Consider the following 132,586-nt stretch of genomic DNA (forward strand, 5'->3'; position numbering starts at 1 on the left):
TACACACGAGGTAATTTTTTGACTGAATATATTAAAAAATTATAAATTTATTGCCATTAAATTGTCAGTAAATATGGAAACTATCAAGTTCTTATATGCGATATGCCGAGGGCGTGTTTAATGGAAAACAATGCAGAGTTTTCCTGACCCACAGATTCGCCCCAACATCCACCTGACGTTGTCTTTTCCTGCTGTTATGTTAAATACTGCAGTGTATTGTGTTGAGGACATTTGCTGTAATCATGTTTAACAATTGGGTGGAAGGAGCTACTTGTAGAAATTAGCAAAGGGGTTGTAGCCCTTTAGTGCTCTTAGTAAAGGATTCATCAAGAACTTGGTCTCATCTTATTTAAACATCTAGAACTTCCTAATTTGGCCTTCTGCTTAGTACCAAGTGCAATATTTCCTACTATGACGAAGCATTTTATTCTATTTTGTACAGTATGTTATTCTACTTTATCTTATCCTTTTCTATTGTGTTTTTCTTAATTTTACTGCTCTTAACTTGCACTTTCTGCCGTGACCAAAACAATTATGCCTAATAAAGGTTTATCTTATCTTATCTTATAGACCTGTTATTTATGTGGCAGCATGAAATTGACAGTATGACCAGAGGTAAATTTTAAAGAACGTCAACAATGCTTCTCAATATAATGCTTCTCTTCAGTATCAGTTGATCCAAAAATGTGTCAGTTTCTGTTGAGAGTCACTCAGTCTTAGTTAAATTTTCCTTTTTCAGTTCGGTTTTTACTTCAGACTTAATGCGTATTTAAAAACAAAAAGAAAAAGTACTGAATACCACCGCTGAATGCTGCACATCATGCACACTGGTGTTTGTTTTATTTTATCTTTCCTGCTATTTTTTTTCATCCAATTTTATTTCTAATTTGTGTACCTTTCCACATTTACCATACAATTAAGGAGAGCCATGGGAGCAATTGTGGTAAAAGTGATGTGGAATTTTCTATAAGGAGCCTTTCCAAGAAAAATACTCTAACCCTTGAAACAGCATATCTTCATTATTGCATTTACGACCAAATGCGATGCAGCCTGTCGCAAGAAATATTCCAAAACACATTAAAGTCAAGAAGGCTCTGATAAGTGACTAATTGTGGATATGCAGGCGAGGTAGGGCACGTGGTAAACAAAAGGAGGATCTTATTGATTTCTCAGTGGGTTTTATGAGGCACACACAGGCCTCACACACACTGGCACAGTGCGATAAAGAGAACATTATTTTCTCTATGATTAGCTAAAGAAGATAAATGGTGTATAATCAGCCAATCAAAGGCATCATTTAACTGGTTCCCTCAAGGAAGCCTGGCCTGGTGTTCATAGATGGAGTTCTCTGCTTTGGAAGAAATGCATCACATCTATCTATGGAAAAGCTTACTCAAGATTTCACACATGATAACTGCCCACTGATAGCTCACATGATGACTGGGAGTAGGTCTGAGCACAGCAGTTAAATGGAATCACTGGCGTGGTTGTGCAGTGAGGAAGCCCCTGTGAGAAGAATGGGAATGTGTTTGTGCTAACATGTGCTGGAATGGAAAATGTAGGTATGCATTTGATGTGCTGATGCACAGACAAGTTACGCAAGCATATTGTGCAAGTAAACATTCTTTCAGCTGCATGCTGACAGATTGATGCAGTCTGCTGCCCTCTGTTGTCCACCTACAGCTCACTACACAGTTTTCTAAGCTTCAGAGCGCTCCAAAATTCACATGAAAGAAAATATAAAGAAATGTCATTCTAACATTTTGGAGAGACCGTAACGGCACATCAAATTTGGTTAACAAAGTGAAATATAGGATTTATAGGTTACGAGGCAAACATAACCAAAAATAAATGTCACAAATGTACACATACAAAAATTAAAAACACTGTAGTTTAAACTAATAAATGGTCAGGACAAAAACAGACAGAGGAGGAAGCATTAGCAACGAGACAGCTTCAATCTGTGCTTTAATTAACATGTTAAGATGCACATTTTATTAAATAAAAATTACTATTAAACACTTATATAGATTATACACTCACTCGAAACACTGCATGGTCCGCAACAATATTCATATAGGTGGTATTAGTAAGTAAGTAAAGATCCTCCACACCACTGGAGCTCCACCTGGCTGAAGTGTTGGAGCCAGAGGTGTAGAGTGATGCTCTGCCACTTTTTGTTTGATTTATTTTTAAATAAATATTTTTTATATATTTATAGAAAATATAGAAGTTTATTTGCCTAATTTCAATAAAGAGGACTTTATATTGGAATATCAATGTTCACTTTTATTGAAACCACCTGTAGAGCAGCACATCACTAAAAGATGAAAAAAAGCACATCAGAGAGTGTTTCAGAAGTTGACCAGTGATAGGCCAGCTCACTGACTTTGATCTTTCATTGAGATGTAAAGAGGATGAAGCAGAGGAAGTGTGCTTTCTGGAAATACAGAAACCTCATCTTTTTATACAGTAATGTAACAGAATAATATTTAAAAGCTGCAGCCGAATGGAGAAGTCACAGAAAAGGCAGCAAACACATCTAAACATAAATCCAGTTGAATACTGAACAAACAGCCTTTTTTGCTGTGTTGTGGCTCACTTTGAAGAAATTTAGCTCCTAACCCTTTGACGAGATCAAAGCTGGGACCAAATAGCTGAGTTACCTCCGTTAAGGATCGGTGAGTACCTACTGGCTAGTGTTACAAACCATGACTGGAAATAAGTTTGATCTCCAGCTCACTTCCTCGATTTAATGGGAACCTCCGTTAAATAGAAACTGCTGCTAACAGCTTTGTGTCTGATCCCACTGGAAGGACCTGATGTTCCAGCATCGTAACCAGTCAGGCCCATATACCATCGCTGAAATGACCAAGCTGTTTTTGTGATGTCACAGCTCTGCAGCTCCTGGAAAAAGATAGCAAGTGGCCTCCAGAGATTTACCACAACCACAGGTCATAAAGGCTTTTTAATGCACAGTTAACACTGTGAAAGTCTGTTTTAATGGAAACTATAACGTTTATCTAATTGAAACCATAGTGCGATGAAAAACTACAATTACAAATGATATTTTCCTTTGGTTTCACACGTCACACAAACCACAGCCTCATGGGTGAAAGTACTTTGGTTGACTCATCCAGCACAAACGCAACTTCATGTGTGGAGATCTGGTTGTTCTCACGTTGCAGTAAGAAGGTGGGTCCTGGCCACATATTTTTAGCTGTCTTGATAACCCTTTGAAGTTGAGACAGATAATCAGAAGTCACACCCCCACATGTGTGGGACGACGCCTCAATAGCCGGATGTGTTCGGGCTTCAGCAGAGAGGAAAGAGGCCACCCATGGCACACCAGTATCACTGCTCTACTGGCTGAGCAGTTTCCTAAACAAGCTTTCTATCATCTAGTCGCACAAACCACAGGGATGCACTGATTCTTCACTGTGCTCGTAGGCCTATTAAAGGCTTTCATTTGGGAGGGTATATTCAGGGAGGTTTAATCTAAATTCTGCTTCTACATTATTTTTGTTTGTGTATTCATTTTGAAATTTGTAAAAGAATAACAGACAAGCAGGCATTAACCACAGAAACTTACAGCTGAGAGAGCACAGCAGAGGACGTGCTGACCAACAGAATAGCAGGAGTAGGAATACAGTTACCAATAAAATGCACTAAATGTGCTATAATATTGACGAGGCCGTAATATTTTATAAAGCTTTCAGCCTGTACTGTGTTGAGGCTACAGAGAAACGTCTGTGTGGGCTGCTGGGTGCTCCAGTCTTCATTACTGCAACAAAGACGGCATATGTCAAAGGAAGCAGGTAAGAAGAGTTGGTTTGTTGTGTATTGATATACACTATTCGAAGTGACTCTTTATTTCTGTGAATCTTTGCTATGAAACGTGTTAACTTGAGCTCAGAAACATAATAGACACATCGAGAGTATTTCAAGTATCAAGAAAATCTAAACGCTCCTTTTGTTGTTTTAGAGTAAGTCAGACTAAAAAGACCTCATAGAAAATAAAGTCACTTTCAGTTGGATTCAGAGGAAATGTTGGGCCTCTTCATTTTGTTTTCACAGCCTATGAATTCTTACTGCATAGTACCGACAAAATTCAACACAAGCAAACAAACACTCAGAGATCAGAGATCAGGTTTTTATGTTTGAGTAGAATTTGCAGTACCTTCTGCAAATACAACACATGTATATACTGTGTTTAGTTTTTATTTTTATTTATTGAATTATGTTAAAAAAAGATCGGCATCATCCTTTAGAATAATTTATTCTAGGATTCGGTAAAAAGCTCTTCTGACATTTTATGTTGGGTGATTTCACACCCAGTAACTGCAGTCTTAAAATATCAGTGTTATTATTCAGTAAAACCTCCTATCAGCCAAACTGTGGTGTTTGATTTTTACAGTGACCCCACCCTCTAGTTTCCAGTTGAACTGTCATCTATTGGAATGTATTAATAGGCTGGAGCGCACACTTTCCGGGTGGGAATACCACAGGGTGGAACACAGACGACGATGTTCCTTGTGGAGCAGCGGAAGAGGTGATAAAAACATTTCAGATAAGAAGTGCCTAATGTGTGCGGCACAGCTGTTTTTCTTCATAATATCTAAATTACTTTATAAGTGTATTAATAGTGGGACCTTCTGACACCAGTAGATGGGGATGTGGGTTCACTGTTGACTGAGGAACCAGCGGCCCAGCGTGTGACGGTGTTACTGACGTGGACAAACGCACTCTGACACTGTGACCTTTTATTGATCGTCAGTCAGTTTACAGATACAAACGTACATGCTGTGTGAGGCCAGCCTGCAGTTAACGCAGCAGGCTGAGTCAGTCCTGCACACCACACAGGAAATTGTCTAGTGTGTAAAAGAGAATGTGGCTTTTACCCTGAGATAATTACACAGTCAAATAAAAAAGATGCATCTGGTTACAAACTAAAGAGTATAACATGAAACAATAAAATGTAACCCCCCCTATAATAATACTGTCAGTGCTAGAATGACATCATCACTACTTTTTTGTGTGTTTTGAACTCATTTGATCAGATCACATATTCATAAATAATATACACCAAACGCTTGACCAAATCAAAAATTAGGTCCAAAACGGGCAAAATAATAATGAAAAAAAACAAAAAACCCTGATGACATTAATTTACGTAGTTTTGCTTTTAGTATATTTTATGAGATGGGAGAAAAACGTTCTTCTTTCTTTTTTTAATTGGAGAAACGCTCCATTTCCCCTTTGTGTTGCCCAGCTCTGTGGATATGTCACTAACATTTATCATTTACATGTGAAATATGCCAAATCACAAAAAATACCAAGTGAAATAAGCATACGATACCAAAATAAATATCCTTTATTTGATTTTTTTTTTTATCTAAAACTATTGAAAGATTATTTTTTAAACTACACAAATAAAGATTGAAATTGAACGATTTATACTGCTTCCTAGACTTCTGAGACCATTTGTTCTCATATATTCATTTTGTCAGTTTTGGACCTTATCTATGGAAAAGTGGCCGCTATGCATCGTGTGATGTCACCACAGCCACATCACCATCCTGGTGCTTGAGTGTGCCGTATTCTCCCGGATGACAGCTTTTCAGGCCGTTGTAGCATCTCCCTCTCTGTAATGTGAAAATCTCTCAGCTCCTGTGCTGACATATCAGTGAAGTGAGAGGAAAAAACAACACAATCTTACAGTTGTATCTTAAAGCCAGCCAAAGGTGCGAAACATCACCAAAAGGGTAATGAGGGAATAAACCAATAACCGAGACCAGCCAACGTCTATACACACAGTTGAACAGACACTAATAGTGCGAGTGTATAAAAGCTAAATTATGTTTGCTAGAGTGAAGCTGAAAAATACATACGTAGAAATACAAGGTTTTTCAGGAAACATTACTTTCAAGGAAACATAGCAGAGAGCCTGCCATGATAGGAATAATTCAATCTTTGGCAATATTCTACAAGATTCCTAGATCATGCTTTAACCTTTAGAGGCATTACAAAAATCTAAACGCCAAAAATGTTTAGCACCATATGAAATGTCTAGTCTCTGTCTGTCTCTTTGGTATTACATAGTGCTGGGTGTTATGAAGACGTGAATCTTGGCCAAGAATGAAGTGAACGTCCCTTGCCTCAGCAGCTTCATTTCCACGTCTATCAGGAAGTCTTTGGGCTCGCGGACCTTTCTCTGCAGGTAGACGGCACCTGTGAAACTGTTCAGCTTGCGTGTGCTGAAGTATCCCTCTTCATTCCCCTTTCTGATGCTAATGACAATATGATCTCCAGAGTAGGCTGGGTTAGGGCCAATTCGGAAGATCTGAGCTGGAATGATGATGTTGGTCTCATACGTGAGCTGGTAGTAAGTGATCCACAAGGGAGAGTTCTTACAGTCTAAGGAACTGGCGGGACAGTTGATCCGCTCACAGCGTCTGAAAATGAGCCAGGGAAGATGGTGAGAAGACGTAAGCAAAACATTGTTTGGACACTGTGCTGCTCACTGAACACTCAACACACAAAATGTCTTGACATTACGTTTGTGAACTGGCATCGAATAAATAGAAGTGATCCTATAGAACCAATTCTAGATAACGCATCATCTGTGCAAGGGTGGAAAAGGGATATAAGACGGGTAGGGAAGAGATGCCGTTTCTACTGATGGTTTCTTGTTAATCATCACAGACCATGTCAGTAAGCTACAGCAGCCTCTGGGCTTTCAAGACTGTGGGGGCCCATAGAGGTGAAAATCAATGTAAGAAATAACCAGCAAATATGAAAATACTATAAAAGCACATAAAACACAGCAAAATTTGAATAAAACAATGGAAGTAGAAAAAAAACAAATGTCACAGAAGACAACTGCCATGTTTTTGGGGACGTGACGGACCACCTGGGAAAGTGACACAAGCCATATGAGGGATCCCACTGTGCTTTAACTACATGATTCATATATTACTGTAGATATATGTTTGCTATGAGCTGTTTACTGTCAGCTTGCCACATCTGCAGCTGTTCCATCACCTCAAAAACACATCTGTTGTGTGGGGTGTTTTGTGAGAGCTTTTGCAGCACTTTCGTCTTCTTTCCTTGTCTATTTTTCAACATCCGTTGTGTTTATGCAGCATTTTTCTTCTTCTGCATTTGTTGCAGTGCCTTTCCCCTCTCTACACTCCCTGAACATTTTGAACCAAGCTGCGTGATGCAAAATCATTTGCTTCTTAAAGCACATGTGATTTTTCCATTGCTACTGGAGTGCTATTGAAAAGAGGTAGCATGTAGCAGCACTGCTCTTTCACATCACTGCCCCCTGCTGCAAGGATTCCATAATAACATAGATGAAGACTGTGGATGCCAGTGGAAATCAGAAGCCTTTGTGGGTCTTTCCCACAGTGCAATCTGAAGCTCCGTGACTGTTTATCCATCACACATCAGGATTTACAGCCTGGAGTTATCGTTGTAGTGCACCGTAATATTTGCACAACTCACATCAAGACAAGAGTGCCTAGGAACCTAATACGGGAAGACCAAGACACATTTTAATCTCAGCTGTCTGTCCGTGACTGCCAAGTCTGCTCATGAATGAAAGATGTCTCTCCATGGGGAGCCAAGAGATGTCACACTGAGGGTAATAAGGTGTCTCTAGGTAACACTGATAAGACGTCTCTTGTGGGCTGACAGGGGAGTGAGTGTGTGTGTGTGTGTGTGAGTGTGTGTGTGTGTGAGTGTGTGTGTGAGTGTGTGTGTGTGGTGTTGCTGTTCAGTGGAGCGTAGAGCAGGGAGAGCTGCAGAGACGGCTCTGGGAAGCACCGAGCTGATCAAAGCCATCTGACTTCTTCACACAGCGGATGTGAATCATGTTCAGTTAAACAAGCTCACAGCTAACAAGGCCCTTCTGTGCAGAACACTGCGCTGTACGCACATCGATGTATAATGTTTCACAGCCTGAGAGGATCTGGACAGAAACCGTATACACAGATATAGGCCAATGCAGCTGGAGACTGCAAAAACAAATTTTATTGGACCTGTTTACAAAGACAACTCAAATATGGAAACTTATAATACCCTGATGTTCTAATGAGCCTTAACCTCGGCATACTTTGATGTAGTAAAAACCTGACTCTGAGCCAAAAGCGTAAAACTTTAGCAGGGGAGAAAATATAAATCTGACTCACGTGTTTGACACTTTCTTGTAGTGTTGAGGGCAATCAAAGGAGAGACACCTGAAGCCTCCCTGAAGGTTGTAGCAGGTCTGCCCAGTGGAGCAGTTGTGGGTGCCAGTTGTGCACTCATCAATATCTGGAAAAAGAGCCAACAATAAATCTAATAAATATCATCATTTTGATATGATAGACTTTTGTGACCCAATCTGAATGATGCAACTGATGATCAACTCCAAGAATAGGAGACAGACACAGTCTAAATGCAACGTGTCTGGATACACTCATTATTCAGAATGACCTGCACTACTCTGAAACTGTGTGGGTGTCCTACTGGAACAGCCGCATGGCTGGGTGTTGGTACCAGTGCAGACTGGAGCACCGTCTCCAGTCCCATTACCACCAAAAATGATCACAGTTGCAAATCTGCATCAACAGCTCAACCTCAGTCGACTTCAGCCAGTTGCAGCATGGTGATGTTGAGCATACGGTGTTTAGACTACAATGACTAAAACCAATCATAGAATAGATTTGGTTGTTCTACACAATGAAAACAATGCAGTGAGAAATGCATCTGATCTAAGCAGAGACTAAACATGTTTATGACATAAAACATTGTTGTCATCTGTCATTGATGATGATTGGGATGCAAATACAGGGATGCCTGTATTTGCATCCTCTTGGCACTGTGTATGTAATCATAAAGTGGGAAAACTTTGAGTTAGGTTTGCTGTCAAAATTCCACAAGAGTAACAAAAAATCCATTAACTTGGCAAGAAAGGAAATTTCCATAAATCTCTAGCACCAAATTGAACCACTGTTACACTTGTCAAACAATATCAGTTAATAAGGGCTATACAATATGAGCAAAAGTTATACAGTAGTGCAGTTTGAATTTAAGGATTAATAAGTTAAGTGAAAATTGGGTAGAAAAGGGAGAAACTCATTAAACCCATAGGTATGCATAGGTAGAGCAGTAAATGTTCTCTCCCAGATTCAGATTTAGTGTGCTGCTGTTTGCGTAGGGCAGCACGGTGGCGCGGTGGTTAGCACTGAGAAGAGTTTGATTTCACCAACTAGCCGGGCTTTTCTGGAGCTTGCACGTTCTCCCCATGTTTGCGTGGGTTCTCTTCAGGTACTCCAGCTTCCTCCCACAGTCCAAAGACATGCAGTTAGTGGGGTTAGGTTGATTGGAAACTCATAGGTGTGAATGTGAGTGTGAATGGTTTGCAATTTCTATGTGTTAGCCCTGCGACAGACAGGTGACCTGCCCAGGGTGTACCCCGCCTCTCGCACTGTGGGTAAGTAGAAGAGAATGGATGGATGGATGCTGCAATTTGCTCAATCTATTCTTTAACAGCCTGTCACACTAAGTGTACCCACTGCATTTTTAACAAGATTTCTTTGACTTTTTTCTATATCTATTAATGTAGTTACTACATGCATATAACAGCACTGACAGAAAGGTTTTCAATGCTCCAGTCAAACAGTACAAAAATGTAACCTGCATCAGGTCCAAGAAGACGATTACTGTATATATCAGCCTCACCTTTGCAGGTGCGTCCGTTGGCAGCCATGACATATCCATGAGGTGGACAGGCACACTGATAGCTGCCTGCAGTGTTAACACACTGGAAGGCACAGAGGTTCCCGATGCTCTGGGAGCACTCGTCAATATCTGTGTAAAACACACACATGCACATCTCGTCACTGTGATTAAACTGTGAGGAAAGAAAGGTTCAAAAGCAGTCGGGCTTTTCAGCTTTATCTCGAGCATTGTGTGTATCTTATGTGGAACATCAACTACAACTTGGCATCAGGAGAAGTTCTCTGCAGCTGGAACATCAGCCCCTTTTATGGGAAATTTATACCAACACATTTACCTCTGTTTTATAGAAAACCGTTCCTGGGTAGGTTATTTTGGTATTGATTGTCCTGTCTGATTTCATACATCACTCATCCGATTTCTCTACTGTGAAACTAACAGCAAGAGAACGACAGTCTAATTTTAAAGGTGTTCTATGTATTCATCATTTGAAGCATGTTTTTCTGTTGTTGGCTTTCCTGATACAACCCCAAAAAGGACGTGTGTCTTCAGCAGGAGTTGAACCAGCAACTGTGTAAACCACTATAATGCAGCTATAGTGTATTATATATGTAAGTGCAGTCTGTGTATGGTTTTGGATAATAGAAACACTTCAGTAAATGCAGCTGAGGTTCACAACTCTCTGAGTAAATCACAAGTGTTTGTGGGCAACTATTTGTTAAATTTCACACATGTATCTAATTAGATGTGTTTAAATGTGTTGAGTGTAAATCACATAAACTGTAGGAATAGAGCAGTATGCTGGACTGAGGTCTCCATCGATCTCTCTGAAGTGTTTCTACCACACTGGCAACCTTGGAAGAAAATACCTTCACAGGTGTGCCCATCATCTTTCAGGTAGTAGCCTGGGCGACAATAGCATTGATATGAGCCATAGATGTTGGCACACTCCTGGCTACAAGGGTTTTGGTCACACTCATTTGTATCTGAGCACAGAAACAAAAAAATACAATCATAAAATTGGACATAAACGTGTAAATATTTATGCAAGCTGTATGTTAGGAGTTAGATAGAAAAAACAAATATTTGTATGTATATGTTGTAATGTTGCTGCCTCCCCAAACACCTTTGCTGCTCTAGTCATTTATCCAAGACACTTTGTTCAAGACAAGTAACTTGAAAAAAATCGATCTTAAAAGCGATAATCAAAACCCAATGATATCCTTCAGGCAAGCGTTTATCTATAAACCTCGATGAACGCTAAGCTTCACCTTCGGAACAGAAACATTTACATCTGGATTAAGTTCCTTCAGTCACGTCTGTGACAAGCTGGACATAACGTGAATCATGACCGGCTTTGCTCTCTGAAGCACAGTCACATCTCCAGCATGCTGACGACTGACAGCACCTGAACCAGGAAACTATTATTATTACTCTTATCCCAGAGATGGAGACTAAATTAAATGCCAATGGAAAATAGCCTTTATTGATAACAGTGACTTACAAAGGAGACATAAACAGTTTCTCATCAATATACTTAATCTCCAAAGTCTGTGCAAAGACTACTTTTGCCTTTTGATGCTGATGTTGTGCCCGGAGGCTCGCCTCTGTGATTTAAGTTCTTCATGAAAAATAAGACTGTCTGTCTAAACAAGGTGGCATTTAAATTTTCAATATGTCAGAGGAACAAACTGTCTAGCTTACCTTCGCAGTTCTTGCCGTCGAATGCGAGGGAGAAGCCAGCTGTGCACGAGCAGCGGTAGGAGCCTGGGGTGTTTTCACACTTCTGGGCGCAGAGCCTGCCAGAATAGCGCCAGCACTCATTTACGTCTGTCAGTACAAAAACAGGAGCTATTAGGCAGCAGATAGCCTTGAGGCCCACCAAGGACTCAACACACATACTCGATGAGCTTCCCTTGAAGGCCATCCCTCTTTTAAGCCAGCTTTCTTTTGATTGGCTGCTTCTCAGAAGCTTAAGGTTTGTCCAAACACCTATTGCGTGGGACCTTTGATGAATAGGAATACACACAATTGTAATACACGACAACAAAAACTAAAAAAATAACATATTAGGTCAACACTGAAGTAACTACAGCATACGCTCCAATTTCCTGAAAAATAGAACCCAGTTAAATATGACTTTCTTAAAATAAACACTCAATATTAAATATTATTGGCTAATTCTTCACAATTTGTTCAGTTAATTCAGATCAATTCAATTTCAGTTATGTAGTTCAAAATCCCGTTCATTTTACCGTGTCATTATTTATTTAACAAGAAATGGAGCAAAATGCAGAAACAGTGAGTAAAAAACGAAGTACATGCCGTGATTCAGTACCTTGTAGAACCATCTTTAACAACAATAACTTCAAGTAATCATTGTCTACATCACTTTATTAGTCTCTCATATTCTTTTTTATAACGTTGCTTCAGTTCATTGAGATTTGCTTACACACAGCTCTCGTAAAATTACAGTGTGTAAAATGTCAGCTGAGTTCTGCTTTCGTACTCTTTAGAACATTTAAGCCTGCTTGCTGACATCTGCCTGGAGACTGGACGGTTGCATGTCTAATCTGCTGACAATTAATAATTATGAGAATTATGAGAATATCAGGAATAAATATGCTTTATGTTTCGTCCAAGAATTGAAATCCACAAATAATAAGCATTTTTTACAAATGATAGGCTGAAAGTGTAGAAAGTGTTATCCAACCCAGTTTGGTCAAATCTGACATCATAACAGAAAAGCTCTGATTCAGTGAGCCGACGTTTGCACCCATAGCTTCTCTGGTTTCAAAAGTGCTCGATAAAGTGAACCTTCAGTCTGAACATCTTCACTTGCAGACGTCACACAGTGATACGTACCAGTGCAGACTTTGCGTAAGGCGTTATACTGGTAGCCTGTCTGGCAGTCGCAGCGGTAGCTGCCGGGGAGGTTGTGACAGATCTGGCCCACTCCACAGCGGTGCGTCCCCATCTGACACTCGTCAGTGTCTATGCAGGCAGAAAGAAAGATGAAGCACTTCAACAGTGACCCACTGAGCACCCGAGAGGGTATAACTTAAACACAGCTAAGGCTTGTTACAGTCCAAAAAGACCAGGCATCAATGTTCTCACTCTCTGGGTATTATTATTTTGTTATTTATGTTTTTAAAATGATTTTTATTTTTAAATTATTTTGGAAAATAATTGTTGGTGTGTATCAGAATAAATATTTTCTTGGGAGAACAATTTATTAAAAACAACAATTACAGACCACTTAGGGTTAGTTTAGGGAACCAGTGAGTATTTCAGACAATGGGCACAATAAAGCTTAATTAGTCAATTTCCTTATTTGTGTGTAATACTTTTAAAAATATGGGGGAGTGGTGTGAAGATAGAAAAATGAATGAGTAGGAAGCAAGATTTTAAATAGCAGGGACAACGGCAGGCCAGTGGGATGGGAGCTAAAACTGGATCTATCCAATACAGAATCACTACTATGGTAGAGTAAATGGCACATGTTTGCAGACAAGTCGGCGTCATCAACATACAGCACAGGCAACGACTGCAATCTGCTTGCGACCAAAGTAAAGTCACAAGGAGGTTTCTGATACAGCACTCCCTTTGTGACTCTTGGCGGCGACATTTCCTCTTGCTCATCGACATCTTGATCAAACAATCACTCAGTACTTGCATTGTCATTTATAAGAATACAATTAAATGAAGCATAATTTGACACCATTTAAGAACTGCATGTAAGCTGAACAAGATTTAGTTGTTCTCATTTTAAGTCTGTCTTTTTGAGCAGTTTTGAGTACCAAAGCAGCAACTGAGTGAGAGCATCGATGCATGGTCTTTTAGAAAAACTCTTGTGCCACAACTGTACCTTTAACTGAAAGAATAGAAGTGATTATAAATAATATTCACTCTTGCATTTTTCCTGGTTGTATCTAATCGATTGAACCTGTGTCTTGGTCAACAACAGGGCCATCAGTGCTTTCATTCACACCTTTCCACAACACCATCGTCCTGTGTGAGTGGTGCATGTTGTGCTAAACCTCACCAACACACTTGGCTCCATCAGGGCTGGCGTGGTAACCATGGCTACACATCACAATCTTCTTCTGGCACGTGTAGGAGCCAACGGTATTGATACAGTTAAAGCCTGAACTGCAGGGCTCAGTCAGGCTGCTGCACTCGTTTATATCTGCAGAGTCAAAAAGATCAAGAATGAAGCTGTGACTGCGCGGAGGCTCAATCCTGATAGGCTTAAGATTACTTCAATTCAATTTTATTTATACAGCATCAAATCACACCAACAGTCTTCTCAAGGTGCTTTGTATTGTAAGGTAGACCCTACAATAATACATACAGAGAAAATCCTCCCACCCTCAGACAGATCTGTGATGTATGTGCAGTCATCTGCAGGGAGACATTACCACTGATGATTACTTGCTCTGCTTTGGCTGTAGATCAGCCGAGGTACACGGGGCAGTTTTATGACATCAGGAGCACCCAGAGGTGAATATTATGTTTCGCTCATTTTGCAGTGATGCTGCCCTGCACGGTACTGAGAAAAGTGCAAGTAATCCAAAGAAAATTGGATTACATTCTGTTTAATCTGAATCTGAATCAGAATCAGAATCAGAATCAGAATGGGTTTATTGCCAGATGTTGAGGTTTACAACATTAGGAAATTGCTGCGGTGCTTCAGTGCAGACAATAAGAATTAAAGTGCTATGTAGAAAGAAAGATATGTGCATGAGATATACATGAGATATATACATGAGAATAAGAATTATGAGTGCTACGTAGAAAGATATATACATGAGTGCAGGTGGTGATCAGTGCCAAACATGAAATGATGCAGTGACACAGCGTAGGGTCATGTGTTAGTGGTGGGAACAGTCGTACGTTTATTGTTCATGTGTCCAACAGCAGAGGGGAAGAAACTGTTCTTATGGCGAGAGGTTCTGGTGCGAATGGACCGGAGCCTCCTGCCTGAGGGGAGCAGGTCAAACAGACTGTGTCCAGGGTGAGAAGGGTCAGCTGAGATCCGGGCTGCACGCCGCAGTGTCCTGGAGGTGTACAGGTCCTGCAGAGATGGGAGTCTGCAGCCAATCACCTTCTCAGCAGAGCGCACAACACGCTGCAGTCTCTGTTTGTCCCTGACAGTGGCTCCAGCGTACCACACGGTGATGGAGGAGGTGAGGATGGACTCGATGATTGCGGTGTAGAATTGCAGCATCGTCCGTGTTGGCAGGTTGAATTTCTTCAGCTGCCTCAGGAAGTACATCCTCTGCTGGGCTTTCTTGGTGACGGAGGTGATGGTGGGCTCCCACTTCAGGTCCTGGGTGATGGTGGTACCCAGGAAGCGGAATGAGTCCACAGAGGTGATGGGGGTGTCAGTCAGGATGATGGGGGGGGAGTGGGGCTGTGTGCTTCCTGAAGTCCACAATAATCTCCACTGTCTTCTGGGCATTCAGCACCAGGTTGTTGTGGCTGCACCAGGACACCAGACGTTCAACCTCCCTCCTGTAGGCAGACTCATCCCCGTCCGAGATGAGTCCAATAACGGTGGTGTCATCTGCAAACTTGATTAGCTTGACAGACTGGTGGGTGGAGGTGCAGCAGTTGGTGTACAGGGAGAAGAGCAGAGGAGAAAGAACACAGCCCTGAGGGGAGCCGGTGCTGATGGTCCGGGAGTCCGAGACATTCTTTCCCAGCCTCACGTGCTGCTTCCTGTCCGTCAGGAAGTCAGTGATCCACCGGCAGATGGGATCAGGCACATTCATCTGGGAAAGCTTGTCTCGGAGATGGTCTGGAAGGATGGTGTTGAAGGCAGAGCTGAAGTCCACAAACAGGATCCTGGCGTAGGTTCCTGGGGAGTCCAGATGCTGCAGGATGAAGTGTAGGGCCATGTTGATGGCGTCGTCTACAGACCTGTTGGCTCTATATGCAAACTGCAGGGGGTCCAGGAGGGGGGCCGTGAGGGTCTTGAGATGGGAGAGAACTAGGCGCTCAAATGACTTCATGACCACAGATGTCTTTGTGTTAGTACAGTGATTTGTGTTGAAGTGAGCTCAGGAACAAGAGAAAATCTGAAGTCTTGTCAAATACTTTTTCACAGGTACAGCGTGACATCTTGCTATGATAAAGAATCCTTTAAAAAAATTCCTGAATCCAGTGGTGAGCTCAGCTTAATGCTCTGAGGGCTAAGTCATCATCAGCGCTTTCACCAACCCTAATGCTAACTCCAGAATATGTCACTTCTGTTACATTACTCTCACAAGAATCAAGAATTAAGAAGTAAATGCAAATCCATAAGTTTTTGGGTAGCCTTCCTACCAAACAGATACAGAAGTGAGCTAATTGCATAAAGTGCTCGGCAGAGGTAAGAGCTTTTACCACTCATGGACCACTGTGTCTTATCATGTGTGTAAACTGTGTCAGAAAGATGACTTTACTATACATAGACTGATCAAACGTATTGTTGTGCATAATCACTGCCCCAAAAGACCCATGTTAGCAATCTCTTGATATCAGTCACCAGCAACGCCATCGGAGGTTAGGTGTATGTTCTTACTTTGGTTAACCTTTTAACCCCCCTTTCACCTATTTGGAACACTCAGAAAGCTTTACATAACACAATAACTGTAATGCAAAAATGAAGAAAAGACACTTGATTTAAAATCTTGTAGTTTGAAACTCTTGAGAAATATCAAGATAGTTAAAGCCTGGTTAAAAGACAGTTAAATATCAAGAGTCCGAGTAGTACTGCAGCATGGAAAAACACACAGACACAGGCACAATGCAGAGTAAGTTTGATGGATGGCTCTGCTAAAGAGGCTCATTTTGCTTAAGATTTGTCCTTACAAAGAATAGGACCAACTCTATCAGCTGTTTACTGGTCCTGAGTTAGGATGTAATGCTACCCAGCCTGGAGAGTATGGGCAGTCTCTTACCAATACAGTTGCCATGAGAGTCCTGTGTGAAGCCACTGATGCACTTCTGTTTGGGATTACACAGGAAAGAGCCCACTGTATTCTCACACACAAGGCCCATGCCACAGTTATGAGTTCTCATCGTGCACTCATCAATGTCTGTAAAGAAAGAATAGATTTGCATTAGTTTATCTGCACAAAGCAATCTCTCAATGCATTATTCTGTTACAAGAGGCTCTGTAAATTTAGCTCGAGCTCTCCGGCTGTTAGTAGTACAGCAGGGGGCACTGTGACTCAAGCACAGAACATTTACACACTTTGACTCTGTCAGTGTTTAACTGGAGGGAAGAATTCAATGAAAACATCGCTTGATTCGACTGTGCAATTAACAGAAGTTGAACAGAACTTAAATGACAGTTATTGAATCTCATGAGCAATATGAGAGTTTTTTCCTTTTTTTCATGCCGCAAGTAGTTCATTTTATCCTGGGTCCTCTGAGCAGGTCTTAATTTGACTTTTCTCTGTTGTTAATATCAGAGGGATACTCTTCCAACATTCTGTCACTGCTTTCATATAACTAATTACTTTTTTTGCCTGCTGGATGGTTGACTAGATACTACCTTCATGTTATGCTTGTACTGATTAGTCCTCTGTGATACGAGTCACATGAGCTTCAAAGTGCAGCACCACCAATCCTGCTCTTTGGTTGATTATCTTGTAACATATTGAACCTTGGTATCTGCTTAAACCCACACTTTACTGTTTGGGCCAAGGAAACATGAACTTCCTGTCTTTATGACGATTTGCTGAGTGAGCCTAAATTAGGTGACTTTGGGTAATTGTTTTTGTATTAAAAGTAGTCAAAGATGTTGTCATGTTGTTTGAACAAATCCTTGATATGAAATATTTACCTATTAACATACCAGAACAACCCTTTAAGTTGACACGTAGGTAAGGTCAAAAGTTTTAAAGGTATGCAAGCACTTGAGTCACAGAGGGGCAGTTCGGTTGGGATTAAATCCACCCAGGACTGTATTTATTCTGGCTTATGTTAGCGCTCGCTATTATGCTGACATAGACCATTTGCAAGACATGGATCATATGATACCCAAACAGTCTAATAAATAATCTGGCCATTTTCAAATTATTGCATTAGCTAATGAAATAACCATCACCAAAACCCCAGAGCATTGTTAATCTAGAGCTAGCAAGCTAACGCTATACGAGCTAATGAAGGACAATAAAAACAACAGCCAAATTAGGGGTTTGGTATTATTCGGTTTAGACAGGCTGTTGTCCAACATACACAACACAGAATACATAAAATACAACATAATGCTACCGTCAGTCTTGTGTATATCTTGTAATTATTTTGGTTGATGCAGGCTTGCACACTGTCTGTGAGTATATGCTGCATACCAATGTGACTAATACTCAGTGAATGTATTTAGTCTCCTTTAAGATGCAGTTTACAAAGTATGGCAGGAATGTTGCAGTGAAAATGATTTTTGCATATTTCTGCATCACTAGTGTTAATTTGATCTAAATAAGTGAGGAAACAAGGATCTAGGACAGTACAACAACAGCAGCACCTATTGCATTAATAATGATGCACTACGGTACACTGCAGTCTTGTATTCATGGATTTATGACCCCTAAAGGATTTCCAATAATATGTGTTTTCAGTAATGCCGCTAAAAAGATCAGTAGAGAGGAGGAGGTGACAAACAATAGGACCAGAATGACTTGTGTGTGAATCAATAATATGCTGCCTCAGTTTGAGCCAGCATGCTGGGCTTGCTTCTTGTTTCTGGACCCTCTTAAAATTTCTGAAAAAGTGGCAACAGTGAGTCCCACACTCCAACACAAACACGAACCCCAGCCAAAGGTAAGTGCCAAGATGTGGAATTACACCAGAGGAAATCTCACAATAAGAAGACAGCAGCTATACCTTGACACACATCAATATGTGTTTGATGAAATGTTTAAATGGAGTATCGTTAATATTCAAAATGTCAAAAGATTTTAAATTATTTTCTTCACATCTGTAATTAGATTCCTGTAACTTTCTCTTTGTCTAATTTTTATTTTTAGTGTCTCATAATTTAATGTTTAAATGAAGCTGACTCCCAGTTTTTGTCAGCCTCTGTACACAAGCCTTTATTAAATATATGACATTGATGCTGAAATTTCTACAGCTTCACAATAACTACATTAAACTATAAGAAATATGGCTCACCAATGCTAGTTTAAACAAAGTATTTTCTTTAGTAAAACTCCCTTGCTTTTTGTTGTTCGTGCTGTAAATGGCTACAGCACTTGCTGTATTCTTGATGTGTAGCTGCTAAGTGAAAAGAAATGAGAGATGCTGAGTGCATCAAGCCCTCAGCAGCCTGGGCCTATTGCAGCAGAACTAAGGGCTGGTTCCGGATCATCGGAGCCAGCTCTAATTGTAGACTTTATACCAAAGGAAAGTTTTACTGTAAACTTAATCTTGTCTGACTCCCAAATGCAAGCTAGGAACTAATTCTACAGAAGAGGGGTCCGAAAGCTGCAGGCCCTGCCCATTCTACTTTTAAAATACCCCAGGAACCACAAGTAAACCAGCATGCCTTCCAATAATACTGCCTAAGGGAAGCATGTATAATGTAAATATTGCTCTCAACATTGAACCCTGTGGAATTCCGTGATTAACCTTAGCGTGAGAGGAAGACTCCCCATTTACATGAACAAATTGGAGTCTATTAAACAGACTGCAGTGCCGTACCTTTAATACCTTTAATACAGAGAGGTCGTATCTCTGTAGTAAAATATAGTTATCACATACAAAGTGATCAGAGACCATAAGAAGAGCATTTGTAGCCTTCACTGGTGCTGTTTCTGCACTATGATGAATTCTGAACTGTGAAACTCTTCAAACAAACCAATTCCTCTGCAGATGATCTTGAATTACTCATTCATAAAAAGAAGATTGAGATTGGTCTATAATTAGTTAAGACAGCTGGGTCAGGTGATTTTGCTTTTATATCACTGTCCTTGCTTTTGTTTTTACAAAACCAAATCATCCTGAAAATAAAAAAAAATCCTGCATATTATATTGAAGAAGACATAATTTCCACCAGCTATTTCAGAGGCTCTGGAAATGACTGCTGGGTAAATTGGTTTAATGAAACACATCAGGATCAATGAACTCACCCTCGCAAAGACTGTTCCGCAGCTGGTAACCAGCAGGACAAGTGACCTGCAGCTCGCACACAAATGAACCCACTGTGTTCACACAGCGCTGGCTGGGCTTGCAACTGTGGGCACCAGTCACGCACTCATCCACATCTGCAGAAAAAGACAACGGTGACTGTGTGTGAGACAGAGGGAGGGAAGATAACAGGGGGTGCAAGAATATGATGTGGAGGTGAGCTTGCTGATGGACGGGTCCCGTGCATAATTTTGCCCCCGTGCTCAGGCTCTCCGAGCGTCACAGAAATCGAGCTCAGTGAGTTGGCAACAGATGGACAGCAGCAAAACTTCAAATGAAAAGTCTCTCTTATGCGTAAGAATTTGTGGCAGAACAGGAAATTACAAATTTTTGCTTTTGCTTACATGAAAACCATCTAGCTGGGAAGCCTCAGGCATGAAAGTCATTCAGTGCTCCAGCTAAAAACCAAGAGTTGCAGTGAAATGTACAGCTGAGCTCATTAATACTTCAAAAACAACAAACAGAGGCTCTTCTACCAGAATAATTGGAAGAGAAAAGTATGTAGACGGAGAGAAACAGGCCTTAGCTTGAAGAATACCACATCATCTGTCAAACATGGTGAAGGCAATGTTATGGCGTGGGTCTGGTGTTTCTTGATTATGATGATGATAGAAGTAGTAAGCTGAATTTTTCGGTGTACAGGTGTGCACTGTGCTCAGATTCAGCCAAATGTTGCTAAATTAATTGCAAATTCCTTCACAGTCCAAATGGATAATGGGCCAAAGCGTTCTGCAAAAGCAAGATTGTTTTCAGGGCAAATAATCTGGATATTAATCAGTGGCCAAGTCATTCATCTTTTCTCAACCCAACAGAGCATGCTTTTCAGGTACTTAAGAAAAAATTTAATGCAAAGAGACCCACAACCAAGCAGAAAATGAAGGCAGCTGCAGTAAACGCCTAGCTCAGCATCTCAGGGAAGGAAATGGAGCATTTGGTGATATCCATGTGTGCTAGGCAGACACTAACTGCAAAAAATAGCAATCTTTATAAACTTAAATGAACCAATAATCTATTAACTCAGCTGTATTCCTGCTGTTACTTTTGTAGGGAGGTGGCCATCACGGTGCAGTGTAGGTAGGTATGTCATAAATCTAACACATTATTATCCTATAATTTAATTTTATCCTCCCACCACCCCAGACAACCTCATTATACGAACTTTATTAATCTATCGGTCTCTTAACCCCCTAAATTCCCAGTTATCACTGGATGGCACTCATTCTAATGCTGTGCAATCTACATATGTAATGTTTCTTCTTTTTAAATTGTTCTCCCAAGTTTGGGCAAAAAACAAAGAAAATTGTTTGTGTAACTAACACGCAAGATGAAAATTTCAATTCCCCCCCCCAAAAAAGGCTGTTTGTCCTTTCTCCAGCCTTTAGGGCTACAGCTGAGGTTATCACCACTCATGACCTCACAGGGTTAACATCCACCAGCTCATCAGCTACCTTTAAAGGTTTAAGGTTAAGGTCAGGGTTCAGTTAACATCCACCTCTTTTTAGAGGTAATAATTTAAATGTCTTCAAACTGGAACACCTGGAATAAACAAGCTTTACGTGAAAGATAACCTTTAAAAATGTGTCTATCTACTGCAGCATGTGGCCAATAGATGACCAAGTTGAGTTTTGTTTGTTCCTTTGTAATATTTGACTTTGAAGAAGTCAAACTGAAAATAACAGGTCTGGGCAAAAGCTACATGATATTTTGCTTGTTAAGCGTGTTTGTGTGAAATGAAAAAACAGTTGAGAGCCTTTAAATCTTTATCAGTCAAACTGTGCAGCAGCCAGTAAACAGGCGCTGTTGATTTATGACAGCGGTGGCCTTGTGCTGAGACGGTGGATCGCCGCTCTGTCGTGGCTCGTCTTTATCAAACGGCTGCATTCCCTTATCACGCATCACATGCGAGGCCGATTAGTTGGATGCACTGATAGGGTAACGCTGGGATTATTGTGTGTGTGTATGTGTGTTTGTTTGTGTGTGGCAGCCATCCACATTTGAAGATCACCCCAAAATATGGTGCATTCCACAGGGAACCAGACAAAAAAGGTGTTGTACAAAATATGCTGGAGAAAACAAAAATCTGGAACAAGAGGGAACATATTCTCCTGTGCTCCCCGTGTGTGTGTTTGAGTGCCAGCAATCCCTTTTTGAAAAGTCTTTGTCGACTTTCAAAGTTTTTGCCGTGGGGAATTTGAATAAACTGTGTGCCTTACAACACCATCCCACAGGCAGGAGTAAAAACACAGATCTGAAGTTTTCAGCGTGTACCTGGCTTTGTCACATCCTGCAGCTTTTTTTCTGTTAACCTCATAAAACTGCACCTCATCACCTCTCACAGCTCAGAGCGTACTTTATGGTATTATATGAGCCCCCTGTGGAGCTGCAGCAAATGCATTTGTCTAAATAAAATTAACAGTTTTCCCTTCTTGAGCAGCGCAGTGGTGACAAATTCTTGTTTGCGAGCTATCTTTGCAAACGTCTCCATTTCTTCCTCAACTGAGAGACATCTGTTATGAACATTGTAGGGAGGGATATTTCCAGGGGCAAAATCCTCCTGAGCTCATAGACCACCCCTTCCTCTGGGCGCTGCTGGCCTTCAAGCACAGGGTTAGACAGGACTGTTTCCAAAGTTTGCGTATTGCCAGTGGTGCAGAAAGTCTCCTTCCACCACAGCGCTCTGGTGGCCAACGTTATTTCCAGTTTGTCATTCAAATCCGAAAAAGCAAAGGAAATCGGGCCTAATGCTTCAACACCTCTGCTGACTTGCCCCGTGGAGACAGCCTCATTACACAGTGAAGCGATCCAGTACAAGGTGGAAACAACTTATTTTTGAGAAATACAAATGCTTAGTTGAATGGACAAGGGAGACAGCAGTTTGAAAGGAATTCCATCAAGAGCGAGCACAGGGAGATGTCCGAAAGGCACCACAGATGAAAACACACACACAGTTTTTCCTACACACTTGACCCAGCAGACAATGAAGTATTTATTTATTTTTTATTTTTTTAAGGTCAAGCTGCAGTGAATGAAGTCAGCCTTGGCTTATTTGCCGAACTAGTTTTAAACGTGGAGGTTAAAGTTGCACGCCGCGAGCCTGATTCCACTGTCGGCTGTGACAGCGGATAAATGAAGGCAGCTAAACCACACAGAGTGGAACAGATGCATTCAGGTGTGTACCTGTTATTGGGGTATTTTTTTCAGGCTTTTACAATTTGCACAGATGCAACTTTAGTTTCCAGGTTTTTGTGTACAGACACTGAAAGTGATAAATTGATGAGCCAAAAGATCACTGACAGAAAATAAAGCCAATAATTTTGATTCAGTGTTGTCGATGTTAGTGGGTCAGAGCAGTGAAACTCGTCTTTACTGAAATATGTTAATATATGAAAAAGGACTGAAACAGTACGCCTCAGTTTTTCTAATGCTGCTCTAGTAAATGAAAGACATATGTCAGCAGGACTCTTGGGGCTCTGGTAGCTCATTGCTTAAATTGTTCTATAATTATAAAATAGAAAGTTTCACCTCGACCCATCCAGTCACCAGAGATTTCTTGCTGTTAAAAGGGAATTTTACCATCCCACTGTTTTCAAGTGCATTCTCATAGGGGGTCATCTGTTTGTTGAGGTATTGTATGGTCTTTACCTTTCAGTATAAAGCCCCTTCAGGTAACAGGGGTTGTAAACCAGTGCTATGTAAATAAAACTGAAGTAAATTTCATTTACATTCCTTTCCAGGCATAAACTGAATGACTTGATTGTCTGAGAAAAACACTAAAATATTGCCTAAACCTTGAGAAACACCAGGAACGTCTGTATGGGATGATGATATTAGAGTCAGATTAGAGATTACTTTAGCCTAGATTGGACTGTGATTCAGAAGACATCGTGGTCAATCAGTGTCATCTTCCACAAAGACAATCCTGACCATGTAAGTGTCCAGATTATGGCAGCAATGCAACCACAGAGATGATAACATGGTGGAGGATGTCATCCATAGTTATCATTCAAGTAATAACTCTGTAAGCTTTCGATCTCCACAAAACACTCGAAGGAATGCAAAACAAATCCAGTCCTGCCCGCAATGGTTTGTTTAGTCCCAGTTCAGAAAAGGGTGAAGGTGTCAGCCACATGCACTGGAGCCAACTGTGTGTGCATTTGGGTGTACGCCCCTGGGATGTTCATTTGTCTGAACCACATGTATCATTCAAGTTGTGCATAAAACCTTCTCTTAAAAACAGTCTTTTCTTAAAAAAAAACATCTCCATGGGAAGAACTGTGTGCTAAAATATTACCAGTTATTCACATTCATATGCAGCTGAAAGCGAGATCATGAAAAGCAGCTGTATTTACCCTGTAAACCTGCAAATTAAAATATAACAGTCTCAATAAGGGACGACTCGCAGGTTTTCTGATGGAAGTGCTTCCATTTGCTAAACAAATTACAGAAAAGTGCAAATGATCCCAGGTGTTAATACTTTCACAGTCTGATGCACCCTCATTTCAAAAACACTCAGGATCATGTGCAAATCATTTAAAGTCTATATTCCATTAAAATGATAGAGCATATGAAACCCTCTGTGTTGCATCACCTCTTCTTTAAAAACAGTGCTTTTGCTTCATAACAGATTTCAGCTGTTCCTCCTTTTTTAATGTCAGCAGTCTTCTAATAGTTGCAAACGGTGGTTTGACATTGTCTTGCACAAATAAGCAAGTCCTTTCCTATGGCCCTGAAAAAGATGGAGGCATATGTTGCTTCAAAACCTGAACACATTTATGCACTAAAGTTTCCTTCACAGATGTGCAACTAACTCATGACATGTGCACTAATGTGCAATCCCCGTACCATATGTATATTTGAACTGTGGGCTGAAACCAATCAGGTGGTCCCGCCAGTTTTAGCCCACAAAGCCTGGAGACCATAACCTCCAAAAATAAGTTCAGCCCCTTTATGAAATGTTTTGCTTGCATTAAATTCAAAACTAGCATATACTTTATTTTGCACTTCATTCCAGCACAATATATTTTTGTTCATTTTACACACCTACCCACCCACCAAGCATCAACAGCAAGTACTCCAGAGTTTACTTCACAGTCTACTTATATATCTTTCAAATCCTCAGCACCCCCTCGCAATCATGACCTGTCATGGTATTTGCTTTGTTTCATTCCACTCTGCACTAAATGTTGCCCACCCACAAGTCCACATGTGGGAGCACTTTAGGGAAAGAAAGTGCTCACTTTGCTCACTGAAGGAAATGATAGGAGGGAAAACACTTCCTTTAATGTAGTACTTGTTCATCTTGAGTGTTATCCTGTCTGGTAACAGACTCAGCACTTCCAGCACACACTTTGTTAATTTTAGTGATTTCGCACCTAAAGCCTCCTACCAGTGTCCCGAGCTACCACACAAACATGCTGAAAGAAAGGTACTGAGTACATACACAGATGCTGTGTGTAGTGTGTGATATTGCAACAACTGCTCCCACAGAGTAATTGGCTATGGTTGAATCATGCTTGAGGCGACAGTTTCCACCACCTAACATTGGGAGCCCAATCAGCTGATGCATTGTTTAGCATCACGAGACCTTCATGAGTGACTGAATCCAATTGAAAAGTGCCCCGACCTATGGACAGACACTTCATTTCACTGCAGCTCTGTCATCCGGCCTGCATGTATTTGTTCCTTTATGCATTCACTGGGTTTGTTGTTGCTGTTAGGTTGCTTGTTACCTTGTGGTAACCAGGCTTGAGGGAGACAGCTTAAGGGATACATATGAGCTTTGTGAACCACTCCAATTACTGCCAATGGTAATGTGACAAGAAAGCACGGCGGCCCTTACCTTCACACATCCATCCATCTGTCATCAGTGAGAACCCCGGGAAGCAGGAGCAGCGAGCCCGGCCTGCCACGGCCTTACACTGTTGACTGCAGCCACCGTTGTCTGCAAGAGACAAGCAGCATGATTACAGTCGTCTCTGCATTCCACACAGCTATACCTCCAGGGCAGTCATTTGCAGTCATGTTTCTCATCTTTGTACTGTTTCTCTTGCTCTCCCGAGGCTACCATGGACCCCACCTTCCCTCCCGCACACTGATCATTTGCTCCCTGCTGGAAGGAGCCTCTCATGAGCCATCGCAGTCACACACCAGAATCAATTCTCCCTATTTAACAGCTCAATAGCTCTGTCACAAAGAGGCATGGGCCAGGAACTGTTTCCCCACAATCTCTAACCAACACAATCCCCTCTAAAGCTCTGTAGCGGCGAAGGCCGCTCTATACATCGATCAGGATCTTCTTATAGCTAACAGAGACACTTTGAAGGAGTGGAGGCTTTCACTCGAAGTTGGACTTTTGAGCTTAAGGGTTTGCAGTGCTCATCTCCCACTGACATGATTAGGATTCTGCTAATAAAGCTGCTGAAAGCTTAGATTAACTAATACTAATCAGTTTATTAGTGAAAACATGTTGTGAGGCAGCTCTTCCTGTTTTGACCTGTCGTAACTCTGGAATGTTTTACCTGTGAGCAGTCAGGAGGCGCTCACACACATCGTGTTAGTAAGAGCAGAAATGTATGACTTCTATAGACAGAGTTAGAAAGTGAATGCAGTAGTGATGGCTTGTTCATTTCCCCACCATACATAAAGCCATAACTCATTCTCACCACATATTACACATGTTTGGACACATTTTGGCGAGGTCTCTCTTGGAAAATAAATTTTAAACTCAGTGAAAATTTTTACTTTTAAATAAAGGATATTAAAAAAAAGCTTTAACGTCTCAACATCCACCATGTCACTGGCTACCCGTTCAGAGCTAGTGTTGGATTTTGTTTTAAGCCTACAGGATGTGTTTTTGACATGTAAGAATTATATATACAGTGGCTCGCAAAAGTATTTGAACTTTCCCACATTTTGTCTCATTACAGCCACAAACATGAATCTATTTTATTGGAATTCCAACACAAAGTGGTGCACACGTGAGAAGTGGAACGAAAATCATACATGATTCCAAACATGTTTTACAAATAAATAACTGAAAAGTGGGGTGTGCATAATTATTCAGCCCCCTGAGTCGATACTTTGTAGAACCACCTTTTGCTGCAGGTCCAGCTGCCAGTCTTTTAGGGTCTGTCTCTACCAACTTTGCACATCTACAGACTGAAATCTTTGCCCATTCTTCTTTGCAAAACAGCTCCAGCTCAGTCAGATTAGATGGACAGCGTTTGTGAACAGCAGTTTTCAGATCTTGCCACAGATTCTGGATTGGATTTAGATCTGGACTTTGACTGGGCCATTCTAACACATGGATATGTTTTGTTTTAAACCACTCCATTGTTGCCCTGGCTTTATGTTCAGGGTCGTTGTCCTGCTGGAAGGTGAACCTCCGCCCCAGTCTCAAGTCTTTTGCAGACTCCAAGAGGTTTTCTTCCAAGATTGCCCTGTATTTGGCTCCATCCATCTTCCCATCAACTCTGACCAGCTTCCTGTCCGTGCTGAAGAGAAGCACCCTCAGAACATGATGCTGCCACCACCATATCTGACAGTGGGGATGGTGTGTTCAGAGTGATGTGCAGTGTTAGTTTTCCACCACACATAGCGTTTTGCATTTTGGCCAAAAAGTTCCATTTTGGTCTCATCTGACCAGAGCAGCTTCTTCCACATGTTTGCTGTGTCCCCCACATGGCTTGTGGCAAACTGCAAACGGGACTTCTTATGGTTTTCTGTTAACAATGGCTTTCTTCTTGCCACTCTTCCATAAAGGCCAACGTTGTGCAGTGCACGACTAATAGTTGTCCTGTGGACAGATTCCCCCACCTGAGCTGTAGATCTCTGCAGCTCGTCCAGAGTCACCATGGGCCTCTTGGCTGCATTTCTGATCAGCGCTCTCCTTGTTCGGCCTGTGAGTTTAGGTGGACGGCCTTGTCTTGGTAGGTTTGCAGTTGTGCCATACTCCTTCCATTTCTGAATGATTGCTTGAACAGTGCTCCATGGGATGTTCAAGGCTTGGGAAATCTTTTTGTAGCCTAAGCCTGCTTTAAATTTCTCAGTAACTTTATCCCTGACCTGTCTGGTGTGTTCTTTGGACTTCATGGTGTTGAAAAAAATATATATTCTGATTGCTTGGGTCATCATTTATGATGGCTTAGAGCACACAGCGTCCAAAGACTAACAGAAAATGTGAGCCAAGTAAGGGATCAGTGGAGAAGCATAGCAGAGCCAAAAATCATGTGTCATATTCTGACATTGGTGATATTGACATTGGTGATATTGAATCTATGAATAATATAAGAGACCAGCTGTGTTGACTGCAAATGTTCTCTCTTTGACTTTGGTATATTTATAACATTTATTGGTCCAATATATTATATTAGACTTCATTATTGCTTTATAGACCTACATCTCGAGTTGTTTGAGCTGTGTTTTTGAGCTCCTGTCATAAATTTTTTCCAGATATGGCAACATTTTAAGGGACAATTGCATTGCAACTTTTGCATTTGCCTTTAATATCTTTGCTGGCCTCCTTCATTATGTCTGGAGCAGTTTATCCAGTTAGCTGAATGATTAGGTACACCCAAAAAGGAGGTTACATTGTTTGGGGGTTTAATAAGAGCTTAATCTGACTGTGAAACACAAATAACACACAAAAAATGCCCACTAATAAAAAAATATGTTGTCTTACAACTGAAATTACCGTGACAGAAATAATGGAAGTCGTGTGTATGGATGCAATAAAAACAGCTTGCATTCATCTCTCCAGGTTACACAGGCGACAGATTACTAACCCAATAATTTTAATCTATCTTTACTGCTACACAGAATGCAGAAAATCTAATATTATACAAAATAACTTTTAACACAAGAAATCAAGAAAAGTTTGAAGCATCAGGAAAACATATGGACATCACCTACAAAAAAGTGTCCTTTCATCGTGCACAGTGTGAGGAGCCACACCGTATGCTCACCTACAACCACATTTCCACTCTTTATCCCTCGGCTGCAGAATTAGACGAAAAAAAGCTACTATGAAGCTTTTTTTATTAGCACATGACAGACGGGTGTGACCTGCCTGGACTACTGCCTTACTCAAGTTAATTATGCTACATGTGTGATAGCTGTCCTGTGGGTCTCAGTTAAGAATAAAGTAGAATTTCTGAAAAATATTTAGAGAAGTTAGACACAACTACAACAACTATAATGCAGTTTATGATATCTTAATGGAAATGTGGCAAAAAGGATCCAAATAGCAAAAAATATGACACACATTTAACCTTTAACCTGACTGATGAAGCTGATTCAGGGTCTACCTCATATGGGCTACAGTTCAGGTGACAGTTGCTCTAACCCTTGAACCAAACTCACAGCGAGTACGTTTGAGCCCAAGGGTTAGACTTCTCCTCAAAAGACTAATCAAAGACTGTTGCACGCCACAAAACTCCTGACAGCACTGTTACCAAGATGTATGTTCCAGATTATGGTCAATCGTGTCTGCTCTCTGGGGATCAGTTGATGTTTCTACCAATGGAGCGATTCTTATTTAGCACTTTTCTTCACCCAAGCACATTTTCTATGCAGTGCTTTTTATCTAACATTCACATACATTCAATACTGCAATGAATGCATCAGAGAGCAACTTGAAGTTAGTATCAGCAGCCCAGGATCGAACCACCAGCCTTCTGATTAGTAGATGACCTGCTCTACCACCTGACTTACAGCCACCTCACTGCACATCAGAGCTGCTTTCCGAGACAGGTTGTCCCAGTGATGTCATTTGCTTTGTGGTCCAGTGTTTAGATTACCTGCACATGGATTGAGGCTAAAGGAGCTGGTGGTGGTTGTAGTAGTTTTAGTAGTAGTGGTGGTGGGGGAAAAAGCTGGACCGTCAACTTCTCTGAGGCCATTGTCCTCCTTGAAGCTCACTGCAGAACAACAACAGCACAGACTGTGAGAAACATGTAGCGGTCCAGCTAACTGAGGCTACTGCGTTCCTACCATTTAATGTTTCTAATATATGCAGCAAATTTGAAAACGAGCAATATTCCAAGACATCATCTGACCCATGCTGAGTGTTTTTGTCATTATACTCTTTTATGGAGCAGAGAGAGTTCTATGAATAAATGAACATTTTTATTTGAGGTCGTAATGGGTGGATTTGTTATACTCCTCTTTAAATATCTTTTTCCCAAGGGCCATAAATATGATGGCGATCAAATCTGCTGCTGGTTTAACCACAGCACAACCATAGATTAGCTTACTGAGATTTCTGCATTTAAGCTTTTAGTGGAAGTAAAATACTTTTTTTTTATGCAGCTGCCTCATCTCGTGTCAGTGAATTCTGAACACGTGGAGTTTTTTTAAACCGAAGTAGCACAGGGTCAAACTAAATATGACAGGCACAGAATTTCAAATAATGTGACAAATGAAGTAATTAACACAACTCATTATGTCCAGTGCTTGGAACCTTGGTTCCTGACATGCATGTAAATGTTACTTTACATCTACCACCCACCTAAGCACTGTTGCAGTCCAAGAGCCCCACACCAGCTCATGGCTGTGCAATAATACTTGAACAGCTCAAAAAAACAGTGCTTATCCAGTTCTCAAACTCACGTGGTCCCAAACAGCCTAACCTGTCCTTGAAGAACCTCGGAGACACTGCGTCCATGTCCTGACAGGTCATGGACACAGTGGGCATGTGGTTTTTATGTCATGGCTGATTGTTATACACCACTCTCACGGTGTCATTTTTCTAAAATAAATACACAAAGCATTCATTTGTCTGTTTGTTAGCAGTGTAGCATCCAAAGTTTTCAAGATATCATTTTAAAATCTTGTGCGATGGTAGATGCCAATAATAGCTCGAGCTGATTTCATTTTGATGAAAATCGGGTCAAAGTCACACCAAATATGAAAATCAGTAAAAACTTTATATTACCCACAGCTTTTCATGAATATTCTTCAAAAACTTTGCAACAAAATACTTGATCTTGGGGGAAATAAGTACCTGTATTGACTAAGCATTTGACCATGACCTTCACTGTTAGTGCCCAAGGTCAAAATTAGCCTTGAAAAAATATTTAAAGAAACCATGACAAGAGAGAGCTGTACAATCATTTTTTTTTCAATATGATGACCTAAGATGTCATAATGACGCCATAACAGGCTGATGTCATTAACCACCCTCATAAAACATCAAAGTTTTAGTAGAGCCCTTGCCCTTCGAGAGGAGTTGCGCTCTCTGAGTGCTCCACTGAGCTCTCTCTCAGCTCATATTCAATCACCCTGCTAGCACCCCAACATAAAGCATATGCCTAGAGTAATGGGAGTAGTGAAACTCCTTTTGAAATAATCTTATGTCCATTTGTCACTTTCAGCTCTTCCTGAGATGTTTAAATGTACCTATACTACCAAACACATTGAAACCCTGTTCCTTTAGCCTCTATGCAATTAGTGCATGTCATGTTTTTGTGTATTGTGCATGACAGATATATATAACTACATATGACACATTGTTCAGCATTTCAAACACAGCACAACAATCTTGTCAAGCCTTGGATTTCTCCAAATATGAAATTAAAATTATGATTTTAAGGACGGGCTACTGTACCTGGTGCACACGAATGTCCATCCAGCTGCAGGATGTAGCCCTGGTGGCAGCTACAGCGATAGGAGCCCCAGATGTTGGTGCATGTGTGCTGGCACAGCTGGCCAGGGTAGAGCTCACACTCGTCAACATCCTCCTGCTCCTCCACAGTGTTGGCAGCTTCATCTGTGGAACTGATGGAGAAGGCTTCCTTGGGGAACTTATTGTCTGATACTGGGAGTCCGTGGAGAGGAGGGGGGGGGGGTGTGTAAGATTAGGAACCAGATTTTCTGTATTTATTCCAAACACTTATCTAATGAAACTGACTTGAAGACACAAAACAACATCTGCTCGTCCCCTACAATCAAATTCAAAGTGTGTATGTGTGTTTATACAGTGCAGTTATACATTTCCTGTTTTAGTTTTACATGAAAACAAATGTAAAAAGTCAACTGTGAAACCCTCATTGCATTTATAGAACGCTTAATGTTCTTTACTAAATGAGAGTAACGTATTCTGAATACTTTGGATTACTTAATAAATGATCATGCTCTTGACAACCAACACCAACTAGATTTTTAAATCTTAATATAAATGAGTAACAGTCGGTGGACATTAGGTAAGGCTGCACTTTTTGCAGCGATCTCGTATAGAAGACTATATAAAACAGGTCCACGGCTCCGAACCGTAGTAAAGGGACCTCTGGCTAATACGTCGGGTTTGTGTCGGGCTCGTAGCTAAAAACTAGCTTCACTTTGTTGTCTGGGTCAACTTTGCTAGCAGAGACAGAGAGAGGCGTTGAAAGGCTGCTCTAACGTAACGGGTATGGCAGTCCACGGACTACACTGCCCATAAGGCTACATTCTTTAGGGCTATGCCTGTAACACTCTGCCTATTGCCTTCATATTAAATCATTTTTTAAATAATAATTTTTAAAAATATTTCTCCACCTCGCCACCTCCGGGCCACAAGTGGTAGTGACGTGGTCCGTGAGACACAGACATTGTTTTGTTTGGGTTTCCACCTGCGTGGAATTACCAAATATAGAGAGGGGGCAGCCTAACATATGAAACAGGGAAGTACCGCCGTGTAATCCATTTACTTCAACAAAGTAACTGTATTCTGAATACCACCTTTTTAAACTGTAACTGTAACAGAATACAGTTACTCATATTTTGTATTTTCAATACATACTGCTGGTACATGTATTCCGTTACTCCCCAGCACTGACGACTAGAAAGCATTGATATTAGAGTTGAGAATTGAGTTCATTTAAAGACCCTACAATAATTCAGAGAAAACCCCAACAATCAGACAGCCCTGTTTGAGCAAGAACTGGGTGACAGTCACAAGCAAAAACTCAGGACAGCAGGAAAAAACCTCTCGCAGAACCTGCATCAGGAAAGGGTTGCGATCAACGAATCAACGATCACATGGAGCCTTTTTATCTGACCAACAAACATCAGCAGACACACAAACTGTTTGTGTGTCTGCTAACTAAAAGTTAGCAGTTCATCAACTTTTACACAGGTCTGTGTAGTTCTGTTTAACTAATGAATGTCTGTGCTTGTGACACCTCTGATTACTGAACTGTCTCTCTGAAAAGTGCGCTGTGCCTCGTACACTTAATAATGACCCAACTTGATTGAGATCACCTTGAAAACAAAGTGTTTTATCTCAAACAGTAGATATGCAGATGTGATAAATGTATATTGCTAAACTTGTATGCTGCATTATCCAACACTATCCATTATCCAATATTCAAGCAAGACTGCGTTCAATCTTGCTAAATCTTTATGGTCACATGACTTGGCAGGTGCATCCTCGATCAGATTTTAAGGCTTTAATACGGCTGCTGTACGTGCCGCTTTGGGCTAAATTTGTAAAGCAAAGTATTTTTGGACTAAATAAAGGCTGACTGGAAAAAAAATGTCCATAAATGTTGAGCTCGGGATTTAGGATATTACTGATGCATTTTCCCTTTGTAGAACAGAATAATAATAATAATGGGTTGGATTTATATAGCGCTTTTCAAGGCACCCAAAGCGCTTTACAATGCCACTATTCATTCACTCTCACATTCACACACTGGTGGAGGCAGCTACAGTTGTAGCCACAGCTGCCCTGGGGCAGACTGACAGAAGTGAGGCTGCCATATCACGCCATCGGCCCCTCTGGCCAACACCAGTAGGCAAGTAGGGTAAAGTGTCTTGCCCAGGGACACAACGACCAGGACAGAGAGCCCAGGGATTGAACCGGCGACCTTCCGGTTACAGATGCGATTCCCAACCCCCTGAGCCAGAAGACATGGAGAGATACATTGCAAAAATATAATTTATCAATAATATGTCCAGATGTGGGTTTTAAAAAATATCTCTCACAGTCATTACCTGGGGTTTAAATTCAGAGGATTAAATGTTTCCTGCTTTAATTAAAAGGCAGTGAGTCATAAGACTCAAAATATCCCCCCTGGAAATAATTACAGTTGCTTCTCATGCAATTTTTAAAATTCTAAATACACTCACACAGTAAAAGCATCTTTGCTGTGAGGGTGTTTGCGAGAATTATTAGATAGACTCAATGGACGTCACTAGTTTTTGCAACCTTAAAACCTTGCAAAGCTTTCAGCAGGTTAATTGATTCCCACTTCAGAATGACATCATTCAGACTTTTTTTGGAAGCTAAAGGAAATGAGCTGCAGTGGATTGTTCAAGCAGAGCCTATTAAAGGGCAGGATTATGTGGAATTCCTCTTATGTTGTGAATGAAATAACAGCCTAAAGCGTTGAGAAGACCAACCTTACCTCACCATCGTACTAAAAAACAACTATTCCCATTAAAGGACAACCATGAAAATAATGAACTGCATTTCCATGCCGTGTGTCTGTTCCCAATATATAAAACTAAGAAGCCGGAAAAGGGTCTTCCAAACCGCAAACTAATGATTATGGAATGATTCTTCTGCTTTTGTAAAAAGTTTTATGTCACCCATCACGAATCTGATGTCATTGATGAAAAACATGCAAATCCCTTCTAATAGCGCCTACAGCTGCAAACAAGGTATGTAGGTCATATTCAGTGAAATGTTAACAAGCAGTCATGTTTTTGCAGATGGAATGAAAAGCAAAGGTTTGCTGAAATGCTTGTGCATTAAACCTGAGCTTCTTGACAACCCGCTGGATCAAAGACAGAGGAAAACTTTGCTGGCCCAAGTAGAGAGACAACAGCCCGAGCTGCCATCTGTTCCTGATTCATCACAGCTCCCCATTACTCTGCACGGTAACGTGACTCCTGACCGATCAACCCTGAGCCTCTGACATAGGCCTGTATGAGAATAAAATACTGATGGCTCAGATCTGGACTGCTTGCTGTTGTAGTGCAGTTTTGCCAGTAGCCACAAATACGTGAGAAGTTGGTGAGGAGTGTGTATGTGTCATAAACTCAACGTGCTTAACATGAAAGATAAAAACACAGAAACCTAACCCATAACAAACATGCAAACAGACAAAAGCTATTAAATGTAAGCCTATGAGATTAAAAAGACTGTGAGTCTGTTTTTGAATGCACACATAGATGTGACTGATCTAAGGTCAGTGGGTAGCTTGAGCCAAAGAACAGGACCACAGTAATAAGAGCACCCTCAGCACACTTCGATCCAATTCTGGGAGCAGTTAAATTATTTGCACATGATGACCTGAAAGGTCCATTTGAGTTATAGACACTGAGCAAGTCAGCGATATACTGCCGGCGCACACCAGTGAATTTCCTTCAGCCATGCTTCATGGATAGTCCTGGTACACTGAGCTTTACAGTATTGTAACCTGTATGATCTGCCTGCATGAACAAATTTCTTCAAGTCACTTTGAGATGAGAGTTTTTTAAATTCTTGATTCTGGTAGAAAGCACTTCCAGCAATCTTATTAATGTGATGCCATATTAATAAGATCACCATAGATCTCATAGCATCATATCAAAGCTTTCAGCTCCCAGTTTGGATTCAGGAGAATCCAAGATTTCCCTTTTGATAAAGCATAAAGTCCTCTAACCCCCAACCAGTCATGGGGGATGGCTTCCCCTCCCTGAGTGTGGTTCTGCTGGAGGTTTCTTCCTGTTAAAAGTGTGTTTTCCGTCCCAATGTCACCAAATGTTGCCCAAAAGCAGGTTGTTTGATTGTTTTCTCTGTAATATTGTCAGGCGAATTGAACTTAGTTGAACTGAATGTCCGAACTGATGGCAACATTCCTGACTTGCTCACTGTGTTTCTGAGAAAAGGATGGCAAATATGAACCTTTTCTGTCTCTGGTTTCTTTGACCTGCAATGACTTGTCTCTGTTCAGTTCTAAAAAGTTCCTACACAGACAAAAAGTTTAAACAGACAGGAGCAATATGCGGGATGTAAAATATCTCCTGTTTGTGAATGTATTTGTTTATTTTTTCATACTTAAGTAACTTTAAATACTCTTAAAGAGTTTTACACTCAATCTCTGTTTCTTCGTATTTTGGATCACAGAACTGTGACTGGGAAACAAAGACATTCCCCAAATTTCTCTTTACTGACCATCCCAAAATAAAAGCAAACGTGAAGAGGAATAAAATGTAAAAAAAGATGAATTAGACTGATAGAATCTCCCCCGATTCATGTGGGAATAACAATGTGGCATGTTATTTCAAACCTAATTGTTGGACATACTGAAAAGACTGTCGGGTGTTTGCTTTCGCTGCTTCTTGCAGCCTATTTTATAAAAAAATGTGACATGCTGTGATAATTAACATAGCACCTGCTGAATTTAATGAGCATGTGGTAGGCCATGCACTGGAATGGATCAAAGGGCACATAGCTAACCTCACTAACCTCACTACATGAATATTTTTGTTGAGACAGGAAAGAACAGTTCACAAAGGTTCTGAAACTTTCAGTCATAATTACTACATTGTTTCACCTGCCACTTCCTTTGCTTGTTTTTTATTATACATAATATAAGTCCTAGCACGTGCAAAGTGCATAACATACGTGTTTTGCCAGGTGGAAATTGACTGTGCAGTGGTTTACAGATACCTTTCCTGGGAAGGGCAGTTGGTCTTGGCTTCTGCTTTCTCCTCAACAGGCTCAGAGCATCCCCTTCCTCGCAGCAAGTGAGGAAGATGTGGCCGCATGGATAGCCTAGGTGCTGGTGGCCATCACAACCTCGCCCTTCACTGCGAACACGTAAGCCAAGCACACAGCAGCTGCAGCACACCTGCCAGTCCGCACAACAATAGCATAGCCTGTTAGGAGAGTATCACCGGGGTGTCGTTCACATCTCTAATCATCACCTCACTTTATGGCCCTCTGCTTTTTGCTGGTTAGTAAACATCAGCATGAAAGAGAAACAGATGCGCAAGCTGCTTTATCGCACTGCAAAGGACTTCAGCTGCGTCATGTTTTGTAAAGAAAACCACACATTAACCTGGTTTTTGCAACCATCCTCTAAAACCCAGCAAGCAGAAGACCTGATACCGGAACATTTAACTCAGGTGGATTAGCCACAAGGTAAAACTCAACTACTTAGAAAGTAGAAAATGTTGCATTTCAAATTAAGACTTCGACATTAAAGATTTTAATTTAAAAGCTTTCGCAGCTGTTTTCTTCAAATAAGTCAAAATTCTAATGTGGTTTAAGTTCAGAATTCAACTGGCAAATGCAACTTTCACTATGTTATTGTGACAGAAAAAAAAAACAGAATTTTCTCCCCGTTTCTGTTAACAAAGCAAACCAAGAGTGAGCCTCTGGTCAGCAAAAGTGCTTGCTTCATGGAGAACTTGGTGGATCTGTTCACCATCTGTCATGACTCAACTGCCTTCCTCTTCCCTGTGAATCTTCTACTGTGTGTACCTGATAGGAGTCATCTAGACACGAGTCCCGCTCATCCACGTCACAGGTGTCTCCACCTCTGGCTGAGGTCACGCCTAGTTCACACTGTCTTTCCTTCACAGAGCTGAGACAGCACTGCTTCTGTGCAACACTGGAACACACACACACACACACAGCGAGTATTTTAGCACTTTCTTGTGCTTCATATTACTCCATACGTTAAAAGTAAATTCTTCGTTATGCATATTAATGTCAACTATATAAATAATGGAGACATAAACAAGTTAGTAAAAGTGTTTCTGAGGTCACAGGTGCTGTCCTCATAGACTTCTATACATCCAGATGGCTTTTTGTAAAAAAGGAGTTGCAAAAAGCAGCTTTACTTTTCAGACATCTTTTATGACCGTCTGATGTTACACAGAAGAAAAACAGTGTGCTCCATATAACCCAAGCAGCAACTCCTTATACGTTTTTATTTCTGTTCTTTGCTGTGAAAGAAACATCATCCACGATGAATTTAGTGATGGTCAATCCTGTGGCTCTGATGTTAACAGGTTAATCCTATCCCCAGCCCTTCCTGACAGTATAAGTGAAAGACGTAGCTTCCACGTATCTGTGGTTGTTTAATGGGAAACTCGTTCCTGACAAGTTAACGGGTTCACTCACTTTTTTGGGCTCAAGAAAGTCCATTTGATTGACAAATGAACGTGTGGTTTCATAGGTAGATATGTCTCTTTCTTGTCAGATGTGTTTATAGATAGAGAATGTGGAAAAGCTCATCTCAACACTTCAAACTGATGACAGCGGTCACAGTAGCTCACTATTTTTATCATTTCGTTATTTGTCTGTGATAAATCAGTTAAATCAGCTATGATGGTATTCTGATATAGTTTATATAAGACAGCGTGCAGTGGTTACAATGTTATCAACATTCAACTGCAGTATATTCAAAACGTCTAAATTATAAAGGTAATAAAGGTCATTTTTGCACTAAAATGTATTTTCTATGGGGCAGTGTAGGAAATGGCAGCAGTGAGAGTTCAATTATCCTGACTGTAACTCATACTTTGCATGATGTGCAGCACGATGAGTAAGTAGTTCATGTGTACAGTTAGTGTGCAGCAGCTACCACAAAGAACACTTGTATAACTAAAATTCATGCTCTCATGTTACTTACCTGCAAACAGAGACGTTGTCATTAGTGAGCAGAGGCATGTTCTTGCAGTGACCATTTTCAGAGGCCCATCTCTGGCCAGCAGTGCAGCAGGTCTGCAGCAGGTCTTCAGAGGACACACCTGGATCTGCAGACAGCAGACATGCAGGTATGCATATGTCAGCACACACATGACTGATGGAATAAAAACAGTTCAGCAGTGTTCAGCAGTACTCTACATGTGTGCACGCTGTATGGAGCAGACAGAAGCCCAAAGAGAACAGTGAAAACGTTAAGCTGTCTGACAGAAACATTTAGTAGACTGCAGCAGCCCTCGACGGTGCCTTAAAGATTTCTCCAGCTGACTAAAGAGGTACAAAACAGTAGTGCATTTTATTACTGGATTTTTTTCCCTTTTTGATCAGGTCTTGAATAACCTACTCAGCTATACGGCACAGTTTTTAAAAGCTGAATGAGAGTCCTTTGGTAGGGTTGTGAATATATACAGGACTCCGGGCAGTGTGCCAGAAGATGATGAGATTTTCTTTGCCAATAGTATATTTTTCCCTGACTGCTATTATAGTAAAAACTAACAAAAACACTATTTGAGAAGGTAGTACAAGAAAATCCATAAAGTATTTTAAGGAAAAGATTTGAAAGCAATTTCACTCTTTTGTGTCATTTTGATGCAAATATTTCCAAAAGGTTTCATCAGTCTGTGCCTTTCAGAAACAAACAGGTAAAAGGACTGACCACTGTGTGATAAACTGCATAGACACGTAGAGAAAGATGCTTTAAAATACATTTTTGGAACTTTTTTCAAAATACCATCAACGACAGACCTAGATTTGAAAGAAATCTCTGTACACGTGACACAAAACCATAGAGAAAATTAAACTTTGTAAACTGTGGATGTCTGGTTGATGCCTCTGATGTTTGTTGCAACACCTCGTCAGTGATCAGTGGATCTACACATGTTAAAACCTTTCCAAGATAAAAATATTTCTGAACCAAATCCAGAAAAACTCCCACCTTCTGTGAGCTCATTAAAGTGGCCTGAGGCATCTGGCTTTAGAAGCCAGCATCTGTGATGGTTTGGGGGTATTTAGAGGATATGCCATGGGTAACGTGCATATCTAAGAAGTCTCCATTAATACTAGCTAATATGTCCGAGTTTTTGAGCACCGCATGCTGTCATCCTACTTTCTCTGGGGAGGCTATGGTTGTTTTGGCAAGACAGAGTTAAACCAAGTTCTGAAGAATCGTCTTCTCTGCTTGGCTTCTCCCTCTTTTGGAGAGTCCATTTTTGGATTTGTGCCACATCTATGATTTGCCACTTTTAAACCAGAGGTTTTCTAATTAAAGTGCCTCTGACTGGAGTTAATAAAATCAAATAAACAGATAAAAGTGAGGGCCACGAGCTTGTAGTTCTCTGTGTTTGGGAGTGAGGATCAGAGATGTTCTCTCACGCAGAGCTGATTCCCATTGAGGATGGCATGATGGCTCTGTAAATTAAATCAGTTGCAATCCTTAACTGGCCATTTTAGTCATTCAGTGAGGGAATACCAAAATAAAATCCCAGTAATGGCTCCTCTTTAAAACCGTCTCAATTGCCATCCATTTAGTCAGAGGAAAAAAATGTCATAATTTTAATGCCATCAACTGAAGGAAACGAGCATAGAATGCATTTGAAACCAGGAACCAATTAAATCCCCACAACTGAATGAATGCATTTCATATTTCTAAACTTCACAGCAACAAATTACTATCGATGCTCAAAAGAGGGAGAAAAAAAAGCTCAATTTGTTGCTTCCATTCAGCTGATTGCAAGCAAAGATTGTCCACATCAAGAGGATCCCGATTTGGCAGCCACTGATCAATGGCCATCTCTGCCACACCGCAAGCTCCCAACAGAGACTTCAATGCCCCCCTCTACCACCACCTCCCTCCGGTGAGCATGTAACAGCAAGCCTGGCTGCTCTGTGCGAAGCTTAGTTGGGGGATGTACACACCATGAGACAAACTGCTGTTGCTGCCTGGCACTGTAGAGAGCCAAGAGCTCGTCAGCCTCACCATCGTCAGTCCCCAAAACCGTCTCACATTTACATTTACAAAAATCAGCAGTAAAAACAAAAGAATTTTAATAACGTTCATACTTTTCTATGCACAAAAGCATGTAGGCATTAAAAATGAGTGCGTCTCACACACACACACACACACACACACACACACACACACACACACACACACACACACACACACAGCTAATTACATTTCACTGTCTGGATTTGTGCTGAAACATGAAGCTTATTTCTCGTAATTAAAACCAGCTACATCAGAGAATTGGCTCCACAGAGTCAAATATAGCAGTTTGATAAGATTTAGCCATTTCCTGCATGCATGTAATATCCACCATATTCACCTCAAACCATAATTGGTCTGAAACTGTGCTAATCCCATTCTGCACGCTTGTACATTCGTATAGAAAAAAAAGAAAAGAAATAGTTCCCGAGAACACAGAAAAATAGTCGAGCTTCACTCTGAAATTCTATTTGAATTCACTCGCCTGCATTCAGCTTCATCCCAGTCCAACATCTTTTGATAAAGAACTTTTATAGCAAAAACTTACTGTGCATAATTTATAAGTATTGACATTAGAAAACAGCATTAACTTGTAGGATGCTTAAAAGTAAAAATGGCTTCTCATTTTTTCCCCAAAACATTGTCATTGTTAAATCTGTGAGATTTTACTGTCAAATGCACAGTTTTAGAAGACATTTGTCTTCTAAAATCTGTTAAATCTGTTTATTGTTTTGTTTGTTTGTTTTTTTCAAAAATCTCTGTCTTCATTGGGCACCTACTTAAACTGCTGTGTAGGCTACATGACAGTATTTCCATGGCCGTGCTCTTACTCTACTACTGACAAACAAAATAGTTGATTTACTGAAATAACTGAATAATTAATTCATGGCTTAAATAAGTTATGAAGCAGAAACAGTGGCTGCTAGCATAATAAATTACACATTCACTTTACAAGTGAACGATCCCATGTTTGATTCTAGGCGGAGACACAAAGAGAATGCTGTGTAAAAATCAGCCAATTAAAACATGTGGAACCACCAGCTGTTGCGATGCTTTGTAAATAAGGAAACAACAAAAAGAATCTTTTTTTTTTCATTAAGCGAAAATGTTACAAAAACATCAAAATAATGGTGCGATTTTCTTAAATGTGACATTTCTGTCAGTGTATTACAAGCCCTGTGGCTAGCCTGGCCCACATTTGCACCCACTGTATTTAAGCACATGTGGAAGGTATTCAAAGAAGGACATCAGTAACATCAACCTTTGATTAGTCAAGTCCTGTTGTGAAGTTTCAAGTTGAGCATTTTGGCTCTGACTGAGACACTCTGGGACACAAAATGCTCTTAGGCGTGTATCTTGCCAATAATTAATGAAAGAACACGCTGTTTATAGCTTTTAAGTCTGTAAATCATTGAAGTCCAAAGGTTATTTCCCCATAGATTTCCATACACTCACACTCTTACACTCAGCTTTCTTCACCACGATGGACCAGTACAGCATCTGAACCACTGCAGCCGTGGCCCCAATCCTGTCAGTGTCTCGCTCCCTTCTCCTCACTCATAAACAAGACCCCGAGACTCTTAAACTTCTTCTTCACTTCAGTTGGGTACTCCACCCTTTCCTGGCTGAGTATCATGGCCTCACATGTGGTGGTGATATTCTCATTCCAGCCACAATCGGCAGTGAACTGGTCCAGTGAGAGCTGGAGGCCACCAACTGAATTACATCAGCGGGCCTCGGACCGGTACCGGTCCGTGAGTCATTTGATACCGGGCCACGAGAGTTGAGGCTCAGGTGTGAAATGTATGGTTTTCAGGGTTTTTATCGGTTTTCAGTGTTATTTTGTTATCGTTTTTATCGTTAACTCGGTTTTCCTGGGTCTTTTCACGTGTGTTATGAATAAATCTTCTTTTTTTCGGTACCGGTACTAGTTTTATTTTGTTGTATTTATCCGCGACACCTTAAAGGCCGGTCCGTGGCGCAAAAAATGTTGGGGACCGCTGAATTACATCATCCGCAAAATGTAGAGATGAAATCCTGAGGCCACAAAGGTGGAGGCCTTCCCACTGCATGGCTATGCCTAGAAATTCTGTCCACACTGTTAAAAGGATTGGCGACAGTAATTCAGAACAACACTTCACAGCAGTTGTACAGGGACTAAAGGGCTCATAACAGTGGGCCAGATTATATCTTTCAGCAGGCCTGGGAATCTCTATGTGTTTCCTTGGATAAGCTGAAGGAGGTTGGATGTGAGGAAGAAGATGGATGATGGACTGATGGATAGATGTTCCCTGCCTCATTTAAGAATTTTAAGAATATTTTTTCATGTAATATTTCTGGATTATGTATGATATACAGCGTATAGACATGCAAAAAACATTATCCAAACCTGAGTTTGTATACAGACATTCATTGGGGCAAGTGGAAAGCAGCATAATGTCTCACTGTTATCAAAAATATGTTCCTGCCAAAAGCCAAATATGATTTTCAGATGCAGGGTCAGATGGAACTTAACAGTTAAGAGTAGCCTTCTAATTAGAAGGTAAGCACATATATTTATAGCTTGAAACCACACTTCTGTCAGTACCTTTTGTTGAAATAGTCAGAGCAGCTGCTGAGATGGCAGTGCTGCCTTGCCTATCAAACCAGCTGGTCATGTAGCAGATGGACTGAAAATAAGAGACATCCGTCCACCTAAGGAGATCCCATGGGGTTTGTCTGGACAGATTAGCCCAGGCTCACACAGCTCACCCATCATTACTTTGTCTGGCCAAACACAGACCTTACCACCCACCCACTGAGACACAAGTGAACCCATCTGCACCACCTGAAAACAAATGACAACAACCAGTGATCGCGTGATGTCATGAGTGTCTGCTGCTTATAATGTGTCAGGAGTTTGGATGGTCTAGGACAGGGGTCGGCAACCTGCGGGTGGTTTGGGAAAATAAATTGGAAGTATTTAGCTGAAGTGTATTTTATTTGTGTTTAGTTCTTTTTTTAACTTGTAGTTCTAAATTGGAAGATTATTGTGATATTGAAATATAAAACTAAGATTATATTTTATTATTTTTCATCGCTCAAAATAAGCGTCACACTCCCGGAAGCCGGTGTACCCGCCGAAACGCCGTGCATTTATCGAGACTTTCAACCCCAGGTAGGGCAGTTATGGATCTTCGGATCCACATTATGTCAGCAGCTCCACCGTGAATGATGTTAAAAACAAACACGCTCACGCCTCACAGACGACAGCTTACAGTCCTGCGTAAAGTCACTTTGTACAGCCCCGATTTGCAGACGCTGTGCGCAGAGGTTCAGGAGCAGAAGTCCCATTGTAAACATACCACGACAGACCCGACGATGTTTCCATGAACATGCTTTTGAACATCTCTTTATTGACCACTTTTCACACAGGGTTGCTGTACGCATACAGCCGGCTGTAGCTTTTCAGCTCACAGCCCGAGTCCGACACATATCAACACAACAGCAGAGACTTTAAGGCAGCGAGGCGTGATTGCCCGCTCAGGTGCGTCCGACTCCCCTGCAGCGGCACTGCAGACCACGTCCCGCCACACACATTAACCAGGTAAAATACATATTTAGGCAGAATTTTGCAAATATCTATTTTTTTTTTTTAGCAGCATAGTGCTTTTTTCCTGCAAGTGATGAGCCCAGAGCCTTGACACCAAACACTATTTGTATTTTGCCACTAAAAGAAATCACATCAACATAAGTAGTCTAACTTATTTTCAGTATATATTTTTTTAATTCTAAAAATATTGTACATACTGTAAGTGCATGCACTGGATATGGCTTAAAGGTGCATTAATTTATATTATGTGAAAGGGTAGTAGCAAACCAAATAACATTCAAATCAGCAGAACTCACTTTCTCATCGCGTCTTTAATCATTGTTGATTGTCGTAAAGAAGAACTTCACACAAATCCAGCTCAAATGCTCGGGTTTCTTAATAGTTGCAACTGAACGATTTAGAAAAAACTTGTTACCTGTACATAAAACATAAACATAACATCATCTTCTAAAAGTATCACTAGTTGAATTTAGGAATTTATGGCTGTGTTTCTGTCCAATTATAAGTCCTAATATTTACTCAGTTTGAAGCTCCACCAACCTCAGAGAACTATGTATGGTGTTTCAGCTGCTAAATGCTCCTGTTTGTTTATCAACCAAACACCACTGTTTGCACCCTTTGATACTCAGCAGCTGGTGTTGAATCAGGCTACTGAACATTTTTCAGCTACCTGTTTGATAAACTAAAATGGGAAAGTTGTGCGATTGTAAAACAAAAACAAAGTAGTGAAAGGTGCTAAATCCTGTCATTAAGTAAACTAGTTACTGGTTACTGGCGATCTTTGCCTTCATTTCAGAAAGAGGCAGATGAATCTATTGATGCCGTAACCCCGTTCCATGCACCGCCCGCTAACACTACGCTCTGCATAAAGGCAACATGCTAGTTGCTTTGATGAAACTCTAATATTTCACATAATATTACCACATATTGTGCATTTATACCAATATATGGAACCATTATGTTTATTATTGACAATCTTAGTTTTTCAAGGTTAAACATTGAAATTTCTCTCTTTTGTTACACTTGCACTTCTCTCCCGTAAGATCAGTCTACTTTCTTTCTGATGCGCAGATCTAGAGTCCAGAGTTAAAGGTGAATGTGGGGCAATATAAAGAATGTGAATAATAGAATAAATATTTAATAAAAGCTGCCATGCTTACCAAGTGCACAGTACATTTCTCTTAATAACGCTATAATAAATATTTGATTTACTGCCTAGAATGTTTAAGTAGCTTAAATGAACAGTGGCCTTCACTGACCAGGCACCACTGAAGTGCTTAATCCAATACAATATAGTGATTTCAGAATCACGTTAAGCCCTGAATGTTTAGCAAAGCCTAGAATCTTCTTAATTGTTCATCATGTATGACATTTATGTTTTCCACTAAAAGTACCTTTATAGCCAGAACATGCAAGAGGAAACTAGCCCCTGCCTGCAGACTTCTCTTAAGCCCTACCACAGACGATATTGGGAACATCAGCAGCGTTTTACTGGGAGTAGTTTGTCAAGTCTGGGCAACTTTTTAAATACATTTTTTATGGGAAAAGTTGGGCTATATTCTACTAAAACAACCCCCCTCTCATCCTAGTATGCCTATGCCAGACAGACGTTTAGTTCAGTAAGTCAGACTAGCATGCATTGATGGATAACTGATAATAACACCAGTTTTGGAACCAACTCTGTGATAAAATACTTCAGTAAAACCCGAGAAAAAGGAAAAAGCTCCACGTGTTCAAAAAATGTCAGCATTTCATTCTCTACATTTTAATTTTCAGCTTCCTGTGGGAGGAAGACACCGCAGCCAAAGATCACACCTGTCAACCATTTCAAACCATTTTTTTGGCAGACAAGCCACTTTTCAATTTCAGCTCAAGAAACAGGTGTGGATTTACATGACTCATTCCGTTTGTGCGTCTTGTGGAAATTGCCAGTAAAGTTGGCGCATTATAGATGAATTGCTGCATCTCTTCAAGGTTATGCGATCAAAGGCCATGACCAACAGTCTAAGACAACCTAAGACATTATTGTGGTCAATGTATGGGTTGTTGAATTTCCCAACAAACATCATGTGAGGTTTTAACATGACCACAGTGATACCAATATCATCCTCATTTCTTCTTGGCCTTTCTTCCCACTCAGCTTTACAGGGTCTCATCTGCAAAGCAGAAACTGCTGAGTTCAAAGGCCTATCCTTACACTGAGTCAGAGCTGCGGTTTGACAAAAATTGAAAACAAAAGCCCCATACAGTACTGTGCTGCTCTGCCTTCCTCGGAGGCAAAGCTAGAAATTCTCTGGGTTTATCCCCAGCTGCTTCATGAGAATTAACTTCTGCTGTTTTCCTCTGAGTATGAGACAGCAGGCATCTTTAAATCCAAATTCAATGTTCCAAATTTGACCTAAAAGTGTAATTCACTGCCATCTTTGCAGGTCTACATCAAACAGACACAGATGTAATAAACTGCTGCAATACAACACCAGTGTGGTGCATAAGCTCTAAAGCTATCCACAGCAAATGTCCGTAATGAGTAATTTCCTTTATAATCTGGTACATTCACATTCTGTCAGTGTGCATTATTCTCAATGGTGTTTGCATCACGAAGGCTCATTTTGTTGGGAATCCCACAGCAGCAACAGTCTGGATGAGCTATGGCCTTGAAAACAAGAGTTTGAGAGAGATGCACAGATTGGCCACAAAATGCAAACTTCTCTATCAGATTGTCTCTCACATCTGTCAGTCACAGCAATCCCAAAGTGGAAGGTTTTGATAGTGGCTGAAAATGTAAATATTAACATGGTATGTTAAGTTTGTTGTGTGAGATCATTCTCACTATGTGCTGCTTACCGGGCATTAAACTGTACAACCAGGTGGAAAACACAATGAAACATTTAGCAGCTAAAATTCGATTCAGTTCAGTTTTATTTATATAGCACCACTTCAGAAAATCAGTCACCTCAAGGTGTTTTACATGTAATGTCACCATATCAGTAACACTACTCCTATGAGCAAGCACTTGGCAAAAATGGGAAGGAAAAAGTCCATTTTAACAGGAAGAAAACTCCCTCGCGTAACTAAGGAAGGGTTCAGGGTCACCTGACCCAATCCCAATTATAAGCTTTGACAAAAGGGAATCTTAAAAGTAGAGATTAATTATGGCGTTCCACAGGGTTCTGTGCCTGAACCAATTCTACTTACATTATACATGTTTCCATTAGTCAGTATCATTTGAAGGCATGGTATACATTTTCATTGCTGTGCAGATGATATCCAGGTTAATTAAATGAAGCCAGATGAAACGGACCAATTTATTGTGTCATCTTGAAATCTTGAAGTCCCCCAGGCTTACTGCTCATTAAATCTGAAGATTTAACATTCAGCCTTTTATATTTAAAATGATACAGAGTGCTATAACAGAGTTTATCCATATGTGCTTATAGTAAATCATCTTTATTCTTAATCAAAGATATAAATCTAATTAATATGTTGAATAAGAAATGCAGTTTGAGTAATAAAAATTATTCTAATCTCTAGATTTTGTGTGTGTAGACATGATCCAGCTTCGACCTGGGCAGATTAGTGTCTGTGTGTAGCTGCAGGAATCTGTCACCAACCCAGAGAATCATGAGCGAGTCCCCATCGGCTCCGTCTAAGCACTGGGTAAAACTCATAGGAGTTGATTCAGACTTCCTGTATTAGGGTGCTGGTTTCACAGATCAATATTCTTAAAGACTTAAAAGCCTGAATGACCTCTAATTTCCTGCTTCTAAATTCAAATAAAACTGAAGTGATTGTATTCTGCCCTAATCTCAGAAACATGGGTTCCAATGAGACACTTACTCTGGATGGCCTTACCTTGGCCTCCAGTTCTGTGGAACCACAACACCCTCTCTACTTAAAACTCTCCTAAGAATCAGACTTAAAACTTTACATTTTGAAAAAATTCCTAATCAGGGATTTATCGCATGACCCTGAACCCTCAGTTATGCTGGAATAGACCTAGGCCAGGGGTGGGCAACTCCAGGCCTCGAGGGCCGGTGTCCCTGCAGGTTTTAGATGTGTCCTTAAGCCAACACAGCTGATTTAAATGACTAAATTAGCTCCTCAACATGTCCTGCAGTTCTCCAGAGGCCTGGTAACGAACTAATCATGTGATTCAGGTGTGTTGACCCAAGGTGAGATCTAAAACCTGCAGGACACCGGCCCTCGAGGCCTGGAATTGCCCACCCCTGACCTAGGCTGATGGGAACTTCTCATAATATTGTTCTTTCTTCATCCTCCATGTGTTTATACTCCACACCGAATTTAATCAGTTATTATTCATCTCTGGCTCCCTTCCACAGCGTATCTTTGTCCTGTCTCCCTTCCTTCAGCAGATGGCTGCCCCTCCCTGAGCCTGGTTCTGCTTAAAATCTCTTCATGTTAAAAGGGAGTTTTTCCTTACCAAAGTTGCCAAGGGCTTGTTCAGAGGGGGTTGTCTGATTGTCTGGGTTTTTGATGTATTATTGAAGGGTCTACAACTTACAATATAAAGCACCTTGAGGTGACTATTGTGGTGGTTTGGAGCTTGATAAATAAATTGAACTGAAATTACTTGCCACTTAAAAAATGCTTGTCCCCTTATGCTCGCTCCTCTTCTATAGCACTAGCTACAGTCCTGTAAAATTATCAAAGTATTGCAGTAGTCACTGGCAAATGCTAGAGATCCAGCCAGGCTCACAGCCTCCCCACATGAGCAAAGGAATCACAATGAACAAAAGAACAACAAGCAACATAATTAAAGCGCTCATAATGTATTTACAACAACAGTGGTCAATTTTTCCCCATAGTCAAATGCTCAGTCTTTATATCAGGATGTTTACAACAGTTCTCAGAGTAGAAGGAAGAAAAGTTAAATCTGGCCACTTTGTGGTCCTTGAATTTACTTGGGGGAGAACTCTCTTGCTAAGACAGGATATTGGATAACAAGTTTATGCCAGCACTCCGATGTCATACTCTTATTCCAAAACAGGCATAATGGATGCTCGAAGGCTGCCCAGGAGTTCATCATGGTGAGGGAAAGTCTTCAGAATGTAAGATATGAGCAAGCAAAAGCCTAACAAACTGTGGACTTCATACAAGCTCTCGAGGGCTGACTTGTAGCAACAGGCACTAAACAGACTGGTCACTTCCTGATGTGAGGTGCCTTGGTAAGACTGTGCTTTTTAAATAGTTTTTAATTGGTTAATTTGGAGGTGCTCACCTCGTGTGATGCAAGTGTGGTTTCCATTATGAAAAGGCAACCAGGACAGTATAATGTGCTACTTTTCATTCAGCTCGCTGTTTCATGTTTTCATTGTGAACCAATATTTGTGGCCTAGTTTGCTGCAAAAATAACAATCTTCTGTTTCCCCAATTACCCCTCCTCCTCATCAAGAGGTAGCAAAGATTTGAATGCACTCAACAGTAGATCCAAGCATTTGTTGACTCTGTCTCATGACAAAGTCCTAAAGCACAAACAAATGCAGTCTTCTGGATGATTAGCTGCTTGATGCCCCACTTTAGTTCTGGCAGGTCGCAAAGAAAGTGCACTGACTAGAGTGGTAACAAAAGCAAACTAAGCCATCTTTCTAAATTCAGATAAGAAGAAGGAAGCCACTTCTATATCATTATCTACTTTTTACTTAAAGGATTTACTTCCTGCCAATGAGGCTTCACAAGCAAAATTGCCCCAATATCCACTGAGAACAAAGCGAGCGAGAGCATGTTGAGAGACGGAAAGCTTTCACAGATCCACTCAAGATATGTAAAAGAAAGCCATCAAGCAGATATGCAAGAGGGTAACAAGAGATGTGAATCAATATCATCCACTATTTACAACATCTATGCCAGATGCTGAATGCAGACATCTTAAGAGGCATCTTCAGTTATTGGGAATAAGAAAAGATTAAAAGAAATCTGTCGCTGATATTTAGAGCTGAGCTTTGTTCCCCTCTGTGATGAAAAAACAACAGCAGAGCAAAAGGAAACGAATGAAATGCGCGTCCTTTTGCGTATCCTTACATTGTGCTCTGTTGCTATGCCATGATGTGGGCCACTATGTAAATATTGGAACAGCCATAACACCAGTATTCTACAAAGTAAAATATTTAGTGGACAGTATTCCCAGATAGTCATCTGTGCAGTCTGTGTTTAGCTGGAGAGAATGGAGTATTGTTTTGGTGATTGGGGTCATACAGTAGGTCGGGCAGCAGTGGTTAGGGAAGCGGACCTTCATAACAGCAGTATTACCCATGGACAGGGCTGTAGGGGTTTGTAGGGCTCTCTCATTAATGTCTTTGTCTCTATCTTTCGCTCGCTCTCTTTTCCTCCTCACACACACATGCACACAGGCAGATGGAGACAAGTTTCAAACGAAAAACAAAAACCTGGGGTACTTAAAGCTCTTATGTTATATCAGAGGCCTGGAGACAATGGGAAGATGCAGGGCACCCGAGGGTTGGAAAACACTTTGTAAATAATTGAGATTGTGTTCCTTTGTTTTGTTTGTCTTTAAATGACTGACTCTCTGTCTTGGTCAAGTCAATACTGCAGAATAGAATAGAATAGAATAGAATAGAATTCAACTTTATTGTCATTGCACATGCACAGGTACAGGGCAACGAAATGCAGTTTGCATCCATCCAGAAGTGCTTTAGTGATATAGATATATTACAATATATATTAGCAATAATATAGATATGTGAGTATATTACAGAAATGGGTCTATTATGGTATGTTATAATGTACACGGTATGAAGTATGTTGTGAATATTCTATAACTATAAGTATGTACAGGCTGTAGTGAGTACAAGCTATGAACAGGATATAAATATGAAAAACTATACAGAATATGAAATAAATAACTTTACAGAATCTGAGATATACAGTTATACAGAAATGGGAACTATGCAAGTTGTAAACAGTTGTAGGATTAAAAATTATCGAATGTACAGAATGATTATTTACACAGAGCTATACAGTAGTGCAGTTAAGATAAGTGAGGGTGTAGATAGTTTCTACAGAGGCTATATAAAGTGCTAGTGGTTGTGAGTGGTGGTTCAGTCCATGTTATTATTGTGTTTGAGGGTACAGTTGTCCATTGTGGGTGTGTGTATGTTCAGTCCATGAGTTTAACGTGGGTCAGATGTCAGGAGGCAGAGTTCAGGAGTCTGACAGCTGTGGGGAAGAAGCTGTTCCGGTACCTGGTGGTCTTAGTCTGGAGGCTCCTGTGGCGCCTCCCAGAGGGCAGGAGGGTGAAGAGTCCATGTGATGGGTGACTGGGGTCTTTGATGATTTTCCCAGCCCTTTTCAGACACCGCTTCCTGTAGATGTCTTTTATGGCAGGAAGTGGTGCTCCGGCGATGCGCTGGGCAGTTTTCACGACCCTCTGCAACGCCTTCCGGTCCGAGGCAGAGCAGTTCCCGTACCAGACTGTTATACAGTTGGTCAGGATGCTCTCGATGGTGCAGCGATAGAAGTTCACCAGGATGTCTGAGGACAGGTGGTTCTTCCTCAGAGTCCTCAAGAAGAAGAGGCGCTGGTGAGCCTTCTTGACCAGCTTGGAGCAGTTGGTCGTCCAGGTGAGATCCTCGGAGATGTGGACTCCCAGGAACTTGAAGCTGCTCACACGCTCCACAGCCGTCCCCTTAATGTGGATGGGTGGATGTGGGTCAGCATTCCTCCTGTAGTCCACGATGAGCTCCTTGGTCTTCTCGGTGTTAAGCAGCAGGTTGTTTCTGTCGCACCACTCAGCCAGACGATCCACCTCCTCCCTGTAGGCGGCCTCATCGTTGTCACTGATGAGGCCAATCACCGTGGTGTCATCTGCAAACTTAATGATGGTGTTGGAACCATCAGCAGGTCTGCAGTCGTGGGTGAAGAGGGAGTAGAGGAAAGGGCTCATCACACAGCCTTGTGGTACACCGGTGTTCATTGTGATGGTAGATGAGCAGCGGTTATCCAGCCGGACATGTTGGGGGCGGTTGGTCAGGAAGTCTAGTAACCATTTGCAGATGAGGGAACTGATACCCAGGTCTGTCAGTTTCCTGATGAGTTGTGAGGGGTGGATTGTATTGAATGCTGAACTGAAGTCTATAAACAGCATTCTGGCGTAGGTGTTGTTGTTGTCCAGGTGTGAGAGGACAGAGTGCATTGCGATGGAGACTGCATCCTCTGTGCTCCTGTTCCGGCGGTATGCGAATTGGTGGGGGTCCAGGGTGGGGGGGAGACAGGATTTGAAGTGTGCTAGGACCAGTCGCTCTAAGCACTTAGTGATGATGGGGGTGAGTGCTACTGGGCGGTAATCATTGAGGCAAGATGGGTTGGAGTTTTTGGGTATCGGGACGATGGAGGTGGATTTGAAGCAGGCCGGTACCACAGCGTGGGCCAAGGACAGATTGAATATGTCTGTGAGCACTTCTGCAAGCTCCCCAGAACACGCTCTGAGAACACGCCCGGGGATGCCATCAGGGCCTGCAGCCTTGTGGACATTGATCCTGCTCAGCACTGCTCCTACATCGGTGGGGGAGAGAGTCATAGGTTGGTGGTCTGGCGTCATGTCTGCTTTGGTTGTGGTTGTGGCAGCAGTATGAGAGAGCCAGATGATTTGTTGCTGCTGCAGAGCCTGGCATACTTCATTTGAAGGGTTTCCTTCTTACTTTGTGACTGCTTGATCTGGAAAGGGTCAGATGTCAACCTTCACGAGGTGACTCCAAGAAACTGGAGTTAATCCTGTGCTGTATTCATGCTGTTGTTATAGACTATTAAGGACATTTGCTCTGCCACCTTTCACCTTTCCCTGAATGAGCTAATATTAATTACTACTACTACAGTGTAACTATTAAAGTGGAAAGGACGTTATCAGACTTTTTTCCAAAACAGTTTTTCAAGAGATCAGAACATCTTAAAAATGGCTCAGAATAAACATCTGTAACTTCATATCTATGTTGACCAACAGGAAAGAGATACACACATAATTCTACATCTGAACGATCAGTCATCTAAAGCTACGTCTACGAAAAGCTAAAACCAGGAAAACTGTCCTGCCTGAGAGAGCAGAAAGTGTGGCTCAGACTGCAAACAGTGCAATGGAAATGCTCTGTTGAAATTATTTCAGATAATGAGACGTGATTACACAAGCATCTGGGACAAACTGCTGTGTGTTTGCCACAGTGTGTTTTGACTGTTTCTTTTCCAAGCCATTGCAGTCAATAGTTTCTAGAATTGGCTACCACAAAATACTGGTCAAACGTTTTGGCAGCGGCACCACTGCCAAATTTAAAAAAAAAATTTTTTGCCAATAAAGTTTTTGAAAATAATAAAATGCTTGAAATTGTTCTTTACTACAGAAACGTAAAAGCAATCTAAATAAAACCTAAAGTATAATTTAGAATTTATGCCACTGTCAAAAATTTTCCTCATGACCGTATGACTTTGCCATGCTTAAATTAATTAATCCTAGGGGTCCTAACTATGTTTTCCAGTTTCTGGGAAGATTTAAAGGTAGAAAAAGTGTTTACACTGCCATTAGATATCATGAACTTCTGTTTCAAGATAAATGAGCAACAGTGCTCACCTACAAAAACCTGCATCTACTACTGATATACCCTAAAACAGCATGAATATAACCCTTACATAATTCATTATCATTAACAAATTTTCACCACATTACAACCATTAAAAACTGATAAAGACAGAATCACCTTAAACCATAAAACTGTGGTTCATGGTACAGCATTTATTCAGTGCTAGCATATACAAACTTTCTCATTGGCCTGTTTAGCTAACAAAGCACTAACACCCTGCAGCCAAATGATATGCTGTTATGTCCAAGCACTATTCCAACGTGACAAGCAAGTCAAGCAGTGCTTGTATGGAAGTGAAATGTAAAAATATCATCAACAAAAATATATTAAAGTAAAAACATTTCTCTACTTTTATCTAAAAAGCATCCTGTCATAAAGATTCTCTAATACCTGTTTATATGCGCACTTTTGATTACTGCCATCTTGTGCTTGCAGTTGGCTATTGTCTTTGGAAGCAAAATTAATTGCACTTGATTGCAGAGAAGCTGAAGTCTGAATGGGGTAAGTGTTTTCAGAGGTGGTTCAGAGTCAGGCGAGCAGCTTTTTCTGGTTTGTTTGTGCATGTGCTTTGTGGATAAACCTCTGGTGTCTGATGGGAGGTGATCTAGGTAAGCTGCCATGGCTCTCTTTTTGCTGCTCTGAGATCATCATTAGGCTACCATCTGAAAAGTTAATTACTGGCCAAGATAATGCCATACAGAGTTAGTATCTGGCTTGTTACCATATTTCTAAGATTTTTAGTGCAGAGTACCTCAGATTTATCTGACTTTTCAAGCAGAAATCTGGAGGTTGTTCCTAGAGTATTTAAAAGTAGAATGGGAGGCAGAGCCTTCAGTTTTCAGGCCCCTCTTCTGTGGAACCAGCTTCCAGTTTGGATTCAGGAGACAGACACTATCTCTACTTCTTTTTGCTAAAGCATATAGTTAAGACTGGATCAGGTGACCCTGAATCCTCCGTTAGTTATGCTGCAATAGGCGCAGGCTGCTCACCCCAACTGGTGAGAGATGGCTGGGTCACATAGGGTCATATTATTGTTGGGTTTTTCTCTGTATGTATTATCGTAGGGTCTACCTTACAATATAAAGTGCCTGATAGGTTGCTGGTGATCTGGTGGATAGATAGAGGTAGATACTATAAGCTGCTGGATGCAAGCATTTTATATTTGCATGAAGCCAAGTACGACACTATATTGCCAAAAGGTCATGAACAGATAATTTAATTCAGGTGTTTCAATCACTTCCCTGGCCACAAGTGTATAAAATCATAGACATGCAGACTACTACAAACATTTGTGAAAACATGGGTTGCTATCAGGAGCTCAGTGAATTCCAGTGTGGCACTGTGATAGAATGCCACCAGTCCAGTTGTGAATTATCCTCACTGTTAAATATTCCACAGTCAACTGTTAGTGGTATTATAACAAAGTGGAGGTAGTTAGGAACAAAAGCAACTCAGCCATGAACTAGTAGACCATGTAAAATCAAAGAGAGACTTTGCTGCTCTCCTTGTGTTTGTGTATGTATGCATAGGTACACAATTCAGCAGCCAGCCAAACTTCATGCATAAGACTACATCCAAGCTCCAGGTGCTTTATTTTAAGCTACACCACCATATACCATTGAATCGGAGTGAAACTAAAACATATCAACAAAAGAATTAAATAGCAATGTGATTAATACAGTTATGAAAAAGAATGAGGATTGCAGCAGTTAATTTACTGAACCCTTCACCAAATGTGCACTTGCTTACCCCAACTAACATGGCAGACTTCCTGTTCTGGTTCAAGGTGCAGAGCCCAATAACAACAATTTACAAGGCACAGTGGGAGGCACCTAACACAAGGCAGAATAGAGACAATGATGAGCTAGTTTGTGGTGGAAGAACTTGACTGGCCTATGCAGAGTCCTGACCTTAACCTGACAGAATACCATTGGCACGAATAGAGCAACATCAGTGTCTGGATGTCACTCAAGTTTATTTGCATGTGCAGACAAACGAGAGGATACTTCGTTTGTCTGCACAAACGAAGCAATATAGTGTATGATACCTTCCTGTAGTGGGAACCTATTACAACAAAACCAAGAAACTGGTGCTTTGTTGTTTAGAAAAAAAAAGTCTTCAGCTCACTGAAGATACTTGAATAAACAAATTATTTATTTTTATCAGACTTTGTCACCCAATTTTCCAAAGACGGATTGTCTATAAAATCTTATCACCATCTGTGTACAAGAGTGCTTGTTTGGAACTAACAAGCAGCATTTGTTGAATCACAACTGTTTTATATGAACTAATGATGAGTAAATGAGTAAAATGGAGTGTCAGTTGTAGAAAGATGTTGCTGCTTTAATTGTATGTAAATGGAAGCCATTTAATATCCTGTGTTTCTCCTCCAAAACGATGGAATAAAAGAATGTCTCCCTCTCAGCCTCCAACACTAATTATTTTGCCGTTGCGTGGTAGTCATCATAAATAACCATAATTCAAATGGCCCCAATCAATAGTGCTTGAGGAGGCATTTGGACAATATAAACAGTGTTGGTTTAAATTGCAAGCAGCAGGGCCAAGGACAAACCGCAAATGGCATTAGCGTCTCTAACTTCTGTATATTTTTATTTCTGCAAGGAAAAAGAATAATTTGTGAGTATTTAAAAAATATATATCTATATATATATATAAATACATATTACTCCCATAGAGCCTTCTTTTCTAAATCTTCATCCTTCAAGCCCCTCTGTGGAATTGGAACACCCTCTTACGATTAGGCTTAAAACTTTTTGATAAAGCTTACAGTTAGGGCTGGATCAGGTGACCCTGAATCCTTAACATGATGCACTGTTTTTTATTCACTCACCTCTCTTCAATCTCTGTGTGTATAAACCACTTTGCATTTAATCATTAGTTATTATTGAACTCTGGCTCTCTTCCACATCATGTCTTTTTTCCTGTCTTCCACCCCTCAGCCATAACCTGGTTGCGGCAAATAGCCGCCCCTCCCTGAGCCTGGTTCTGCCAGAGGGTTCTTCCTATTAAAAGGGAGTTTTTCCTTCCCACTGTCACCAAGTGCTTGCTTGTAGGGGTTTGTCTGATTGTTGGTGTTCTCTTTAATATTGCGAGTCTTCACAATAAAAAGGGATTTGGGGCAACTGTTGTTGTCGTTTGGTTCTATGTAAATAAATAACATTGAACTGAATAGAAAGTGTATGTGATGCGATGTAATTTAACTGTTCACTCAATCAGTCTTTTTTTTTTTTTTTTTCACTTTTATTGTCACATCACATGTGCAGGTACATTGGTACAGCACATGCGAGTGAAATTCTTGTGTGCGAGCCCCACAAGCAACAGAGATGTGCAAACACAACAACACAAACGAGCAAAATACAAGAATGGCCAACCTGAAACTAATAAATATATGTACAATATATAATAGTGTATGCATTTCTGGATGTGTATACTAAATATTTTCCTACGTGTGTGTGTGTGTGTGTGTGTGTGTGTGTGTGTGTGTGTGTGTGTGTATACATTTTTACAAATTAAATAGTAAAAAAATAAAATAAAATAATAATAATAATAATAATAATAATAAAATATATAAAATATACAGAGTTGAATATGTGCAAAACAAGTGGCATTTATATACAGTGTGGAGTGCATAATGTTGAAGTTCCAGTAGTGAAGCTGAGGTGTCTATGACGTGTTCAGCAGTCTGATGGCCTGATGGAAGAAGCTGTCTCTCAGTCTGCTGGTACGGGACCGGATGCTGCAGAACCTCCTTCCTGATGGAAGCAGTCTGAACAGTTTATGGCTGGGGTGACTGGAGTCCTTGATGATCCTCCCCGCTTTCCTCAGGCAGCGCTTCCTGTAGATGTCTTGGAGGGAGGGAAGCTCACCTCCAATTATCCGTTCAGAGCACCGCACTACTCGCTGGAGAGCTTTGCAGTTGTAGGCGGTGCTGTTGCCATACCAGGTGGTGATGCATCCAGTGAGGATGCTCTCAATGGCACAGCGATAGAAGGTCCTGAGGATGCGGGGGCTCATGCCGAATCTTTTCAGTCTCCTGAGAAAGAAGAGGCGCTGCTGCGCCTTCTTCACTGTTTTGTTTGTGTGTACTGACCACGTCAGTCTCAGTCATTTCAGCCAAACTCACATGTGGTAAATCACCAAATCATCATGTGCTGTGCATAACTCATTTGGAACAGTTTTCATGGTAATTCCTTAAAGAGGTAAATCACTTCTACAAACCTGTATCTTCAAAGCTTTCTGTAAATACTTCACTGTTTGAATGCAGTCCAAAATTATGATCAAAGTCACTGTTTTTCCAAAAGAACCCTGGCTCAGTGTTTGCTATTGTGTATGGAAGACAAAGCCGGGTGATTAGTTGTGAACAGATGGAAATTTTGGTCTCGGATATTCTTAACATGTGCAGACTACCTCGATGCAGGACTGGCACAGTGTGCTAGATGAGCTCAGCACACAGAAGTGAAAGAAATTCTGTTAAACTGATGATACAAGTAAACGTGCTTTGGCTGGACAGCCATGAGCAGTCCAGATTGTGAGAAGCATATTCCATGACCATCCTATCTGTCAGTGCCTGGGAGTGTGACTGGCATTTTGATTGCAGTTTTTCTCTGGGGACTGTCTGAGGACCTTGAATCTGGATCTCAAAACTGTTCAGTGAGGACTCATGTTGGGCATCTTATTTTTAAAGGTGTAATAAAAAATTATTGTAATAAATAATGTCTACAACATAATACAACCCGATATATCTCGTTGATGATGAATAATAGCGACTCAACAATTACTTCACTCGGAGCAGAGATTTCAGGCTTGTGTGTTCCAGGCTGCACTGTGTATTGGAGCAAACAGTCCCCAGCTATTACAGTGTCAAGATGTTCTCAGCTACCAGTGTTTCTGAAAGCAAGGCTGAGAGTTTCCTTTCTTAAGCCAAACAAGCAACGGACAAGCCAGCGTTGTTTTTCCACTCTTCCACTAACATACTTAACTGCACGTTTCTGTGATTCTTTAGCCTAGTCACTGACTGGCTGCAAAATCTTTTGTAACCGTGAGCTAACACTTAAAACTTGGACTGACAATGTTTGCAAGGCGGTGTCTTTTTTTTCTTTCCAAATCTTTAAAACAACTTTAATACACAAAGGTAACGTGTTATATGTGTATGCTTTCTGCTTTTTTTCACCTTCAGTCTTTCCTCCTAGATAGAGTTACTTGATTCTCTTAAAATGAAAGTCAAGACAACATTCAGGTTAAGTAGATCTGACAGACTAGACACTGACTATGTCGAACTGTTTATCCATAACTCAAAATTTGCAATTTTGCACACCTATACACAACATAATACAACTGTAATTACCTCTAACCTGTAAATTTGCAGTTCTGTACATATCTCTACATATACACCTTAATATTGTATACTCTGCATATATATATACACACACACACACACACACACACACACATACACACACATAATTCACGGTTCGGTTCGGTTCGATACTTTGGTGTCACGGTTCGATATTTTTTCGATACAAAAAAAAATGTTCATGCCTTTTTAATTTGTCATTTATTAAAATTATAAATATATATTTTAACACAAAAGTACAGTTTTTAAATTTAACCCTAACCCTTGTGCGTGTTGTTTTTTAGCTCGTCATATTGCAGCCACAGAAATTCTTTTGTCCATGAAACCATAAAGCTGCACTTTCTTTTTGCCTTATAGTCTCATTTGTCATAACTTCTCCGTTTTGTGGTAAGCTTTTCTTTGGCTGTCACTTCTTCACCCTGACCTGTCTTATTTGGCTCAGCAGAACTAAAATATATATCTGTCTGTGAAGGTTCTCAGTCATCCAGGTCATCGTAGTGAAATATATATCCTGCCGCACTCAAATAAGCTCAGCGATTCTCTGCGCGATCAGCCTCTCACATGTTTAAGCTTGCTGCGGGAGATTTCACTTGTCATGTTTGCATAGTAAGCTAACAATTAATAAGACGATGTCAGAGGAATTGGTGCACAAATTATCATCACTCACAGATCAGTGCTGTCGCTCTCTATACACAGTTCGCGCGATTGCAAAGTGAAAGCAAAAAAACAAGCGCAAATTCAAACACGATTTCAATATGTCACATATTGACAGTGGCTCACCCAATGATATAATTACCCAGCTACATTTCTGAAAGAATGCAAAAGCATTGACATATATTTTTCCTTCCTACAATAGCCCGACAGGCAGGGCAGAGATAGCCCCGGGACGTCGGGCTAGCGATATTGCGAGCCCTGTATCTGATTGAGGAATCACTCATCTTTGGAAAAGAGAGTTTATTACAGAGAAATGTCTCTTTCCAAAATAAAAGCTATACTATCCGCTTCTTCTGGGCTATATTCTCAGCAGCATATTAAACATATCAGGTCTCCATAAGGAGAATCCTGTGCTAACAGCTGTCTAAATGACTCGGCTAAAGTTTGTAGCATGCATGCTTGTTGTTTTTGTCTTTGCACTAGGATGATGTCGGCGTAAATGTGCAGTCATATTCGTTGTGTTCCCACTAGTGCTTTCAGGTTAATCTCGTTGAAATAACCTTAACGCCACAACACGGCAAATCTCCGTTAACGAGCTACCCTATACAGAGGGGCTAGACGGCCAACACGTTAACGAGCTAACTGCGCTAACACACTAGCTCCCACCCATGTAATTGAGCATTGCATGGCACATCCAACATACTGTTTTACTTTAGTCCATGACTCGCTTACCTTCAGGGTCATACGTCACATGAAAACCAAAATAATTCCAAACGCCAGATCTGAATGAGGGTGGGGAGGTCCACTTCTGTCTCGCTAGCTTGCCCTGCGCTCTTCCTTCTGACCATGCTGTCTGTGTTGAGTGCTCAGTGAATCTGCGTTCGACTACTCCGCCTAGGCTGCACTCTCGAGCCTAGGCGGAGTAGTCAAATGCAGATTCACTGAGCGCTCAACACAGACAGCATCGTCAGAAGGAAAGTTGATAAAATAAATTACAAATTTTGTATTGTTCTTTTTTTTTTCTCCCCTTTGGTTTTCTTTCTTTCTCTCCCCCTCTTTCTTTCATTCTTTCCCCCTGTCCTATCCCACAGTCATGTCTGTCCCGTTTGCAACTGAAAATAAAATAAATTCATAATTATAATAAAGGTCAATCAAATGGACCAATATGATGATCCACTTAAAATAAATCCTCTTGGCATCTTTCTTGGCCTCAAGACAACAATTCTGATGGCTATAGATCCAAACGGGACACAAAAAAAAAAAAAAAAAAAAAAAAAAAAAAATTGAAAAAAATTGTATTGTTCGATACATATGCGTACCGAACCGAAAGCACTGTATCGAACGGTTCAATATCGATACGAATATCGTTGCACCCCTAATATATATATATATATATATATATATATATATAAAAAAACACCCAGCACGCCCCTGCGGGCGGTTTATCCTTCAAGCTCGGGTCCTCTACCAGAGGAGCTTGAGGGTCCTGCGCAGTATCTTAGCTGTTCCCAGGACTGCGCTCTTCTGGACAGAGATCTCCGATGTTGTTCCCGGGATCTGCTGGAGCCACTCGCCTAGCTTGGGAGTCACCGCACCTAGTGCTCCGATTACCACGGGGACCACCGTTACCTTCACCCTCCACATCCTCTCGAGCTCTTCTCTGAGCCCTTGGTATTTCTCCAGCTTCTCGTGTTCCTTCTTCCTGATATTGCTGTCATTCGGAACCGCTATATCGATCACTACGGCCGTCTTCTTCTGTTTGTCTACCACCACTATGTCTGGTTGGTTAGCCACCACCATTTTGTCCGTCTGTATCTGGAAGTCCCACAGGATCTTAACTCGGTCATTCTCCACCACCCTTGGGGGCATCTCCCATTTTGACCTCGGGACTTCCAGGTTATACTCGGCACAGATGTTCCTGTACACTATGCCGGCCACTTGGTTATGGCGTTCCATGTATGCCTTGCCTGCTAGCATCTTGCACCCTGCTGTTATGTGCTGGATTGTCTCTGGGGCATCTTTACACAGCCTGCACCTGGGGTCTTGCCTGGTGTGATAGACCCCAGCCTCTATGGATCTTGTGCTCAGAGCTTGTTCTTGTGCTGCCATGATTAGTGCCTCTGTGCTGTCTTTCAGTCCAGCTTTGTCCAGCCACTGGTAGGATTTCTGGATATCAGCCACCTCCTCTATCTGCCGGTGGTACATACCGTGCAGGGGCCTGTCCTTCCATGATGGTTCCTCGTCTCCCTCCTCTTTCTTGGGTTTCTGCTGCCTGAGGTATTCACTGAGCACTCGGTCAGTTGGGGCCATCTTCCCAATGTATTCTTGGATGTTCGTTGTCTCATCCTGGACTGTGGTGCTGACACTCATCAGTCCCCGGCCCCCTTCCTTCCGCTTAGCGTACAGCCTCAGGGTGCTGGACTTGGGGTGAAACCCTCCATGCATGGTAAGGAGCTTTCTTGTCTTTATGTCAGTGGCTTCTATCTCCTCCTTTGGCCAGCCTATTACCCCAGCAGGGTACCTGATCACGGGCAGGGCGTACGTGTTGATGGCCCGGATCTTGTTCTTACCATTCAGCTGACTCCTCAGGACTTGCCTGACCCTCTGCAGGTACTTGGTGGTTGCAGCTTTTCTAGCGGCCTCTTCATGGTTCCCATTCGCCTGCGGGATCCCCAAGTACTTGTAACTGTCCTCTATGTCTGCAATGTTGCCTTCTGGTAGTTCAATCCCCTCAGTTCTGACTACCTTCCCTCTCTTTGTTACCATTCGACTACACTTCTCCAGTCCGAACGACATTCCAATGTCATTGCTGTATAGCCTGGTAGTGTGGATCAGTGAATCGATGTCTCGTTCACTCTTGGCATACAGCTTGATGTCATCCATGTACAGGAGGTGGCTGACAACTGCTCCGTTCCGTAGTCGGTATCCGTAGCCAGTCTTGTTAATGATCTCACTGAGGGGGTTCAGGCCTATGCAGAACAGCAGTGGGGACAGAGCATCTCCTTGGTAGATCCCGCACTTGATGGTGACATGTGCTATGGGCTTGGAGTTGGCCTCTAGTGTTGTACGCCACATCCCCATTGAGTTCCTGATGAAGGCTCTTAGGGTCCCATTGATCTTGTACAATTCTAGGCATTCCAGTATCCAGCTGTGGGGCATTGAGTCATAGGCCTTCTTGTAATCAATCCAGGCAGTGCACAGGTTGGTCAGTCTGGTCTTGCAGTCTCGGCTGACTGTTCTGTCTACCAGTAGCTGGTGTTTTGCGCCTCTGGTATTCTTGCCAATTCCTTTCTGTGTCCCGCTCATGTATTGACCCATGTGCCTGTTCATCTTAGCCGATATGATGCCTGACAGGAGCTTCCATGTAGTACTGAGGCAGGTTATTGGTCGGTAGTTGGAGGGGACCGGTCCCTTCTTGGGGTCCTTGGGGATCAGGACCGTCCGGCCTTCAGTTAGCCATTCCGGGTGTCTCTCGTTAACTAGCAGCTGGTTCATTTGTGCTGCCAGACGCTCGTGGAGTGCAGTCAGCTTCTTCAGGCAGTAGGCGTGAACCATGTCGGGCCCTGGTGCTGTCCAACTCTTCATACTGGAGACCCTTTCTTGGATATCTGCCACTGTGATGGTTACTGGACCCTGTTCAGGGAGGTCGCTGTGGTCTGCCCTCAGATCCTCTAGCCACTGAGCATTGCCGTTATGGGTTGCGTCCTTCTCCCATATGCTCTTCCAGTATTGCTCCGTCTCCAGCCTTGGTGGTGCTGTTCTCTTATTGTTCCCTTGCCACTGAGAGTACACCTTTGCTGGTTCTGTGGAGAACAGCTGGTTTATTCTCCTGCCTTCTATCTCTCTGGTGTACCTCCTCAAGCGGCTGGCCAAGGCTGTGAGTCTTTGCTTGGCAGTTTCCAAGGCCTCAGGTATGGACAGCTTGCTGTATTTCTTAGGCACCTTATTTGTCGCACCTTTCTGCAACTCCGTTAGTTGGCTAACCTCCCTCCGTGCTACTTTGATCTTGCCCTCTAGCCTCCTTCTCCACGGAGGGTACTGCGGGTATATATATATATATATATATATATATATATATATATACACACACACACACACACACACACACACACACACACATATATATATATATATATGTGTGTGTGTGTGTGTGTGTGTGTGTGTGTGTGTGTGTGTGTGTATATATATATATATATATATATATATACACACACACACACACTAGGGATGGACCGATCCGATATTCAGTATCGGTATCGGTCCGATATTGACGTAAATTACTGGATCGGATATCGGAGAGAAATTTAAAATTTTTATCCGATCCAGTGAATATCACAAAAGCACCTCAAAAACTCGCTAACATGGTATAACCCAGGTCATGACCTTAGCACGTCAGAGCAGTATGCGTCACGTGATCGAGCGGTTATCGTGTGGGAGAGCTCAGAGCCATCATGTCAGCAGTGTGGACTTATTTCAAACTAAAAGACGAAAAAAGCAAGACTGCCGAATGCAACTTATGCGATGCAAGTGTTTCGCGAGGTGGTAGCAGTGTGGGGAATTTTAACACCACAAACATGATTAAACACTTACAGAAACACCACGCAAAGGAGTACGCGGAATTTAGCCTGGCCTCCAAAGCTAAGCAGAAAAGTGTACCATATCAACAAACGCTTTTGGAAAATATTCAGAGACGTGAGAAATTCCCTCCGGAAAGCAATAGAGCGAAGCTGATAACGGAGAAAATAGTTGAATTTGTTGTGCTTGATGACCAGCCCCTTTCCGTTGTGGAAAATGATGGATTTCGACGCTTAATTGAGCATTTAGAGCCTCGCTACATGCTGCCAAACCGGCATTTCATCTCGGAGGAAGCTATCCCAGGCAAGTACAAACAGGTGCGCAAGTTCATCTCCGAAAGTTTGGAAATAATTCCCACGTTAAGCATGACGACTGATATCTGGAGCTCGGACGTTTGTCCGTTGTCCCTGCTAAGCCTGACTGTACACTGGATAGACTCGAGTTTTACAATGCAAAAAGCAGTGTTGCAGGCCAAAGAGTTTCGTGGTTCACACACAGGAGAGTCCATCGCTGCAGCTATGGAGGAAATGTTAAATGCGTGGAAAATTCCGAAGAATAAAGTCCACGTTGTTTTGCGAGACAATGCCAGCAATATAAAAAAGGCAATGAGCCGGCTAGGTGTTGCAAGTTTGGGATGCTTCGCGCACACTTTGCAACTTGTGGTGAATGAGGGACTGCTTGCACAACGTGGTGTATGTGATGCTGTGACAGTGGGCAGAAAAATAGTGGGTCACTTCAAACACTCACCACAGGCATATTCGCGTTTGGAGGACATTCAAATGGAGCTGAACATGTCACCCAAACGTCTGATACAAGATGTGCGAACAAGATGGAATAGCACATATTATATGATCAAGACCCTCACAGAACAGAAGCGAGCCTTGTGTGCATATTCTGCAGAGTATGATCTGCCTGCCACACTTAGTGCACAGCAGTGGGGGTTACTGGAAAAGGTCCTGACAGCTCTAGCTCCCTTTGAGGAGTTAACAAAGGAGGTAAGCGCATCATCCTCATCTGCATCTGATGTCATCCCTATTGTCTGCGTCCTTAAGCGCGTGCTCTCCCGAGAAAATGAGGCCGACGATGGAATAAAGAAAATGAAAGGCACTCTTCTCGAAGCAGTTAACAGACGCTTCAGAGACGTGGAATCCGAGCCACTATACACAGTTGCAACACTGCTGGAGCCAAGATATAAAGACAGGTATGTAAGGCTTCACTCATGTTATTTTAACAGATCAACTTGTTGTGTGTGTGTGTGTGTGTGTGTGTGTGTGTGTGTGTGTGTGTGTGTGTGTGTGTAAGTGATAGTGCATTAGAGAGAGTGTGTCAGAAAATGGTGAGGACATTCTAGATTAGTTGTGATAGACTTGTCATTCAGTCAGGACACCACCATTGCGCATTATAACATGTATTGTCTGATTCAGAGTAGTACAGCAAAGTATGTTGAGGTCTTTATAATGGGCATGGAATAAATAGCAAGAATGAAGAATGATAGTTTAATCACACTGCTGAATGATACTAATGATAAATTTAATGATTGTTTAATATTCAAGTTTGGACTTTTTTCATTTCAGGTACTTCACGAGTGTAGAAAACTCAAAACAAGCTAAAGATGCTTTGATGGCAGAGGTGAGGAAGATGGAGTTTTTGAGAACTACATTAAACTCCTCAGAGCCAGCAGAGGGGACATCAGCAGTCTTGGAGCCAGCAAAGAAGACTCCACGGGTGGAATCTTCCAGCCAAAGCAGACTTGAAAGTGTTTTTGATGAAATCCTGAAGGAAAACGCTCAAGATCCTGTTCCTCAGTTAGCCACGACAAGTGCACGCGTTGAAGTGCAAACTTACCTTAGTGAGCCAACCATTCAACGCTCAGATAATCCACTGCTGTACTGGCAAGTCAACAAACTTAGATTTCCCACTCTGGTTTCTACAGCAGCTAAATTTCTCTGTGCACCTACCACAAGTATTGAGAGTGAGAGACTCTTCAGTACAGCCTCTATTATCATTGATGAAAGGAGAAGCAGGCTGACAGCTGAGAAGGTTGAAATGTTGATCTTTCTGAAGAAGAACCTACCTCTCATGTTAAAGTGAAAAAAAAAGTTACAACTGCATTATTACAAGAATGTTGTTTGCTCTGCTAAAATTGCACCTTTTTTCAGTACCAAAGGGGTTTTGAAATTTGCATAAAGTTGCACTTTTATTTACTTGAATTTTACTTTAAATACTTCAAGATTTAAAATTCTGCATAATGTTGCACTTTTATTTTGATGAATGTTACTTTAAATACTTTGAGATTTAAAGTTCTGCATAATGTTGCACTTTTATTTTGATGAATGTTACTTTAAATACTTTGAGATTTAAAGTTCTGCATAATGTTGCACTTTTATTTTGATGAATGTTACTTTAAATACTTCAAGATTTAAAATTCTGCATAATGTTGCACTTTTATTTTGATGAATGTTACTTTAAATACTTTGAGATTTAAAGTTCTGCATAATGTTGCACTTTTATTTTGATGAATGTTACTTTAAATACTTCAAGATTTAAAATTCTGCATAATGTTGCACTTTTATTTTGATGAATGTTACTTTAAATACTTCAAGATTTAAAATTCTGCATAATGTTGCACTTTTATTTTGATGAATGTTACTTTAAATACTTTGAGATTTAAAATTCTGCATAATGTTGCACTTTTATTTTGATGAATGTTACTTTAAATACTTCAAGATTTAAAATTCTGCATAATGTTGCACTTTTATTTTGACGAATGTTACTTTAAATACTTTGAGATTTAAAGTTCTGCATTATGTTGCGCACTTTCAGGATGGATATTTTGATAGTGGTGACAGCTAAACAGTGCTAAAGTTTAAATAAAGAGATATGCATTGTTGAACTGAGCAATATTTTGGGTGCAGTCTTTTTCTTGCATGCAAGTATAAGAGAATAGTTTTAGTGTTCTGTCTTTTTAAATTTGACTTTGAACTTATACAAAAACAGTTTAAAAAATAGATATATCGGATTTATATCGGTATCGGCAGATATCCAAATTTCTGATATCGGTATCGGTATCGGACATAAAAAAGTGGTATCGTGCCATCTCTAACACACACACACACACATATATATATATGTGTGTGTGTGTGTGTGTGTGTGTGTGTGTGTGTGTGTGTGTGTGTATTGGAGAGAGAGAGAGAGCTATTATCACTGTGACAGTGTTGCAACTACTTGCACCCACATGTAAACTACAAGATCTACACAGCACTGTTTTACTGTTTTACTTACTATTACTTCCTTTTAGTCGTGTGAGGGGAACCTGCAAAGTAAGAATTTCATTGCTCTGCGTAACCATTTGTGTTTTGCGGTGTAGATGATAACAAACTTCTTGAATCTTGAATCTAGCTTTTTGTTCAAGCTAATGCCAACTTATCCCTTTAAGTTTAAACCTGTCTGTCAATGCAAACGTTTACAGCTATATAAAAACCAAAAACTATGTGAATATAAAGATGATTTGGCTTTTCTGTCTAGTCCTCACTCTGCTCATCTGGATATTACTCCTGTCCATTATTATTATGTGTACAAATCTATAGCTAATGAGAAGCTGTCTGTATAAAGTTGTTTCTTGCTCACCCGTACACTGGCACTTTATACTGTGCAACTCTCTTCAAAACATATGAGATAAAAAAAATAAAGCAAAATGTCAAATGTGAGTATTTGGTGGCAAAAAAGTTTAAAAGTTAAACCCTTGTAACACTAAAAGTGTTACGGGGGGTTTGAAAGTTACCAAATCCAGAAAAAGCATCACTAAGTTGGCAAAAATGTATACCCCTGGGAGCCTTTAAGAGCAAAACAGTCTCTAAGTCCTGCTGCTATAACTGCATACTCCCAAGAGCAACTCTCCATAACTAAGAGAAGCCTGCAGAACACTAAAAGTATCACGACTACCACAGCTAACACAATGACATACGTGGTAGACACTGGATTTACATACCAGGTTAGTGAATAGTTGGCATCTACATATTTATTTATATGTGTTTATTATTCATTAAAATGAATAAAATACATTTTCCAACTTTTTCTGTGTTTATAATTTAAAAGACTTCATCCAAAAACAATATTTTTGTCAAGGTCTTTCTTTTGATCCTTTCTTATTATTGTAAGTCTCATTTTCAGCGGGTCCTGTGTGGATTGCCATTCTTTCCTGTTTTCTGTGGTTTTCTGTGTTTTTACTTCCCTCCTTTGTTCTCTTTAATGCATTCCCCTGCACTTTATTACTTGTCTGTCTGTGGTGAGTGTATTTAGTCTGTGTCCATTCTCTCAGTTTTTATCAGGTTGTTGTCTGTGCTTTTCCTCGTTCCTTGCAAAAAAATGACTTTTACAGCAGTGAGGGGAAACTTCACTTGAGTTTTCACTGGTAAAACAGCACTTCTGTACTTCCCTGTGCTGGATTAGCAAGTGTTCTTTCATTATGCCAGCTATAAAAGTTTAGTGTTTCTTGTCACATTTACATTACACAATGTCTCTTGGCTTTCTAAAATGAACTCCATTTCAAATCAGAATCTTTTACCTCGGGGGAATCCCAAATCCCATCTGGAAGTGGGGATGTAACAGATGGCGACTTGAGCCACATTACTGTACACAAAGACAGCTGTTGTCGTCATGCCTGATTTATCTTGACAGTAACCTTTAAAAAGCGACTTCAAGACTGACTCACCTGAGTCCAGAGACGGGGAGTGTGAAGCAGCTCGCTGACAGAATAAATCATCCTTTTTTGACTGATCAGCCACTCCGTCTCTCTGACAGACTGTTTAGGATATCTGAATAGCTGAGTGAAACTTTTACGACTCACTGCTTGCAGAGGACACTTGCTTCTTTAAAAAAATTTAAACTTTTGCGTATTTTACAGAAAACTGATGGTGGAGCTGCATAATGCAAAATTGCTTCTTTACCGTAATACTTAAACTCACGGACTGTTGCCACACTTAAATCCTGCAGATGCTACATTTTTATATGAAGTTTTAGTCAACAGAAATCGCTGCACCTAAGTAGCTGGTGCTTAACCAGCAAAAGACATTTGTAACATATTTGTATAATATGATTTTATGTCAATATTAACTGTGTTGAAGACAAACATCAAGTATGGTTAAACCAGCTAACCTTTATTTAACCAGACAAATATAGAACATATTCTTATTTACAGATGAATCCTGGGAAAGGGTAAAGCTTCTTAAGGATGTAGAGGTAAGTATAAAAAGAAATATCAAACTAGAGTTCCACTCATGTCTGCATACTGAAACTGACTTTCAGTTTCACTAGCTATTTATCTTTCTTTTCACTTCCTGTTTGATTAAGGTTTCCTAGGAAACTATGATCTTTTTTGGGCTGGAAGGTCGAGGAGTCCTGACTTATCTGTTATATGATCAGTTTTCTGAAAAGAGCAACAATAAAAATACAAGAATAACTAGTGTTACCATCTGTTTATCTCAGAAAACAAACATTTGTTTATGATTACTTTTTGGCCATATGACACAATCAGAGTAGCACACACTGCTCCAAAATAAAACACATCGTTTCTGCATGCTCTGAAATTTAACATTGATTCTATGCTGGTTGTTTGAATGGGTTTCAAAGTTAATGAAAGTGAGAGAAAAGGCACCAGACACATAGCAGAGGGGACGTTCATTCTCAAAATTTGATGGAAGTATGTTGCCAAATTTTAAAGTGCTTCAAAACGGAGCCTCTATGCTATTCCATTTTAAACAGGACAGCACTCGTGTGACTGTGGCATGGAAGATTGATATAATCATATGTAATATGTGACACCATCCAGAGTCTGTAAAAGCTTCTATTTGGCATGTCACTAAAGCATAACCCAAACCCTTAAATGAGTTGCTGGTGACCCGGTGGACAGTAAGGGACTAACAATTGCCTAATCAGGTATTAATTAAATTAAGAATTCTATCGTCCGATAACGATATAAATCACAAAAATGTAACATTTTCTGTAAATTCTGTGAATCTCGGGCAGCTCGACTTGCGGGAAGTGTTTCCAGCTGCGCGTCATGTAGCTGGAGTCGAGTGTTTTAACAGATGCATGAAACGATACATTTTTAGACATAAGTTGTAACGGCCACCGTTTTCTTTGTGAGTATTTATTACACGGCGTGCTGCGGGGAAAAGCCTGTTCTAACGTTTGAGTCTAAGGTTTATTTTTTAGCACCTGGTGGCTCTTTTTTACTTCTCATCTGTAAATAATCTGCTCTTTCACGTGATTCAGTTTATTTTGAAAAGTCTCAGGATCTTGAGCTTTATTGTGAAAGGTCTATGTGGAACAGAAACAAGCGGACACGTGATGGTTTTACCATCGTTGACAACGCATAAAAACAGGCGCTTGTCCGTCCGTAGTGTGGTTATATTAAATATAAGTGAAAGAGAGAAATTAATTTAGCCACTACAGTGACCATCAAAACCATGAAAAAATATTGCCGTAAACAGTTTATTTTGCGACACCACGAAACAAACGATAGTGTAAAATAAAACGATAGACGTTTTTATATCGTCATCCGATATATATCGTTATATCGAACAGCCCTACATGAGAGACATCTCCATTAGGAGGTAAGATAAAGATCGCTATTTTACATGTTTATAGTGAAATAAATGTATATAAAAAAATATACATTAATTGCCTCAAGGCAACACTGCGCAGTTAGCCCAGTTTTTTTCAGGCAATATAATTCATTAGCATATGTGTGTAGAGATGTGTTTGTGTGCATTTATATGATCATAGTCAATGTTTTTTACTTTACAATCTACTGATAATTACAGGACATAGACGTAAAAAGCTTTTATGAAAGGAAACCAAGGGAATGTGCACTTTCTGTCCTCAGAAAGTGAGGACAGTGAGCTTTCAGGGAGTGACAGTGAAGTAGAGGAGTGGATCCCTGAATCAGGTTTGAGGGACACTTAAGAGCTCAGGGGTCAGGGGGTAAAGTAATTGTGTGTGTGTGTGTGTGTGTGTGTGTGTGTGTGTGTGTGTGTGTGTGTGTGTGTGTGCGTGTGTGTGTGTGCGTGGGGTTATGGTCAAATGTTGGATGTATTTTGGTGTTTTATTGTTCTGTGAAATGTTTACATTGTTTATTTGTTGTTTATTTATTTGTTCATCCTTGTTGTACTAATAAAACTTATTATAGAATAACTTGGTGTTTGACTGCCCTAGTTGCACAGTGTTGCCTTGAAGCAACAAACCAATATCTGTTTGGGGGGGGGGGGGGGGCGCAGGGTGTCAAATTTTATGATTGATATATTATTAGGGACCCTAAAGCTCCCCCGAAATAGGGAGAAATGTTTTTTCCCCAGAAATTAAAAAGTCACCCTGCAATAATACAAAGATAACATAGAAAATCCCATCACTGAGACGAGCCCCCCGTGAGCACACGCTTTGGCAACAGTGGGAAGGGAAAACTCAATTTTAACAGGAAGAAACCTCCAGCAGAACCAGGCTCAGGGAGGGGCGACCAGCTGGGGGTGAAGGGAGGAAGACAGGACAAAGACACACTGGTCAAAGCATAGGTGTAACCTACTTGATAAGATATAAAAGTTAGCAAGAAAAGATGGGATGCAGGTTTATTATGACAAACTAATGATTTTCCTTCACTTCCAAAATAATTACTTTATTGTGATTAATATATGAGTATAGTAGCGAGCTCTAAGGGACAGCGAAATTCATTTAATTCAGGGTGACTCTGAGAAAGTCACAAAGCACAACAAATGCTTAAACATAAGCACATGATTTTGTAACACATAATGTGCAAGAAAAAACATTACCACAGTGCCAGTTTTTGAAAAAAGAAAAGAGAAAAAAAATCTTGAGCCAGATGTTAAAGAGTTGCAAAATCTTTCATGCCTTTCTTGTGCTACCCTGATATGATATGCCAGGCTGCTGATAAACTTCATTATCAGCAGCCTGTCGAGAAGCCCTGCGAGAATCTCCTTCTATCTTTGCTTTACGGTTTTCAGAAGCTACCTGTCTGTAGTCTGCAGTGTTTCTATCTGAAGATAGCATGTTATCTGGAATAAGGGCACTTTCACACCCCAACAGATAACTTCTCCTTAGTTTATCATCCTACAGTACATATGCTACAGAAGACATGGCAATGTCCTGCAGAAAAATCCTTCCCTATTATAATGAATTACTTTGCAAATGGCCTGAAAATAAATCAAATGTGGTGCACAGAAATTACCTAGTCACATTCTTTCATCACAATACTTATTAAAACCAGCCTCCTAACAAATGAACATTTTATCATCCACATGCTCAATAAAAATGAAATGTGCTGAATGCACACACACACTAACAGAGTAACCCTCTACAGTCCTGCATGCTAACATTCTTCATTCGTAAAAGGCCAAAAGTATTTAACACAGGGAGGAGTAACAGGAAATGAATGAAAAAGAAAATAATGTTGTCCTCTATGGATAGCTTCCAATCTCAGTAAGGAGTATGGCCACGTTGATTGGCAGGTGACACAGCCAGTGTTTGGTAGGCCTCATGCACTACTCTGAATAATTAAAACTGGACCTCTTTCCTGAGTGTGTGCGTGCTGTTGGTGCCTTTCGGAGCATTTTTAATGAATAACCCTGGCTATTATCATGGCTTCTAAGCCATAATATTATGCTTCCTGTGGGTGGCTGTAGCTCAGGGGGTAGAGCTGGTCACCTACTGACCAGAAGGCTGGTGGCTCAATCCTAGTCTGTTCCAGTCTGCAAGATACTAACCCAAGTTTCTCTTCGATGCATCCATCAGAGCATGAATGGGTGTGAATGGGTGAAAGCACAAGTTATGTGAAGTGCTCAAGATAGAGTAGAAAAGCATTATATAAGAACCAGTCCATTTACCATATTGTTGGGGTCTCTAAACCGTTCAAACAATAAAACTCAATTTCCTATGACATAACTAAATATAGCACATTCCAAAAGGTCAATTCTGTTCATCTGGACGCAGCGTTTTCAGTGGGAGAAACGTTTCATCACTCATCCAAGTGACTTCTTCAGTCTCAGCTGAGCACAAAAAGTAATGACTTTTGTGTTTAGTCGATTACTTGTCACTGTTTTTGAGGGTAAAACCCACATACTAAACTCTGCTACTCAACCCTACAAATGTGGCACCATTTAAGGGGACATAAGCAGACTTTCCAAACGTATAAGATTTAGATAAAGTAATAGCCAACCCCAACTCCACAACATGGGTTGGTTGCTAACATATTTTCAGAATAATTGACCCAAAGTTCCTATTATAAAACTGCTAATTTATGGAAAAAATGAAATTAAAGAATTTGGTCATTATGTTTAAACTGGTTGTGTGCACCCCCACCTCCCTTACTCGAATGTTCCCAGTCACAATGGACCAGTCAGTTTTAACAAGTCTTATATTAACATAACAAACATTTTTCACCACCAAATTCAGTTCAATGGGTAGTTCAGTGAGTCGTTCACTGAGTCATTCAGTGGGTCGTTCAGTTGGTTTCATTTATTTGGTCATTCACTGGGCCATTCAGGGGGTCAGAGGCCAAAGGGGGTGGGGGGTGGGTGGATTCCCATTCATTTCCTATAGTGGTCACTTTTGACTGGGAACACCACAAATGAAATAATGTTGATTAAATAGTTGATTTTAAATCAAATCCTTAGTCAGACTATACAATACATTATAAACACATATAATGTTAAATGATCCTGTCTTATACAGGATCATTTTATCGATTTACAGTGTTCAGGTCATGCTATTAATTGTCACAATGCTTGTATTTTTCAATCCGGTTGTTAAGTGATGACATGATGATGTTTATATTATGCTAACATAGCTGTGTCGCTAGCGGTCACGTAGCACATGCATATACCAGCTAGCCAAACTTCAGTAACCCTACAAACGTCACTGCTGTTTAGTTTTCTGTCTTCATTTATGTTGGAAGTGATAGCAGAGCTGTACGTTTTAATTTGTTTTCAAAACCCCGCAGTCAGGACATGCTATATTGTATTTAGATAGAAGCTAGCGAGCTAACTCCCTGCTAACTTCTAACTCCGTTAAATGTCATAAATTCCGTTTTCATGGATGCCTGGATGTTAAACTCAATTGTTACACCTGGTAGAGCAGAACGCTGATCATTTTATTAAAGATGAAAGACTTTAGACAGTTTTTCAACTCTCAGTAATGCCATAGTGATCGTTTGATATATGGACCTGCAGCGGAGTTTAGGCCCAGACACGGCTAGTGACGTCAGACTGAACAACCGGATAGTGTAGCCACTGCACATGTAACTCTGTATCTCTAAGCCCTTCAGGCCACCAGTGTCTGGTTCTGTTGCTGCCTCGTGCTACACACATCCTTAAAAAAAAAAAACAGCTCACGTGTACCAGCAATAGATTATTTATCTCTCAGTCCCATATGAAAGGCTTTGACCAGCTAAATATAACTGAGTCAGCGACGTTGCGGTCTACCATCTGTGTAACTACCACGTCCTGTCATTCAAACTACAGCCACATTTTTGTGTCTTTCTTTTTCAATGCTATAACTTTTTTCAATGTAAATAAATACCATAGAAATGTTATTTCTAAATCTTTGAAACAAAAACATTACCAACAAAGAAACATCTCAAATCAAAGCAGCTGACACAGGTGGCCAGAAAGAATTTATAAGGTCCTGCGAGGGAGCTGAGCGAGCTCAGGGTGAAGGATGGTGGTGATGGGTGGGAGACTGCTGTGAGCGGATGTTTGCCATGGGAGGAGTGTTTGACTCCTATTCCAGACACATCCTGGACTCACTAGTTCTGTGCCTGCTCTGACACCAAGGGACATGTGGCTGTTTTTTCCATACACATGTGACATGACTGGTATTTAGAATGGGACAGAGAAAGTGCAGGCAACTTTGTACAACTATACATCAGGAAGGCAGTCTTAAATGACTGTAATAAATGAATAGATGAATGTGGTATTTAAAATTATTTATGAGGTACTACGAATGTTAGTTCAAGCATATGCAATTTACATCAAAAACATCGTCAACATAATGTTTCTAGACTCTCAGGAATAAACGTCCAATACGTCCAATACAAGAAGATGCCAATGTGTCCGCAGACACTCGACAACACTCTTCAAAAGGTGCGACTTTTATTTCAAAGGCAAACTACTGTTACTTCTCCTGTTTCCAGTTTAGGACACACTTTCACAGTTTCACTACGACTTGGAGAGCAGTTGGTGAGTGTTTGCAGACATGTCAGTGTCATCCATTAAAACTACAGTGAATACAGTGTCAAAGGTTTTGACAACAGGTTGTATCACATCAATACAACTGGCAGAAACCTCAAACAAATATGTGCATGATGTCAAAGAAACCAGAACAGTTATGTTAGAAATAAAGTAGATATTTCTGCATTAATGTAACGCAAAGAATCTCTGTGAAGGATGTTTTCATGATGTTAGCATGTAGCAGGCATTCATAAATAGGTCGGCTTTTCCCATACATGTTGCAGGTAACATTTCCCAGATGATTCTGCATAAATCCAGTAAAACAGGCCCACTGGATTATTACTTCTAATGGATTTCAATAAAATACTTTGCTATTGGCTGTTTAGTAATACAGTGGAACCCCGACTCGTTCCAGAGGGTCTTTCGTAAGTCAAAATTTTCGAAGCACCTTTTTCCATCGCCTTTTGAGTGAGGCGATGCTGGCTGAAGACGAAGTTCTTGGTGGAGGCTGAAGAAAGCATACGTATGCATGCATACATACGTACGTGTACATGTACATAACATTATGGAATTTAATTCTAAACATACTAAAACTTACATTTATGTTAATTAATGTACGTATGTACACTGTGCAATGATATTTCATATTTATGCCTTATGCCGGCCCCATTATGAATGAACGATAGGCTAATTGCAAACGAAAAGCACACGAAATAGCGCACTGCAACAACAATACGTCTTTCACGTGGAACAGCAAAACACATTTCTGAAACGGATACACGGGCATTTTGCCGTACCACGGGCAGAAATATTGCCGTTAAGTGCCTTCGTAACTTGAATTTTTTATTAAATGGTGTCTTCGTAAGCCGGGGTTCCACTGTACCAGCATTGCTACACAGGAGTGAAACATATAGAATGTCAAAAGTGCCTTGAAAGATCAACATTGTCTTTGAATCATAAAGAGACAAAGTACTACTAATATAATTTACATGTTACGATATGCTAAGATATTTCAGGTTATTTATCTTTTATTTTTGGAAATTGATTGTTTATTAAATGTGAGTGCTGCATGGATGTCAAAGTACTTAATTACATTTAAAAAAGACAATTTTCAGTATAGTATATACAAGTATATCTTACCCATGAAATAAAATGGGTTTTAGAGCTGTGGTGTAAACCGACTAAAGTTATTAAAAAGGGGAAGTGATTAATCTTACATATCTCTACTGCCAAGGTCAATTTGCTACAATGTAATGGAAAATGTTAAGTTCAGAAAGATGACACCGACCCAGTAAGGAGCAAAGCAGTTATGAAAAATTCCTCCTCTTTAGGACAAGAAACAAAGTTGCTCAAAATGTTCCTACTGCTTCAGAAGTTTACTTTTACTATTTGATTCATGATAATAATGTTTTTTTTAAGTTACAAGGCTGTCATTAGAAACAGAATGAAACAGAACGTTTTTACACTTGGCTGAGGTAGACATGGTAAATGGTAAATGGCCTGCATTGGTATAGCGCTTTTCTAGTCTCTAAGGACCCCAAAGCGCTTCACACTACCAGAATCATCAGAATCAGAAACTTTATTGTCATTGTCATGAGAACAACGAAATTAAGAATGGTCCCCGATCATTCACACACTGGCGATGGCAAGCTACATTGTAGCCACAGCTGCCCTGGGGTGCACTGACAGAGGCGAGGCTGTGTGACATGAGACACATCTACATTTTTGCCAGGTCTAAAAATTATTTTGTACAAGCTTTTTGTTAGTTTAACCCCAATTTTAATCCAAGTTTCATATGGAAATTGTACTAAAAAATCCATGCTGCCGTTTATGTTTGTATGCTAAAAAAAAGCACAAATTAGGATCCAGAAGAAAACATGCATAGCAAGGCTTGTGTAATCTTTTTTTTTTTTTTACTCACCCTCCTCGGGTTTGATGGGTAAAACAGGGCGATCTTCCTCAATCTCTTTCACTCCTTCCTTTTCCTCCTGTCTTCCTTCACCATGACGGTTAATCACCATCTGATTTGGCTCTCCACCAGGCTGACTTTCTTCCAGTGTAACTCTCATTGGTGGCTGGGTGGTGGTGATAGACTGGAATACAGGTGTTGTCAGGGATTCAGGCCGCCTTTGGGAAGGAGTGACGGGCTCAGAAGTAGTCTTTTCATAAATGCTGGTTGGAAAGCTGCTCTCTGAGTCCTCCTCGCTTCTCTCTTGCACTGTGTCGATAGTGTAAGGCACATCCTTTCCTTCAGGCCCAGACACATTCTGAAAAGTTACTATTTCTTCCTGCTTCTCCCCCTGCATCTCTTCCTCATTCAACCTTTCCTTCTCATAAACTGTGAGTAGCTTCTGCGTTTCCTTTGGACCATTTGAATTTGCCTCAGGATGGATGGGAACCTCTGAGCTTTCCATGGTGTACAGTGGAAAATGTACTGTATCTGATCCTCTCTCTTGACTGGATTGGATCTCTGTACCCCTCTGTGGAAGACTCACATTGGTCTGACTGATAGAACCCCTCAGTGCCACGCTATCTGATGTATTTTTGTTATGTGCCTTAGTTTCAGTGCCTCTCTGAGGATAAATGGCACTTTCTGAACCCGCATGTGGATACTCAGTATGTTTTTCACTCTCTAATTCTCTGTGTAATGGAAATACGACACTACCCAAACTCTTGTGGCCATGCAATGAATCGTCTAAATCTGTCTGTGGACGTAAATTATTAAAAAGGACACCTTGCAAACTTGTTAGACCCTGCGAGAACTGCCAAGAAGATGTGGCACGCATATTTGACATGTCAGTAGTCTGCTCTAGTCTCAGGGGACTTTCTGTCACTTCTTCTCTGCCTGAAGGATGGTCACGAACTCCATATCGTTCTCTCAGCGCCTGCTTGCCTTGCCTGTCAAAGCTCTGAAGAGAAGAGATGCGGTCAGGTTTGACAGAGCCTTGGGACACAGATAGAACTTTTTTAAAGGAAGAGGAAGATGGGGTGGGAAACAGCAAAGACTGTGGGTAGGTCTCTGGAAAGTCTGTAGGACCATAATCATAGTCTTCTGGTTTCTCTTTATCAAGCGGTGACAATTTAAAGAGAGGAAGATTTCCATTAGGAAGGTGATAAGGAGTGGCAAATTGATCTGTGTGGCCTTGTTGATCAAACCTGTATGGGAAATTATCATGCCTGATGACTGTATTATCCTCTGTGGGTGCAGCTAACATGGGTTTATGAACTTGCTGCGGATCACAGTCTGGTACCGGGTAGCACATGAGCTTCCCCCCTTCATTAGGGCAGTGGCAAACACGGCAAGGGTCAATGTGGAAGGAGTATCCAGCCTCAAACTTTTGTCCAGCATGAACACATCCAACTCGTTCGCACTGCATGCAGCCATCTGCAGGCTCGGAAACCTCGATGCAGTTTGGTGGCATATCAGGACAGCTGATGAAGTGGCAGCTGATCCGGCCCCCTCCTACAGGACAGGAACACTCGGTGCTACCATAGTCAACAAAGTAGGAGTCTCCCTCGGGCACCTTGCCATTCTTGAACCCAGCACTGATGCAGTCGTAGTACTGGTATCCCTCGCACGCACATCCTTTTTGTAAGCACGAAGCACAACAGGCACCGCTCTCCAGGACTTCTTCGATACAGTTGTCCAGCAGGGGACAGTTTGTGCCAGTGCAATCAAGCTGGCACAAACAGACACTCGAGTAGAAAAAAAACAGCGCACACTGCAGTAGTACTACTTCAGCTTGAGCCATGGCACCTGGTATATGTTCAGTAATGATGAAGATCAAGTCTTTAGATTATCTTTAATGACTCATGCGAATCACCTCTGCTCTGCAAGAAACAGGGAAAAAAGACAGAAAGACAGGTTTATTTCTCAAAATGCAAGAAAATCAACCTCTGGCTTCCCAGTTTAGCGCATAAGAGTCCAATTTTTACAGCCTTGCCATCTTTTTAACATTAAGACTACATACTTGTCATTATCATCAGCTGGAGTGCACTGTTATGAATCATTATGCAGGCTGTGATGATGAAACCTGGAATCTGCCCAGCTTCTAAATTTCTAGTGCATCTGTGATTATCTCCATAAAAACATTCCTCTCATAATCTTGTGTTGCAATCAACCTCTAGCAGTCTAATAGCTGAACATACATGAGATGCCTCATAACAGTCTGGCTGCTGAGTTTGTTGGAAAGTCATTACACTTTAAGAAAAGCACATTCTCTAAGGTAATTAGCAGGGTAGGGACCAAAGTGCTTGGCCTCCTTTAAATAATGATTCTTGTTGGAAGTTTCAGACTCAAAGTGATTTTATTTACTTTATTATTTCACTTCATCAGGAAGGAAAAAATCTTTCACTTATTTTACCATACAGAATGTGCCAAAAACCCATGCTGCCTTACACTACATGTTCTAACTTTGAGAGCGTTCCAAGAACTACATATTATGCTTTTGTAAAAATGCTTTTGGACTGATCTAATTCATCATCAGCGATACTAGGTACATTTTTCCCTGACCTTTAGGTCATCTCTGCAAATAAATACACCCTCCCTTCTTGGACTGACATTACGTTTCTAAGCACTGAATTCCACAGAGAATTCCTATGAACATTGTTGTCAGGAAAAAAAGAAATTCTGCTCCAAACAAGGACCCGCATCGTCTGTTAATCCCACCTGAGTCATGAGTAATACATCTGATGAGCAAAACAGCTCATGGCCTAAACAGATTTGAACTGCTTAGCTCATTATATGTTTTAAATTAAAAACTAATTTCTTTAATTTGTTTTGTTGTTTATTTGTTTGTTTGTTTGTTTGTTTTACCTCATGCCATAAATTCTCAATATAAAACTTTATAAATAAAAACACAAATCAAAATGTTGGCATTAAAGCCAGTGTCAAGAAACTATCAGAAGCATTTATCACTATGATTTTTCAAAAAAGTTCCCGGAGGTTTGGAGGAAATTCCTGTCAGAGCCTGCCATAAAGTGAATCACAATTAGGTGGTTAAAATCTGACTCCATCATAATTATATGGGTCCAGAAAGTAGGGGAACTACACAAGATCGAAGCCAAATTTATATAAAGTAGAGACCTGTAATGAGCCAATTATTGCAACGCTGTTATTCACTCTGTGGCAACTGTGTATTACACTCTCTTAGAACCCTTTTCACCAACACAGTACTGGGGCCTAATCCAGAGCATATTTCCATTCGTTTTAGCTGCAAACATGAGTGGTGCTAGTGTCGAAAAGCAGGCAACAGCACAGGTCCTTGAAATTTCTGGTTTTAAACCACCAATGTGAACAAGTGTAGCTGGAGCTACCGCAAGAAACTTTCCCCCATTTGCTGGAAATTGTACCAACTTTTGAAATGTGATGCTAGCAACATTTGCCTCTGAAATGCAGGCAAGTTCTCAAAAGGCATCAAGGCTGAACTCTTTCCATCTCACAGCATCCTAATGGAAAAGAGGTGCACAATGCTAGCCCCTTTTAACTGCCCCTTTTCATACAGATGTATCCGATGTAATGCAATAGCAGCTTACTTCATGCTATTCTGGAGGCTTTCTGTTACCACACCTACAAGTTGGCTCATGACAGTGTGTCAGTGAAAGTGTCATGCACCTTTACTGCAGCAGACACAATAAAAGCTGGCAAGGAACGGCTGCAGAGGAATGGAAATACAGCAGCCTGGTGTTTCCCAGAGCTGTGAGGGAGGGGGGGGGGATTCCTTCATTTCTGCCTGCCAAAACACACACACACACCCACCTACACACACACACACATACACCTATACACACACAGCTGAAGTAAGTAATGCATCGCTCTGACAAGGCCTGACAAAATAGTGTTTACTTTAAAAAAAGTTTTCAGTACCAGTCTTCATCTGTGCAGTGCAAACTCGCTTTGGAGAGCAGGCAGAAATATTCATTTACAGCGTTAGACGTTAAGAAAAGTCCCCCTCAGTAAACTCGCGACCATATGGTGCAAACAAACTGTAAGCAACTCTACAATTTCGCCGCTGTTTTAATCTGTCTTCATCGCATCTGTAACTTTCTCTTGATAAATGAGTGCGGCTACAGCGGATTCAAACAGAAGGGTTTCGAAAGACTTTGCATCTTTTCGCACAAACAGCAGCAACCTGTCTTCACCTGATAACTGTGGGAAAAAAGTTGCTGCAACACCGCATTCAGACACGGAACAAACGTGAACACCGGAGAAAGTTTGGAAAAGCTCATCTGTGCTGAGCGACGCGTAAAAGTTCTCAGCGCAACATCCATGGAATTAAGCTCAGCCTGATTTTAACGACGGCGCACAGGCTGGCGACGAAAAGCTGCAAATACTGTTTAAGGAATAAAGCCGGGCAGAGACGCTGCTTTGTGTTACCTTGTAGAGAGCCGCCGGTCCTCTGTGCGCCTCCAAATGTGAACCTTTTGACCATCGACGTGCTGTTGGGACCAAGCAGGCAGGCTGAGGGGGAGGTACAAAAAGTTTCCCTGCTGGAGATCCCATCCTGATCCATAATGAAGAGCAGGCTCTGCGGGCATGGGCCCACACAATACAACTGCTAAAGATTTGATTTGGCAGGACAGGTGTTAAAAATAACGAGTTGTTATTACAGTAATTAAAGAGTGAATTAAAACCGTGCCTATAAAGCAGACACAGGGCTCTTTTCAGGAGGACAATGCCCCTGGACTTGTTTCCAGCCCCCTTTTTCATTTCTATATTGAGGAGACTGACAAAAGTCTCACATTGACAGGTGACAAAGTAAAGTAAAGTAAAAACCTAAACCACTGAGGCCTACAGTGAGGGCTGCTCTGGTTCTGGTTATGCTGCCATGGTTTGGATCCTTGTCCTCTTACAGGGAAGCAAACCAGTCAAAGGCAGTTCTGAATGATCGCTTTTATTCTTGTATGAAGCATCTGATTTCTCCGAGGATGACATGCATAGAGCACGTAGCATCACCGAATGTTTGACGAGACCTGAAAAAATGTCAGTGTACAGTTTTATATATCATAGAGATGTTATGTCTATAATGTCTTGCTTTTTTTTGCTTTGAGTGCTGACCAATCATATTTGATATTTGGTTATGTGCAGGTAAACAGTCAACATAAAGAGCAAAAACAGTTGACTGCATTGGCATAAATACAACCTGGAAGCCATCAGCGTTAGGAGAATGACACACAGGAAATGGTCCAGAGATGAATCAAACCCAGGCCCCTGCAGCATTTCATCAGGTGAGCTGAACCAACTGAGGTGCAGTGGCACCCGGGCAGAGGAAAGCACTGTTTTGGAAACAGGTTTGTGTCTGATTAAACCTAACAAAAGAGTGTTTTAACATTCAGACAGGCTATATGTACCCACACAGATTTGTTATGGGTCGTTCCAGAGGTTTAACTGATCAGATAAAGCTTCATAATCAAGACACTGAGAAAAAGATTGATGCGTTCACGTTGTTCGGTAAAGGGCTGTAAAGAGCCCAGCAGTAATTACAGTCCTGTCCACCTGTCTACCTGCCTGCATGGCATCTTTTAGGTCGTTCTCTTTAACAATTTATTTTCACACTTTTTCTTCTTCTAAGGCAAAAAAAGCACTCGAGTACATGTAGTAGATCACAGTTCACACATCACTGTTGCTGCAAACTGTCTTCAGGTCCGTTGTATGGTTGGTTTGCTGCAAATTCAAGCTGATATATGTTCAATTCACCAATAAACAGTCTGTAAGCGGCTCACAGTACAACATTAAACCATCTGGGTGGGTTTTAGGGTGTGGATTCTGTGGATAAAACTTGTTCCACACGACATTTCCTGGGAAAAAGTTGGATTAATGCCTTGGACTCTTTGGTGAGTTCCTCAAGATGTTCCTGAGCAGTGTTTGGGAATGCTGCTGCTGTCAGAGAGTGTCGTGGAGTGCATGTGTATTACAGGATAACATTGTCTCTAACGAGATGATCGTTTTTATTGATATTATATTCATATTCTTTTTATTCAAAAGCATCTCTCAGCAGTTTCTATCTTGTTTTGTGGTCTTCTAATGAGGACGCACCGCTGCTAAAAGCTACTGATGTGTTTAGTGACCAAAGATGATTTAGTATAGTCGGTTCGTGTTGAGAACTTGTTGTTACACATCTGTTTTCTGTTGTTTGTCAAGAAATATAGAGTGGTGGCTTGTAATTTCTGCTAATTGTAGTGTTTATGTTAACCTCTTGACATCTACCAGATCACTGGGATGGGGAGGGTTGGGTTGTTGTTTAACAACATGCTAAACAAATATAGTTTTAGAAACTTAAAGATCAAACTTGTTCAACTTCCTTACTCTGTGTTGTAATATTGCCTTCTGGTATACCAAATATGGGTGGAGTTTCCAGAAACCCATTGGAAATTTCTCAAAATGTCCCTTTTGTGGAGATCAAGAATTTTGGCAAATGTACAAAATGATTATTTCCTAATATTCCACATATACCAGAGTCATCATCTACTTTGACAGGAAGGTGCTGAACTGAATGCATTCTGCTATCTTTCTCCTCTCATAGCTTGCTTTGTGCAGTAAAATATTATATGAGCAGTGCAACTGTGTTTCTGGACTCCCTCATTTTTCCTTCAGAGCCATGTTGTTGGTCCCCAGAGTAAACTTAAGCCTCTGTCCACTGCTGCATCTTGAAGGGTCTCGCATGTACCTCTTAAATTGAAGGCTGTAACCTTGGTTAAACAAGAACCGTGTGCTCACTTCATAACTCATGATGCTGTCTGTCTCCTGCCAGTTGCACATCATTCATGACACAAGGCCATGAGCTATCTTGACTGCACACAATGGACCAATCTCCTTCAAACACAAGTCTGTTTTGGATTACCTGTCTGAGTACACGACTCCCTGGAGGCATAAATATACATGTAATCCATCTGAGCGTGTCTCTGCATTCACACATGTTAAAGAACTAACTTAGCTTTAGCCAATTTTCATATGTTCTCAGGGAGCATGACCCTTAAACAGCAACTGGGATAAAGCTAAGCAAGTTTACAGCTAGGCCTATCTTGTGTCTTTTATTTGAAGTATCCCTCTTGGGCGTCATTTTAAATTTATCATAAATTAGGAGTGTGGGTTCAAAGAGCACAGGGAGACCAAGTGTTTGGGTGGAAATGTGGCATGCATGACATTTGAATGGACTCACTCATCATGCTGCAGCAAAGTAACACAATCGTAAGTCTGGACGACACCCAGCAGCTCATATAAAAGTCCTAATGAGGAACTGTCAGGGCCTGAGGTGAAGTGGTGTGATAAACACATCGGCCCTGATCGCAGATAAGGCCGCTGCCAGGGGAGTGGGCCTGCTTTCAAGTGGAGATGAAAGATGAGGTAAAACAATAGATTCAGAGTGTTCAGAGCTGGGTCAGTGGAAGGACATGTCAAAACTTGCTAGTAGGTCTACTTTAAAAAAAATAAAATCTGCTGTACCCTGGCCCAGCTGTCTTGTTTTTCCACATATAAAAATAGATTTGTCTGTGCCACTCCTTTGAGTTAAATGCAGCTTTGTGTGATGTCGTACAGATGACACAGTGTACGATAACAAGATGAAAAACAGAGCTTGCCATGGTGTAGAGAACAAACTTGGGTTTTGCATGGACATAACAAGATCAGGCTAAGCCTGCTATAAAACACTGAGTGGGACTTCAAAACACATGAGTGAGATTTGTAGAAGCCCAGTGTGATAAAGGCAACGCAGCCAGACACAGATGAGCCTTTAGAAAGGCTGGAGCTGAGGCTCAGACAGACATACTTCACATGTGGGGTGACTCGTGAGCATCTGGCTCAGGGTTTGCTGGTGTCCTTGTTGTATGGTTTAGTGATCACATGGGGGCCAAACTGTTAGAACCAAAGGTTAAAATGACCCAGGATGATGTGGAATAGCAGGTTTAGTGCATAATTCCTGGTTGAATCCTTGCACTTCCCTGTATGATACTCACATAACTTTCAAAAGTAGATTTTTATTGATATTTCCGATAAAGTACAGAGACGTGATTGTACGTCACTTGTTTATTTCAATTATCAATAGCTTATTTTTCATATACTGCAGCCTGTCACTGCTTTTAGTTAATGGTGCTACTCCAGAAATACCCTTTTTTGTCTTTCTCCTCATAAAAAGTCAATAAAGTTGTGACGTTAATGCTGCTGTTAACGTGGGATCGCTTCACTCTCAGAGATCTAGAAAGACACGAGAAAAACAGGAGAGGAGAGGAAAATGAGAAACTGTCTTCAAAGAAGAAGAAACGTGACATTCATAGAAGAAGAAACGTGACATTCAAAGAATTCTCAAAATGAAATTAATGAAGAATTCTATCATTCTAAAAGTGGCAGCCTGTCACCAAAGAGCCAATAAACAGCTCAAACAGGAAACACATGAACTCTCTAGTGGGCTGACGTGGAATGTGTAGCAGCAGGCATATCTGCTACAACATGAATTTAGATTTGTTCCGCTGTCTGGTGGGAGACACCAAAGATGTTGCTCCTGTTAGTGTGTCTTTTGTCATGTCTCCCTCCCATCACCTCCAACTGGTTCCAACAGTTGGCTGCCCCTCCCTGAGCTTGGTTCTGCCAGAGGTTTCTTCCTGTTAAAAAGATGTTTTTCCTTCCCACTGTCACCAAGTTCTCGCTCAAAGGGGTGCGTCTGATTGTTGGGGTTTTCTTTGTATTATTGTCGAGTCTTTACTTGACAATATAAATCACCTAGAGGTGACTGTTGTTGTTATTCGGTGCTATATAAAAAACTGAATTGAATTAAATTTAGTGCCATTTTGTTCCTACACCCGCTAATTGTGTTGTTTAATCACCATGAAGCCACATTTAGTGAAAAGCAAACAAAGCATATCTGCACAAACACCTCATAACAACTATCATGCATGGTGGGTGGTGGAGGGATGATGATTGGGGCTTGTTTTGTTGTCACAGGACCTGCGTATCCTGTAAACACCTTTGTATACTAAATCTTTCTAGAGGCAAAGCTTGACTCAGCCAGACTCATGCAAGAGGACAATAATCTAACGCTCACCAGCAAATCTGCAAGTTATTGTTATTTCTTGTACAAGGTGTTGAAGCATGGGGCACATTTACACAGTTTCAGCATTTTGGCCTCATTTTTATTGAATAAATAATTAATTTCAGTTCAATTTAATCAAAGCGCTTAAGCACACCGCACACATATCAGCACACATATGTGTTGCTGAGGTTGTGAATAAATAATCATTTTAGAACCTGGTCAGGACCAGATGTTATGATGACGATGATGATGAGTAATAACAATAATAATAATATTATATTGTCTTTTAGTTTGCTTCTTTGGCTACACATGACTCCCTATTATTGCCTTTTCAAAAAGCTATCTCAGACCACACCAAAAGACAAGCTGGTTCACATTAGCCACCTAATCATGCAGTCCCCTCATTACACAGGGCACACGGTGCACCTCAAACACCAGCATCTGCTCAGGAGTTCACACATGGGTCACCAAAATGCTGCATGTGACGTGATCATCATGCAAATGATCTACACATCCTGTCTTTATCATGTGTTATTGCTTTCTTAATAGTTTATACGCATTTCTGTTGATGTCTCAACTGACTCTAGTTTGCCTGGAATGGCATTATTTAATTATGGGTGGAAATACAGTGAAACATAATGGAGATATTTAATTTTTGGAATGTTTTTGATTCAGTCCGTCTGCGTGTTTCTGGCTAAAAGATTAAATGCATTAAATTGCTTCCAGGCTAACTATGTTCAGAGTGTAATGTGTACTCAAAGTATAAATAAAATATTATGGGAACATTTTTTCCAAATCACTGATTGACGGGGAGACTAAAAGGTTTTGGGAATTTCTGCCAAAACCTTTTAGTCTGCAAATTCTTGTAGAACACGAAGGATTAGAACACGTATCCTCTGAAGTCAGTGACTGACAGCATCATGGCAGCACTATAGAAATATGTAGCCTGCGCACAAAGAGTCAGCACATAGGCTCAGAAGATGGAGATGACTGACCTTCACATGGGCCTCAGTCTGCAGGCTGATTTGCAGGACAAAGGTGAACTGTGAAGAGAGGAGGGAAGTGGGTGTTGTCATGCTCTGGAATCTCCTTTGGCCAGGCACTGTAGGGGACAAAGCAGCCCTGCCCCATATCTCTAACACTGGGTAAAGTAGCTAAAGGCCATTTATAAGTAAGTGCAAAGCATGCTGTCAGTGGACTGTTTCATAAGAATAATATGTGCTGAAATCTAGACTCTAATCCCTGCATAGAGTGGATCCATGCTGAGCTCCATCTGTGTTTGGATTTGCACATGAATGTACCGAGCACCCACAAGAGCTATGGCTCGAGCTAAATCAAAAACTGTCACCTGGGTGGAAGAAACAAAAGCCCACTGTCTGACCACCTTTCTACCCAAAAGGGTGCCGATTTGCACAAAACAGAATGAAGCTTTCCACTTATATTGTTAAAACAGTGTCACCAAACACAGTCAGTTTTGATGAATAAAACTGGAAAAATGAGCATCACAATGCCAGGTCTGTGTTTGTGTCAGCTTGTCTGTGTTAGTGGCTGACCTGCCTCGTTTGGCAGTGCAGCTTGTTTGTGTGTTTGGACGGAGCAGAGCAAGCAAAGAGGAAGCACTGACAGACATGTGCTCTGACTGCTGCCTGTGCCAGTCAACAGGATGTTACACTTTTCTCCTCTGTGCACTGATTGAGTTTAATAGCTTCATGTTGACTACTGAGGAACAAATAAGCAATCATTTAGGTCAAGACTAAAATTAGCAAATGTGGGCTGATGCATGTGTGTGTGAATATGGAAGTGAATGAAATAGTATTCAAAGAAATAAAGTAATTTTGATGCATTGTGAGTTGCATCTAGCCTATAAATTACTGACTTCTTGTGGTTGACAATCTATGAGTGCATATATAGATTCCCATGGAATAGAATCAACCTGACTTCCAACTTTCTCATTTTCAACAAATGCTAGAGCTAGACTTTGGTTGTTTGCATAGTGTGGAAAACTTGTGGTCCTTGATGGGAAACAGACAGAAGACAAATGTGTTTAATGTGTGTTGGAACAGAGGTAGAACTACGAGTTAATGAGCAAATTACTGTAAGATTCATCATCTCAGCAGATAAGTTTTCTCTTAATGAGGACCTTGGCGATGCAGAGGAAATACAGCGTATCTAATTTAACACATTAGAAATTAAGGCCTTCATAGAGAAACAGACATCAGCTACTACCATGTTGGTTGTGATAAATGCGGCTCTGTACCAGGCAGACATGTGACAGGTCATTAGCGTTCTTATGGACTTAATGTGACATTAAGTATAACCCAAAACTAGCAACTGAGCCTTTAAACTCATCAGACTTTTATCTAATTTCTTTTGTCAACTGCAAGGTCTGCTCCCTCGTGGGGCCATTCAGTAGAACGCAGGTTTAAGACACTCTTCAGAGCTGGAAGTTACATTCATCTGTTACCCTGCCTATAGAAAATAAGATAACAAAATACTGGGTACTTATGTGAAACTCAATTTGGGGATGAAATGTCTTGCTCACGTAGAACTGCTGCAGAGTCTAACAAGTAAACCAGAGAAGAAAAAAGTTTTCTTGAGAGTTAGCTAACTAAGATAATAAAGTAATGTGCTTAAAAGACAGCTAACCTCTGTTCTTATTAATCTCTTATTACACACAAAAAGTGGAATCAGTTACTTCATAGCTATCCAGTATTTTATTTTATTTTATAGCGAATTTAGTTGTACTTTCCTTTAGTTCCTGCCAGTTAATGAACTGTTTTTGTGCACTGCAATTATAAATTAAAATATATGCACAATGTTATAAAATGTCATGTCTTATCTAAAAGGTAATTTTGCCTATACTAAAATAAAAAGATCTTTATATTAAGTGATTATTTTGATGAATCTGACTATTTGCACCCATTCAGTTAATCAGCCTCTGATTTCATGAAATATGCATGGGCAAGTAGCAGGCACTCAGCGGGGAGCTTTGGATTCCAGGGGATGTTGCTCGATACGGAGGAGGCATCCAAATTATGCATTGCTCCAAATTGGCTCCCCATGTCTTCACACAGGAAGAAAAAAACGTGGCATTACAGCCCAAAAGTTTCAACTGTGTAATTCTGACATCACCAACTGCAAATTGCCTGAAATGTTCCTTCATCCTCTTAACCCGTACGGTTAGAAAGACCGGCTGCAGCAGAACTGATTCAATCCTGCACTGACAGAAAGATGTGTTTCTGTTCTGAGCTGATGAATGAGCCCTCAAGTAAAGCAAACATCCACAGCCTCAGCCTGTTATCGGCCTTTGTTGTGATGGAAGCTGGGAGTGAGCTAATGCTCTAAGCTTACCTTTAAACACAAAGCCACACCTGGAGGAGAGTCAGTGAAGCTGTGGCACTGAGAACTTCATCATGTCATAACACTCTGAACTTTGTCTTGAATGAACATCGCTTCTGTTAGACAAGGTTTATAAATATTACACATTGTCCTTGTTTACTCTGGAAAATCCCTGCCTGCAGATTTCTGGATCCTCATCCAGCTATTTTGGTCATGTTCATATCTTTATCAGGTCAGCAGTGCACTTTATGGTACATGTATTAAAAAAAACATACAAGCTGAGAAGCAGAAAGGCTAATTCTGTCGAATTACAAATGTTATGATTTATTAAGCATAGCTGATGCTTTCAACAAACAAGCAACAGCAGATTACTCAAACATTCTAGATGGCATTAAAAATGCAAGGTGCAAAACAGAAAATGAGAAAAACAAAGACAAATGAAAGATGAATAGCAAGAATGGATAAAAATGATAAACTGAAAAAGGATAGTGACAGTAAAAGACTAAGTCTTATTTCTTATTCTTGGGCTCCCCGGGAGTCAGCTGTGGAACCTTCACATTACCAGTTGTTAAAAATACTATGTCGACCTATTAGCATCCACCAGGTTACAGGCAACCCATTAATATAAGAACAAACATTTGTTTTAGCTACCTGCCAAATGGGTCATAAAGTTGCATACTTGGAAATAAAAGAATAAAAGTGCTCAGTGTGTTCTTTCTCCAATCAGTTTATTACAACAGCTACTCAAATGAGTATTATTATTAACCTTTATTTTACCAGGAAAAGTCCCATTGAGATTAAAAACCTCTTTTTCAAGGGAGTCCTGGCCAAGAGGCGACAACATGTTAAAATTACAAAGTTACATACATGTTATAAGTAACAATTACAGTAGCCCTTGAATTCTGCAAATGTCGCCCCAATCAACAGTCATGCTGAATGTCAACAGTACACCATTGTTTCATCCAGCCTTGAAAGAGCAGTGGTTTTGGAGAAACTACAAAAAAATGCTCCTACTCCATATGGACAGCAGATTTGGCTGAGTCGGGGGGGCTCAGGGATTGCCGGGACAAAATAATACAATGTCTTCTAAAGGTTGTTGAGAAATGTGACCGTCATGTTGCATCACCACATCAAGCCCCTGAAGAGGTATTCACCTAGCGTCTCTGTTTAGGAATGCACCAAGCACACTTTTTAGTCTCACAGTAAAACCCGACGGGCCAGATCAGTTGTACACCACTGGTCCCACAGGCCAAAACCTCCATTTGTGTTCTGCTTAGTGATGTGTGTGTGTTGCTTAGCTGCTCAAACAGACAAACTGACCAGAATAAAACATCTGTCAGGTGGTGCTAATCCCGTGACATTAAAAGAGTGTTAGGAGTAAATGTGAATTCTAAAGAGGTTGATGTGACACATTTGCTCCAGGACATTCCAACATGATGATTAAAAGGGCTTTCAGGTGACATAATCCACCCCTTGGGCCGGGGTGTTGGAAGTCTTAGGCTCTGTGGCAATAAAACACACAACATGTGCTCGAGTCTCTAAGTGAACATCTCCAATGTCTCAGCAGAAAAGCACATTTGTTTTGCTCTGGATTTTATATAACTAATACACATGCTTCTTCAAGCTCAATGCAAACTGGATTTATACATTTTTCTGTTTCCTACATACAGTGGGGCAAAAAAGTATTTAGTCAGCCACCGATTGTGCAAGTTCCCCCACTTAAAATGATGACAGAGGTCAGTAATTTGCACCAGAGGTACACTTCAACTGTGAGAGACAGAATGTGAAAAAAAAATCCATGAATTCACATGGTAGGATTTGTAAAAAATTTATTCATAAATCAGGGTGGAAAATAAGTATTTGGTCACCTCAAACAAGGAAAATCTCTGGCTCTCACAGACCTGTAACGTCTTCTGTAAGAAGCTTTTCTGTCCCCCACTCGTTACCTGTATGAATGGCACCTGTTTGAACTCATCATCTGTATAAAAGACACCTGTCCACAGCCTCAAACAGTCAGACTCCAAACTCCGCCATGGCCAAGACCAAAGAGCTTTCGAAGGACACCAGGAAAAGTATTGTAGACCTGCACCAGACTGGGAAGAGTGAATCTACAATAGGCAAGCAGCTTGGTGTGAAAAAATCAACTGTGGGAGCAATCATCAGAAAATGGAAGACATACAAGACCACTGATAATCTCCCTCGATCTGGGGCTCCACGCAAGATCTCATCCCGTGGGGTCAAAATGATCATGAGAACGGTGAGCAAAGATCCCAGAACCACACGGGGGGACCTGGTGAATGACCTGCAGAGAGCTGGGACCAAAGTAACAAAGGTCACCATCAGTAACACACTACAACGGCAGGGAATCAAATCCCGCAGTGCCAGACGTGTTCCGCTGCTGAAGCCAGTGCATGTCCAGGCCCGTCTGAAGTTTGCCAGAGAGCACATGGATGATACAGCAGAGGATTGGGAGAATGTCATGTGGTCAGATGAAACCAAAGTAGAACTTTTTGGTATAAACTCAACTCGTCGTGTTTGGAGGAAGAAGAATACTGAGTTGCATCCCAAGAACACCATACCTACTGTGAAGCATGGGGGTGGAAACATCATGCTATGGGGCTGTTTTTCTGCCAAGGGGACAGGACGACTGATCCGTGTTAAGGACAGAATGAATGGGGCCATGTATCGTGAGATTTTGAGCCAAAACCTCCTTCCATCAGTGAGAATTTTGAAGATGAAATGAGGCTGGGTCTTCCAACATGACAATGATCCAAAACACACCGCCCGGGCAACAAAGGAGTGGCTCCGTAAGAAGCATTTGAAAGTCCTGGAGTGGCCTAGCCAGTCTCCAGACCTCAACCCCATAGAAAATCTGTGGCGGGAGTTGAAAGTCCGTGTTGCTCGGCGACAGCCCCAAAACATCACTGCTCTCGAGAAGATCTGCATGGAGGAATGGGCCAAAATACCAGCTACTGTGTGTGCAAACCTGGTAAAGACCTATAGTAAACGTTTGACCTCTGTTATTGCCAACAAAGGTTATGTTACAAAGTATTGAGTTGTATTTGTGTTATTGACCAAATACTTATTTTCCACCCTGATTTACGAATAAATTCTTTACAAATCCTACCATGTGGATTCATGGATTTTTTTTTCCACATTCTGTCTCTCACAGTTGAAGTGTACCTCTGGTGCAAATTACTGACCTCTGTCATCATTTTAAGTGGGGGAACTTGCACAATCGGTGGCTGACTAAATACTTTTTTGCCCCACTGTATCTTGTCTCACTGTATTCATGTTGCCATGTTAAAAGATGTTTCACACATTGCTTGCCTCACCTGATGGCTGCAAGAAACTGTTGCAAAAAAATATGGGACATGGCTTTGGCTCTGCTCTCTGGTCTGGTTTAAAACAGAACACGGAAACACAAGGTGAGAAAATCTCTCGTTTGAAGTAACCAAAATGTTTTGAACAGCAGAAAAAGGTTTAATAGCCACATAATCACCATCACCATTATTGGCCACAAAAGGCTAACTGAGGTCCTCAGAGTCTATAACATATGACTTGAAACTGAAAACAGCTGTACAAAGAAAAACGTTCCAGATTTCATTTGGACTACTTTTTATTCAAATTTGCAAGTTAAAGCAATAAGATTATTAAGCAATAAGTCTAGACATCGGGGCTGCACCTAAATTGTTTCACCATCCCCAAAGGTGGAGGTAAGAGCCTTAGGCAAAGTGCCAGCCCAGTGTCACATTAGGAGGAGAGTTTTATGCATTAGTAATAATGGGTCATTCCACTCTGACAGTGCTAGCCCGTCCAAGGCAGAGTAAGTGAGACACTAATAACCTTACAGACTGGCTGTAAAACTTTACACATTTCAAATGTGTGTAAAGAGTGTCTTAATAAAATGTAAGAGTATCAAGGTGTGATTTTGTTGAAAGCAAAAATTCCGGAACACCAAACTAAAAGAACCAACGTCTACACTTTAATGTGCGTTTGGCCTCATGCCTTAATGAAACTGCTGGCTCTGCTGATGACAGCAATGGGGTAACCGTGGTTACTTAAGCAAGCAAGCCAAGCTTTGAGTGACATCATACATTTCTCTATTGGTCACGTAACCCTCACCACCTCCCACTCCCTCAAATATCACATCATTCACACCTTGAGAGGCAGGTGTGTCACCCACAGGCTGGTGGGCGGGGCTGCTGAAGTGGTGCACAGCTGTCCAGCAGTCAGGTTCTCAGGTCACATCTATATTTAGTCCACTTGTGTCATTAATGAGATAAAGATACATACACAGACACTCACACGATGTATGTATGTATATATATATATATGTAAAATATATTTGTCCTCTTCAAAGCCGACTCCTTGAGAGGGGCTGAGACTATTTCACATCTCCTGTTAATATTTCAGACTGACCATCTGTGATTTCACCGCTGACACCAGGAGGGACCGGCCATCTCTTGGATTTATGTAAGCATCTTGCGTGTAGTTAACACAATTGCCTCATGCTTTAAAGTTAAGTGTAACTATATAGTGTAGAAACGACATGATATACAGAGAGATTAATTTGTTCATATCATGTTCAAGTGAAGTAAGTCAATAATATAGCAATGTTAAATCTTGCGACACCCTCCCAGTCTGAAATTTCATGTTTTTATCTTGAACGTAATAAAATCATGTAGGATCTGTATGAAATTCAAGAACTTAATTTGTTCTTGTTTAGATGTCATGATACAATCTAGTGAGAGTGGTAAGTTGCTGGACTCATGAAATTCACAAGATCGCACGAGATCTCAAACTGCAGGGAAATCACCAGGGTAATAAGAGGCAGACAACTACACACACACACCACGTGTATGCTATCGCTATTTATTGTGGTTTAACCTGTCAAGGACAAAAATGTATAGAAAATTCAGCATCAAGCCTTGAAATCATAGCTTTCCTACTTTTGTTAAGCCTGGATTGGTGGCGTGGTGATTAGTGCTGTTACCTCACAGCAAGAGGGGCCTTGGTTCAAATCCACAATCTGGCTCGTTTGCAATGGTTTCTCTCTGGGTATTCAGTTAAAAGTCATGCAGTTATTAGATTTAGGTTAATTGGTGATTCTAAATTACCTGTGAATGTGACAAATGGTTGTTTGTTTCTATGTTATAGACTGGTGAGCTGTCCAGGGTGTACCCTGCCTCTTAACCTATCACTTCAGGGTTATGCCCCAGCCCCCCCCTGCAACCTGGATGAGGATAGTCATTGTAAATCCATGCAATTTTTAGGTTGAATGACCAGACTCTAGACTGTTGAACATTATGTAATATGAAGACAGCATGTAGTATTTAAGTGACCAAGTAGTACTGGGGTAAAAGTTATTGAATAGTGTTGAAATAAAATGACAAAATTGTGAAGCATTACAATATTCCTAGAGCTCAACTTACTGCATCTAAACATGTTTCAATTGCATTTTATCAACACAAAATGCACATGTTCATTGAGTATGAATAAGTTGTGTTGATTTAACTCAGTTGCTTAAGTTTCTGCCAAAGCAAAACAGTTGTGTGCAACCAATGTCCACTATTGAATTAAGTAAATCCAACATCTGATGCCCACACAGTGGGGTGGTGGTTAGCACGGTTGTTCCACACCAAGAAGGTCCTAGGTTCATCCCCACCATCTGTGCGGAGCTTGCGCGTTCTGTCGATGTCTACTTGGGTTCTCTCTGGGTACTCAATTATATTAAATTTTATTTGTGCCAAATCACAACAACAGTTGCCTCAAGGTGCTTACTTCAGCATCCTCCCACAGTCCAAAGACATGCAATATGCGGTATTAGGTTAACTGGTGATTCTAAATTCCCCAGAGATGCAGATGGTTGGCTAACACTCTGTGTTAGCACTGCAACAGACTGGCAGCCTGTCCGGGGTGTATCCTGCCTTTTGCCGTATTGGAGCTGGGATAGGTTTCAAATCCTGTTACCATGAATTGGATAAGTTGGAGAGGATGGATGGATACAAGACTTTATAGTTCAAATGAACTCTCGTACATTTTGGCATTACAGAAGAAGTGTAATGCCAAAATGCATAAGAGTAATCTGTCTTTGCATTTCCGTGTTGGTGGGTCAGGCTTGTTCTTTGGCTACACTAATACACATTTCAAATTAAATGTCTATTTGGCTCGCTGCAACTTTGCTTCCCAGAATAAAATTCCATTAAAAGGGCAATAGGCTTGACATAGTGGAAGAGATCCAGCACTGAAAATGCACCAGTACATCTCACTTTGGTTTTATTTTTCAGCCTTCTGGGCTGAAAACTCAGAAATGCCAAAAAACTGTTTTGTGTAATGACTACTTGACCACAGGTATTTTAAGACAGAGATGTAGCACTCTCAGACTCTGAATTTCAGTCTATGGGATAATTTGGTAGCAGCAAATATTAAGTTTAATTCATATTTCTACAGCGCCAAATCACATCAACAGTTGCCTCAAGGTGCTTTATATTGTAAGGTAGACTCTACAATATTACATACAGAGAAAACCCAACAATTATATGGCCCCCTATGAGCTAGCACTTTGGTGACAGTGGGAAGGAAAAGGAAAGAAAAACTCCCTATTAACAGGAAGAAACCTCTTCAGAACCAGGCTCAGGGAGGGGCGGTAAAATGTGGCGGTAAAAATATAACATCCTGGAGAAAAAAGGAAAAAAAAGCTTTTGAACCTTATTTTGATACAGAATCACCAAACTTTAAGTGCCCTGAGTCATTTCATCTGAGGATACAACAAAGGTTAACTTTAAGGACATGACTTCTTTGATTAGCATACACCCCAACAGAACCCGACACTGATGGTAGCGTTTTGCTATGCTTCAGCTCCTCTTAACTGTATCACTGAACTTGACCTCACTAGCATGTTTCTTCTGTTGGTGCCTTTTTGGAGCTGCAATTACGAGTCAAGTAGTATCACCTGCTGTATGGAACAAACCATCCAAGACCATGTGCTCTTGGATGGTTTGTTCCATACAGCAGGTGATACTACTTGACTCGTAATCCGGTCGTAAAGTCTGACGTCACTAGCCGTGTCTGGACCTAAACTCCGCTGCAGGTCCATATATCAAACGATCACTATGGCATTACTGAGAGTTGAAAAACTGTCTAAAGTCTTTCATCTTTAATAAAATGATCAGCGTTCTGCTCTACCAGGTGTAACAATTGAGTTTAACATCCAGGCATCCATGAAAATGGAATTTATGACATTTAACGGAGTTAGAAGTTAGCAGGAAGTTAGCTCGCTAGCTTCTATCTAAATACAATATAGCATGTCCTGACTGCAGGGTTTTGGAAACAAATTAAAACGTACAGCTCTGTTATCACTTCCAGCATAAATGAAGACAGAAAACTAAACAGCAGTGACGTTTGTAGGCTAGCTGGTATATAATGATGTGCTACGTGACCGCTAGCGACACAGCTATGTTAGCATAATATAAACAAGCTAACTTTTTTTCCACTCGATAAAAGTTGAACGTGAGTGTTCTCGGTGGTCAGGAACAAATGTAATCGCATGGCAGGATGCTGTAAAAGGACCAAACTTCAGCCAGGAGAACAACTGAGATAATCTATCCACAATACGAGGTTAGTCATTCATATACTGCTGCATGGGCTGGGCTGTAGTTACATCCTAAGGTTTTAAAAACTGAGCTTAAATAAATGATTAGCGGTAATAAAAGCCGAGGGAGGTCAACAGTGATCACTGACTGTTTTAGGAGCTTTTTGAGATTAAATAGAAGAAAATACATAACATTAAACATGTTAACAACACAAAAGCCATATTAAACACAGACTACTTTAGGCCCGGAAGTAGGATTCGTCACGTCATCACTTAATGACCGTATTGCAGCTCCAAAAAGGCACCAACAGAACAAACATGCTAGTGAGGTCCAGTTGAGTGATACAGTTAAACACAACTAAACATCATTAGCTGATAACTTGGCATCCCACACATATGGTCACTGGGTTTGCTGTAGCTCAGGAGGTAGAGCAGGAGGAAGGTTGGTGGTTTGACCCCTAGGTATTCCAGTCTGCATGCCAAATATCATTAAGCAAGATACGTAACCCCCAGATGGTCTCATCCACCAGAGTATGAAAGTGTGTGAATGTTCAGAGCGTTCTCACTCTCGAGGCGTAACATGTCGACGTTTTGTCACGTCCCGCGGCGTTCCTGAGGAACGCGAAAGGAGACCTTCGGCGTTCTTATGGTACGCGGCGGGTTATGGCTGGAATCCAGTGCAATGACACTCCCGCGGTAGTAGACGTTCCAGCCCTGTATTCCAGCCCTAAACCTAACCTTATCCCTAGCCCTGACCATAACCTTATTCCTGACCTTAACCAGGACTTTAATGATGTTAAATAGCGTGTTTCTAAGCGATTTGAAGAAAAAGAGCGAACATGTGTAGGTTCAGTCCAGACGGTTCTCATATTTCCTCTTTTTCCGAGGTCATCATTTAGGAACGTGGTGGGTAGCCGAAAACGTAATATGGTGACGATTTGTCACCTAGCGTAAAATGTTACGCTTTGGGAGTGAGAACGGGTTGGAATGTTAGATAGAAAGTAGTGCTTTTAATGAGGCATGTTGTATAAAGTATTTTGAGTGCTCTGGGTTATTAGAAAAGCAGTTTATAAGAATGGGAATTAATTCTGTGAGTCTGTCATTATTTTATTCGTATTACTTTCTTATCTTTTATTTTATTTTTATCTATCTGATTATTTTATTGTACAGTACTTTGGTCAACAGTTGTTGTTTTTAAAAGTGCTACATAAGTAAAATTGATTGATTGATTGAGTCCGATTACCATTTACCACTGCAGACTTAAAAACAAACAAACACAACACAGACAGAAGCAGCCAAAATACTACAGTTGAGCTTCTGGTACTGGGTATCTGTTATTTATACCTAGCACCAGATCATGAGCAAACGTGAGCACAGATTGGATTTTGTCTTGTCCTCAAAGTAAACCTCCAAATCCAATAACCATGGACACCACTTGTAAAGGTGTGCAAACAACAGACAGAAGGCATCAGTGAAGTTTCCCTGGGAATTTCCTTTTGTTATTCTTTAACATCTGCTGTATCTTTCTCTGTCTACATCGAACACAATGAAAACTTTTGCTCATTTATGCGCTTGATTATTGTTTGTCTCCGTGACTTCAAGCTTTCTAACTGTCCCGGCTGTACAGAAAGTGGACTTTCTAACTGTATGGTGCTCATTTGTTCGAATCATCCTGAACCCTTAAGGAATTATACAGTGCAACTTTTTTCTATTCATGAAGGGGAAGGATGGTTTTTAGGAAAAAGATTCTGTCATTTTTGGGGTGTGAGCAGGAGATTGATGCCACCTGGCCCTGGGACATTTCCTGATCAAAAATAGCTATTCCTGTACAGGGAGGAGTATTTGTTATTTCCAGAAAACATGGGTTATTTTTATGTGGATCAAAAATATGAAATAGAACTTCACAAGCAAGGAAGAAGAGATATTAAAGTAAATCTTGTGCTGGTGCTGGAAACCTGATTTTGGCTGCCAAAGTAAGGGAACTTCCCTGTGGCATGTTCTCAGGGTGCATCTTATGTGATCCAGAGCTCTGCTGAGGCCTGTGGGAACCGGGGCTGTGGGCAGTCTGCTGGATTTCACTGGAACACAGTTAACGCCATCTGTCTCAGCAGCTAATCAGTGTCTCACAACTTCCTGCACTCTCCTTTTCTGTCTGCAGCTAGTGGGAAGCAGAGACATGCAAGAAATCTGCAGAGGCTTTTCTCTCCTTTAGGTGCTTTGTTTCTACAGATAACATCTGTTTTAGCTTATAACATGACAATATACAGATCATCTGCAAGTCTTTATTGAACTAAAACTTTATAACTATTTATCCTCTCTGCTCTACCTTATGGGGGAAGATTGTGTTACAACTGGGGCGAACTGTGCCACAAAGAGAAATTCAGACAGCACAGAGGATGTGTTGCAGAATGACAAAAGCACTCAAAGCACTTGAAGGACTTGATTTTCAGAACAAAAGCGTATACTTTTCCATTTGATCTTCCCCTTAAAGTATTCAGGCCTCTGCACAGACTTAGATAACCCCTGTAGAAGTCCTCGACAGTCTCTTTGTCTCAGCCAATATAAAGGATTTTTGATGGTAGACACTGCAGGGTGCATGTGCTGCTTGAAAGGGCTTCGTGGCAGGGACAGTGTGGCTGCTGGGAAGGGAGCACACCAGTTTTATACCTCCATCACTGTCATTTAATGAAGATGCATGTGTATGCAAAACTACAACAGAGCCCATTTTTTAAATCATACAGAGGTTTACCTTTTGACATGACTGTGAAATAAGCAGGAGTCAGAAATTTCAATAAAACATACATTACAGTAAGCTCATTTTAAAGCAGCTCTTATTTTGGCATTTCGATCCCTTTTTACGTTGGGACAAGCATCTCTGTCTATCTCAACAACTGTTTATCTAATCTACTGGGGCAGGGATAGCTCAGTAGGTAAAGTGGTCGCCCCATGATCGGAAGGTCGGCGGTTCGAATCCACTTAACGGCTGCCCTGAGGTACCCCTGAGCAAGGTACCGTCCCTACACACTGCTCCCCGGGCGCCTGCTTAGTGGGCTGCCCACTGCTTCACTGAGTGAATGGGTCAAATGCAGAGAAAAAAAACAAGTAATTTCCCCATGGGGATCAATAAAGTATCCATTATTATTACTTCAAACTGATCAAGTGAACTGTTAGTGCAGCGACTGCTCACTCGTGATGTCTTTCAGCAACAGCTAAAAGCTCTCAGCTTGAGGCTTCACAACATCACCAACCAACAAAGAACATCTACATCCATCTTTATATACAGTCTGTGGCTGTGACCAAAACCAACACACACACACACACGTACATAACATAACAGTGGAGTGGACCCTAAGTGTAAGTTTGCTTATACTCTATGTATCACCCCAAGTAGAAATGTTTAAAATCAAATTTATTTAAATATATACATATACATATATGTATATATGCTTTTTGTGAATTTGGTCTCAGTAACAAAAATCATATTGCGAGCTGCCGTCTCTGTGACTTTGCCGACTCTCCGCTGCAGAGTTAGAGTCGTGGCCAGCCTGATCCATGTAAACCAATTTAACATGACCAATTTGATTGAGTTGGAATGCACGCCTGTTTTTGATTAAAACACTTCAAAATAATCCCTCTTTTAGTCAGAATGCATCGAGCGGTTCATGTTCAACTGAATTCAAATCCCAAGCCCTGCTTTGCCTCATTTATGAGGCCTGACATTATGTAGCTTTAAGTCTTCGCAGGCTTTTCTTTGCTCAGGTTTCTTCTTTTTTGTCCTGCCAAGAATTCCTGAGATGGAAGTCGTGAATCAGTTGCAGCAGGCAGAGTGTGGATGGGACTCCAGGCGACATGTGTTTTGCTCATTCCTTCATGTGCCATCAGTGAAATAATACTAACTGTAAGAATAACATCCCAAGGTTAAATTGGGATTTCGTGCCAATATGTGGATCAACTGAGATGGAAGTGTAAAGGCAGACTGACTTCATCTGAATGCAGATAAGTCAAGTCAAGTCAAGTCAAGTCAACTTTATTTGTCAATTCTGCCACATGTGCAGGACATACACAGAATAGAAATTGCGTTACTCTCAAACCCTAGTGATTAGAAAAATGCAAATAAAATAATTAAAAAGTAAAAATTTAAATAAATACAATACAATTTTACGTATAACAAAAAAAAGCTATGCAATATACAATATACAATATTCAAGTAAGAAGGCATAGTGGTGCAAAATAGGCAAATAGTGCAAATGGGGATTTAGTAGTGTACGGTAAGAGATAGTGTAACAACAAAGTCTTATGAGGTCCAATGCTTAAGCAGTCCAATGCTCCACAAAGTGACTGGAGCAGGCCAGTGAGTGCGTCAGAGAGTGAGTGTGTGTGTGTGTGTGACAGAGTTCAGTGAGACCGTGGTGGAGAAGAGGGGAGAGGGGGGCAGAATCGGGAGGGAGTTTAGCTTCCTGACAGCCTGATGGATGAAGCTGTCCTTCAGTCTGCTGGTCCTGGCCTGGAGACTCCGCAGTCTCCTCCCTGACGGCAGCAGCTTGAAGAAGCTTTGCATTGGGTGCGTGGGATCAGCCGCTATGCAAAGGGCTTTTTTAGTGAGACGGGTGCTGTAAATGTCCTGGAGGGAGGGGAGAGAGACACCAATGATCCTCTCTGCAGCTCTCACTATGCGTTGGAGGGTTCTATGGCAGGACGCATTGCAGGCTCCAAACCACACAGTGATGCAGCTTGACAGGATGCTCTCGATGGTGCCTCTGTAGAAAGTGTACATGATGGGGGCTGGAGCTCCTGCTCTTCTTAGTTTGCGGAGAAAGAAGAGACGCTGCTGTGATTTCTTGGCCAGTGCTGTGGTGTTGTACGTCCAGGAGAGATCCTCTGTGATGTGCACACCCAAGAACTTGGTGCTGCTCACTCTCTCCACAGACGCTCCGTCAATGGTCAGAGGAGCATGTTGGGTGTGCATTCTCCTGAAGTCCACAACAATCTCCTTCGTCTTCTCCACATTCAGAGAGAGATTGTTGTCAGCACACCACGTGGCCAGGCGTCTCACCTCACTTCTGTAGTCGGTCTCATCCCTGTTGCTAATGAGACCCACCACCGTTGTGTCGTCCGCAAACTTGATGAAGAGGTTGGAGCTGTATGATGGAGTGCAGTCATGGGTCAGCAGAGTGAAGAGGAGGGGGCTCAGCACACATCCCTGCGGGGCCCCCGTGTTTAAAATGATGGTGCTGGATGTATTACTGCCGACCCGTACTGCTTGAGGTCTTCCGGTGAGGAAATCCAACAGCCAGTTGCACAGTGAGGTGTTGAGCCCCAGCTGGACCAGTTTTTGAATGAGCTGTTGGGGGATTATAGTGTTGAATGCTGAACTGAAGTCTATGAACAGCATTCGAACATATGAATCTTTTTTGTCCAGGTGTGTGAGTGCTGAGTGGAGTGCAGTGGAGATGGCATCATCGGTTGAGCGATTGGGCCGATACGCAAACTGGAAGGGGTCCAGGGAGGGGGGCAGGACAGTCTTGATGTGCTGCATGACTAGTCGTTCGAAGCACTTCATCAGGATGGGAGTAAGTGCAACAGGACGGTAGTCATTAAAGCCGGAGGGAGATGACTTTTTTGGAACCGGAATGATTGTGGTGGCTTTAAAACATGTGGGGACGACAGCCTGGATGAGTGATATGTTGAAGATGTCTGTGAAGACATCAGTGAGTTCCACTGCACAGTCTCTCAGTGCACGACCAGGAATGTTGTCAGGACCCGGAGCTTTATGTGCATTGATCCTGCTGAGGGATCTCCTCACGCTGTCCGGGGACAGAGTCATCACCTGGTCACCAGGAGGGGGTGGGGTCTTCTGTGCAGTGGTGCTGTTTCGGACTTCAAAGCGAGCAAAGAAAGTGTTCAGCTCGTTCAGCAGGGGGATAGTACTGTCACAAGTCTGTGGTGGGGGCTTGTAATCTGTGATGGTCTGAATGCCCCGCCACAGGCTCCGTGAGTCTCTGCTGTCTTTGAAGTGATGGGATATTTTCCTGGAGTACTGTCTCCAAAGGTGAGGATAGGAGGACTACCTGCCTTAGAGAAGCTAAAGGAGTTATCACACTGGCCCAAATATAATATTTAATGGTAAATTACAATAAAATTCACTTTATAGACTTTATAGACTTTTCAGGCTATTCCACTGACTGAAAGTGGCTCCTTATATACTCCTGATGATGCAAACACATTTTTTAAAAAACAGAACTGCGGAGCTCTGCCATGTCAGCTACAATAGTTGTAAAAAAAATTTTAAAAAACTTTAATAGATGATCCCTTGTTATGAAAGACTTATTGTGTTCTGCGATCTTTGGTCCTGCAGTAATTGACTGTGGCAGCTTGGATGTGGATAGTGGTTTCTCCACTTGTTTGTGGTGGTTTGAGAGACTTCCTGTGAGACGGCTGAAATAAATGCCTGGCTTCCATCCGAGGCCCACCAGCAGGTCGATCAAATGAAGGCTAGAATATGATTTCTTCGCTGCCTGCACAGCAAGAGCAGCCGGTTTCCCAGAGGAACAGTTTTAATGGGTCAGATAATCAACCTCTGAGTCTCCAAACATCTTCCCCGGTGTGTCTCCTGAACTTGAACACCACTCTTCCATGCTTTCTTTCACCAAATGTTACCACTTTGTCTCAGATATTCAGATAAATACAGAAAATAAAAAATCACTACCTGTAGCATTCCACTAGAAAATATGTTTCTGACTTCCTTTGAGGATATTTTAAGACCGTCTTTTTAAAATAGTTTTCTACACTCTAAGAAACAGGGATACAGTAAGGGTCAGATTCTGCTCCTAAAGGTATAACAAGTGCAAATGTCCCCTGTAGGTACAAATGTCTATAAGGTGGTCACTAAGACTAGAAAGGTGTCATTAAAAGAGAATCTGTTTTGAGAAATAAATAAATAGAATTGGACGAATGTATTGATACCAAATCCTGCACCATTCAACACTACGTACAACAATAATACCTTAAGGTACCGCAACATTCACATTTTAACAGCTGATGCCTTTTGGTGTCACTCCTCCTGATAGTAAATTTTGAGTGCTTTTCCAACTATCTTGCCCACAGTCACTCTGATGGGGAAATTTAGGGTTCAGTATCCTGTCACCTTCCGGGCACTTCAGCCAGAGGAGCCTGGGATCAAACCACTGACCTTCTCATTTGGAAATGACCTGTTTTATCTCCTGAGAAGGGAAGGAAGGCATGACAGCATGCACGCAAGCAGTGGTAGCATATATTACTGTGGGGGTGCAGAAAATGTACGATTATACAGACGGAGATGCTGCAACAGCTTGAAAGGAGTAGGCTGCTTTAGACAACTTAAAAAAACTAAAAAAAACTAAAATCTTTTTCTATTTAAACTGTATTTTCTGAGTTATGACAACTGGTGTTCAGAAAAAGACCTCAGTGAGTTTCATGTGTTTTTTTCAGAGTTGTAGTGTTTTCTGGATTTTGAGACCTCGGTTCTTTATTATTGTGGTGATCTTTGTTTCGTAGTCTTGATTTGTGCTTCCCAGTTTAACTCTTTATATTTATAGTCCTTATTTACTTGGTCATGTAGTCTGTTCCCTTCCCTGTCCCTAGCCTGTTATGCCTCCCTCGCTCTCGGTCTCCTGTTTTATTTTGGTAGTCCTGTCTCATGTGTGTTGTGTTTAGTTTTGCTCCGCTCCCATCTCGTTATAGCTGATTTGTTCCTCCTGTATTCCTACCTGTTGCCCATCACCTGTATTTAAATCCTCTCCCTCTGCTTGTTGTTGTGTCATTCCTGCTTGCGGTGTGTTTTGGGACCCTTTGGTTATAGTTGTAAATTCATAGTTGCAAAATTCTTAGTTTCTAGTCTATCTTTTGTTTGTTTTTATCAGGGTTTTTTTTTTTTTGTATTTTCATTTTGAGCACATTGTTACAGTAAATAACGCCGCCTCCTTTAGTTCACTCAAAGCCAGTATAAGTGGTTCCAAGGTTGTGATGACATAGTCTGCACTAACAATGCAGTGACCAGAAAATTGGTAAGGTACTTCATCCTGTGAGAGTGTATGACTCAACTGAGGTTGTGCAAGTAGACAAAACATTTTACAAAGCTTGGTCATTAAACCTCAGTGGATGCTGGACTGACTATGGTGTCCTGGTCTTGTTTTTCTGTGATTTTATTGGCATAATTAAAAGAGCAGCTCTATATTTTCATTTATTTTATATATTTTCAGAATTTCAACTTATTACAAGCTGTACTTCCTATTAAACAACCTTTTTAAGCTTCTAAAGACATAAATAGAAACGCTTGTAGGAGAAAAACCGTAATGCCAAAATGCATATTAACTACATTTGAAATTTGAAAAATCTTCTCTTTTCTGTGGATAACAAAAACTAACCACAACTGCACCAATCAATCTAGAAAGCCTGAACTAGTGGATGTTAAAGGTTAAGTAGCTGCTATCTTTAGCTAGCTCCAGTTTTTTGCAGTCGACTTTAGCGGGACAAAATTTAAAGGTGGCGCTTACAGTTGTTTGTTTTAACTTTGGAGCAGAGAGTGAGTTAACAGGCCAACTGATTCAAGGATCTTTCACATTTAATCCCGAGGCATGGCTTCGATGTGGAACTTCCCTTCTATTTCTCTGTTAGACAGAATGTCAACAAATTTCCACAAACTATTTCCTGAACAGCAGTTAAGGCTCAGGCCAAAGAAAGCTGTACTCAGCATCGCCTCTTTGTGGCTTTTCAGGCTTTGGTATAAAATCATCACTTTCACATTACATGATTTCTGGGTATTGAACACCTCACAGACCTGAATCATAAACTCTAATGAAAAAAAGAATGTAAGAGATGATTTAAGCAAAATACCATCTAAATCTCTCCAGAGCAGAACAACAACACACCGCAGACACCAGTGTTAAAGAGACGCAGACACAAACTCATCACTTACTCCCGTCACTGGAAGTCTGCAGTGATTCTTGGTGCAATACGTCAACAGCTTGATTGATTATTGTTCGGTTTGTGTCCAGGCAGAGGGCCATGTCTCTGCGGCTGTTAGTGGACTGAAGGAGGAAAGCTCAGTCTGGAGCCCTGTGTGGTCCAGCGGCTCCAGAGGTCTCTGGTTTGGCAGGATTTTCCTGCCTTGAACACACCTACAGACATCTTATGAGATAATAGGAAGGGGAATACATAGTTTTATGAGTAGGAACTGGACAAAAAGCAAAATTTGGGGGAATGTGTTGAATTACTGACAGCTGAGAAATCTTTTCAGGGTACATTGTCTGCTGTGATTTGTAGCCTTGGAAAGCAGGAGACTCACCATGCCAACAATCACAGCAAGGGCTCAAGGAATGTTGGATGTAACTCCTGATCCTTACAGCGTGATCATACGAAAACTTAACCGCACCGTGAACTAGACTCTTATTTCAGACACTACTTATCTTATTGCCATTTTATACATACTGCCATTTTTCTATAATTTAGCAAAATTTTAAAATAAAAAGCTTCAATTAGAAATATATGGTCATTTAAATGAAAATCTGAGAATATGACAGTCACAGCAGACTGTGGATTTCTTAAGTATGCTGTTTTCTTAAGAGACTGTTCACCTAATGACCCAGAAGGCCATCTAGTGGCTGTGTTTAAAAGTGCATGTAAAATGTGTGCTAGTCGAGATGCAACATCCGGAACTGAAAAATGAAGACGTGTCGGTGGTAGCTCCTTTCATATTTCCAGGGAAAAACTTGGCAGATAATTAGTTAGGGCACTGCTATGGCTTAAAGTTCGGGGTCTGGCTGCTTTGACAGATTTGTCAGTGCTGCTGACCTCACTTCAGAACAAAACGTTGACACGATCACTTAGATCAAGGACTAAGGGGCCTTTGTTATCATCTGATAAACTAATGTTTGATTTAAACTCATGACTGGACAAAACAAGACTTTGAAAGCTTGGGTTGTGGGACATTTGGGCTATTTCTGGTAGACAAAACAAGTGAGTGAATCCAACAGACAGACTCACCGATGATAAATCCTCGTTGTTTAAATGTTGTGGTTGTTTCTTGCTGACAGTTGCTGGGTGCTCTTAGAAATTCAGTCTGCAACTTGATGTAATTTTACTGCGATTTTATACCCCTCTCCTGCACAAACCTCTTAATGTTTCCTCTGTTTAAAGCCAATTTCAATTCAACACCACCTTCCCCAAACACCACCAATGTCCAATCATATGTCACATTCATCTCCAAGAAGACCCGTTCGGGACAAGCTGAGCGCTTTGTGCTGCTGTGCATGTTTGTGTTGTTCAGTCCAGGCTTACATTCTCATGGCAGACATAATGAGCTCTTTTTCAGAGAAAATCTGTCTAATGATCACTGTGAACAAATGGAGGTCTACGGTTAACAGAAGCGAGGATCCTTGATTGCTGTGTAGTGTTTGCATTTTGGGAGTGTAATCCATTATTCATACTTCCTGCCCGTGTTATTGTTGGTTTCTGTTGCCCAGAACACTCACACAAACTAAAAGTTAAAAAGTCTCATTGTTTAAGTGAGAAAACATGTTCCAACCCCAAAGAGTGCAACATTATAGCCAGCAAACTGCCTTCTCTCATCACGGGGCCGCCTGTTGGTTAGGGGCTAGAATTACAAGTTCAGCTTTTGAATAATTCATGGCCATTTGTAAGGGTGCAGGAACTTCAGAGCAAGCCAAACAGCGAGGCAGCCTGACTCATACCGTTCAAGATATCAACAAATCACACACAGCTGCCAGCTTCGCTCTTTTGGCTCAACATCACATATCACAATACAGACTAGCAACAACTGTTTGAACGACAGTCTTCGCCACAGGAGGCATATGCACTAAGTGAGATATGATAAAAGAAGGCGCCGGGTGAATTGCCCTGAGGGGAGATGTAAAATGTTCCACGCTTCTGTGATGAGTTGTGTTGTTTTTGACTTCAGTGCGAAATACAAAGTTGGGAAAGGTGTAGTGTTTACTATTGAACACTTGGGTAGTGGGACATATTTTAGACTGAGATCATTAGCTTAAATCCCTGAGCACCTCTGCAAGCACAGATGAAGATTTTTGACATTTTTACAGTGTAGACTGAATTTTAATTGAATTTCCAAAAATGCATAATGAAAAAGATAAACGTGTCTATAAAACCAAAAGGCAAACATTTATTTTTTCAGACGTATGTAGAATTTTAATTCAGCACTTTGCAGTAAAACCCCTTTGGCAGCAATTACAGCTTTGAGTCTCCTGGGGTGAGGCTGGATTTGAGCAGTTTATTCACTTCTTCCTGGCTGATCCTGTCAAGCTCTGACAAACTGGCTGGAGATGTCTGTGAACTGCCATCACGAGGTTTCTCCACAGACAGTCTGCAGGATTGAAGGTTTAGCTTTGGGTGGGCAACTCAAGGACGGTCAGAGATTGTCCTTTGCTCATCTTGGCCGTTTGATTAAGATTGCTGATTACCCCAGCGACAGATCTCTGTACCTTAGACCAAGTTTCCTTTACCAGGCCTCTTTCAATAGAGGGCTACTTAGGCTAATTAACCTAGCTTCAAGCTTCAAAGTGATGTCCAGTGAGTGAATCACTCCTGTCTCTGCAGCTTAAATCTGTTGCGGGCAATTTAATGTATATAATTATAAATTTCACTTAAACACATAACCACTGCATTCAAAGTGGCCTTTTAATTATTTTATTTAGAACCTAACAAACTGCTCTGTAACAGTCTTGGTCTCTTTCAGCAGCACTCAACTTTATTTTAACATATCAGAAATCTGGCCAGGCATGCCAACATCAAGATTTAATAAATAATCTCAAAATGCAACACACATGCTGTTAATCAAATACATGAATAAACAGGAAGCAAAACTGTGCCAAGGCAGCTCACTCTCTCAGCAGTAATTACTTTTAAGGCAATAACATTCTGTTTTATTTATTTTTTTAAACATACTTTAAGAAGTTTGTAGTGCAGTAAAAATCAGACAAGGGTAGCATGACAGGTATTTACTTTGATTACACAAGCATAATGTAGGAGTAGGTCATCGACGATGGGTGTTGATTTGTAAATAACTGGACACATATGAGCATCCTAGAGAATCAATAATATGTAATTATTATACTACAGTATTTTTTTAGACACCTCATTCTCTTTCTCTTGACAATGCTTTCTTTAAAGACAGAACGCAACCTGTGGCCAACTTGAAAGGAAAGCAGATGTGAAATGTAAAAGTGAGGTCAGAGGTCAAATGAGACATGATATTTGGATGAAAACTAAAAATTGATTCCCCATATCCCAGTATCATTCCCTAAATGCTGCCAAACAAACAAAGGGAGCAGAAAATTGAAGCACGGTTTAAAGATAAAAGACATACATCTAAAAAAGATAAATGTTTGAGCCTGAAAAAAGTAAGAAAGTGAAGCCGTGGAGTTGTTATTAGTTTGTTGTTTTCCAGAGTGCGTTCCTCCCCTGACCCCTCCATGTGGTTTAGCCTTGTCTTGCTGAAATTTGCAGGCCCTTTCCCGAAAAAAAGACGTTGTCTGGATGGGAACATGTGCTGCTCTAAAGCTCGTCTATACCTTTCTGCGATGATGGTACCACATGTACAGGCTGCCGGTTCCATAGGCACTAATGCACCTCCACACAATCAGATGATCGTATGGAACTGAGTGCTGTAACAAACTAGATGGTCCTCCTCCTCTTTAGTCCAAAGGCCGCATTATTCATGTTTAAAAAAAAGAATCTCGAGAATTGATTGGTGTGACCACAAAGCAGTTTTCCACTTTGCCTCAGTCCATTTTAAACGAGCCTTGGCCCAAAGAAGACAGCTTTCTGGATTACATTCGCATACAGCTTCTTCTTTGCGTGATAGAGCTGCTGATTTTTGGTGTTTTTGTGATATTTTGTACTTTAGCGGGTGAGATACTGAAAGTCTTCATGGTGAGAAACATTATTCTGAAATTCAAACATTCGTAGAGGTTTTTTTTTTTTGCAGATTGGTGAACCTCTGACCATCTTTACGTCTCTCTAAGACTACACCAGCCGTGTCACTGACCTGTTGTCAGTTGGAAAACGTTTCTCTTTGTAACATTTAGTTTTCCACCTTTTTGTCCTCCCATCACAAGTTTTTTGACTCATGTTGCTACTGCCAAACGCAAAGTGATAATAGTTTTCTTAAAATATAAAAATCAAGTAAACATATCAATTATTTTGAACATTTAATGTTTTCTGTGTTCTATTGTGAACAAAATTGGGTTTATGAGATGTGCAAATCATTGTGTTCTGTTTTTATTTACACAGCTTCCCAACTGTTGTGGAGGTGGATCATAAAAATAACACCAGGTAAATGGAAAATGCCTTCAGTGAAAATAATAAAAGAAAACAGAGTGTCAAGCAAATACAATAATATCACCTCATAAGGCTGTGTACTCACAGTCCTTGTCTTTCACTGTAAGTGAACAAAGGCTTTCATGCACAGCAACTCTACCCGTTTCATTAAATGTTATACAGCAGCCCAGTGGGTGTTACCCTTTTGTTAGCGTTCAAAGAAAAACGTGTACAGGGATCGCCTACATTTAATTAACAAATCAAAAAACGGCACCGTGGAATTTGTTGCTGAATAAAACCAGCATCCAAATAAAAGGACGAGCTGTGTAATTAGAGTGACATAATGGCTGCTGTGTTTATTGAACTGGCACGCTGGAAATGTTCCTTTATTGTTATTATTATCTGGGTTAAAGTGATCTTTGGCTGGTGGGGTAACACTATGATCGGTATAGCAGCGCTAAGAAACACTGGCCTGACTTATAATGTGAGCTTTCTTCATTGAGGACAGGCTGTGATCAGCTGACCTGTGCTGCTGCTCTCAGCTTTACTGCTCTTCGTGCATTTACACACTTGCAATGATTGTGTAACCTTTTAACAACATTTAATTGTTATTATCAAAACCTCCCTCAGTTATGCAGGCCTAGACTTCCCATGATGCACTGAGTGCTTCTTCTTCACTCACCTTTTGTCACTCACTGTGTTTATACACCATTCTGCATTTAATCATTAGTAACTTTTAGACTCTGGCTCTCTTCCACAGTGTTTCTTTGTCTCAGTCCCCTCACTCTGAATCAATCGCGAGGGTCATTGCATCTCCCTGAGCCTGGTTCTGTCTGAGGTTCCTGTTTCCCACTGTTGCCACATGCTTCCTCACTGGGAGTTGTTCAGTTGTTGCAGTATTCCCTGTATTATCTTCACCTTACAATCCAAAGTCCCATGCTGTGAATGCGGTTGAGATTTGCAGCTATAAACAACATTGAATTGAAATAACCAGATAACTTTTGCAGCACATTGTGTAGAGGTCCACTGCACATGAACACGACTGAGCAGTCCTTAAATGTCAGAATAATATAATAATATTTCCTCATCTTTCTCTGCTTTTCTTTTTTTGTGTCTTTCTGCATCTCTAACAGTCAAGTTTGTTCTTGGAAAAAACAGCAACTGCACTTTTAGCTGGCAGACACAATATGATCCAAACTGCATAAAAACACCAGTTTGGTTGTATTTGATAAATGGTTGGTTCCTATTCTAATATATATGTGAAACACATTTGCAGTTTTCTAAGGGTCACATTTAACCCTGACTGATGAAGCTGATTCAGAGTTAGCCATGTAGGCACTAATGCCTATGTGGCACTAAGGTTAGGCCTAAAATTCAGGTGACATTTGGGTCATGTTTGGCCCTCACAACACTTGCTCTAGCCCAAGGGTTAGACTTCTCTTCAATCTAAGACTGTTGCAAGCCACAGAACACCTGACAGTACTGTTACCAAGGTGAATGTTCCTGTCTCTGGGGATCAGATCCTGTTTCTATCAAATGGTAAATGGACTGATTCTTATATAGTGCTTTTTCTCTCCCGGAGCACTCAAAGCACTTTATGCAACACGCCTCATTCACACTATGCTATGCCTAAGTCCTTTCTATCTAACATTCACCTATGGATGCACTGGAGAGCAGCTTGGGGTTAGTATCTTCCTCAAGGATTTTTGCATGCAGACCGGGGATCAAACCACCAACCTTCTGATTAGTAGTTGACCTTCCCTGATAAACCCCAACCCCCATTTGTGGAGCTGTTTGTAACACTGCATTTGAAATTAATTGCCACTTCAAAATAAGCTTGTAATTATTCCTCCTCCGTGGCTAAAAGGATGGGTGAAGAGTGTGCAGGGTGAACCACGGGGTGAGACATTATTTTGTCTTTATAGATTTGTTTAGAAGCATTCAACAAAACTGAGTAGCATCAGCAGGAAGCGACCCGAGTTTGCAGCGCATAGTGAATGAACTGATACTGACATCACTATGTTTAAAACTTCGTGTTAAATGCATTGCTTATCAGCCCAAGGTGCCATGTTGTTTTGTTCTGGCACATTCTAACATTATTAGGTTGTCCTGCCATGTTCTTACTTAAATTCTGGCTGTTTACATTGATCGTGTTACCTGGAGTGCATTTATACAGCTCCATTAAATGTACTCAGATCTACCTGTTTATAGCTGAAAATGATGGATCGCTGCTTCTGGACAGGTGCTGTAGAACTCTTCTGATGTTTGGCTCTGAAAAAATCAGACAGTCTAACCCAGTTACTGCAGCCTTGAAGTCAGTGTGATGTGGGAGGACCAGCCTCGCTGCTTGTGCACAACAAATCTGTTCTTAAACTGCCGACTCATGGACTGCCTGCATTCTAATACAAAGAAAATATCCATTTAATGTCTTTGAAGATGGCTGCTAAGTCCTTGTGATTACATTCGAACCACTGGGAGTTTAAAAAACAGATAATACTCACCAGTGTGTGGGAAGTCTTCTTACAACACAAATCTGACAAGGAAGAGTGCAACAACTTAATATTCCCGCTGCATTGCAGGAGAAGAATTGCGTAATTTGTTACCCATTAGGTTGTAAATAAGTTCCATTGTGAAGCATTCAGTGAACTGGTGGGAAACTATGACAAAAAGTCTGTCTGCCACAAATATCTCACTGACTCTGAGCTCACAGGTGACTGAATCACTGAACACTAATCCAGAGGAAGGGAGGAGGGTAACGGAAAACAAGATTTGTTGAGATTTCTGTGGGTTTTGTTGTCAGACATGTTACCTAAGCTGTGACAACATAACTAGTCTGTCACAGCTGCACCTCACAGTTGTGTCACACTGGGATCAGAAGCTGTTAACTCAGAACCCAATTCTCCCCATTCAGGGTCTCAGTTAGGCTTGCATTCAGTGACATATTTCCCAGGAGAAACTTGGTGCCACTGAGTAATTGCAACACCGTTTCTGGATGTTGCTGTTTCTACCTTTTAATGACACTGGCTGATGCTTTGACCGATTAGAAATGAACTCAGAAACCTTTTTTAAAATTTGGCAAAAACCAAACTACTTGAGGAGAAATCTTACAAAAGGCATAAAAGACGGATGTTTCTATCCAACCATGAAGTGACATCCAAGTGAAACGGTGAATGTCTTCACACATAATGAGGAAGAGTTGGATTAGACCAAGATCATGGGGCAAAGGCATACATGTTGAGATCTGATCGTAGTTCTAGGTTAGAAGTATTACTTTTTATTTAGTTTCCTTGTTCTTAAATGTGTTCATTCATAGGACTTGACAGGTAAACAAATAAAAGAACTATAATGTGCGTTTTAGTAGCTTTCGCCTCATTGTCTGTTTTTCCTGCTTTGGTTCAGTCTCAGTGCTCTCGTCAAATACATTTTCAGGTTAAACAGGCAGAATTTTTTCATTTAAAAAATGGATAATTCACTTGTTTTCTTCATACCACACCCAGGGCAAAATGTCAGGAAGAAATAATAAAAGGTTAACTGATGATTGGATTGAACAGCAAGACTGATTTCTGACTCTAGGAGCTGCTCAACGCAAACTTCAATTCTGATTTATTTTTTAATAACCATAATTAAGTTTACATTTATTAACACGACTTGAAAGCAGCATATGCAACAATCACCACTGAAAGATCTCGAGCCGTTTTTGAACCAAATATCACCAAACGTCCTGCTTTGTCAGATGTTTTGGATGTTGAGCTCTGGAAGCTAGCGCTAAGTGAGCCATAAATAATTATATCAATAAATAATAATTTTGAAGTAGTGTGCCCAAACTTAAATGCTGCTTTTTAATACAGGACAGCACATGTTAAGGGTCATTAGTTCACCAGGTTAAAATAAACTGTAATTATCCTTCAAACCTGTGTCTGGTTAAAATAATAGTATATAATAATATATAAAAGATGGCTACAGCTACTGTGACAACACCCACAGGTTTTTCTACAACACGTGTTTTGGCCACCAACAAGCACTAATTAGCAGATATGTGTTTAATAGTGTGGAGTAAAACACTAATAAAATAACTGACATTTTCACACTGAAGTGCAGACTTCTGTTTTATACAGTAAGCCATATTATTTATGAGATAATTGTGTTGCACAAACAGCACATATATGGTGAATCACTGCAGCTCAGTGAATAAATTGGCAGAGATGATACCTAGCAGACAGCTGATGACTGCAGGTTTTGTATTGGCACACCTGTCAGGGTAGCCATGTCTCTAACTTTAAACCTTAACAGTGGTATGCACCTGTACTCGCTGTGGCTCAGGATGTAGAGCAGGTCATCTACTAACTGGAAGGTTGGTGGTTCAGTCTCCTGGCTGCTCCAGTGTGCAGGCCAGATATGCAAGATGGGCAAAATATTTAACTTTGAGTTGCTCCTGATATGAATGTTCAATATAAAGCACTTAGGTGTAGACAATGAGTGAAAGAGACGTATTGTGTGGAATGCTTGAGTAGAAAAGTGCTACACATTTAAATGAAATTCTTCCAAACACTGATGAAAAGGGTCAATTATCTACCATCAACAACTTTTAATGTACCAGGTTGTAAACATGCTCACAGTCTATGGAGACCGACTCAACCTTCACAGCCAACTTCACATTAGCTTTTCTAACTAGTTTCCTGAACTTTATATAGGGATGCAAATCAAGCTTCATCCACCTTGGCAAAACTGTCAAACAGAAAAATTGAAACTGACATTAGTCAGTCCTTCTGGAAGGCCGCCATGTAGCAAGTGGTTAGTTTAATGCATACTTTAAGTGACTGATGAAGCCAGAGTCAGTTTGAATCTTCTCCAACGTCCCTCTCATACGTTCAGCTTGACCAGAGACCAATGGGCCAAAGGTCTACCAACATTTACTCAATGTTTGGCCAATAACCCAGAAAATGAGGCACTTTCATGCAAAATTTGCTCTCAGCTATTTTATGGCCATGCCAGAAACTCACTTTGATCTGCAGTTATAAACAGTCATTAGGAGTACTTAGTGAAACTCTCTTTGCAGAAGGCTTTGTTGTAAGATGGCCGAGGCACCAAGTCTGTGTTCTTTAAAAGATCGCGTTTCTCTGTGAGGGCTGACCATGTTTTTGCAAATTTCTCAATGACAGATAGGCACAAGAAATACAGCTTTGAACCTGTTTGCCAGTGAATGCGTTTTCAGCAGACTTTGATCGGACGCAACGGCAGACCTGACATTATGCAAAACACGCCAGTAATTGATGACTTAGTGTAAACACCTGAGAAAACCCCAATACAACTGCATGATCAAATTTCCATTCCTGTAAGATCTCCTTCCCGTTTTGCTGGCTTGGCCCATTTATTCTGACAGCACAGCCAGTGAACCTTGATGTTTCTTAATCGTGGTCTTTTTTAATAATTTTGCTTTGATGGGCATGTAGGGAGATGTCATATTTACCACTATAAACCATAACCGGAGGGGAGGTGAACTTTTATTTCGGGACAAATAAAACCATTTAAAATCTGTGAAGCAGGTACTGGACCACTGAATACAGTTATTTGCTCAAAGAATGAAATGGATCTCCAGACAGCACTGCATGGGTATCTGAAAACAGCAAGAATGTCAAATGTAATACACAAAACATTACTCTATTCGATTTAGGATTCAGCTTCCAAAATTATGGACTCAAAGGTTAAAATCAATCTAATAATACTGCTGCACTAATATTCATTAGCTTAGCATCGTTGTGGATCAGCTGCCCTCCAGCAGATTTTGATACAGATGAACAATGCGTGTCACAGTGTCGTTATTATAGAACAAAAAACAAGTGCAATCCAGGATTCAGTAGTTTGTAGGACCAATTTTAGCACTTTTAACTTTGTTTATGCACAGCTCTCTTAAGGTCCCACCACAGCATCTCAGTCAGGTTGTGATCTAGATGTCAACTCCAACTACTCAGTTTTATGCAAATCTTTAGCCTTAAACAAAACAAATAAAATAATAAAATAAAATGAAAATGGCTAAACACACACGTGTTTACCACACTATGCGATACACAGTGTGTTACCAGCTTAAAACAACATCACCCACCTTTACTTGTGATGTATGACAGACCTAGTTCAACAAATGAGCTCGTTAGTGATGCAAAGTAGGAAAGCTATTGCAGTAATGGGTGCACCATTAAGTGTTATTATACTTGCTGAAGGAAACTCTGAAATACAGTCATGCAGAGTCTGTGGTGTGATGTGGCTATCTGGTATTGTTATGGTAACATATGTCTGCTCACAGGCAGATAGACATCATTTCCTGGAGACCATGTGCTGGTGCGCTAGGACAAAGAAACCTTGCAGGAAACATCATTAAACCGGATTCCCTGGCTGTGTGCCTGGCCCCTGGACTGCGTCTTACCTCAGATGAACCGCTTCAGGAGTTCATCAGGACATGCGCCGAGACAGCTGAGCAGTCCTCGTCGGTGCTGCTTTCACCTCTCCACATGATCCAACCCAAGTGAGGCATGAACAGCGCCCAATCAGCTGCCCCGAATTAGGCTAGACTAAAAACAACATCACAACAAGAACACTCTGCTCAGTGTGTATCTCAGCTTGAAAAGGAGCAATTTAAACATGAATTTTGTCACGTGTGCTTAAATTTTGTACATTTTATTTATTTATTTTTTTCCGTGAGCCTTTCGAGCAGCATGACTGTGGGATGGAAAAGTTGGGCTGTCAGTTGATTCATCACAACTGTTAGACGGATTGGGGCAGAAATGATGAGTAATAAGTAACAGCACAAGCTATTTTAGTCATCATGTTGATCGTTTTGGAATCTAAAATAGGTTTAAATCTTAAATCTTTAAGGACTTTGAGAACCCTTTTAGGGCTCTTTAAAAGAAACAACAATATCCCCCTGAGAGCCGAGGAAACAAGTATCTTTCAGTTTAACTTGTTTGTGATTATTTCGAGCTAAAGGAGCCCCCCCAAACACATGACAGATCATTGGAAAGGCCAGGATGTCCTCTTATTAGGGTAGCAAATAAAGAAATAAATCAAATAAGTCAAACGATAGAGCCCAAAAACAAATATCCATTAAAGGCGAAACAAATGAAAAGGCTGGTTCTCAGGAGCCAATACACAGCAAAGCCTCAAAATACAGAGTCCAAAATCAGCTCATTTTATTCCAGTGGCTAAATTCATCTTGAATATACAGTGTATGATTGACTGCATATGAGTAAATGAAAACATTGTAGAGCACTTTGTAGTGTATAACTAGGTTAAAAGGCATTCTTTAAGAGCACAGCATTTAGGATATCAATTACAACTATTCTGTTTTTTGAATGTGTTTTAGCCTTTAACAAAATAAACAAAATAAAAATACCTTTAAATGAGTAAGCACACAGGTGTTTACCACACTATGGATTTCGAGGTGTGCTGCCTGCTTAAAACAACATCGCCCACCTACTTTAGAATATTCACTATGAGGTACGACAGACCTGTTTCAACAACAGCTCCTTACTAATGCACGTTGCTGTAGTATTAACGAGTGCACTGGAAGTATTATATTTACTGTGATGTCCATAGGACCTCCGTGTACAGGCTATTTATAGTCCAAATGTGGTCACTGTGTGTTTTCAATATCAAACTTAGACTCATTGTAGACGTGGTTTTTATACTGCTTCTATAGGCTCTGTAGGCCTGTTTTCTATTGGTTAGTTTTTCTGCAGCTTTATTTAGACTTTTCTATGCGTCTCCAGTTATCATCTGTGGCTGCAACAATCAAATGAAGTTAATGGAAAATGATCTGGAGCAGTATGCTACCTTCTTCTGACACCTTCAGGATGTCTATATCTATAAATCAGCAAATATCTATATGATCTTTACATATCATGAATCCCAATTTGTTTGATAAATTATTGATATATTATGCTAATTTCACCATCCACCTCTGAATGATTCTGATGTTTTCCATTTGCATTGTTGTTTCATACATCACACTCAATGCAAGTTGTCCGTCTGTAACGTGGTCACCAGAAGCTGTGTCTGGAACAGAAGTTTGTTCATCTCATTGTTAAATGGAATCAACAATTTGAGAGACTGCAGGAGGCCTGACTTAACATTTTTGAATTACATAATTCATGTAAGACTGGAGGTACTGGAATTCAGAGGGTATCATCCAACTGCTGCCCTCCTTAATGTGTCTGTAGCAGATTAGCTAATGAGCTAAAAGGTTTGTAAACTGTCAGTTAGCAAGCTTGGAGAGCTTTGTGTTTCTTCTTCATTGGTGCACAATATTAAACAGCCAAATTTAGGTGATCAGTGACTTGACCGGCAATTAATTTGAATTATGTCAAAAATCTTGTTGACCCATTTTTTTCTTAAGGACGACTGTCTTTCGGATGTTGCTTTGTGCTGTCACCGCTACTTTTAGTCCATTGTCATTTTAGCCTCTTTAATAATCGGCTGCAATAATTAAAACACTGACACTGCGATCGTGTTTTTAAATCTCACTGTATAAAGTGATAGTATAAATGGGCTGCTTATTTTCTGAACTTGCATAGAATTAAGAGCTAATTTAACAGCTTGTTGTTGGTGGGAATCATTAATTTTCAATTATATAACCACCAGTCACCACTGTTTTGTGAAACGCACTGCTAGCTGTAAACAAACAAAAAAACTAAAACCGTAAAAAGAATTCAAAGCAGCTGATTGTCCTATTTTACAGGAGTCTTGCTAATTAATCCCACAAATATTCCTGCTATCAAATACATGATAATCATCAGAATTTCCTACAAAAGTCAGATCTGCAGCTCCTTATTACAACTTTACATTTATCACCTGGACAGCTTTCTGTGACATCCAGCTACAAAACTAATATTCATCTCAATTTAATTATAGATAAAAAAAAATATTCTGTTATACTAATTATACTACAAATGTTACATTGATACTAGTAATAAATAATAAACACAGTAAAAGCCACCAAAGTATGAAGGCACACTGTGGTTCCTAAATTATTTTCAAGGAACAAAAAAATCTCTTCCCCTCCTGTTTTAAATTATCAACATCTTTGTGGTGTGTTAGATAGATGTAGCTTAAGCAGCAGACACGTTGACAAGCCAGCTCGTGGACTGGACCAATCTGCAGAGCAGAAAGAAGAACTCTCAACAGAAGAGAGTCTTATACAAAACACATATAAAACACTAAACTACAATGAATTTGGCCTGGACCATATATAGCCACAGTTTTAAATGCACATTTTTTTAATGGCCACTAGGGGATGAAATGTGTGGTTTGAAAAAGGGCTTCATGTCCTATAGAGGTCGACAGCATTTAGCCAGTGTTGGGAAGGTTATTCCACTACAGATTACAGAATACATGCCCCAAAATGTATTTTGTAACGTATTCCGTTACTCAATGAGAGTAACGTATTCTGAATACTTTGGATTACTTAATATATTGTCATGCTAAATGAATGTACTATTGCTGTGTGATTTATTACTATTAATGAACATTGTTAGCTGGTGTTAGCGGAGGCTAGTTCATAGACTGCAGACTGTTAGACTTGATGGATAACATTAACAACCTGCTACCTGCAAATAATCATGTGCAGTTCTGAAAGCAGTACCAACTAGATTTTTCAATCTTAATGGAAAATGAGTAACAGTAGGGTGGACATAAGGTAAGGCTGCACCTTTTGCAGTGATCTCATAAAGAAAACTATTTCTGTACCAGTAATGTGTTTTCTTTCTGTCTGCTTTCAGAACTGCACATGATTATTTGCAGGTAGCAGGTTGTAATGCAGCCTTCAGTAATGGTAATATATTACACAGCAATAGTACATTGAAGATGCTGAAGTGGCACGTAATCCAGGTAGCTACCACAACCAAAACAAGGTAGTTGCAGTAGGCTAATGTGAGTTTTTAAACAAGAACTTACTTCCAGATGTTTCTTTAGGTTGGAGGTGGAGTCTTTTGACACTGAGAGCAGCTTGGTTGCACGGTTAGATTCCACCCTTTCTTCTTCAGATGTGAAGATTTAAGCAGTAACTGTAACAGGATACAGTTACTCATATTTTGTATTTTAAATACGTAACGCTTGTTCATGTATTCCGTCACCCTCGAACACTACATTTAGCCATTTCGTAATTTTTTTGGAGCATGTTTCAGAAAGGAAGATTATCCAGGATATGCTCATTGATTACAAACTTATGACTGATAACTCAGCAATCATCACGGGTGTGGCAAAAACACTCATTTCAAGGCTTCAGAATCAGACTTCACAATGTCTTAGGTGAGGTGGCTACATCCACTTTTATGCTGCCTATGGCTATGCTAAGGAATCATAAGGATCTGTTGCTATTATATTGTCTGCTTGTTTATGCATATATGGGCTTCGCACTGAGGAAAGAACGCCAAAACTGAATTACCCCCAGGTGACCAAGTTTGATTTCTGTACATGAAACTAAACAGCTACTTTTACAAACCTGTACCAGGACATTTAGTCAGTAATGTAAAATTGTATGACCTCCTTTGCACAACAGTCATGTGGAATATGATCATTTTAATAGATGAAGAATTAATTTAAGGTTTAAAACATGGAAAAGAACCTCATTGGTTGTTATAGAATTTATTCATGTCATGATAAATGCATAGAAGGAATTTTCAGTGTTTACACACAGCAAAAACATACAGTACAGCTTTTAAGTTCTATTTTGGCACATAAGATTCAGTAATAAAAACTGGCTGACACAGAAAGGCTCTGACGAGCTGTGATGGCATTGTGTATTAAGAACAAACCTCCAACAGCAACACTTTCATAGTCCTAATTAAAGGTAGACTGCACTAAACCTTTTAGCTGCATTCAAAAGCAGCATGCCAGATCAAAGGCTTTAACTAATTAGCACAGACACCACTATGGCCCGCCTTTCAGTTTGGTTTTGAGTGTTTCCAAACAGCTTCCAGGATAAGTACCCCAATACGGCTTTCACGCTGTTCAAAGATGCACCTTTGAATCTTTCAAATAACTGCAAGTCTGCATTACAGCCATAAACTTTCAGAGTACAGCTGTAGCAATGGCAAACAACAAACATGAAGATTACAGCCACTTCAGGTCTAATCAGCCACAAAATAGCAAAGAACAACTGAATGCAATGACAAACACTAGGATTAAAACCCTCGTACCACCTTCACGGTGATATTGCAGAACCCTTGTCTGCTGTTATTAAACACTTAAACATGCTTTCATTGTATGTTACTGGGCCAAATGGGGAAAGTATTTTCACACTTAATAATCTGAAGCCAAATCCAAACTGTAGCCTCAACAGCAGAAATGAATTAGTACAAGGGGTTTAAGGTTTTCTTTTTTGATAATTATTTCCATCCATTTTTTAAATACACATTCAAAACAGGGTTGTAGCTTGGCTGTAGCCAATGCCTGTTCACTATAGGGTGAAAGGTGATTGGTCCCAAATCCACCACATGGTTAACACTGAGGGACAACTGCACAACTACCCTACGACCAGTTTAGTTACCATTCAACTGAACATGCATGTCTTTGGCCTGTGGGAGGAAACTATTTAATATTCCAGAAAAAGGCATCCCAACATATAGGGCAACATTTACTGTGTAAGTGCGAATACCTACGTTTTTGTACTTGTTCAATCAATCAAATTACTCTGAATTTAACACTTAAAGCATGCATTGTACCTAATGTGGTTTTGACAGTTGCAACCAGGAGTGTTCATTTAGTATGAATGAGAGAGGAGGATTCAGAGTGAGTTCATAATTTGATGTGGATGAGTCAAAGCTGTCGCTGCAGTGCCCAAGCTTTGGCTCAGTCCTGTAATCCTAATATGTTTCGGGGAGAGCACCACATTTTCACCTTTCTGCCTAAAGCAGCCTCAGATAGGTTGCCAGTGACCTGGTGGATGTAAAAAGTTGAAAGCCATTTTTGTAATGCTAAGTGAAAAAAGTTGTTTACCATAGTGGGATGCTTGGGTGGATTTCACGTTCACACAGCATTTATGGCCACGTGTCTGTTGATGTTTTAAATACATGTAGCTGGTTAACTAGCTTTAGCTATACCGACACCAGCGGTAACCAGTATTTGCAATGTGGCCATCATAGCTGCAAGGCCAATTATAAAGTGCTCACAAAATGTTTTCCATTGATGTTTGTCTTTTGATTTGGGGTAGATGGACACACACAAAACTGTACATATAAAAAATAGCAACTTTAAATTCTCCTATATGTACATGAACAAATACATCATTGCAATGCCAAAAACATGAGACACCCAAAATAAAATGAATGTTAAATGATTCCACAGCCAACACTGATGTATGCATCAGTGTACATCAGATTTAAGAATATGTATACATATTCTTAAATCTGACAAAAGTTTCTTGTTTTGAGAAGAAAAAAAATCTGCCAGTGGGCTGAGCAAAAGTTCCTTGACTAGAATTGTTAAAACTAGAAATTAATCGATGCCTTTTAACTAGACAAAACTGTCTAAAATTTGTGCTTAAATGAAGAAAATTTGACTTATTACAAGGAAAGAGAGCCCTGCGACAGACTGGCAACCTGTCCAGGGTGTGCCCCGCCTCTCGCCCTATGACAGCTGGGATTGGCTCCGGCGCCCCCCGCGACCCTGAAAAGGATAAGCGGTAGCGAATGGATGGATGGATGGACAAGGAAAGAGACTGAATTGTTTCTTTCTTGATTGAGTTAAATATAAGAATTAAATCTCAACTCTGAGAACAATAATTAGAAAAAATTGCTGAGAATAAGACACCATCTGTTCAAAAAGCTACAAAAAATATGAGACTTTATCTTAAAGCAAGACACCAGAAGCACTCTTATTTTTTGCACTTTTATTGACACAGCAACGGGTCAGTAACTCAACTTTAACAGTACTGAGGTCTAATTCCAGGAGACTCATGTCTCACAGTGTAACATGGCCACTGTAAGAAGTGCATATTCCAGATACTCTTAACAGGAATAATAACAGTATAAAATACTCATGACTGAATGTATCAAAGATACATTTTGCTGCAGCTTGAAGCAAGCAGCATTCAAAATCCTAGATTGCATAACTTTTTAGAAGAACAGCTTTAAAGATCACACAAACAAACGTCTTACATGAAGATGCAGTGATTGAGCATAACAGAGTGGAAAAGGTTACAGCTCCTGGTATTGCATAAACAGATTATTTTGATTTTGTGCAAAAATTATGATTACTTCACATTTTAATATTTTTAATGATAACATTATTAGGTTTTTAATGTCCCTTACTGCAGAATAAAGATTTCTTATGAAAGTTTGGCTTTGTTTTGGTTTTATCTTTAGCTCCATTCTAAGAAAATGACCAGCTTCAAGTGTCCTCAGTGTAGGACACATACAGGATGTCATGCTGAAATGCAAAGCACTTACAATAGAAGCCACTAGAAACAAATTATTCCAGCCTAATTGATGACATTTATGGCACTTGTTTTCTGTGCTGACTGATATGCTGCTCAGTGCTTTGCTGCCTGCTTTTAAATCAGATGTCACTCTGAACATAAACACAAGCTACATGTGATGTCTCTGATGTTTCTACCCGTGCTGATGCTACCGTGACTAAAGCTAGCCAAGCAGCAGTAAATATGTGAAGTAAGGCAGAAGGATATACTCATCAAATAAACAGGATCATAAGAATATAAGACCATGAGCACTACAAATGTAACAGAAATATGCTGACATAAAATGGCATGTTATTTGAAATCTACATGAAACAATGACACAACTACTTTTTTTTCAATTTTTCTAATTTATTTTTTTTTTACCAATTGTCCAAATTAGTCTGTGATTGGCCTTAGTGTGACAGAAATCATATTTATATACAACTAAATATGCCTCAGCAAACATGTTTTAAATGGATGCTTCCTCACTTGATGGCGAATGATCCTTTTCCATATTTGCTGAGTCTTAAATTTGATGTCAGTGAGCTTATCAGTGGTTGGTGTTAAAAAAAGCCCCCAAATCCCCTATGAGCAAGCACTTGGCGACAGTGGAGAGGAAAAACTCCCTCTTAATGGGGAGAAACCTCTGACAGAACCGGGCTCAGGAAGGGGTGGCCTTCTGTCTCGACCGAGAGGGGTTCAAATGTTCACTGACAATTTAGTTGTATATAAATATGATTTTTAGGACGTGATGTTGAGACCAATTAGGTGAAATTGGGGACGCGCACAGTTCCGCTTCTTCTTGTTCTTCTTCTTACTTGGCGGAGTCTCTGGCAGGCTCTTAACTCCAGTCTCGAGTTCAGCCACCTTGACATTGAGCATTTTCTGTTTGTCTTGTAGACTTTGCAAAGATTCCTGTACAGAGAATGCAGCTGACTCTTCTTTTTCTATCTTCTGTTGTTCTGTGGTGTCTTTTTCTTTCTGAGGCTCCTGCAGAGACATTGCAGTGGATGGCAGTGAGTCCTCTTTTTCCATCTTCTTCTGTTCTCCAGTCTCGTTTTCTTTCAGAGGCTCACGTTTGAGCATTTCATTTGCAGCAGTGGAATTTTGTTCTTTGTGCTGCTGTGGGATTTTAAGGGAGGAAGCTTTGGCCTCTCTCAGCTCTCGCTCAAGAGACTCTACCTTCAAATCATGAAGGGCCTTGTTGGGGCAGAGCTGGGATTTCAGGTCACTGATTTCCAGGTTGAGTGTCTCCTGCTCCTGCCTATGTTTAACGGCCTGCTCTTCAAGCTGATTTTGAGCTGCTAGGAGCTGTTTATGGAGCATCTTAATCTGCTCTTGCTGAATCCTACATTTGAGCTCAAATTCAGCCTCCTTAGAGGACTTCAGTCCTACAGAGTCAGTGTGTGAAGCCTCTGTGGTTGGAGTGGCAGACTCCACACACTGCTCTGTGGTAGGGTGGCTGATTTGGTCCTGCAGGGTAACCATCACCTCATCCAATATGACAATAGCTTCATTGTCATTTGCGAGAGTGTCTGTCTCACTGATGTCATTGGGCTTATTACCAGAAGCCTCTTCCAGCTGCTCTAAGAGGTCTTTAATCATTTCCTCATGATTTCGCTTGTTCTCGTGAATTTGTTCATGAAGCTTGTTCACCTGAAACTGGTGATAAGAGGCCCTCTTGTTTGCACCTACCATTTTCCAGTAAAGGTTGTTCTGATGGTATTGGGAGGCTTCCAGTTGGTGTCTGAGAGCAGCAATCTCGTGCCAGGGATTAAACGGGGGTCTAAATGTGGGAATGGGTTGATATTAGCAAGTCCCTCCATTAGGCCCAGGGTTTGGTCTGCTGAGGTTCTTCCCATTTCCCTCTCTCTCCATGTCCTCCTTTGCATTTGAAATGGGGAGGGATTCAGCCTTTTCTTTTTCAGAAGTGGCTTCAGTGTTTTTTTGCATTTCTTCTTTTTCCGGGTTTGCTCCATCACCCATGCTGTTTTGAGCTTCAAGAAGAGCCCGAGTAATTGGTCTTCTTGGTTCTTCAGCCACTCTTTTCTGTTTTTGCTTTTTTTGTTTCTTTGGTTTCACAACCATTTCCTTTGGTGGTTGTGCCACAGGAGACTTTTCAGTATTTGGTTGTGCGGCTTTATCAACCTCAGGTTTTGGTCTTTCTAAGACTTTTGGTGTGACCAGCCTCTAACCAGCCAACAAAAACATGTGTTCATAATACAAAACAAGTTTACTTTGTGAAATGTTAAAAGGTACAAAAAATAAAACAATAAAATAAAACAGATTTATTGTCTTAAATTTAGCCAGTCCATCTTGTTTTGAACATTACAAGCTAGTTTCCAGTCTCATGTGTGAGATGATTAGACTTGTTTCAAGTATATATTACTTATTTTTCTTAGTTAGTCTGTAAATCTAAAAATGAACCATTTTACATTTATTTCGGGGCGATCGTGGCTCAAGAGTTGGGCGTTTGTCTTGTAATCGGAAGGTTGCCGGTTTGAGCCCCAGCTCCGACAGTCTCGGTCGTTGTGTCCTTGGGCAAGACACTTCACCCGTTGCCTACTGGTGCTGGTCAGAGGGCCCAGTGGCGCCAGTGTCCGGCAGCCTTGCCTCTGTCAGTGCACCCCAGGGTGGCTGTGGCTACGCTTTAGCTTGCCATCACCAGTGTGTGAATGTGTGTGTGAATGACTGAATAAAATAAATAATGAATAATAATAATAATTTAAATGAATAAAATACTGCACATTTATGAATGACATCTTTACCTATAGATTTAAGATTCATTTCCGACAGATTATGATTAATCATATAAACTATTGTACGTTGGAGATGTGAACTTACTTCCAATTATTTATGTTGTAAACTATTAATATAAATCAGGTCACTTTAACCTTGCTGAACTGAGGTAACTTTTTTTCTTATGGATGAAGTGGCCTAATCTGAGCTTTGATCATTTGTTGAATGATTTGACAAGCAGTTGGGCACTATTAGTTTTAGTTTGAAAACTAGTTTGGAATAGCCTTGTCATAAATTTTATGTGAGCAATTTTATAAGACTTAACCATGGAATTAACACGGTCTCTACTTAGTCTGTCTTTTGCACCTTATCCAGGTGTCTGATTGCATAGACTTTGGATCCATGGCAGGTGGTGTCTTGACTCAGTTTTTCTTTTGACCCAAACATATGTTTTTCTGTCCTCAGGGAAAAGTTCTGACAAAAGCTACACCAGAAAATCATGGAGGGTTTGGATGATTGCAACCTTTCGGTTCTAAATGGTAGGCCAAGCATATGCATATTTATGCAAATGAATGTCTAAATGAATTTTGTGTTGCACACACTGACAGTGATCCTACATAGAATCAGTTTTATGTTGTCAAATCAATAAAATATTTAAATTACATATAAAATGTATTTGACAAAATGACCATTTGGAATTGTTTCCTTTTTTGGACAGTGACATGTATACATTTAAAGAGATGTACAACTTTGACATTTCTGAAAGTTACTGACTTTTATTTACAGCTGCCAACATAGACGAGGTCTTGCTCCACACCCTCAGTAGGGGCGATTTAAGGGACCTGCTTCCAGGGCCTGAACATTTTATGAGGAGGAAACAGTTGAGGGCTCAAGTTCACAAAGAGGCAAGTTTTGCCACTTTCGATTTAAAAACACCTAGCACGACACATTTTGTTTAGGACTCCTGTAATATAACTATTTTTGTTTTCTTATTTAGGATGAAACTAAAGAAAAGGCGTCTCATGGATATCTCACCATGCGACCAGGGAGAAGATTATGATGCAGATTCAAGTGGTGGATCAAACATGCTTTTGCCACCAAGGAGCAGTTCTGGTGACGACAGTTGTAAGTGAAACATTACAATTATGGCTATAATATTGAATATTCAACTGAAAGTTGATTTAGTTCTTTCTTTCCTCTTCTGTTTAAACATAGCCCTGTTCAGAGCACTACCAACTCTCTTCCCATCATGAGCTGCACCACCCAAGAAGATGGGACATGCCAGTGAAGCACTGATTCATGTCCTTCAGGTCTGGGTTTCTTCACATTTGTTATCAAATAATGCCCCTAAAGCCTTCACTTTAACAGATTATTTGGCATATGGCCTTTTTATCCATGCCAAGTCCTCCAACAATGTAGTTTATATTTGGAAAAGTGTGCAGAAATCTGAAATGGCACAAATACTGATAGATCAAAAATTTCAATAAAAATAATAAAGAAAATCATAAAGAAATTAAAAACAAAATGGAAATAATTACATATTTAACTATCACAGGTGCAGTACCTTTGTCATTTCCTAAAGTGTGTAAAGACATAATCCTAACGGTGATGAGGCAGAATTTATTACATTTTTCAATGGCATGAATATTAGGGAATTTCTATACAGTATTTGTCAATCTAAAGAAAAATAACATTAATATGGTCTGTAGCACATCTGATCTATGGTTGTCATCATTCATATATCACCCCAAGGGTGCACCCCAAAGGGATCAATAAAGTGAAGTCTAAGTCTAATACATACTTGTGGTTAAGTATTTGAACGACCCTGATAGCTTTGGAGTTTCTCCGTACATTGTAAAATTTTCTTTGTTTTTCTTTTTGCCAACAGAAGATCCAGCGTCAGCCCTGTTCTGCTCTTAGAAGGGTCCCGTTGTCTTATTGCAGTTGGAACCACTCCCATCACCACATTTGCCACAGATGACCTTGGAGAAGGTTTGCTGTATCTTATGGCATACTACTACACCCTGCATCTCACCTATCCTAAATGTGTGGCAACGCTTCTGTCTGTCATTCAGACTGAAGTGTTAAAGGACAAAATCCATGAGCAAGACACCACAGGCTCATACAAAAAAGTCATGGCAGGCTGTAGAAATTTTTATTGAAACGTAGAGCTGTTTGAGCAAGATTAGGTCTGTGTTGGAAGGTTTGGACTTGATAGCTTTGAAGTTGCAATTTACACTTGAATTCTTTTTTTTTTAAATTCTTATTAATGTAATACAGAGTACTTTCTTTCTTTAAACACATCTGTTCTGCAAATTCTGTTTAAAATTGCAAATGCTCTTTTTATTACATTTTATATGTTGAGTAGCTAACTGGTTTAGTACGGAGCCCCGCAGGGGACATTGGAGAAAAAAAAGTTTTGTGAGATCTCGCAAAACAAACTCGGGATCTCGCAAAAGTTTTAGCCGCCAGCTCGAAGCCGACCGGGAGGTCCAGGCACGATGTGCCGGGAAAGCGGTGTTCCTCCCGGCTGTAGTAGGTCTCGACCTCCCGTTAGCTTCGAGATGGTTGATGTCAGATCTCCGAAAACGTCGGAGCACTTTTGCAAATATGTGATGTCTTGTAAACCGAGCAGATATCTGACATTTACACAACTACATTCACGCCTCAAAATATCTTAAAAGTGTATTTTATGATCCAGAAAGAGTAATATTACAACTAAGTAGCTGCCGCCATTGTTGGAATTCAACTTTTGTGAGTTTGTTTTGCGAGATACCGAGTTTGTTTTGCGAGATCTCGCAAATGTTTTGCAAGATCCCGAGTTTGTTTTGCGAGATCTTGCAAAAGTTTTGCGAGATCCTGAGTTAGTTTTGCGAGATCTCGATCTCTGTCTGTTTCAACGTGTGACCCCGCCCCTCCCTCGGACAGTCGGGGATGAGTGCGCTAACATACAGTGGGGCAAAAAAGTATTTAGTCAGCCACCGATTGTGCAAGTTCCCCCACCTAAAATGATGACAGAGGTCAGTAATTTGCACCAGAGGTACACTTCAACTGTGAGAGACAGAATGTGAAAAAAAATCCATGAATCCACATGGTAGGATTTGTAAAGAATTTATTCGTAAATCAGGGTGGAAAATAAGTATTTGGTCAATAACAAAAATACAACTCAATACTTTGTAACATAACCTTTGTTGGCAATAACAGAGGTCAAACGTTTACTATAGGTCTTTACCAGGTTTGCACACACAGTAGCTGGTATTTTGGCCCATTCCTCCATGCAGATCTTCTCGAGAGCAGTGATGTTTTGGGGCTGTCGCCGAGCAACACGGACTTTCAACTCCCGCCACAGATTTTCTATGGGGTTGAGGTCTGGAGACTGGCTAGGCCACTCCAGGACTTTCAAATGCTTCTTACGGAGCCACTCCTTTGTTGCCCGGGCGGTGTGTTTTGGATCATTGTCATGTTGGAAGACCCAGCCTCGTTTCATCTTCAAAGTTCTCACTGATGGAAGGAGGTTTTGGCTCAAAATCTCACGATACATGGCCCCATTCATTCTGTCCTTAACACGGATCAGTCGTCCTGTCCCCTTGGCAGAAAAACAGCCCCATAGCATGATGTTTCCACCCCCATGCTTCACAGTAGGTATGGTGTTCTTGGGATGCAACTCAGTATTCTTCTTCCTCCAAACACGACGAGTTGAGTTTATACCAAAAAGTTCTACTTTGGTTTCATCTGACCACATGACATTCTCCCAATCCTCTGCTGTATCATCCATGTGCTCTCTGGCAAACTTCAGACGGGCCTGGACATGCACTGGCTTCAGCAGCGGAACACGTCTGGCACTGCGGGATTTGATTCCCTGCCGTTGTAGTGTGTTACTGATGGTGACCTTTGTTACTTTGGTCCCAGCTCTCTGCAGGTCATTCACCAGGTCCCCCCGTGTGGTTCTGGGATCTTTGCTCACCGTTCTCATGATCATTTTGACCCCACGGGATGAGATCTTGCGTGGAGCCCCAGATCGAGGGAGATTATCAGTGGTCTTGTATGTCTTCCATTTTCTGATGATTGCTCCCACAGTTGATTTTTTCACACCAAGCTGCTTGCCTATTGTAGATTCACTCTTCCCAGTCTGGTGCAGGTCTACAATACTTTTCCTGGTGTCCTTCGAAAGCTCTTTGGTCTTGGCCATGGCGGAGTTTGGAGTCTGACTGTTTGAGGCTGTGGACAGGTGTCTTTTATACAGATGATGAGTTCAAACAGGTGCCATTCATACAGGTAACGAGTGGGGGACAGAAAAGCTTCTTACAGAAGACGTTACAGGTCTGTGAGAGCCAGAGATTTTCCTTGTTTGAGGTGACCAAATACTTATTTTCCACCCTAATTTACGAATAAATTCTTTACAAATCCTACCATGTGGATTCATGGATTTTTTTTTCACATTCTGTCTCTCACAGTTGAAGTGTACCTCTGGTGCAAATTACTGACCTCTGTCATCATTTTAAGTGGGGGAACTTGCACAATCGGTGGCTCACTAAATACTTTTTTGCCCCACTGTATCTGTAGGTTGCTGTTTTAATGAGTGTTTGATGGAAAACAACAATGGCGGAGTTTGCGCTCTCCAGTCGCATGATAGGTGAGTCCTAGTAAATAATTTTCCAGTACGTGTACGTTACACATGCTATTTAAAAAAAATTATGATTATTATTTTGCTAGCTATCAAACTCGCTGGAGAAATGATTGAAATGCACTGAGTGTGATGCAGTATGGCAGCGCTATTATGGAATATGCTGTGAACTTAGCTAACATTACTTAGCAGTGATATGAGTTAATTTACTCAAGTGAAAGCTTTAAACATTAGCCTGATACATAACTAGCTAACTTAAGGCTTTCTGGTTAACCTCTGGGGTCGACGGACCCAGAGTCTCCATTTCAACTTGGGTCGAACGTGCGAACTTCAAACTATATACCAGTGTTTAAATTGTGTAGGCCACGTAAAACCGGTGTTTTTTGTTTTTAATAAAACAGTGGCGTTTACTCTGGAAAGAAACGGAAAAAACAGCGTTTTCTAAGGAGAGCGCTAGCAAACACGCTTTGCTTGTGAGTGAAAAGCAACAGTCATTGGTGAAAAAAGAAAAAAACACTCCTTCCCTATTGGTGGAAAAATGTACCACGTCGACCAATCAAAAAAATGATATGGCAACATGTGGCATTTGGTTGTTTGGGAAGAGGGGGAAGTTTTAGGAGTGAGCGAAAGAGAGAGCGAGACAGTTTTGATACATGAGAAATTTGTGAGGTTTACTGTGTTTGGAGTCTCAAGTTAGTGTGTTGTCTTGTGTAGTTAGTGTGTAGTGTAGTCGTTGTTTTGTGTGTCAGTTCTACTAGTGATCGTCACAGTTGCTGCAAAAAAGCCACCAAAGGCAGATTGCAGTGTAAACGCTGAGTGACACAGATGCTGTCAGACCTGCAGGTTTATCCCTGTGCTGTTCTCATCTGTGTTATAGTGGACACAAACTAT

General features: G+C 40.8%; 2 protein-coding genes across 2 annotated transcripts; one reads left to right on the forward strand and one right to left on the reverse strand.

The window, feature by feature from the left end:
* Positions 1 to 4,748: 4,748 nt before the first annotated feature.
* fbln2 (fibulin 2) lies at positions 4,749 to 79,417 on the reverse strand. The gene is made up of 16 exons (XM_085455649.1): positions 77,527 to 79,417; positions 38,514 to 38,637; positions 37,358 to 37,487; positions 36,542 to 36,722; positions 31,511 to 31,720; positions 29,703 to 29,822; positions 25,745 to 25,846; positions 19,848 to 19,982; positions 16,674 to 16,811; positions 13,772 to 13,915; positions 12,592 to 12,720; positions 11,431 to 11,556; positions 10,596 to 10,712; positions 9,730 to 9,858; positions 8,196 to 8,319; positions 4,749 to 6,455 (listed from the first exon to the last, which is right to left on the reverse strand). The coding sequence occupies exons 1-16, from the start codon at positions 79,355 to 79,357 to the stop codon at positions 6,095 to 6,097; spliced, it is 4,101 nt and encodes a 1,366-aa protein (XP_085311775.1). The 5' UTR covers positions 79,358 to 79,417; the 3' UTR covers positions 4,749 to 6,094.
* Positions 64,020 to 66,532, forward strand: LOC146708811 (zinc finger BED domain-containing protein 4). The gene is made up of 2 exons (XM_085455650.1): positions 64,020 to 65,569; positions 65,943 to 66,532. The coding sequence occupies exons 1-2, from the start codon at positions 64,245 to 64,247 to the stop codon at positions 66,457 to 66,459; spliced, it is 1,842 nt and encodes a 613-aa protein (XP_085311776.1). The 5' UTR covers positions 64,020 to 64,244; the 3' UTR covers positions 66,460 to 66,532.
* Positions 79,418 to 132,586: the final 53,169 nt, after the last annotated feature.

Source organism: Copadichromis virginalis, linkage group LG5 (assembly GCF_057382275.1).
Source record: "Copadichromis virginalis isolate Kocher_CV1m ecotype Utaka linkage group LG5, C_Virginalis_male_GT1.1, whole genome shotgun sequence".
Classification (NCBI taxonomy): domain Eukaryota; kingdom Metazoa; phylum Chordata; class Actinopteri; order Cichliformes; family Cichlidae; genus Copadichromis; species Copadichromis virginalis.

Bases quoted from the DNA above. Each gene is read 5' to 3' on its own strand.
- fbln2 (XM_085455649.1), bottom strand. From the start codon at position 79,357: ATGGCTCAAGCTGAAGTAGTACTACTGCAGTGTGCGCTGTTTTTTTTC. The intron at 31,721-36,541 runs GTATCTGTAAAC...ACGGACTCCCAG, and splicing joins AACTGCCCTTCCCAGGAAAG to TATCAGACAATAAGTTCCCC. The intron at 8,320-9,729 runs GTGAGGCTGATA...CTCTTTTTCCAG, and splicing joins CAACGGACGCACCTGCAAAG to ATATTGATGAGTGCACAACT.
- LOC146708811 (XM_085455650.1), top strand. From the start codon at position 64,245: ATGTCAGCAGTGTGGACTTATTTCAAACTAAAAGACGAAAAAAGCAAG. The intron at 65,570-65,942 runs GTATGTAAGGCT...TTTTCATTTCAG, and splicing joins GAGCCAAGATATAAAGACAG to GTACTTCACGAGTGTAGAAA.